This window comes from Schistocerca nitens, chromosome 2 (genome assembly GCF_023898315.1).
Source record: "Schistocerca nitens isolate TAMUIC-IGC-003100 chromosome 2, iqSchNite1.1, whole genome shotgun sequence".
Classification (NCBI taxonomy): Eukaryota; Metazoa; Arthropoda; class Insecta; order Orthoptera; family Acrididae; genus Schistocerca; species Schistocerca nitens.
Genome location: NC_064615.1, coordinates 624,583,392 through 624,727,570, shown reverse-complemented (window position 1 = coordinate 624,727,570; position 144,179 = coordinate 624,583,392). Strand labels below are relative to the sequence as shown.

General features: G+C 42.2%; 1 protein-coding gene across 1 annotated transcript; it reads right to left on the bottom strand.

Annotated features, from left to right (window-relative positions):
* Positions 1-39,505: 39,505 nt before the first annotated feature.
* LOC126235209 (odorant receptor 43a-like) lies at positions 39,506-116,211 on the bottom strand. Its single transcript, XM_049943940.1, has 5 exons — positions 115,388-116,211; positions 96,771-96,870; positions 91,129-91,230; positions 79,935-80,159; positions 39,506-39,565 (listed from the first exon to the last, which is right to left on the bottom strand). Exons 1-5 carry the CDS (start codon positions 116,209-116,211, stop codon positions 39,506-39,508), a joined length of 1,311 nt encoding a protein of 436 aa, XP_049799897.1.
* Positions 116,212-144,179: the final 27,968 nt, after the last annotated feature.

Genomic DNA, 144,179 nt, shown 5'->3' with positions numbered 1-144,179 from the left:
AACAAATATCTACACACTTTACATAATGCTGATTATAAACAAAAGAAAGTGAATCAATAATGAAATACGAGAAACGCAGGGAAGAAAGCATATATACATACACAATGAGGTGAGAATTGTCATAGGGCACCTTCTAATATCGTGTCGGACCTCCTTTTCCCCAACGTAATACAGCAGCTCGACGTGCCGTGGACTCAACAAGTCGTTGGAAGTCGTCTGCAGAAATATGGAGCCATGCTGAGTCTACAGATGTCCGTAATTGCAAAAGTGTTGCCTGTACAGGATTTTGTGCACGGTCTCGATTATGTACCATATATATTGGATGGGATTCATCTCGGGCGATCTGAGAGGCCAAATCATTCGCTCGAACTGTTCAGAATTTTTTTCAAACCAGTCTCCAACAACTGTTGTCCAGTGACATGGCACATTGTCATCTATAAAAATTTCATCGTTGTTCGGGAACATGCTGTCCATGAATGACCGCAAATGGTGTCCAAGTGCGCGAACGTAACCATCTACAGTCGATGATCGGTTCAGTTGAATCAAAGGACCCAGTCTATTCCACGTAAACACATACCACGTAATTATGAGCCACCACCAGCCTGCATAGTGCCTTGTTCACAACGTGGGTCAATAGCTTCGCGGACTCTGCGCCATACTCGAAACCTACCATCAGCTCTTACATACTGAAATTGGGTCTCATCTAAGCAGGCCACGATTCTCCAGCCGTCCAGGGTCCAACCGCTAGGGTCAGGAGCCCAGGAGAGTCGCTGCAACGATGTTGTGCTGTTACCAAAGGCACTTACGTCTATCGTCTGCTACCATAACCCATTAACACCAAATTTCGCCCCACTGTCCTCACGGACACGTTCGTCGTACGTCCCACATTGATTTCTGTGGTTGTTTCACGTAGTGTTGCATGTCTGTTAGCACCGACAACTCTACACAAACGCCGATGCTCTCAGCTGTTTAGTGAAGGCCGTCGCACACTGCGTTGTCCGTGGTGAGAGGTAATGCCTCAAATCTGGTATTCTCGGCATACTCTTGACACTTTGGATCTCGGAATATTGAATTCCCTGATGATTTCCGAAATGAAATGTCCCGAGAGTCTAGCTCCAACTACGACTTAGCGACCAAAGTCTGTTATTCTCGTCATGCGGCCATAATGACGTCGGAGACCTTTCACATGAATCACCTGAGTACAAATGAGGTCTCCGCCAGTTCACTGCCCTTTTATACCTTGTGTAAGTGATGCTACCGCCAGAAGCATATGTACACACTGCTATCCAATGACTGTTGTCACCTCAGTGTATGTAGAATTTTCCTTTGCTGTCTTGTATTTGAACTGTGTACTTATACACTACCGGCCATTAAGAAGAAATGCAGATGATAAACGGGTATTCATTGGACAAATATATTATACTAGAACTGACATGTGATTACATTTTCATTCAATTTGGGTGCATAGATCCTGAGAAATCAGTACCCAGGACAACCGCCTCTGGCCGTAATAACGGCCTTGATACGCCTGGGCATTGAGTCTAACTGAGCTTCGATGGCGTGTACAGGAACAGCTGCCCATGCAGCTTCAACACGATACCACAGTTGATCACGAGTAGTGACGGGCGTATTGTGACGAGCCAGTTGCTCGGCCACCATTGAACAGACGTTTTCAATTGGTGAGATATCTGGAGAATGTGCTGGCCAGGACAGCAGTCGAACATTTTCTGTATCCAGGAAGGCCCGTACAGGACCTGAAACATGCGGTCGTGCATTATCCTGCTGAAATGTAGGGTTTCGCAGGGATCGAATGAAGGGTAGTGCCACGGGGCGTAACACATCTGAAATGTAACGTCCATTGTTCAAAGTGTCGTCAATGCGAGCAAGAGGTGACCGAGACGTGTAACCAATGGCACCCCATACAATCACGCCGGGTGATACGCCAGTATGGCAATGACAAATATACGCTTCCAATGTGCGTTCACCGCGATGTCGCCAAATACGGATGCGACCATCATGATGCTATAAACAGAACCTGGCTTCATCCAAAAAAATGATGTTTTGCCATTCGTGCACCCAGGTTCGTCGTCGAGTACACCATCGCAGGCGCTCCTGTCTGTGATGCAGCGTCAAGGGTAACCGTAGCCATGGTCTCCTAGCTGATAGTCTATGCTGCTGCAAACGTTGTCGAACTATTCGTGCAGATGGTTGTTGTCTTGCCAACGTCCCCATCTGTTGACTCAGGGATCGAGACGTGGCTGCACGATCCGTTACAGCCATGCGGATAAGATGCCTGTCATCTGGACTGCTAGTGATACGAGGTCGTTGGGATCCAGCACGGCGTTCCGTATTACTTTCGTGAACCCACCGATTCCACATTCTACTAACAGTCATTGGATCTCGACCAACGCGAGCAGCAATGTCGGGATACGATAAACCGCAATCGCGATAGTCTACAATCCGACCTTTATCAAAGTCGGAAACGTGATGGTACGCATTTCTCTTCCTTACACGAGGCATCACAACAACGTTTCACTAGGCACCGCCGGTCAACTGCTGTTTGTTTATGAGAAATCGGTTGGAAACTTTCCTCATGTCAGCAAGTTGTAGGTGTCGCCACCGGCGCCAACCTTGTGTGAATGCTCTGAAAAGATAATTATTTGCATATCGCTGCATCTTCTTCCTGTCGGTTAAATTTCGCGTCTGTAGCAAGTCATCTTCGTTGTGTAGCAATTTTAATGGCTAATAGTGTACTTTATTAAAATTTCATATTACTACTGATGGACTTCCAAATCCTCAAGTTATATGTATTTTGGTTTCTTCATTTGTTAGATTCCGTGGCTCCATGCGAACTAAAGCAGCTATAGGGCATGGGACGAGCATTTACATACTTTACCCGGCGCTGATTATAAACAAAAGCAAGTAAGTGACTAGTGAAATACGAGAAAAGTTGTATGGAATAATGCGAATGAATAAAAGATTAGAGATAAATGTTCTCAACCACAGTCAGAAACTCCTGTTCAGAATGGAAGTGTGCTACGTGTAAGACGTTCAGTGTAGATTTAAATGCTTATCAATCTTCTTTTCTTTTCAGTTTTACTGGAAGCCAACTGAAAATGAAACCTGCGGAATAGCGCACGTATTTCTGCTTGTTGCTTAAGAAGGAGGTACTGAAACGCATATTGTTTTACTGGTAAATAGCATTTGACTCTCCTTTACTTTGTTTTCTCTGCCGCTAATTTGAACAAAAGCAGAGTCTGCAAAGTATGAGTAACGATGTAGTCATTGCTTTGAACAAACAGATGAATATGACACTGTTAAGGCTTTTGTGCACTTGGCGTGGTAGCTGACGGGATCAGAGAACCATGTTATGATGATAAATATTACTTTTCCTGATAAATTGTGCACTCTGCACGTAATTTACGATGGCAGTTGATTTCACTGAGGTATTTTGTACAAAATACAAATGCTAATCGCAATAATTAATACCTGCACTGTTATTTGTACAGTATTTGATTGGCGGACCGTACATTTATCCCGGACTTAATTTTCCGCTAATCGTGTTCTTAAATAGTACTAAATAGCTGTTGGCTACGAGAGTCAACCCACTTGTCACGAATGCAATAAACAGTTTGTTCATTTGCATTTACATCATTCTCTTGGGTGACGAATAAAAGAATTCCTAACTTCACTACCTATTACACTCTTCAGTCATGCCTTCCGCCCACACGTCTCCTACAAATAGTCCCAACTGTTACTTAAAATTCTTAAAACTTGAAATAGACATCGTCCACCGTTAAACAGGTTTTGATCTGTTATGTTCTTCTCTTTTCCCTTGTGAATATGTATTAGAAAGTTAATTAAACATCTTCTTCCGTCTTCGAATCGCCTTCTCTTCTTCTTGACCCGGATCCACAGTCTCTTAATAATTTCTACAAATGCAATGTTTCAGTTTACAGTTCGTCGCCCCTTACTAACACAACGCCATTACCGCCCGCTACAAAACTCTTCACTACATTGTTACTTTCTCAAAATAGCCTGCTGTCTCCTCATTACAATACTTTCCTCCGCACTCTTCTCAACACACGGAATCTCAACATTGCTTCAAAATATTTCTTCCATTCCATTACATGAAATGTTCCTCCAGAAATGTTAATACCATAAACCTCTCACTCCGTCTCACAATGTCCTCCTCCTGCTTCCATTACAAAACGCAGATATTAATCTTCACCTGACGGGGCTCGTATTTGGTTACATACATCATAAAGTCGGTATTACATGAATTGAATGTATTAACGTTCTACAAAGGTACAATAGTAGAAAAACGTTTACAGATAACATTTCACACATTCCGGTGTACTTATTAACATTTTGAGTTTGAATTAACAAGTTAAGTTGATAAAATGTACAATAACTTTACATCTCATATAAGACACTGGTGCCACCTATTCTTGAGTACCGCCCAAGTGTCTATGAGATCCGTATCAGGTCGGACGGAAGAAAAACATTGAAGGGACGTCGAACAGATGTGCAGAACTATAGACCTATATCTCTAATGTCGATCAGTCGTAGAATTTTGGAACACGTATTATGTTCGAGCATAATGACTTTTATGGAGACTAGAAATCTACTCTGTAGGAATCAGCATGGGTTTCGTAAAAGACGATCGTGTGAAACCCAGCTCGCGCTATTGGTCCACGAGACTCAGAGGGCCATAGACACGGGTTCCCAGGTAGATGCCGTGTTTCTTGACTTCCACAAGGTGTTCGATGCAGTTCCCCACAGTCGTTTAATGAACGAAGTAAGAGCATATGGACTATCAGACCAATTGTGTGATTGGATTGAAAAGTTCCTAGACAACAGAACGCAGCATGTCCTTCTCAATGGAGAGATTTGTTCCGAAGTAAGAGTGATTTCAAGTGTGCCGCAGGGGAGTGTCATAGGACCGTTGCTATTCACATTATACATCAATGACATTGTGGATGACATTGGAAGTTCACTGAGGCTTTTTGTGGATGATGCTGTAGTATATCGAGAGGTTGTAACAATGGAAAATTGTACTGAAGTGCAGGAGGATCTGCAGCGAATTGACGCATGGTGCAAGGAATGGCAATTGAATCTCAGTGTAGACAAGTGTAATGTGCTGCGAATACATAGAAAGAAAGATCCATTATCATTTAGCTACAATATAGCAAGTCCATAAATTATCTGGGAGTACGCATTAGGAGTGATTTAAAGTGGAATGATCACATAAAGTTGATCGTCGGTAAATCAGATGCCAGACTGAAATTCATTGGAAGAATCCTAAGGAAATGCAATCCGAAAAAAAAGGAAGTAGGTTACAGAACGCTTGTTCGCCCACTGCTTGAATACTGCTCAGCAGTGTGGGATCCGTACCATATAGGGTTGATAGAAGAGATAGAGAAGATCCAACGGAGAGCAGCGCGCTTCGTTACAGGATCATTTAGTAATCGCGAAAGCGTTACGGAGATGATAGATAAACTCCAGTGGAAGACTCTGCAGGAGAGACGCTCAGTAGCTCGGTACGAGCTTTTGTTGAAGTTTGGAGAACATACCTTCACCGAGGAGTCAAGCAGTATATTGCTCCCTCCTACGTATATCTCGCGAAGAGACCATGAGGATAAAATCAGAGAGATTAGAGCCCACAATCCTTTCCACCAACAATACGAGACTGGAATAGAAGGGAGAACCGATAGAGGTACTCAAGATACCCTCCGCCACACACCGTCAGGTGGCTTGCGGAGTATGGATGTAGATGTAGATGTAGATGTAGAAGCAATTCAGAGGCGGGATGCTAGATTTGTTACCAGGAGGTTGAATGACGCGTAAGTTTTACGGAGATGCTTGTTGTGGACATGTTTCGTGAACTCAAATGGGAATTCCTGGAATGAAAGCGACGCTATTTTCGAGGAACGCTCTTGAGAAAATTTAGACAACCGGCATCTACATCTACATCTACATCCATACTCCGCAAGCCACCTGACGGTGTGTGGCGGAGGGTACCCTGAGTACCTCTATCGGTTCTCCCTTCTATTCCAGTCTCGTATTGTTCGTGGAAAGGATTGTCTGTATGCTTCTGTGTGGCCTCTAATCTCTCTGATTTTATCCTCATGGTCTCTTCGCGAGATATACGTAGGAGGGAGAAATATACTGCTGGACTCTTCTGTGAAGGTATGTTCTCGAAACTTTAACAAAAGCCAGTAACGAGCTACTAAGCGTCTCTCCTGCAGAGTGTTCCACTGGAGTTTGAACCTAACTGCAGAACTATTCTGCTGCTGCTCGTAAGAACTACGAAGGTAGGATTCGAGAAATTACAGCTCATACGGAGGCATACAGACTGTCGCTTTTCCCCAGCTCTATTTATGAGTGCAACAGGAAAGGATAACCCCCGCCACACCCATACGGTGGCTTGCGGATTATCTACGTAGATGTAGATGTAGATGTAGAGGCCAGAAAAGAGAAAGAGGGAAAGAGAGAGAGAGAGAGAGAGAGAGAGATCTTGGGATAGTGGAATAGTGACCACCTCACGTCGGCGATTAGATATTTCATAATATGCCCTGCCAACAGCAATGTATGATGCGACGCGTCTTTTCTGCTAGGCACTGCTGCTCTCCTGCAGAGACATGCGTTAACATTAGGTATCGGAAAACAGCGTTCTATGATGACCGATCATATTATTTTATACGTATCGACGATGTAAAAATGCATCCATAAACATAAATTTTACTATAAAAGACCATTACATTTCTAATTGTGAAGTGTTTTGTTCGTTATGGTTTTCAATTACAGCAAAGGCATGTTCACAACAGGTATAGAGTGTAAATGTGTACAGAGGCAAAGTCTCACAAATGCTCCTTCTTCGTTCGATCCCCCTTCTTATAATTTCATCAATAAATTCATGAGCGTCACCTACATCACGATCATCTCCACAGTCATCTTCTTTTATAAGATCAATAACTGTATGAGATAGTAGAAATCCTTAGATATTTCACTTTCCGGTCAAGTTCTTAATTAGATCAATTTCACAATCTTCTTCTTTTTAGTCTCATAACAGCAACGTAGATAACGGGCTATTTCACCGTATTATTATCTCCCCCTCCTCTTTCTCCTCCTTCGCTGTAAGATGAGGTCGGGGAGATGCGCCGGCCCAGAATAGAAACTGTCCTTCATGTTAACGACGAGGGTCGGAGTATCGCCTAGCCCACATGTCGTTTTTATGAGTTTCCCGCATCCCACTAGGTTAATACCGGTAGCTACCGAAGTTCCAGACTCAGTTACACTATTCGCAAACATTTAGAACACTAACAATACGCATATTCTGTCCAGCTGGGGATAATGTGATATCGACAGGAAGGAGATCCGACCACCCTTAAAATTAAGCATGCCAAATCCATTAAAAACCATGCCGATGTCGGGCAAAGACACAAGGAAGGAGATCGTAATTAGCAAAATCAGTGAGCTCTCATAAATTGCAATAAAAATTAAATTTACTGGTTTGTTTGGAACCTCTTTTTATTCCCATAGGATGTACTACCATCAATTTAATCATCCCCAGTGATGTTAATAACTGGCAAAAGAACAGAAGAAATTATGAGGTATAACAGAAAACACGAACCTTAAGTCGAAAGTAATCTGGAGTCTAGCCTTGGACAGAAAGTAAACGTGGATGGTAAGTGAATCAAGAATCGAAGACAACGCTAAAGATTAGATGAGTAGATCGTGAAATTAATGAGAAAATAAAATTGTTGCTTTGCTTGTCCGATACCAAAGATTCAATAGCTTAGTATTGTTGAAACAGACCAAGAACTGGTACAGTAATTGAGAAAAGAAATTTATAGCTCAATTTTACTAGCGCTGATTTAGTGTTGTAGAGGGACACTAAGAGACGAATGCGTTAAGTTTGTCCAAATAGATGTAGGTTGCAGTAATTATTCGCAGATGAAGAGACTTGCACAGGATAGCGTGGAAAGCTGCATCGAACAAGACCTTGGACTGAAGACAGCAAAAATAATCATAATTAGCTGCGTACTTTTTATCAGTTTCAGTACATGAAACCTAAAATTCAATCTCCATCGTCGTCTACCTCTCCTCAATGAACTTGCAGCGGAAGCTGCAGCAAACACATTCAGTGCTAGTGCGTATACAATAGCAGAAGTAGTAGTTTATCTCACCACCACACAGGACTACAGCAACAAAATCCACTCAGAGAGCACTTCCGTACAGTAAAGAGAACTATCTCATCCAGATGTACTCTTAATACCATTTTCAGCTGCTTATTTGATTGTAAAAAATGTTTTCGAAAAAAGATATTATGTAGATATCTCTGTGTCTAAGGGAGCTGAGACATCGGGAAGAAAGGCTGAGCCTCGGGGTCTCTATAGTATTCGATAACTCGATACAGAAGTAAATAATCTAGGCTCGTTTTCATGGCCACAGATTGGAGAGTGACGCACTATAAAGAACGTCTCTCTGACTAGCTATTGTTGGTGCTTCTGCCACGTGTCCTCCAGAGAGAGAGCCATCAGACTCATTGTGTTGAAAAATGGTACTGAAAAATTCCGTGATGACAAACCATTTTCGTTATGAATTCCTATCCATGAGGAAAACATACTTTCATATCAAATACTTTATTATCTTCTAAGCAATAGCCCCGGTACAACCAGCAATTCATAAATTCTTAAAGCGAAATTTAGATCCAATATAAGATTAAATTTATGAACGCGAAATTGGTATGGACGTTTAATTATTTTTATATTCATGTAAATGTTGTCATTTCGTCTAGTTTTTTAGCTTTGCTGCGCCAACAAACTGCCGACTTTGAATTATATCGAACCGAGCAGATTTCGAAGAACACATTAAACGTTATAACATGGTTAAAATGATTGCTCGATACATGCCTTGAATTGCGTTTGGGTTGTTTGAAAACAATAATGACGACTGATTCCGTCGTTGCGGGAACAGCCTATACACAACATTCATACTGGTCAGCTCTTCATTAGCAAACCTATCCATCACCGTTAATATATAACTAACATTGCGCGAGAAAACAAACCCTAATAGTTCTGAATGCAAAGTCAGCAGCACACACACATACACACACACACACAAACACACACACACACACACACACACACACAAACACACACACACACATACAAAGTGCATATCTCCGACATATGCAGATATTTCAGTCTAAAAATTCAGATTACATGCAACGAAGTACTGAAAACCATGCCTTCCACACGATAAAGTTTTCCACATTAGGGAAAACTGCAAAGTTTTCAAATAATGAATTAGAAGCTTTACTGGAAATGCCTCTTCATTTTTAATCTGAAAACAAAATATCGTGAGACATCCACTGAAAACGCCTTGTTAAAATGTGAAACGTGTCTGGGAGTGTAGAAAATTCATGTGCAGCATGTAAAAGGCCTTGTAAACTACTGCAGTTTAAATAGCTAGTTGCCCTGAGTTCTTCGATTAACTGTGATGTGAGAGTTAAATGCGATATACACTCTCAGAATTTTTGAAGTTAGTATCTGTTAGACGCGCCTGTTTCTCGTTGTTTATCTTTGGAATTTGATGGTCATAAACGTGATGCTCTCGTGTATACTTACCTGACTCATCTCGTTTCGGAACGAGTAGTAATACCGATAAATATATCCAATAAATGTCTTGTAACTCACTTGTTTCGTGATTTAAAAGCATTAGCTGAGGACTCGCATATTTACTTCCGCTTCTCCTACCACAACCACAATTACTTTACGTCATTCCAAACAGTTGCTCCTAAGGAATTTTTACACTTGCTATTATTTGCAATGATTTATTGCCAATATTGCAATCTATGACCCGTGTTTGTGTCGATTTGTGATCAGTCCATCAGATTTATTTATGTTGTGTGTGAACTGCCAATCCATGACAACAGTCAGCCCGGTTTTTAATCTTCCCTTTACACAACAGCATGGACTATCATTGCCACGCGTCCTGTTAAATGGTCGTCATTGCGCTCCAGGTGGTAATGGTGGTTACACTGTAAATTGATCGTTATTCCTCCCCACCCCCACCCTCCCCAGGGGTAATATTGATCATCGCTGCCCCCTCCAGTGGATAATCGTGGTTACTCTGTAAAGTGACCATCATTGGTTCCCTGGCGGCAGTTGTGGTCATCCTGTAAAGTGATCATAATTACCTTCTCGAGAGGGTTGATGTGGCCACCCTGTAAACTGACAATCTTTTCCCTCTTCCTTCCCCCAGGGGATAGCATTACTCACACAGTATACTGACCAACATTGTCCTCCTGGGGGGGGGGGGGGTCAATCATGCCCTCCGTCTAAATTGACTAGCAATGCCCCACCCAATAGTATTCCTGGAGTAATGGTGGTAACCTTGCAAATCGACAGTCTTTCTGGCAAGAGCATAAAATTTTGTTTGTGAAGGTATTTTTTCATGACAGACAAGAATCCGTAATGAAAATGGTAGGTCATCACAGAACGCTTTTTCCGATACTGCGATGCTGATGCCTCTCTTCCCTCTCTTCTCTCTCTGGAACAACAGCACAGGTATCAGGAACGGGTAGTGGGATAGAAACATCTCTTATCGAGTGTCATTGACCACGATTTAAAGGTATCAAACTGTTACCGAACTTTAATTCCCCATTGTATTAGGAAATTTCAGTAACCAAATTAAAATCATGTTTCTAAAGATAATTTTGTGCTTGATTCTAATTACTATAAAGGTCATACCATCTTCTCCTATCCATTAACCTTCCCTGTTCTGTTTGAGAATTTTTTCATGTGGAATAGTAGACACCGCTTCTGAGCAATGGTCTCGGGAGCCAGCGGTAATCCGCAGTGGGTGATGTGGGCCGAGATCGCTTCGGAGTGATCTGCCCCTCAGTATCCCATATGACACACAACCTTACAGCAGTTGGGAGACTTGTGTTCTTTAGCTCGGTTTGAATTCCCTGAGGGATAAGGACTGATTTCTTAAGTACCGCTGAAATGAGGAGTGGCCGTGGTTTTGGTCATCTGTGGCACAGGTAAACAGCCGACAGACCAGCTAAGCGCCTTTTCGGTCATCTACGCAAAGTTCTTTCCTTGAACTGTATGCGGCTAGTGCACGCAGCATGTATCTAGCTAAAAAGCTAGAATAATGAACAGCGGGGAGTGTGGCCGGTAGCAAGTAAAGAGCTGACTTAGAACCACACCCAGGTCGGTCAGACCACACTTTGCCGAGAGTGTTGTACTCAGCCAGTAATTTCTCAGGAGGTAGGTGGAGTGAACAGTTTGAACATATCCCATACTAGCGATTTGCATAAACCAGAGGCCAGCCTCTGTGGATGGGGTATTCTCGCACCAAATGTGGGAGAATAGCTCATTGGACGATTTTAAAAATACTAGAATATGGGGGGCTAGGAGCTGACTTACTGGAAATTTTGCACGTGGGATGACCGCACGTTAACAGTCTAAAAAATAAATCGATGAGATGCGAACGAGTCATAGAATGCTGTAGAAACGGCGTCAGTAGAAAACCATCTAATCGGAGAACAATTTACACAGATTCTTGGTGGGAAAACAGACAACACTTAAGAGTACATCCTTGACAAGAGTCTGGCGAGCCATTTTGTTTGAAGGGTTATGTTTTGTGATGTCAGGAGACATCACACTTCCAAGACAGGATCGTGTGACAAATGGAATGCTCCGAGAGGCAGTCTGTACGTTGTCTGACGAGTAATAGTGGCAGCCACATACAGTGTACACAGCTTGTGATTCTATTTGCCAAATTAATCAATGACAATCGTCTTTTTGCTAACTGGGCGTTGCTTTTGCCGTGTTCTTCATTAAGAGCCATGTTAACGTTATTATCTATCTGAGAATGATAAACTTCGATTCACTTGGGTCATAATTCTAATTCAGTAGTTAGTAAATCCTTTTTCCATCCAGTGTAAGGCTAACTATTTTTATCATGACCAACGACCAAAAATGATTTACCATGGTCACTCCTATGGCGTCGCTGAATTCGTTACGGAACGGTTTTTAATTCAGTAATGAGCTGATTGGAGACCGATATCCCTCTGTGGAGCCTAGCTCATGCGGATCCTTACAGCAGCCAAAAGGCTCGTGCACACTAACTCCGATGGAGTTTCTCAAGCTCTTGCCCTGGAAAAATGGGAAATTGTTTGCTTATGCCCCAAGCCCTAGCCATTCTCTCCAGCATTTCAGCCTGAGGAATGTTGACATAATATATTTCTCCAAACGCAATTTTCAGTCAGTTAAACAACTGTTGATGGGATTAAATCTACATGATATCTCTTTACTGTACACAGATGCTCTTCAGGTGGATTTCGCTGATGTGGTCGTCGGTGGTTGTGGCGGTGGTGGCGGTAATGAATGATGTTACGTAAATTGCTACTACTTACAAGAGGTGATCTTCTGACTGTTAGTACACTCGTATAAGCATTAGCATGGAGTCTGTTTGCTGCTGCTGCTGTTGGCTGCGGCTGCGAGTTGAATGAGGAAAGGTGGAGGATGATCGACATTGCTTGCAAGTTTTTCTGTTTTTCTAGTTATAAAAATTTCGCTTTGTGTCATAATTTTTGTTGTTGTTACCCTCAGTTCGATGACGAGTTTGGTCCAGATTCCCACACTACCCTAATCTGTGAAGTCTCTGCATAACTACTTCAATCTACTTCCATCTGAACCTGCTTACTGCATTCATATCTCAGTTTGCACCTTCGTTACCAAACTGATGAGTCCTTGGTATTATGCACGTTGCACAAGACTCTCCTTTTCCCATTAATTATGCAATCTAGCCAGATAATCTTTAGCATTCTCTTCTTTTTTTGAACTGTTTATCGTCCACATGTCAGTAACGTACGCTGCTATAGTCCACATCACAATCGACATAAGATGGTGCTTTTTACAATATCTCATCATTGTTCTGTTCTTTTGACAGTTGCCGACCTTACTATGCCTTATGAAGTTGATAGCAACACATACATGACAATATAAACAAGAAGAAATTCCCAAACACTCCAGGTAAGGAAGTTTTTATTGATATTTTTAAGAGACCACAGTTTGTTATAATTAAGATCGTGGATGGATATTCCATTACAGATATCTCATGCTTTTTCACTTTCTTTAGAGTTATCGATCTTACTATGGCGGAGGAGGAAGAGGAGGGTGAAGATGATAACAGTAGTGGAATGTCCCCTCATATGTATTATTATTATTGTCCACCTACATAGCCGTATGGTCAACCCGACAGATGCTCACTCAGGCGCCTCGGATTCGATTCCCGGTATGACCAGGGATGTTTCCTTGGTGGGAGGACTGGACTGGGGTGTATACAGCCAAATGAGGAGCTCCCATATTGAGAGGTAGCGGCTCCAAGGTCGAAACTTGACAGCAGCCGGAGTACGGTGTGTTGATCCCATGCCTCGCCATACCACATCCTACAATGAACGCCTGAGGATGACACGGCGGTCGGTCGACTTTAGTATGCTCTTCAGAGCCTCACCAGCGTTTCTTTTATATGTTGTTATTATGAGAATAGATGAAGAAGATCGAGAACATTTGAAGTAAGTTGATCTTTATTGATATTTATAGGGGCTCATAGTTTGTTATGAATAAGACCATGATTGTCCTTTCTTTTATCCCCATATCCTACTAAGTCGTCGCGAGAATGTCAGCAACTGTGTTGGTAGTTAAAGCAGTTGTCATTTATACTTATATCTCAGCTGCACGTGTTAAACTGCATGACATGTTTCCACCATCTCTGGATCACCTTCACATCTAACTAGCTGCGTCAGCAACTTGTAAGTGTTTGTCAGTACTTTCAGAGGGCAATTTTGTTCTTGAATATCTTGAAAACTGTGGCGTCTAGCAAAAATATTCCACAATAAAAAATTAAACTACACTAAATTTCCCTCAGAACACCTCCCGTTCATTTTCTTCTCCAGAACTAATAGTTTCCATGTTTCAGAGGATGGAAGAAACCGCAGATAGTGTTTGAATGGTACAGTATTAATGTTTATTGTTAAACGAAGTGGATCAATACACCGAGGAAGTGATGGAGGTTAGACGTCTGAGGGAAGGTAGGTTGCCGGATTGTGGTCGCGCATTTCCCTCTTTCACAGGTTTCCAAACTAAAGAGCAACGAAGTGCATAAACACTACATGGAATACAGATATGAGTTACTATTAATACGAATGCGACAAAAGGATGTGGACATATTCTACACAAACGCATAGTGATGGGACATTTATGTAGAATCTATCCATATACTTTCCTTGCGTCGATGTTATTAGTAACTCAAAAGTGCAACCAGTGTAATGTTAACACACTTTTCGGAAGACAAACATCTGCCCTCCACTCGCACCGTGCAGGTATGTCTCCGCACTACGTCGTCAGTGATTCATAAAATGAACTACGGAAAGGGTGGTATTACTTAGTGAAATGCCCTGTGATGGGCTTTTCTTGGCGTAGTGGGATAGAGAAAGTGGGGACTCGCTTGCTCGCTCTTCATTTCGCAGACCTACAAGAGAGGGAGGTGCATGACCACAGTCTGGTGACTTGCTTTCCCTCAGAATTCTAACCTCCTTTACATCCTCATCTTCCCTCCAGAACGTCACACACCCATAACATAATTTATTTCTTAATACGGCTATACTACACTGAAATGTGGTGTACCCTTTTAATATATGTTCTTAATCCACTTCATTTAGCAATGAACATTAATTCTTCACCATTGAAACAGTGTTTTTAATTATTTGCGTTTGTACTTGCGTAATCATTGTTGCTACAACTACCCTACTATTTTAACTGCTTCAATGTGGAAACTCTCTCCGCACTAACACCAAAGGGTCACAGCTCTTAGTATGTTGTTCATGTTTTTTTTTTTTTTTCTCACTGAGGCTAAAGACAGCTACGTAAGTCGCTGAAATTGTTGCCTTAGCAATCTCTTTTAAGACCGTTTTAGTGTAAGACCCATAGGACTGTCCCCGCAGGAGGGACTATTAAAATCCTAATAGTAAACTGCCTAATCATTCGTAACGAAGTGTCAGAGTTTGAAATTCACATAAAGCTAGATACAAAGAGCTGGTTAAAATCTCAGGCAGTGAGATTTTTGTGGAAAATTTAAGCGTATATCGAAAGGATTAGGCTAACGAGAAATTAGATGGTATACTAGTTGCATTACACAAAAAACTGAAATCCACCAAGATGGAAGTTGAAGCTGCATGCAAGATAGTTTGGCCAAGATTCAGCATCAGGGGTGGGCATAAAATGTTTATTTAATACTTCTGTTTACTACCAGAATCAGCTTCCAATATCAATGAAAACATTAGATAAAACCTCAGTTCACCTGTTCGTAAGTTACATCGATGGAGACTTTAATCATCAAATAATCAATAGGGAAAACTACAGTTCTGTTAGTGATGGGCGTAACAAGACATCCTATGGAATATTACTAAATGCCTTGTCTGAAAACTCCTTAGAACAGGTTGTTTAGAATCCCACTTATGATGAAAATATGATAGATCGAATGGTAGTAAATAGAACTCACCTTTTTGAAAACGTCCACTTTTAAACAGTTGAGATAATGAGGTAGTTGTAGCAACAATGATTACCCAAGTACAAACGGCAGATAAAACAAGTAGAAAGGTAAATGTGTTCAGTAAACTAGATAAAAAAGCAATAGAGCATATCTGAATAAGAAACTTGAAAGTCTTAGCATCGGACAGGAGCATCTAGAGGAAATATGGGTCAAGTTTAAAAGAGCCGTTGAAATGCAGTGGACAGTTATGTGCTCAGTCCCATTCCATGATTGTAGGGACCCTCTATGCCCTATAGTCACTGTAAAGAAACTTAAAGGAACGGGGGACTACTATATAACAGGTGTACATAAAACCGTAGGGCCTTAGACAGAGATATACTGAATGAAAAACTTTTGGCTGTGAAGAGCAAGAAATTCTGGTCGTATGTAAAGGCAGCTATTGGCACCAAAGGTTTTATCCAGTCAATCACGGATGAAACAGAAAATGAAACTGACGGTATCATAGCAAAGGCAGAAACGCTTAACTCCAACGTTCCTTTATAACGGGAAACCTAGGAGAATCGCCCAAATTTAATACTCGTACCACTGAATAGGTAACTCAAATCAGTATTAGTGCCAGTGACGATGAGAAACAGCTGAAATCTTTAAACTGAACGAAACTTCAGGGCCTGATGGAATCCCAAGCAGATTCTATGAGTCTTTACCTGAGTTAGACCGTAACTACAATGTGTCGTACGTTCCTCGAACAAATAACTGTGCCCAGTAATTGGAAGGGAATGCAGGTCACACGCTGCTTCAAGCACGGTAAGGGAAGTGATCCACGAAAGTACTGTCAAACATACTTGACATCGATTTGTGATATAATCTTAGAACATATTCTCATCTCAAACATGATGAGATCTCTTTAACAGAATGACCTCCTCCATGCCAACCAGCATAGGTTCCGAACACATTTATTATGTGAAACCCAACCCGCACTTTTGTCACGTGACATACGAAAGCCTCGCATCAAGGCAGTCAAGTAGGTACAGAATTTCTCGATTTCCGAAAAGCTTTTAATTCAGCACCACGCGTACACTCATTAAAAACAGTAGGCTCATATGGGGTATCAAACAAAAATTGTGACTCAACTACATATTTCTGGGTAGGGAGAACGCAGAAAGACAGAGTGTCATCGACGGACGTAAGAGTAAGTTAGGTTGTGGTCAAGGGAAACACGTTGGAACCCGTGCTGTTTATGTTTTATATTATTGACTGGACAATATTAACAGTAAGCTCAGAAGATTCGCAGATGGCGAAGTTATCCATATCGAGGTACTGTCTGAAAAAAGCTGCATAAATATTCAGTCACATCTTGATGAGATTTGAAAATGGTGCAGAGTTTGGCATCTTACTTTAAATGTCCACACAGTAAAATTGTGCACTTGAAAAACGAAAAAAAATTAAGTATCTGATGACTATAACATCAATGAGTCACATTTGGAATCGGTCAACTCGTAAAAATACCTAGATGTGACAGATGGTAGAGATACGAAACGGTATGATCACATAGGCTCACTCATGAGTAAAGCAATTGTGAGACCAGTTGGTTGGCAGAATACTTGGGAAGAGCAGTCAACCTAAAAAGGAGACTGCTTACACATCATTCGTGAGATCATGTATTTAGGACTCGTGCCAAACAGGCCTAACAGATAAATTGATAGTTGACAGAAAACAGCACGAATGCTTGTGTGAACCGTGGGATAGTGTCACAGAAGGGCTGAAGAAACTGAACTGGCGTTATTGAAGACAGACGTAAACTGTCCCGAGAAAGCCTATTTACAAAGTTTCAAGAACTGGTGTTTACTGATGACTCTCGGAATCCCCTAGTTTTCGCTCCCGGAGGGATCGTGAGGATAAAGTACAGCGCGCGTGGGATATACCAGGTTACCCGCGCCCCATACATGAATGGAACAGAAAAATGTCCTGATAACTGGTACGATGGGACGTACTCTCTGCCATGCACTTCACAGTGGTTTCCAGGGCATAGACGTACATATGTTATGAGCCTATCGCTATCGTCGCACACAGTGACAGTGACATACTGTTTTGGATAAACGAGGCACGTTGGCCGTAGGTACACGATGGCCAGTTAGTACAGTTTCGTTAAACTGCCGATACAATACGTCTCCGACCAAGGTGCTTGGTGGCAACAACACCATCGTCTTACCACAAACGGGCCAACACAATTAAGTCGTCGAGCGAGGAAGGGTACGTTATTTATGTTTTCTTGTTAAAGTAAATTTTACTTGCTAAACGAACTGGAATAATTCCATCATGGCTATAGGACACAAAGTTCCACGTAAATAGGTACACGTTAGTCCGCATGGCCATTGTGCCCCAGTGCCTTTTTGTAACTAAGTACGCTTATTAACATTAATAGGTTCTACGTAATCAATCCAACCCTATTTTTACGTAAGCGTGTCGCCCTGCATTAGTTTTAAACCGGTAACATCTTTGTGATGTTTGACTTCTTTTCTTTTTTTCTAGCAAAAACCATAAATTGCGTTCAAATTTTAAACTAGCACGATTCTAGTATAAATGAATTTATGACTAATGGGACTTTTCAGGACATTTAGTTCAAGTATCAAATATCAAACTTTTTGTATCTTCCAATTTAATTTTTTTTTTACTCATATGCATTCGCCGTTTTCTTTTTATGATGATGTTTCAACCTGAACGGCAATATGTGTTTGAAGAGTACCTTACTAGAGGTACTGACATACGCTCTTGCCTCTCCCGAAAAGAAATGATGCGGTTTAGCAACACCTATGCAGTTGCCTGTCAATGTAAAATACCCTAACCTTTGACCGACTTTGAAACGGCATTCGTCACTCTCCGTTCGAATTCTTCGCACAACTAGTTCGGTATAACACAGCTTCCTTTTTTCATCACTTAAACAGTCTTTCGACAAGACAGGAACTGACCCCTGTGGCGTCTGGAATATAGATGAAACTAGAATCACTACATCTTCAACTTTTGTAGTCTTGTCTTCCCCAGTTACGTGTATTATTACGGTATATTGAAAGCTTTTACTGTTTGGACCGGCTGACTACAATTGAATGAAACACAATTTTCTTGCCATACGCGTTTCGCCTTTATTCTGTGCAAGGAATCTTCAGTGGCCTGGAATATGTACATATTTTTGTTATTTAGTTTACATTTTGGGCAATGTACCTATAGGCTATAAACAGTTCTGGTGGTTGGTTTTTCTTATTATCTAGTAAGATAATGAACTGTATTTTCAGGTTGCGTGGACGATTTTCTATATGTTACGCGTAATATGTAGAAAATCGTCTACGCAACCTGTACGTACAGTTCAACATATTTACTACATAATAGGAAAAAAGAACCACCAGAATCGCTACAGTCCAGAGGCCTGACAGAACACTCGCTCGAAGCAGATTACGTCGTATAGCATGGGTCCCATCTACTGGAAGATGATTTATCACTATGGCTTCAACTGTTAGTCCAAGTGGGTACAGCGTGGCTCCATTTTTCTGATTCACTAGGTTTGACTTCAACTTCCTTTTCACAGACGGTCCTGTTAGCAGCATGGGTAGTGTTCATCTCTCACAGTGGATGACAGACGCTTTTTTGAAACAGTTGCAGTATTTTGTATCACAACTTCGATGTTCCAAGTGCTTCCTTGCCCGTCTGTAACTAACAACCATAGTTCTACTTTATCCACTGAAGTTAGCTGTGCGAACGCGCCAGCAGCGATAGCAGCATCTGCAGCATTCGCCTGATACACAGTAATTTAGTTTAGTTTCCGTTTTTTTCACGTGCTTCTGCAAAGGAGTGAAGTGTACCTGTGTAATTTACTGTATAGACTAGTGGTTAGCTTTTGTTTTTACGTGCGTACCCTTGCGTGAAGCGGCTCCACAGTTTAATTTTGCCGCCGCCAGATCGCCGCATCACGCCACTAACTTTAAATCTCAAACTGATACGTAGCACATGATTTAGACAAGTCTAGTTTGCGTACTTATCTCGTGCACTAGCTTTCGTGTAAGCAGAGTTTCTAGTAACAGGCAACTGTAGATAATTCCACCTCAGCAGAGAAATTTATTCTTTTTAAGAGTTTGCCGTCTCAGGGCGTAGTGAGAAATCTGCAGAGCAGTCTTTAACGTCTCTTTATTCTCCTCGTTATATCTTGCGTACATTCCAGTCGCTGCAGCACCATTTGATATCTTATATCTATTTTTACACGCTGCGATATGGCTACGAGCTGTGCTCGTTGTGAGCAGACACAAGGTGAATTGGCTGGAAGCTGCGTTGGCTTCTGTCGTCACACTCCTGACTAATGTTCAAAGTTGCGGCAGCATCGGGGCACTGGTGACGAGACCTGCGACACGTTTCATGCCTTTGGAATCCTATGGTGACCTGGATGTCACTGCATCTTCTGATTCGCAACATCTAACCGATCCGTCCTCACTCGTCTGTGGGTGGCAGACAGTGGTGGGTGCGCGTGTCACTGGGCAGGGAGCAGGTCGCACGGCTGACTCCCTACGCCTTAGTGACAGGTACTAGGTTCTACCCAGTGTTGACGGTAACTCTGAGCCAGCACGAGATCCGTCTCCTGTTGGGCCAGAGGCCGATTTTCCTGCCCAGTCTGGGCAAGTTCAGAGGGTGGGTGTGTCACTGGGAGCTCCAATGTTAGGCTGGTGATGGAATCCCTTTGGGAAATAGCAGGCAGGCGGAAGAGAATGCCAGCGTGAACCTGGTGTATTTACCGGGTGGTCTCATCCGTAATGTGGAAGCTGTCGGCAGCTATTGAGCACACTGGGTGCAGCCGGGTGCATGTTGTGGCACATGTCGGCACGAATGACGCCTACCGCTTAGTTTCTGAGGGCATCCTCGGTTCCTTCCGGCAGATAGTTTATTTCGCGAAGGCAACTAGCATCGCACGCGGAGTACAGCCTAAGTTGTCTGTTTGTAGCGTCGTTCCTAGGGTTTATGTCGATCCTCTGGTTGGTGTAGAATGTAAGGTCCAAACCAGAGGCTCAGACGACTCTGTGACGGTATCGGATGCGAAATTCTCGACCTCCACTGTCGGGTACAGAATTGCAGGGTTCCCATTAATAGGTCAGTATTGCACTATACGCAGGAAGTGGCGTGCACATGGAGCAATTTTTAGGTTACGGAAATCCTCCCTTGGGATAAAAAACGATTTACCTAATAAATTAGCTACAATGTCCTCAGAGAACGTTCGTCGTCGGAGATCAGAGACAGGAAAGCTTAATATGATTTTAGTAAATGCAGGTTATAAATCACAGATAGTATTAGGAATAGAAAGTTGGTTGAAACCAGTCGTTAGAGACAACAAAATCCTAAGTTCAGATTGGAATAATTATCGTAAGGATAGGTTAGGCGCCAGTAGTGGCGGCGTGTTTATTGAAGTAAAGAATTTGATACAATCAAGCGAGGTTATCACGGAAGTAACTTACCCTCGAAGGAAGTGTCTTATAAGGCACTAGTTCGACACATTTTTGAGTCCTGTTCATGTATCTGGGATCCCTACTAGATAGGATTGATAGAAGAGCTAGAGAAGATCCAACGAAAGGCAGCACGTTTCGTCACGGGATCGTTTAGTCGGCACTAGAGCGTTATGGAAATGCTAAACAAACTCCATTGGCAGACTTTATGAGAGAGGCGTTGTTTATCACAGAAAGATTTACTCTTGAAATTTCGAGAGAGCACTTTCCGAGAAGAGTAGGACAACATATTACTTCCCCCTACATACGTCTCGCGTAATGACCATTAAGAGAAAATTCGAGGCATAAGAGTCAATACAGTGGCGTATCGACAATGAGTCTTCCCACGCGCTATTCGCGAGTGGAACAGATTTGGAGAGGTCAGTTAGTGGTACAAAAAGTACCCTCCGCTACACACTATTAGGTGGCTTCCGGAGTATGATGTAGATGTAGATATAGAAGTTTTACAGTTTTTTCAACGAAAATGGTGTCTCATTTTGTCTTTTCCAGCTCACTGTAGCCGTAAACTACAGCCCTTAGACAGAAATGATTACGGACTCTTTAAGTTTTGGGTAAATTCAGTGTGCGTTGCATAGAGTTCCCCAAGGTTCGATCTTAAGTCGACCAGTCCCTCATGTATGTAAACTATATTATATCTAAAATACAACAAGCAGGAAAACTTCGTTCGCGGATGACACTAGTATTGTAATCAACTACTTTAAGTACTGTCTTCAACTAGCGTAACACAGCCTTATTTTTGACAACCTGAACAGAATTTTGACAACACTAAAACCTTCCCTTGTGACATCTAGAATGATAATGAAACTGGAATCACTGCAGTCCAAAGGCCTAACAGAAAAGTCGCTCAATTAATAAAAACACAATGTATTCAGTTATGCGCATCTTGAGGTGCTGCACCAACAACAAGTGCAAGGGAGGGCGAGGGAAAAATGAATGAGATGTAAGCTCCAAAAATTTTAGAAGCCCATATCGATGAGAACTTAAACTAGAAAGAAAATGCGTTTTAGAACTCCTAAAACCACTATGATCAGCCACATTCGTGTGTTGAATCATTGCTATCTTAAACAGAGCCACATCATCAAGCTGACATATTTTGCATATTTTCATTCTATAGTTCCAAACGGAATTACATTCTACATCTACGTCTACATCTACATCGATACTCCGCAATCCACTGTACGGCGGTTGACGGAGGGTATCCCCTACCACAACAATTTCCTTTTCTGTTCCATTCGCGAACAGAACGAGGGAAAACGACTACCTGTATACTTCCGTATGAGTCCTAATTTCTCTTATCTTCTGGTCTTTACGCGCATTGTGTGTTGGAAGCAGCAGATTCGTTCTGCAGTCAGCTTCAAACGCCGATTCTCTACATTTTTTCAACAGTGTTCCTCGAAAACTACGTCGCCTGCCTCCAGGGATCCACATTTAAGTTGCCAAAGCACCTCCGTAATACTTGCATGTTGTTCCAACACCACTAACAGATCTAGCAGTGCGCCTCTGAATGGCTTCGATGTTTTCCTGTAATCCCACTTGGTACGAATCCTAAACAGTTGATCAGTAATCAAGGACAGATCAGACTAGCGTCCTACATGCGGTCACCTTTACAGATGAAACATACTTTCCTAGAATTCCCCCAATAAACCGAAGCCGACCACTCGCCTTCCCTACAAAAATCTTCGCATGCATTACTCGTTCCATTTCATATCGCTTTTCAACCTTGCGATCAGATATTAAACAACGTGACTTTGTCTTGCAGCACACTGCTAATGCTGCATGTGAACAAACGTATGTTTTTCCTACTTATCCGCATAAACTTACAATTTTCTACATTTAGTGCTCCCTGCCATTCATCACACCAACTAGAAATTTTGTGTAAGTAATCATGTGTCTTCCTATCACTCAACTCGACACCTTACCATACACCACAGAATCATCAGCAAAAAACCGCATGTTTCTGCGCAACCTTCTCGCCAAATCGTTTATGTGTATAGAAAATATTAGCGGTCTCATCATACTTCCCTGGAGCACATCTGACGATGCTCTTGTCTGTGATGAACACTCATTATCGAGGACAACATACTGCGTTCTGTAACTTAAGAAGTCCTCAAGCCACTCGCATATCTGAGAACCTATTCCATATGCACGTGCCTTTCTTAGGTATCGTGTCAAACGCTTTTCGGCAATGTTTCCTTTAATCCACAGTTTACAGTACATTATGTAAGAAAACAGCAAGCTGAAATTTGTACAAGTGACGCCTTCTGAGTTAACTCATCTTTAACAAGGAACTCTTCATTGCTCAAAAACGCACTGGTACTAATTATGTGTTGTGCTCACCCACGATCTTTTTGTAGACATCTTTTTAAGGAGTTGGCCATGCTGACTACTGCTTCAGAGTATATTTATTCCCTCATAAAGTTTGTTGTAAATAATCCACTACAGTTAAAAAGGAACAATGATGTACACAATTACAACACAAGGAGGAAAAATTACATTCATTACTCCACATTAAGACTGTCTTTAGGACAAAACGGAATGCACAACGCTGCAACTAAAATTTTTGATCACTTACCTTATGAAGAAAAATGTCTGTCAGACAACGAAGTAAAATTTTAAGCAAACTCGAAAAGTTTATGCTTAACCAATTCTCTGATTCCGTTGAAGAATTTCTGTTATTGTAATTGGTAAAAGGTGATGGGTAAGAATCATCATCATATTCAGTAATAATAACAGAAATAAACCAAAAAAGGAATTTGAGGCTTGAATGTAAAATGACTCATTCGACATACAAATTAATTTAAGATATGAATGTAAATGACTCATTCCACATCATTACGATTTATCGTGCAAAAGACCCACAGAATATTAACTAACTAACTAAAGGTCAATGACAAAATACGACCCAGGAAATGTGAACATAATTACACCAGAAATATATTAGCTGGATTCAAACTGAACAGCATCTCCCTCTTTAACAGGGAAATTTTCATCGATAATGACTTCCTGCCTTCATACGCAACAGACAGACCTGATAGTAATGCTGTAGGGTGTGATTTCACTGCTCACGTAGGCTGTGGTTGTCCTGTGCTGTCAGCAGCAACGCCTCTCTAGTTAAACGTCACGTTACTCGACCAGATGTTTTTCCAACGCCTGAACAAGTCAGGCCGTTTGGGAAATCGCAACCAAGAAAAGAGAACGCAAACAAACGAAAAATGACTTCAGCAATACTGACAGACACACACTGACAGTGAAAATTACGTTAGAGCGCAAATAACAAGCTTCCACAACAGAAACGCTTGAAAGAAAAATGTGGATGTTCTGTATAAAAACCTATTTTCTAAAAAATGTGGGCATGGCCAAGCTAAATCACACAATAAAACACCGCAAATAAAGGACAAGAAGAAAGTCGGCATTCGTAATCAGGTTCCTCGAAACGAAAAAGATGAGGATGAGGAAGCTCTATTTTAAGTGTCTTCAAACATTTTCCCACAGCAATCTAGGTGACTAATGGATTCAGTGCACAAGTTGTAAGTTGTGGGCACATCTCTCTTTTGTTAAAATTGACGTGAAAGGACTTCTTTGTGAATGTCAGAATTGCGGAGATCTTACTGGACACTAAGACGAAGACTGATAAAAATTTTGGACGTACTTCTCTGTCAAACTGTTAACATATTTTATGGCTGTAGTTTTTCACATAGCGTTGTAGCAATATATATTAAACTGTGAGTATTAAAGTCGACATATTAGCAGTTTGCCTCAACTCCGGGCCAATTTGCCCCATGTGTGGAGTAGGTTGACCCAGGTGGCATAAATGTACTAAATGTATCTTAATATAAAAGCCTTAATTACTTAGCTGCAAAGATGCTGCAAAAACGTACGAATGTTTCCACATGAAAAATGCCAATGGAAGCGTTTAAAATACAGACTGAAACAAATCTCCGTTACAATTCGAACAAAAATTAGTTGTCTTTGGACCTTTGTTTGTTATTTTATCTTCCACTTACAGTTTACAAGTAGAAGCAACAGAAGTGTGAGAGATGTTAAACTTTCGGTAAAATAATGTATGAACTAGGAGAACATGCAAAGTATAATTCCCATCATTCACCTATAGGCTGGCGAGTCCTACTCAACTCAAGGACGGCCTATGCCAGCTACTCTTTGGTGGCGCGTTGGTATGTATTAGATACATAAGAAGAGTTCATCGCACGCGTACCGCTCGGCATTCCTTTCGTTGTGGGAAGCGGGTAAATCACTGGCCAGTGGAGCATATCTACAACCTACAGCGCGTTCTTCAGGGGCAACAAACGCTGATTCTTGGGTTAAAAATAGTTACGGGCAAGAACTTTATATACTGCGATTACCTTTCAGCTTTTTAACATTAAGATGTCTAAATACTTTTAATTTATTTCTGAAAAGGGAAATTTAAATCTATATCTCTCTTGGTAGTTAAATTTATAGGGGTGGTATTTTCGAACCTGTTCCCAAATTTCATATTATTTTAGGAAATGGAAATTAAATTTCATTGATTCAATAATGATATATATATTTCAACAAGGGGTCTTACACGCAAAGTGTGTACTGTCTTAAGTGAATATCTACTGTCGAGCATACTACACTCTGATTTATTTCTTTGTCTTTTTGCTTGATAGGCAGTATGATTGACTGCGACGCACTTCCATGTTTTCATTTGTATAAGGTATGGATCTATTAGTTTGTGATCTAAACCTTTACGTAATCAGATGCTGCATTGCGACCTTTATTTGTCTTGCATTATTTCTCGGTTACATGTTCTTCTATTACGATTACAGAAGGATATACTTGTTGTAATACCTTACCAAGCGAGGTGGCGTAATGGTTAGGCCACTGCACTCGCGTTCGGAAGGAAGACGGTTCAAATCCGCGTCCGGCCTTCCTGTTTCAGGTTTTCCGTGATTTCCCTAAATCGCTTCAGCCAAATTCCGGGATGGTTCCTTTGAATGGGCGTGGCCGAAATCCATCCCCATCCTTCCCTGATCCGATGGGTCCAATGACCTCGCTGTTTGGTTTCCTCTGCTAAATCAACCAATCAACCTCCGCTGACGTTCGGTTGTAATACTTTGAAACTCGCCGTAAGATACTTGAGCGTTTTCTTATTTCACACCGTTCTCATAAAAGATGATGGCAGGTCAGGCGACTTAAAAGTAGTAGAAAAACTGGTAAATCAGTAAAACGAAAAATGTTACTGGTAACAAAATATAATTTCCACAGGCATACTTAGGACGACAAAAAGAAGTTTGCAAATATAAGATGTACATGACGCTACATCCTTCGGAGCAGCTACGCTAGGTTGTTTAAAAAGAACATCATAGTAGGACTGTTTAGCACTGCAGTCGTTAATAAATTTTCCATTACTGTGACGGAGAGCATTTGCAGTTATAGTGTTTATAGCAATTAGTCTTTCTCCACACAGCGTTTGCAGCTGTCTCCTGTTTCTTTACGTCTACATCCACATTAACTACTCTGCAGTCAACACTTAATTAACTGGCAGGGGCTTCGCATATTAATTATTACTCTATCGTTCCACGTGGCACGTGGGGGAAAAGACTTCTCTAATTTTATCAAGATAGTCCTTTCAGCCCATGATGGGAATCAACAAAACGATTTGACACTCGTAGGAAAAAGTGGTGATTGTGATTTCGTAAACACATTTCGCTGGAACGGAAAATGCCATTGTTTTAGTGGTTGCCACAGAAAATCGCTCGTAATACCTCTGACACTGTTACCCCTAATTCGTGAGAAACCGACCTGTGCTTTTTCGAACGTTTTCGACGTTCACCATCAACGCTGTTTCGTAACCGCCCATCAATACTCCAGAGAAGAACGAACAAGCGTATAGCCTCTTGAGAAACAGATGGAAGTCGCTTCCTAGTTCTGGATTGGCAGAAGGCGATAGAAGTTGGTCGACTTTGGCACGAACGTATTTACTGTCTGGCACATGCCGAACTCAGCAATCTAATACGTAACCCAGCATCTGTAGCCATTGTTGTTCCATGTTGGGTTGTGTCGCAAAGTAAAATATCTATTGATGATTGACGATGAGGTTCTGGCCCATCACGGGCAGTACCAAATACTCTCTTCACTGTTTGGAAAAGGGAAAGACTTGGTACTTAACGGAGTGGAGCTGGAAACATAATTAATAATGTTGCTGAATGGTGTGAGCACGAGAGCAAAAATTTGCTCCTTGTTATCCTTCAGATCATGAGACAAGTTCAGTTTGACAGTACTTTGAAACCGCTATCCCCTTTGTCTGAATTAGCTTAGAATGGTCATTATGCTTTCGTGTGTAAAAGCACCGTTATTTACAGCAAAAACTCCTGGTAGTGTCACCCTTATAAGGCGATATCCTCAGGGGTGCTTACGACTTTTGGAAACCACATAGTAGGTGACTGTGTGGGTTAAGATACCAGGTATTAATGGTATCACATCCTGAAATAATTCATCCTTCTGGGCGCTCGTTTCCGAGTAATGAGCACAGAAGAATTTCCTGTGATCGACTAGGAGGCAAGGGTTGCAACAACAACGTTTTTTTAAAAACCTAATTAGTGTGATGGTTAAGTGATTTTTCTGGTGTGCTGAAGGTAGTGGGTTACATGATGTTCCTATTACAAGTCGTTATTTACCTCATTATGAAAATGACTGTCACGATTATTTTCATTCAATTAATTGCGGTTCATTTTCTGATACATAGGATCATAACCTACACAACCGAATAGGTGCTATCAAAAAGTCGATCCCACTCGTGGCAACCTCTCCTTGTTGGTTATGACTACATATTCTTCATAGAATTCTGTCCTCCTTTCTGTATTTCCTCTTTAGTACACTTACCGCATCAGTGTTGTGCCAATAAAACTCACCGACAACAGTTTCCATATGATGATTCCTTTTAACTCGTTCGCTGTTGTAGTTCATAGGTATTTAGTTGGATCGACAGCTTTTAAGTGCTTTATGGTGTAACTGAATTTTAGGGGAAATTCTTTGAAGTGATGAGGAAGAACACACGTTTCATTGTTCCGGGTCAATTGTCGTATACCGCACGGTCCAGATATCTCGCCTAAATCATTACACGATTCGTTTTCATTTTCTGATAACTTTATCAGAAAATAAACGACAGGAACATCTTAAAGTAATCACGGAGGGCTGCTCTCATTGTTTCCTAAATCGTTTATGTTGATTAGGAACATCAGAGGATCCGTACCACATCCATGCGGATCAGCACATATAGCTTCTGTTTGACTTGGTGACTTCCCGTCAGTAACTACAAAGTGTGACAATTCTGGCAGAAAATCGCGAATCCAGTCGCACAGCTGTACCGTCACTCCATAAGCGTGCCGTTAGGTTAGAAGCCGCTTCTCATCAATGGTGTGAATAGCCTTTCTAGAAATCTTGAATTGTCGAATCAGTTTGAGAGCCTCTGTCAAACACTTCTGACGTAGTTAGTTTATCAGAATTCGATAGCCGCAAGTGTAGCCTTACGCTTATTCGGTTAAGGGTAGCTATTAGAAATGGATACAGACCACGGCCCTGTTCGTCGCCGGCCGGAGTGGCCGTGCGGTTCTAGGCGCTACAGTCTGGAACCGAGCGACCGCTACGGTCGCAGGTTCGAATCCTGCATCGAGCATGGATGTGTGTGATGTCCTTAGGTTAGTTAGGTTTAATTAGTTCTAAGTTTTAGGCGACTGATGACCTCAGAAGTTAAGTCGCATAGTGCTCAGAGCCATTTTGAACCACGTTCGTCACTAAATGCATATGCCGAACTCCTCATGGGTCGAAGGGAATAATTGGAAACCCGCTTCGAACGAGTACGAGACACCGTCTGTTTCCACTTTAGTGACAAAACCATTTATAAAATACATTGCCCCCCGCACCTTACGACGTACTGCGTGCGCAACGACAACGGATGTGGCTGAAGAATAATTGTGCTCTATCACTCGTGTGTGTTTTGGTTCGGCAATATGTCGGTAACAGCTACCCACGGAAATATGTGGAACGTGGAGTTTCCGGTAGGATAACATGCTCACTCGTCGCAATTTGTGCATCGCCTAAAGTCTCTTATGGTATGTTCAACTAGTTCTAGATTTACAGTCAGCAATAGAAACATTCACTGTAGCTCGATAAGCAACTTAGTGACATGCTAGATTAACCGAAAGAGTGATCTGTGGACGCTTGAATTACACTGCGTGCATTTGTGACATTCGTTGCTATTCTGGTTATCGTACTCTCATGTGATGTAATGTGTAAGCTCTCTGCCCGCTGCTACTATTATAGTTGGTTAATATTTAGGCATGACACTGACTGATGAATAATGGGAATCACTTCCGTCCTTTACACTTATTGCTAACAATGGCCCTAACACGTAACCAGTTCGGTTTCCTGTTTTGAATTTTAACCTGGAATTTCACGTTGTTAGAATTCATATGATAATAGTCGTGCATGGCTATCTTTACGAATCCACACACACCAAGTCGTTACATCACGAGTCAACCGTTCTGTCGTCTGAGCTTTGGTCTAGTGGTGAAGCGCGTGCCTGGGATCCGAGACGTCGTGGATCCGAATCCCATTTGGACAGCGAAAATTTTCAGTCTGCCTTTAATCTGCAATTCATCTTTCAACGATGTGAGGATTAGCCAGAACAACACGTTCTTTGGACTCATCGTCAAATTGTAGGTTCCCTTTCTCCGGTTGGATATATAGGGTAGCTTTGGGACATACAAACTGCTTAATTGTTGTCCAGTCGAAAGGCTTGCACACGTGCATCGAGCCACACGCAGTTATTATCATATTTCTAACTGAGTAGGTGCTTAGTCGAGACGTCAGATTATGTTGATTTAATATGAGCCTGTCTTCTGCTCCGATCACTGGTGTTCGCAGAAATTTACAGCAAATATCTTGGAGATGATCAACAACCAGTATGTGGGAACTGAAGCTTTCAAAGATGTTAAAAATACTTTTCACTCAAGTGATGTTATTGGAAAATATTGCTTTAATTGAAGATTTTATATATATATATATATATATATATATATATATATATATATATATATATATATATATAACAAAACTACACATAACTTTATCCAAATCTCTCATACAAGGTGGTCCATTGATCGTGACTGGGCCAAATATCACACGAAGAAAGCGTCAAACGAAAAAACTACGAAGAACTAATCTTGTCTAGCTTGCAGGGGGAAACCAGATGGCACTATGGTTGGCCCGCTAGATGGCGCTGCCATACGTCGAACGGATATCAAATGCGTTTTTTTAAATGGGAACCCACATTTTTATTACAAATTCGTGCAGTACGTAAAGAAATATGAATGTTTTAGTTGGACCACTTTTTTCGCTTTGTGATAGATGGCGCTGTAATAGTCACAAACATATGGCTCACAATTTTAGACGAACAGTTAGTAGCAGGTAAGTTTTTTTAAATTAAAATACAGAACGTAGGTGCGTTTGAACATTTTATATCGGTTGTTCCATTGTGATACATGTACCTTTATGAACTTATCATTTCTGAGAACGCATGCTGTTAGCGCGTGATTACCTATAAATACCACGTTAATGCAGTAAATGTTCAAAATGATGTCCGTCAACCTCAATGCATTTGGCAATACGTGTAACGACATTCTTCTCAACAGCGAGTAATTCGCCTTCCGTAATATTCGCACGTGCATTGACAATGCGCTGACGCATGTTGTCAGGCGTTGTCGGTGGATCACGATAGCAAATATCCTTAAACTTTCCCCACAGAAAGAAATCCGGGGACGTAAGATCCGGTGAACGTGCGGGCCATGATATGGTGCTTCAACGACCAATCCACCTGTCATGAATATGCTGTTCAATACCGCTTCAACAGCACGCGAGCTATGTGCCGGACATCCATCATGTTGGAAGTACATCGCAATTCTGTCATGCAGTGAAACATCTCGTAGTAACGTCGGTAGAACATTACGTAGGAAATCATCATACATTGCACCATGTGGATTGCCATCCATAAAAAGGTGGCCAATTATCCTTCCTGCCACAATGCCGCACCATACATTAACCCGCCAAGGTCGCTGATGTTCCACTTGTCGCAGCGATCGTGGATTTTCCGTTGCCCAATAGCGCATATTATGCCGGTTTACGTTGCCGCTGTTGGTGAATGACTCTTCGTCGCTAAATAGGACGCGTGCAAAAAATATGTCTTCGCCCTGTAATTTCTCTTCTGCCCAGTGGCAGAACTGTGCCCGAAGTTCAAGTCGTCGCCATGCAATTACAGCAGCATAGAAATGTGGTACGGGTGCAATCCATGTTGATGTTTTGACGTTTTGAGATTCCCGAATCTCGCGCAATTTGTCTGCTACCGATGTGCGGATTAGCCGCGACAGCAGCTAAAACACCTACTTGGGCATCATCATTTGTTGCAGGTCGTGGTTGACGTTTCACATGTGGCTGAACACTTCCTGTTTCCTTAAATAAAGTAACTATCCGGCGAACGGTCCGGACACTTGGAAGATGTCGTCCAGGATACCGAGCAGCATACATAACACTCGCCCATTCGGCATTTCGATCACAATACCCATACATCAACAGGATGTCGACCTTTTCCGCAATTGGTAAACGGTCCATTTTAACACAGGTAATTTACCACGAAGCAAATACCGTCCGCACTGGCGGAATGTTATGTGATACCACGTACTTATACGTTTGTGACTATTACAGCGTCATCTATCACAAAGCAAAAAAAGTGGTCCAACTAAAACATTCATATTTCTTTACGTACTACAGAAATATGTAATAAAAATGGGGGTTCCTATTTTAAAAAACGCATTTGATATCCGTTTGACTTATGGCAGCGCCATCAGGCGGGATAACCATAGCGCCATCTGGTTTCCCCCTTCAAGCTAGATGAGTTTCGTTCTTTGTAGTTTTTTTCTTTTGACGCTTATTTCGTGAGATATTTGGCCCGGTCACGATCAATGGACCACCCTGTATACATCGACCGTGATCCATATCACTTGGCGGACCCTCTACTCCAACACAAACGAATGCCTCACACGCCACCTTACATTGTCTTTCCGCAAAGACAGTGTCCTGACTAGTGCTGCTCTTGGTATAGTTCAAAGAGAACCACTAGCGAAAGAAAAAGTACACAGTCTCGGCTAAGCGTCAACGTACGCAGTACGCTTGAAAATGTAATATTATGTAATGTAACGTATCTACACTAGAGCATTATTTTTGTTTATTTAACCCAAATCTCATCACATTAGGTAATGCGAAAATAATGCTCTACTGTGAACACTTATTTTCAGTAAAAATTAGACGATATGTTATGTTCTCATTATGTCTTTCTTTCTGAATATGATTATGACAGCCTGTTGAAAGCTTAACTTACAATTAATTTGACATAAATGGTATATGCATTGAATAGGATAATCCTTTACTCGTACTTTAATGTCACGCTTGGCATAAGTCCTCTACAGTGCCACAGAGTGAAGTTTGAGACGCTGGTTTCCTGTAAACTCTCTCCTTTCTTCCAGAATGAAATTTTCACTCTGCAGCGGCGTGTGCGCTGATATGAAACTTCGTAGCAGATTAAAACTGTGTGCCCGACCGAGACTCGAACTCGGGGCCTTTGCCTTTCACGGGCATGTGCTCTACCATCTGAGCTACCCAAACACGACTCACGACCCGTCCTCACAGCCATACTTCCCCTAGTATCTCGTCTCCTACCTTCCAATGTTCACAGAAGCTCTCCTGCGATGCTGAAGAACCGTTTGGAAGGTAGGAGACTTGGTTCTGGCGGAAGTAAGGCAGTGAGGACAGGTCGTTAGTAGATTTTCGGTAGCTCAGATGGTAGAGCATTTGCCCGCGTTAGCCAAAGTTCCCGAGTCCGAGTCTTGATCCGGCACACAGTTTTAATCTGTCAGAAGTTTCTCCTTTCTCTTCCGTTTCATGGCTGTCGCGGAACAAAAATTGGAAATTTGTGTGTGCGGCTGGTCCCGGCGGAGGTTCGAGTCCTCCCTCGGGCATGGATGTGTGTTTGTCCTTAGGATAATTTAGATGAAATAGTGTGACTGATGACCTTAGCAGTTAAGTCCCATAAGATTTCACACATATTTGTACATTTTCTTGGAAATTTGTGGTAATCTCCTACCAAACTGCTGAGGACATCGGCCCCTAGGCTTACACACTACTTAATCTAACTTAAACTTACCCTAAGGACAACAATAATATATCTGAATATAATACATAAGCAGACCAGAGACGCTTGGGGAAACATTATAGATGCGATACGGGTCGCATTTGGAGGACTCCATTGACTTAAGCTACTTTTCCGACTTTTTCTTGTTACATTGCTGTCCCGTGTCAAAGTCCTGTCAGTCGTTCAGCAGCCACCATATTACGGCCAAATGTCTGCGTGATCCATCGTACGGATACTCCCCTCTCCATCATGCCAATGACACGACCATTCTTAAAGTTCGAAAAATGGCAAAAAGCTGAATGTGCATATCCTCTGATTGTTGCACTCTTCAATTTTCATTAACATCATACACATCCAACAGCCATCATGAACTCATACTATTTTTAAACTGTAGGAATGTTGTTTTTCCATGCTGAAGATACTAAAAATAAACTCTTACACGGATGAAAATTTAATCAACACATCCCTCAGCCTCGGAAGTTACGAATATCAGTTTGGTAGCGTTCGGAAAAGCGCGACAGTTGCTCCTAACTAAAGTAATAAACGAAAAGAACATAAATCTCTTCTAACTGACATGATTCTTATATTACAGAATTTTGTGTTTTTAAGTTGTCCGAGCAACTAACCTGAGGTCATGTATGAAGCAGATGTCCAACCGATTTGTTGCAATGAAATCATAAAATTGTAAATTTTCATATACCTAAAACCTACATACCTACTTACTGCGTTGGCCACACAAACCGTAGTCGATGTTTAGCCTCACCAATCAGCCCCCTCCAGCGTTCTCGGTCCATGTATTCTTCTTCAGACAGCCCCAGCGTACTCATATCCTCTCTGACCTGATCAATCCATCGTAGTCGTGGTCTTTTGCCTCTAATATCTTCCTCCACTACCTGCATGATGATCTGGCCCTCTCAACGCATTACGTGTCCATGCACCACTTCAGTCTTCTTTCTTTGATCGCTGCCACGACATTCATCGACTTGTATAGCTCCTGCAATTCACAGTTCTTTCTTTTCCTCTATTCATCTCCATCCTTACTGGCCCAAAAATCTGTCTGAGGATGGCATTCTCAAATGTCAGAAGTTTTCTTCCCATCGTTTTGGTGGTAGTCCAGGTCTCTGCTCCATATAAGACTACATACAGGGTGTATTATAGTCTTGTAGATCTTGGTCTTTGAAGATCTCGAAAGAAGCCTAGACTTTAATAGCTTTCCCAGAGCAAACCTTGACCTGTTTCCTACTTGTATTCGTATGCTGATTTCCCGATCTATCTCGTTCCTACATACACAAAGGTAAATTATTTTCTTGTCTGAATAAATGAATAAAGTCAACAAAGAAAGAATCTGCAGCAAATTTATTTTTGCCTTGTGTAGGTGACTTCAGTTGAAACAAGTAATCATTACAAACTACTCTAGGATTAATAGTATTTTTATCACATCATCACTTGATACTGTTTTCTTTGGATTTCCTGAAAATAATGTTAAACGCTACCTTATTTTGTTAGGTGTTGTTTTGTGGATTATTTGATATATTAACAAAGTGCTGTATTTAAACAAATATTTTATTGTGCTTTTGTAATCTAAAGTTTAATTGTGGTTATTTTTGGGTGCGAGGTATTTCAAAATGAATATCCAGGTTTTAAAACTTTGTACCAGTTATTTCATTCAGATCAGAATTGTGAATAATATATCATATGAAAAACCAACTGGAACTGGTTTTCTCATAAATGTTCAATGTGAGTACCATTCGCCACACAGCATACATCGAGTAGATAGGCAAGTTATTCCCAAGCCTTGATCAGAGAGTCTGGAGTAATTGCACCAACAACTGCTTCAATCCTGTTTCTTAAGTCTGGTGGATTAGCCGGTAGGGGAATCATACACACATGATCTTTTATGAAACCCCAAAGGTAAAAATCGCATGGAATCAGATAGGGTGAATGTGCAGGCCGTGGGAAACAAGCTCTGTCATCAAATGGCCTATTGCGGCCAGTCCACCAGTCGGTTACAACATCGTTTAATGAATTGCGCACCATCTTGGTGCCAGATAGTGTTATGTAGTTCAAGTGCTTCCAGTTAAGGAAAGAGCCATATTTACAATGTATCAAGATGAGAAACACCTGCCAAGTTGCTTCACCGGAAAAGAAACTCTCATAAAGTTTCCGCCTGTACATGGCAAAAGACACATTCAATTTACAGGAATCTCGTTGCAAATGTACGACGCTGTGGGAATTTGCTGACTCCCGGAGGCGCACGTTATATGTGTTCACACTTCCACTTACGCCAGGTCAGAATACCAAAGCGACTGACGTCTAACTGTTAGCAGGGTTGCTACCTTAGCAACAACAATCAGAGAATCCTCTTGGACTGGTCTTCTGTTCCATTTTCTACTGTTAAATCTCTGTACTACAGGTACCATAGTCATTTGCAGACGATGACTGCGGCCGGTAACCTAAACAGTTGTGATCAGTTTAGTTGAATGCTTTGTTTCTTTTTGGGTCGAGTTTATTTTGTGCTACAGGATGCCAGAAGCTTGCAGCGGAAGAGTGTAGAAAAGTCTGGTTGAATAAACGGAACGTTTAGTGATCTGATCATGTTTTGAGTGGTCACACACTTGAGTTTTTGTGCTCTGGAGTATTTCTAGAAGAAGAGACACAATGGTGCGAATCTATTGCCCCTAATGAAGGAAGCCGAAAGAACTGCAGACGCTTTGAAGATGTGATGAAACACTGTCGTAAAAGTTTGTAAGGAAAAATGCTGAGAACTATATTCGATAGCAGCAAGATTTCTTTGCTAATGGTTTTCGGTACAAAGGGATTACTGGACGGAGAATTATTATGGGGATAGGTGACATCGTAGCATGGTGTGGTCGGTTTTTAAGAAACATTGTTAAAGTACCGCTTGAAGACGCTGTGTGGCTCAACGAAATCTGGATGAACGCCGGTAATTCCGTCAGAAAAGACTACCCAGATTATCGCATATTTGGAAGTTCTGTTGTTACTGTGGAAAAGGGCACAAGAATACTTGTCTCCTGGTTTCTTACTTAACTGTCTCTTCCATTACAAATCAAAGAAAACAAGCAACTACCACGAGAAGATGCAATACGATAATTTCCTGAAGTGGTTCAAGGGACAACTATAAGAAAACTTAATTTGGCTGACTATCATAGTAATGGCTAATGCACTCTACTACAGTTATTAAAGATAAAATTTCGATAATGGGAACGAAAGAAGCCGACATTATTGAATGGTTACAGGACGATTTTTCTAAGGAGGAGCTTATGAAATAAGTGAACAAATTAATCCACAGTTTCAACAGTATGTTATGGACGAATTAGCTAAAGAAGAAAGCCAGAGGGTTCTTAGACTTCCACCGTATCACCGCAACTTCAGTGTCATCGAATGATTTGGGCAAAGATTAGACATTACGTGGCAACAAATAACAAAAGCTTCGCTGTATGCAGAAATTCAAGCAGAGGAAGCAGTGGCACAAATAACGCCGCAAAAGTGCATTAACGTTGTACGCAACACAGAAACGATTATTAATGAAGCGTGAAAAAGTAAAAGTAATACCAAAAATATAATTACGATATCGTACATCATTGGGCAATTGCAGTGAGCCTTCTACGTACTAAAACACAGATAACGACGGTGCAGAAGAAGAAAGGGACTGAACTAAGCGGCATTTGTCTTTTCCCTAAATTTTTACGTTCGTGTTTCACATATTTGACTAAGTGGTACTACCGCATTTCCACAAAAATCCATTGGTCCTCTCATCCAACTGAACCAACCAAGCAACCAACCAACCAACCAACATAAATCTCACCTCGTTATAAAGGAAAACCACTCTGCACAAGCATGGCGCACTACATGCACACCATAGTGATTGGTAAATACTTATGCAGCTTATATAACTTTAATGTCGTGAGTTTCTGTATTTACACGAACGAAAGAATGATTCAGATCCACTTCAGCACCCCTTTATTAGGAAAGGTGAACTAAACATGAATCATTCTGATTATTGTTGCTTTTATTGAGATATGCAAATAACATGAACACGATATCATTTTATACACATGAGTGCGTTCATTAAGTGACAAGGATACCGGTATTACAATCCCGTAAAGCGAACTCCGTACAGCAGTTGAAAGGCAGCTTAAGAAAGTAGTTTGCACGGTACGGAAACGTACAGCTGTTGCTGCTACTGTCATACTGCGAGCCGCCAGAGGCAAACCAAAGATCGCACCCTTTCACGCTCAAATATGCTTCAGCCTCAATCACTTAGTTGTTCTGATCCAGGTATTGGTGAAATGTCGACTCATCACTGAAGACGACACGATCCAGAAAATCTTCAACGCCATTCAGCAATATCTCGTTTGCAGAGTTGGCACCTAAACCGTAGTCTGTGGGCTATAGAGCATGTAACAACTGCAAACGATATGAATGTGTAGATCTTACAATTAAATGTGTCCCTGAGACATTTAAGTCTCTTTTTATTATCTACGATAATCTACGATATTATCTACGATCACTATCGTAGATATGGACGTAATTGTAAATGTGTCATTAAAAACCTCCACATAGGCGTAATTGGAACTGCTAATTCGCGACTAACCTTCCGAAATGATTTCTTGGCGCTACGCATGAAAGACTCTCGTTCAACACGTTCTTCATTGAGTCTTGGTCATCCCGAACTCTCCAGTTTGTAAAGACCGCCGGTAACTTCAAACTGATAACACCATCTGCGGGTGATATTATCACTAGTGGGTTACTTAATATGGAATGCACGTTGCACTGTAACAACAGATTGAGACCTTGCAAACGCTAAAATATGGACGACTTTCTGTTCATTGATAACTGTATATGGTACTAGCGCATTCTAAAGCAACACACAGGAAACAGTGCATACGTACTGACACCGGCATCCAAACAAAACTGAATTGCTCTGGCGTTTCATGTATTATTTATAGTTGTAAGTTGAATATGATAAATGCTACAAAGCCTTAAAACCCCGGTATTAATTTTGAAACTCCCAATTTTCAGCGAAGTTTCGGTAGAATTCCTGGGAAGCTTGTAGAAAAGTATGTCTGTATCGTTCCAAGTTACATACTACCTTCGAGCATTGAAGAAAGCTTTGTTAACTCAGAGTGAATAGATGAAATGCGTGGCATGTTCATTTGGAAAGGAAATTTCCTAAAATATGTAGGAATTAGTTTAGTTGTCGTAATTTATGTGGAATATCTCCGTTTAATAGTTGATTTTTTTTTTTTTTTTTGCTTAAATGGCTGCGAATGGAAAGAACTGAACTTGAGAAATTTCTAGTTCTTTGGAAAACGAGTGAGGTATTGAAACGGAGACGGGACCGTCGTGATTGAGGAAAAAGCAAACAAAACATTTTGACCGAAGAGTAGTACTAAGCACAGTGAAATATTTCGTTATTTTTATAATAATTCAGTCAGCGAAAGTAAACTTTTATTCTGTTCAAAATTTAATGTTTTTTACAAGTCATGGTGGTATAGCTTCAAATTCATAGCTTATTGCTTACATTAATTTGATATGTGGTAATTGTATGTGATTGCATGGTGGTATAGCTTCATATTCATAGCTTATTGCTTACATTAATTTGATATGTGGTAATTGTATGTGATTGCATGGTGGTATAGCTTCAAATTCGTAGCTTATTGCTTACATTAATTTGATATGTGGTAATTTTATGTTGCTGATGAGACATCTTATGTTTCATGAGTAATCGTTTCGCAATTGGGTCATCTTCGTATTTGATCTATTTCAGCTGAAGGTGTTCCCTTTCTGTATTCCTAATATAGCGGTTCATTCTATGGGATAGTAAATTTTGCGTTCTATAGTGAGGTTTACTGGTAATTTTATGTATGCGTATTGGTGATTCTGTGTATTGGTGCTGGGTGTATCACGAAATAACGTACTTCTAATAATAGAATGCTTTCCCAAGGAGCGCGATAAATTTCATATGCCATTGCGCCATTCCTACTGTTGACGAAACATCAAAACATTTCGTGATTTGACAGTGAGCGCTTGTGAGTTGAGCACCTAAGGCGAGAAACTGAAGGCCTGTTGTCATTTACTACTCTTCTACTTATTACTTAGCGATTTACATGGAAGTTGTCCAACTGAGTTATACCAGGTGAGAGCCATGAGGCTAGTCGCGCCCGTTCACCTGACGCAGCAGAGTGTAGTAGGAGTAGGCTGCATTCATCAGCTGAAACAGAAACAAAAGAGAACTATGAAGCAGCTGAAAACAAAACATACAGCAGTATTTTGTCGATACCACAAGCAAATGTGTAATCAGTCTACAAATTAGGAATTCCCAATATGTTACTCGGAAAGTGTACAGGATCCAGAAATTCGTGGTCCTACTACTGACCGTTCAGTGGTTGACACTGAGGTGATTGTCAAAGCGTTTTATGTTAAGCGTATTTGGAGAAATTTCTTGCAGTAAGGTAAGAAGAAAAGATTTGCACCGAACTCAGTTACCACTGTTTCATTATGATCGTGATCGAAGAACACAACCGTATGGTTGTAATTAAAGTTCAACTACTCACGGAGGCCCAATGTGGGATGTAATTATCGCATGGCAGCGAAACTTGGTTAACAAAATTAAGCAGGAAAATAATTGGTTCAAAATTTGGTCACCAGATGCAAAGTTAATGCTGTACAGCATCTCGTCGACGTCTCCGGTGCTCATAGTGAGCAAACTGTGTTACCAGCAATATTATCCCTTACTTACTTGTTTGACATTTTCTGCCCTCGTCCTGTTGCGAAGCCATTACATATGGAAACATTTCTACACATCTTTCTTGCATTCACAGCGCCAGATTTGCACGTACTGGCTAAAACTAGAACTATATTTTTGTCAGCCTTAATCGGTTCCGCATTAACGTATTAGCATAGCTAACGCGTTTCGCTGCCATACGATAATTACAGGGTACACTGGACCTCTGTGAGTAGCTGCACCTCTGTTATGTCTGAAGCCAAACCGAAGTGTTTTTGAGAAACGTGGGTTTCGTGGTAATAGATTTTCGAATAATGGCAAACATTGTGTTCAATATGTGACGTGTGAAGTTACAGAGAATGAAATACAGGGAAACTCGTCAGTATCTTGACAAACACCGATTAGTGCTTCGAAGACTGAAATAAAACGTTGTGATACACAGTTTTCTCAAAACGAAAGTGATGTAAATGGTAGGTTTGGTTATATTCTTATAGATTTCACATCCTAAGAAGGGTATTAGATGAATGTGTGTGTTGTAAAATATTTGGAGGGCCAGTTAGATTACATGAAGACAGTGAGGTATCAAATGGACTAGCCAGGCAACTTATCATTAACTGTGCCAGTTGGAAATATATTCATTCACTTTGGAATTCTGATAATTGTAAAGATAATTATTTTGAAGTAAATGTTAGGTGGTTTTATGGACTGAGAGCTATTGGCAAAGGACACACTGCAGCAGAAAAAGTGTGTGCCGTGATGCTTATGCCACGCCCACCTCATAAAATCGACAAGTATGCAGAATTTATTGGAGCTGCTGTGGAATCTGTTGCATGTGAATCAATAAAGGGTGCTGCAAACGAAGCTGTTGGAATAAATGAAGGTATGACTGACATACTAGTAGCTTTTGATGGCACTTGGCAGAAGTGCAGCTATAGTTCTAAGAATTCTGTTGATGTGGGGACCAGTGTGGATACTGTAAAGGAAATGGATCTCCAGTGTTTAACCAAACATCGTTATAAGTGTAAATCAGGGATGAAAAGGGCATATCTGTGACAGAAATTATGAAGGAACAAGTGGTGGTATGGAGGCCTCTGCAGCTTTTGAAATTTTCAGTCGATCCATGAACGAAAGGGGAGTGTGTTATACTAAGTTCTTAGGTGATGGAGACTCAAAAGCATATAACATTGTAGTAGCCGCACAGCCTTAACGTGACAAGATTATCACAAAACTGGAATGTGTTGGTTATGTCCAGAAGAGGATGGGCACCAGGTTGAGGAAGTTGAAGCAAAGTTTGAGAGACAAGAAATTTTCTGATGGTAAAACCATAAGAGGCAGGCTGCCAGACAAAATGATTGATGAACTACAGCAGTTTTATGGGATGGCCATTAGAATAAATACTGAGGATTTGTTGAAAATGAAGCAGGCAGTATGGGCTACCTTCTTCCACAGACTGTCAACTGATGAAAATCCAGTACACCACATTTGCTCTCCAGGACCTGATTCATGGTGCAACTACCGCAAAGTCCAGTATTCAAACCGTTCATGCAGCCATAAAGACTCCGTCTCAACAGGCCGGCCTCGGTGGCCGAGCGGCTCTAGGCGCTTCAGTCTGGAATAGCGCGACCGCTACGGTCACAGATTCGAATCCTGCCTCGGGCATGGCTGTATGTGGTGCCCTTAGGTTAATTAGGTTTAAGTAGTTCTAAGTTCTAGGGGACTTACGACCTCAGATCTTAAGTCCCATAGTGCTCAGAGCCATTTGAACCTCCATCCTAGTAGCAGTCATGGATATCATAAAACATATTTACGGAGACCTGGCAAATCCTGAATTACTCAAGAAGTGTCTGCATGGTCACACTCAAACTCCCAATGAGTCGTTCAATAATCTTATATGGACTCGCTTACCAAAAAACGTTTTTGTTGGAATGAAGACACTAAAGTGGGGGGGTCAGTGATGCTGTTATTGCTTTTAATGATTGCAAAATTGGTAGGATGAAAGTGCTACATCATATCGAAATTAATCCTGGAGCAAATTCCATCAGAGAAATTGAACGGATGAGCAAGGTTCGCATTGATATAGCAGAATATGCAGCACAGCAGGTCACTAAGGAGTCCATAAAGGAGAAAAGAAGAAAAAACTTGGAAAAAAGTCAAAAGGATAGTATACAGTATGGTGCAGGGTGCTTCTGAGTGATTAAACATAAAAAAATTAAGCATATACAGAGTTATGAAACTTCAGAAGCCATTCCTGAAAATTTATATTTTCTGTCACGCCGGTAGATAGAATTTTAGTCACGTAAGGCGCATCTTGCTCTCATTTTGACATCGGTCAAGTTCAATTTTTGTGTGAGGCTACAAATACTTTTAAAATTGCAGTGAAAAACTCATTGCTTTTGTTCAATCTTTTTAATAAGTCTGTTGAACCGCGGTGGATCTTTTCCATGCCTGACTATTTTACTTGTCACGCACCTGTCTGAAGCATGTCGTACAATATTCTCGAATTTTGCCCATTACTTTTCAGCACTGTTAGTTTTGCAGATGAAATTTTCTTGTTGACTGCCTGCGTAATCTAATATCTGTAGAACCTGCTTTCCTTTGTGCATTCTATTACGCTATTGCAGGCTGGATTGTGTTATTTTACTGTTCTCTTTCCACCACAGAGAGAGGTTTACATTTGACGGTTCATAGCTATAATGAGCACGGTAGAGTTCCAGACTGTCAGGCGGAAATGAGAAAAGGCCAAACGTATTGTTTTCTGTCCCTCTTTCCGTCACTTTGCATTCAGATTCTTACCCGAAACTTTTAATTACGCGCCTCTAAAAACCATGATGATGTTGCAAGTCTTTACCTGCAAAAGTAAAATCTCACAAAACTGTTTTCCCTGCAGTGAGTATCATGAAACCTGAAAGACAAACGTGTTACGAGGGATATTCTCTAAATGGAACTGCAACAATATTTTTAAGCAATTCTCAGAATAATCAGTGACTGCATTTGTGTCTCCATCTAACAACACAAGACAGTTTAAACGGAAAAGGCGATACCAGCATTAACAGAATATAAGGGCTTCCTTCCTCTCACGTTTCAAAATTGTTCCACACGGAGGAACAAAATGCGGAAAGTGGTACACGTCGTGAACGGCGACATCAAGCCTGCGTCCATACACTCTAAATTCATCATACAAACTATTTCTACAGACTTAAACTGTAGAAGAGCTAGCTAATTCCATTTAAACTTCCTTTCTCCTATGATCTGGAGAGAATTCGAACATCATGCACACTATTCGGCATTTAACTGATCTGTTTTGTACCAAACATGCTTTAATGAACAAGAAATAACTGCTCCGTGGTAAAGGATCATATAATTGAGGCAATGTTAGATGAGATCAGTTTGCCCATAGGGAAGATGAAGAACCAGGAGGTATTGGAGGTATTTTTGATGTTACGATTGGTGATGGAAACACAGCTTCCGAAAAATCATGACACATTATTTGTCGAATTATAAAAACTGTAGAACAGAGCTAAGTTGTTAATGATTGCAGTTCTCACAAAAATAGGCATCGGCTATACAGAAATGAGATAACCTACTACAATGCACAAGAACCAAGAACAAGAAGCATGGAAGACAGAAGTGCTCGAATAAAAGGCAGCTTAAGACAACGATGTAGCAGCCTATTTACCATCTGCTGTTCGAGCTTAGATTCGAAGAAGGGGTGAATCATGGATATTTCTTCAACAACACCACGCCAACTTCGGCTGTAGAAGCGTCAGCCTGAAGGACACACTTTGGATATAATCTAGAATTTCCTGGATTTGTGCGCCGGCCGTTGCATTTTATAAACACTGCAATGCTGATGTCATGTCATTTTTCTGAGTGCATTTGTAGGGGTTATCAACTGCTCAAAATATGGTGTAAATCTCAAAAAAAAAACAATTACCTTGCCGATAAATGGATCTGTTTCCTTAGTATTTGTAGCTGTAGGACAGTCGTAAGTAGCTTGAGTGCGATCCTGATCAAAGCCATCGGGTGACCCAATATGCCCTAAATGCCAATATGCGGGGATAACTTAATCCTGGATGGTTTAATCTCTAACACAGGCCGAGGAAGTCGCCACAAAATTTCGGCAAAATGTTGCAGATGATCCTCAAATCATTGACTAGAAAGAAAGAGGTCATCTAAACCGTGGTATACAAATCCAGATTTAAAAACATTATACAAAATCCGTCAGGCAATGAATGGTTTACATTCTTCTGCCAAAGGAAGTTGTTAATACACCTGAGTAAGATCTAGGTCGTAAAATATTTGGGTTTTCAGAGCCACAAAAATTCAGTATAAATCAAGAAACATGATATAGTGCAAAATTACGTTTTTATTTAGTGACCTAAAATCAACAATTGACCTGACTCCCCCTGCCCTTTCAGCACCAAAAATATGGGCGAAAATGGTGAAGTTGAGGGCCTAATTATTCTCTCCTGCAGCATGTGGTCAACCAACCTCTTCACCTGTTTCATTCAGAGTGGTGAAAGGCAATAAATTGATCTCTGAAGATGCTAAATCCTCCCAAGTGAACATATTTTTCGGTCTTTGTCACATTTGGTCGTAACACTATCGACTGCTTCATCGCAGATGGCTAAATTTAGTATGTTTTCCTACGACATAGCACGAAAAATTCATTTTAGCATACAGCGTATTTCTCAAGATTGTCAGTGATAAGTCAACGATTTTCGTCCAAAAAATAAAATTGCGTTATCAGGAGCGTTTTAGTTTCCACCGTGCCACAGCATTGCTTTAATCGTCATTCGATGTGACATCCTGTAAGATAACGTAATACTTGTTGGACTTCCTATTTCGTTGGTGTTGTTGGATAGGAGAATCCTGGAAGTTCAGAGCCAAAACTTACATACGAATGTAGATCAGAGATTATTTGTTGATTTTTCTGTATATTCTTATTTTCATCTAGGAAATATATTTAAGTTTTGTTTCACATAATTTTGAAGATGAAATTCGCCTATCATCATTAGACATATGTACCATGCGATATTTTTTCTAATACTATTCAATCCTTGTACAGCTGTATTTCGTTTGTGTTAGAAAGTAGTAATATTACCTTAAGGTAGCTTTTTTGTTGTTTTTTGCTAAAGCTGTTTAGGTGTATAGAATTATTCTGCTAAAGTTGTAAAATTTCATTTTGCTCAGCCTGTTAATGGTAGCCTTGCGATAAGTAGAGCGCAAAAGTGGTACTCACATTTACGGCAGATATTGTATTTGGTAGATATTCCCATGGTAGAAGATGCTTACGACACAGTTTCACGCGGTAGAGTTTGTAATAGTAAGATAAACGACATTACGCAGAACTGTTTATTAGTGTAGTTATTTTCTGGTAGTTACAGTAATAGTGTTGGCATTCTTATTGCAAATTTTTCGTAAACCTCAGCAAGTGATTGTCTTTTTCTACACGCAGATTTGGCATAAAATACTTTTTACATTTCGCAACAATATGATGATCGAGTCAGTGCAAGATGGGAAATGGACCTCAGAAGGAGTGCATGCCGGTATAATTATTAACATCACGTTCTGTTCATTTTAAAAGTTTCAGTATGAATCGATTAATGTCGTACAGTGCCACGCGGAATATTGCTAAAACCCACTGTCTTTAAGAGTGTTGGAGTGAGTAACAATTTCAGTAGTAAACTGCATAATTATTAAGTAGCTAACCATAACTGTTCTTAATCGAACCCGTCATTGTCCGCTTCCTCAATCACAAGTAAATACAATAGGTACATCGTTAACATATTGGGATGGAGAGAGGTAACATCGTCGTAATACAGCACACCTGGTAGTCGCTTTATAAGTAATAAGTGAACTACTCAGTTTGCTTTGTCACCTATATTTATTGGTAATCATGTCGGGACAGGACCCGCATAACTCTCACAGTTGGATAACTTGTCGAAGCAAGAGGTATTCAAACTGGTCAAAGGCAACACATTTCAAACGGGAAAAAGAAACAATGCTGCGAAAATAATATGGTCTACTCTAAGGAAGACCAAAGGTAAATTTCCTCTCCCTCCAATCCTCTATATCAGTTCGCTGAATAAAATCAGAAGCCGCGATAACTGGAGCAGCTAAACCACGTACCACATTAAACCTAAATTTCCAAATGAAATTACCAGTCCACAGTATCATAATTCGTCTAAGAACTGTATTTGTTGGTCGTTGGGAGTTTTAAAAATGGAGCTCTTTTATAGCCAGCACAAGTGACAGAATAAAAAGCTTCGCCATACAACTACACATAACAGTCTGAATCCAAGAGACAGAGTATAGTTCTTCATTTATATTCACATAGAGTCACATAAATTAAAAGAACGTGGAGATTTGAAGCGTAGACTATTCTATTACACAACGAGGAACCCTTCACAGTAAACTTCCTGCGGCACAGACACACTATTTAGTCATCTGCCCCTGTCAGATTTAAGCGAAATTAAAACTGGGAGGTCTCCCCCGAAAATGGCTGGTACTGCTACATTCAAAACGTTTACCGGTCAATCGGGAACTAATATCACCAGCTCCCCTTTTCTCAAGCAAAACACCTGCCTCTCGCATTCCGTGTTTAACACGGCGGTGCTTACCCACCTGTCTGATATTTTCAACTTGCTGAACAGGTAGTTGGAGCTCTAACTAGCAAGTTCACGTAGACGCGAGAAGTACGCGTGAACTATCATTTGGCACGATACATTCTAATATACACTGACGGGGAAAAAGTCGCAATACGTAGGAGAAGTTGTGTGACAAAAAGGAAAGATGGTACACGACGTTTCTTTAAAGTTTGCGCCAATCGCTAATAGCGCCACTGTAAAAATGCAGGTTAGATTTGCTTTATATATACGCTGTAACGGTTGTGAGCCTTAGTTATCTTTGGACGTGGAGAGTTGATGTTCGTCAAGAAAGAATTTAAAGCTTCAGAGAAGCCATTATCAACACCTCACTGAGTTTGAACGAGGTCGTCTAAATAGGGCTACGAGAAGCTGGATATTCCTTCTGCAATACCACAGAAAGACTGATTGGAATGTAGCTACTGTATATCATAAGTGATAGCAGTGGTCACGACAAAACGTTGCACTAACGATATAGAAGACCATTATGTCCAGCGTATGGCTGCGGCGCTTCGTACTGTATCTGCAGCAGCAATTTGAGCATCAGTTGGCATCCCGCTGACACAAAGGACTGTTACAAATCGGTTACTTCAAGAACAGATCTGACCTAGACGCCGTGCAGAGTGCATTCCACTGTCCCATAACCATCGCCATTTGTGACTTCAGTGGTGTCAAGCGAGAACTCATCCGAGGCAAGGTGGAGGTCTGTTGTGTTCTCTGCTCAAAACTTGTTCTGACTCGCTACCACTGATGGCCGTGTGTTGGTCAGAAGGGGGCCAGGTGAACGCCTGAAACGATCCTGTCTGCATGCAAGACTCAATGAACCCACTCCTGGAGTTATGGTCTGGGTACGATATCATATATCAGCAGGAGCGCCCTCGTGGTTATACCCCGCACCCATACTGAGAAATTTTACGTCGGTCTAATGATTTGCCTTTTTTTGTTGCCATTCATGAACAGAATTTTCCAACACGATAACAATCGGCCACATACCACTGTTCTAACCCAATATGCTCTACACAGTGCCACCACGTCGCCTTGGCCTGTTCAGTAACGAGATCGGTCTACAGGCGACACATACTGGACATAATTATATGAAAACTAAAATGTTATCCAAAACCAGTGTTAATCGCCCCTGTATTAGCCGACCAAGTGCAATAGGCATAGAATTCCACCCTGAAAACTGACATACCACACCTGTACGACACAATACTTGCACCTTTGTGTGCTTGGTACAGCATTCTGGCGGTTACATCAGTTATTACATTTGAACTTTCAACGGCTTATTTCGCGCTTTCGTTGACTTGTGATATTGCAATGTGAATCACGTAAATATGTCACCTAGACAAATTTATTGACGAAATTTAATAACTATAGATAAATTAATTTTTGGTGTTCCAAATATTTCCGTTCGTGGGCGATGAAAAAGTTCTTTTCCACGGTCGCAATGATCTCCTACTATACTTCGATGCTTATGCATCTGCACTGGCTTGCATACTCTGCAACAACGTTCGCAAACAGAAACTGTTTTATCGTCATTTATAATAACATTCTCAGATTCGTGGTGCGGTAAACAGGATGTTTGAGCAACACGTCGAGCGCTCCTGACGTACTCGCACCGGAGCTTCTGCTCGCTATCTATGCGCATGTAGAGTATCGTAATCAGTTCTTGTAAGGTAATAGCTGATACAAATTTAATGCAAGCATTGGCACTGAAATTAGTAATACTAGAGTCTTTACCAATAGCTGCACAGACAAACTGCTATGAGCGACCGCAAACAAATGGCTACAGAAAACGGTAACACTGCTCATCCAATAGCCTATAAATCTCACATTCGTTCTACAGTTCTACCAAAAGCACAAAAAATTATTTGACACGACGTATCGCCAAAGAACGCGCCTCCTTCCTTTATAAGACGGTGGACAGGGCGAGGCAGATTGACAACCAGATCAATACTGCTGACACCCAGTCCAGCCATCTGAGTGGGGTTTCCAGTAAATGGACAAACCGATCCCTTATCCATTAACCATTTTACCTGTCAGCATGCGACTCATACGCTTACACAGTTCCAGTACCTCCATTTTAACACAATGACAAATCGCTAACCCCCAACTCTGCCACCAGCGTCATATAATGCCTCCAAACAGTTGCTATAGTGAGTTATTTTAGCTGGCTTGAGCTTAAGCCATTTCAAAGAAAGAACATACAGAAACGATTTATTCTAACGTGGTTTCAACATGGGACACAGCCGCAGTCACCTCTTTCTCTGAAAGAGCAGAGAGTACAACCACCAGCCAAACCCAAGCCCCCCACAACGCAAGGGCAGAATCTGACGCAATACCAGCAGGCTTCTGCCTGCCTGAGTTAAGAGCGTAGCCCAGCACACAAATCAACCACACTGAGAAAAGTACATTCGACAATAATAAATCATATATACGAAGACAGTAACTTGTTCTCGAAAGGACAGTTACTGTTGATGACCGTGCAGCTTTTCCCTGGAATAAATGATAACTAACTGAAAACCTCAGCTGCCGACAGGTGTTGTTGATATACCTTGATGTGGACAGCTGAAAATGTGTGCCCCGACCGGGACTCGAACCCGGGATCTCCTGCTTACATGGCAGACGCTCTATCCATCTTTTTTTTTTTTTTTTATTTTCATTTTGTTCACTGTAGATCGTTGCATCTGCTCGTGGCGGACGTCGTATGACATCCATTTACGTTCGTTGTTGATCTGTTAACTCAGCTTTTTTATTACAGAGGGCGCATTACCCTCTGACCGAACACGCTGAGCTACCGTGCCGGCTGCCACCGAGGACACAGATAAATAGCGTGACTGCAGGGACTTATCCCTTGCACGTTAAAATATTTTTTAATTATTATTTAATAATTATGGTACTAATATTTAAGTAGTTGCACACTTTCTTCTGAATCATCAGTTGTCTGAGTGGTTTGATGTGGCCCGCCATAAATTCCTCTTCTGCGACAACGTTTTTATCCCAGAGCTAGCACTTGCAACAAATATCCTCAATTATTCGATGGATGTATTCCAGTCTCTCTCTTCCTCTACAGTTTATACTCACTACATCTCCCTGTGGTACCATGGAAGTTATTCTCTAATATCTTAACAGGTGTTGTACGATCCTGCCCCTTCTTGTCAGCGTATTCCTTTCCTTACCGTCTCTGCAGAGAACCTCGTCATTGCTTACCTTATCAGTTCATCCAATTTTCAACATACATCTGTAGCACCATACCTCAAATGCTTTTATTCTCTTCAGTTCTGGTTTTCCCACACTCCATGTTTCACTGCCATACAGTGTTGTGCTCCACACGTTTTTCCTCAAATTAAGACCAATGTTTGATACTAGTGGATTTCTATTGGCCACAAAGGCAGTTTTTGCCAGAACTAGTCTGCTTTTTATGTTCTTGGTCCGTCCATCATGCGTTATTTTGAGGCATAGGTTGCAGAATTCCTTAACTTCATCTACTTCGTGATCAACAATTATGATGTTAAGTTTCTCGTTGTACCCATTTCTGTTACTTCTCATTGCATTCGTCTTTCTTCGATGTAATCTCTTGTGTCCTTTCAACTTGATTTTTAAGCCCATTCTAGAAACTTCCTTTTATTTCCGTACTTTTTTTTTCTTCGGGATATAGAGTGAGCAGCAGGGGTAAAAGGTTAAATCCAGGTCTTACATCCTTTTTAATCCGTGCACTGCATTCCAGTTTTCAACTCTTATAGTTCCCTCTCGGTTATTGTATATAAAGCATATTACCCATATTTCCTTACAAGCTACCCCTATTTTTCTCAGGATTTCGAAAATCTTGCCCCATTGTATATTACTAAAATTTTTTTCATGTCAACAAATATTGTGATCATTTGTTGATTTTTCTTCAGTCCTGCTTCCATTATCAACCGCTACGTCAGGACTGCCTTTCCTAAAGCCAAACTGATCACCACCTAACAGATCCTCAAATTCCTTTTCCATTCTTCTGTATATTACTCTTGTCAGGAGCTTCGATGCATCAGCTGTTAAAGTGATTGTGCGATGATTCTCCCACTTCTCGGCTCTTGCACTCCTGGTGTGGATAATCTTTTTCTCAAAGTCAGATGGTATGTCGCCAGCATCACAGATTCTACACACCAACGTGCCACTTCTCCCAGTGATTTTGGAAATTCCGATGGAGTATTATATATTGGTTCTGGCTTATTTGATTGTAAGTCTTCCAAAGCTCTTCTAAATTCCGATTCTAATACTGAATCCCATATCTCTTCAATACCGACTTTTGTTTCTTTTTCTTTCGCATCATCAGGTAAGTGCTTCCTCTTCATAGAGTACCTCACTGTTTTCTTTCCACTACTCGCTCTCTTCTCTACAATTGACAGTGGAATTCTCCTTGCCCTCTTAATGTAACAGACCTTGCTTTTAATTTCACCATAGGTTGTCTTCACTTTTCTACATAATGAGTCAGTCCTTTCTATAATCATTTCTTTTTCGATTTCTTCACTTTTTCTGTGTAGCCATTTCGCCTTAGGTTCCCTACACTTCTTATTTATTTCATTCCTAAGTGACCAGTAGTTCTGAATTTCTGAATTTTTCCTGAGCATTTTTGTACTTTCGTCTTTCGTTGATCAGCTGAAATATTTCTTCTATTACCCATAGTTTTTCACAGGTACTTTCCTTGTAGAAACTTCTGTGATTGGCCTAATTAGAGATATCCATTCCTCTTCAACTGAACTATTTACTGAGCTAGTCACTATCGAAGTATGTACAGCCTCAGAGAACTTCAAGTTCATTAGTAATTCTGTATACCACCTCTTTATGCGTTAGTTTTTCCTTATTGCTTTCCTGTTCTTCAGCCTACTCTTCGTCATCATCAAATTGTGATCTGAGTCTCCTTACAATCCAGGATCTGGTTTCAGAATCTCTACCTGGCCATGATGTAATCTAACTGAAATCTCTCCATTCTTCTGGCCTTTTTCTAGTGTACCTCTTCCTCTTATGATTCTTGAACTCAGTAATCGCTATCTCCATCTGAAATGTACTGCAGAAATCAATAAATCTTTCTCCTCTCTCATTTCTACCATCAAGTGCATAATCTCTCATAACCCTTTCTTTTACTCCTTCCCATACAACAGCATTCCAAGTCCCCATGATAATTAGATTCTCATCTGTCTTTACATACTGAATTACTCACTCAATATCCTTATATACTTTCTCTATCGCCTGATTTTCTGCTTGTGTCATCGGCATGAATACCTGAACTACTGTTGTCAGTGTTCGTTTGTTGTCCATTCTGATGAGAACAAACCTATCACAGAGCTGAGCACAGTAACTCACTCTATGTCTCACATTGCTATTCAAAACGAATCTTACTTCTGTTATTCCATTTTCTACTGCTGTTGATATTACCCTAAACTCGTCTGACCATAAATCCTTGTCTTCTTTCCATTTCACTTCACTGACACCTACTATATTTAGACTAAACCTTAGCATTCCGCTTTACAGAGTTTTTAGGTTCCCTACCATGTTCAATTTTCTGACTTTCCATGTCCCAACTCGTAGAACGTTATCCTTTGATTGGTTTTTCAATATGTTTCGCATGGTGCCTCCCCCTCGGCGGTAGGTTCCTGGAGGTCCGAATGGTTGACTAGTACAGAATATTTTGCCAATGGAGAGATCATGAAGACACTTTCACGATTACAGGCCATATGTTCTGTGGACACGCATTGTGTGTCTTCTTTAATGCAGTGATTTGCAGTGCCTTCTGCTTCTTCATGCCACTGGTCATTGCTGATTCTTCCAACTTTAGGGACAGTTACTAATCCAAAAGGCAAACTTATCCTGAATCTCTGTCCGCTCATCCTTCCTCTTTGACAATATTGTTCGCCGAATGAGAGTGACGTCTTACACCATAAGCCATCAGCCACTACTTGTATTCTTTTTATTCAGAATTTATGCAGAGGTGGGGCTCGAAGTTGGGACCAAGGACTATCATTTCACATTTCCTTACGAATGAATAAACAAAGAAAATAGAAAATTACAATATTTAAAATTGTTTTATCACTTCCATAAATGGAGATGAACTTATTGGTCCATAATTTTTCTTTCAATGATCATATGAAGTTAATATAAAATAAACCAATAATTTAGTGTTCAACGAAATTGATCTTTATTAATACTACTCATTTTTATTTTTTCTACACTGTACTCACAGCCTTTTATCTTGTAATTGCGTCCTTTTGACATTTGTCAGCCTCAGCTTGAATGAAATCATCTTCAGTCCCTTTTCTTTTACGCTCTGTCTGGTCATATCATACACACTTTAATGCAGTGATTTGCAGTGCCTTCTGCTTCTTCATGCCACTGGTCATTGCTGATTCTTCCAACTTTAGGGACAGTTACTAATCCAAAAGGCAAACTTATCCTGAATCTCTGTCCGCTCATCCTCCCTCTTTGACAATATTGGTCGCCGAATGAGAGTGACGTCTTATACCATAAGCCATCAGCCACTACTTGTATTCTTTTTATTCAGAATTTATGCAGAGGTGGGGTTCGAAGTTGGGACCAAGGACTTTCCGATTACCAATCAGAGACACTATCTTTTCACATTTCCTTATGAATGAATAAACAAAGAAAATAGAAATTTACAATATTTAAAATTGTTTTATCACTTCTATAAATGGAGATGAACTTATTGGTCCATAATTTTTCTTTCAATGATCATATGAAGATAATATAAAATAAAATAATAATTCAGTGTTCAACGAAATTGATCTTTATTAATACTACTCATTTTTATTTTTTCTACACTGTACTCACAGCCTTTTATCTTGGAATTGCGTCCTTTTGACATTTGTCAGCCTCAGCCTGAATGAAATCATCTTCAGTCCCTTTTCTTTTACGCTCTGTCTGGTCATATCATACACACAGCAGAAAATATTTTGCCACTGCATTTGGTTGGAATTCTGGCATACTTGTAGGCAAAAACTCTCTTAGCTTTTTTGGCATTGGGTGTTATTGTACATAATTTATACAACATAATGTTACAAATCTTTACTGAAACATGAAACTTAGCTGTAAGTAGAAAAATTATTTCGTAAACTAGATTGACTATCATTCAAAAAACTTGTAACATAAACTATTTCCTCTTTTATTCAGTGTAATTGGTAGCGGTTTAGACTAAAATTCAACTGTCACAATTTTTCAAAAACTGTAGAAAACTGTTTACAAGAAAGTATATTACAATGAGAAGACCTAGTAATACAAAACTGAATAATCTTATGAAGTCAATTTTTCCTGGCCCCCTATTACAGTTATATTCTAATTAGCTCTTCTATCGAGAGTCCTATAATAGCTAAGAAATTTATCACATAGTGAAACTGTTGTTGCACAAATGTTCGATCAAACACAGAATGCATATCTGTTTTCAGAAAATGTGAATACAAATACAAATGGAAAATAGTACTTGTTTCAACATTGTGCTAAATATTTATGTTTTAAAATGTAAAGACAAGTTATAATCACACATTGTGTTTTAAATACCCTCAAAGAACTTTGAACTAAATAACCTGGCTTCATCACTAGGCCTACACAAATTGGACATATCTTCCACAGCATTACTGAGAAATGCAAAAACCATTCCCATTTTTTTAAGAAATTATACTTGCACAATCTTCAAGTACTTTTCAGGCTTCTTTTCTTTTACTTTACCTACAAATTGTTAGGCTTTTTTTAAAAAAATGGATGCTATTGGTATCTATTTCTAGTCAGCTATATCTTTATACCCAGTATTCCACTTAGATCACCGTTATAATTTTCACATCCAAATAATGCCATCATTATAAATTAGTCAAGTGGAATTAAAATACTTGAGACCCAGCAAATACCTAACACCAGTTTTCGTAGACCATAATTTTTCTTCAACACAGAAAAAAATGCTCCTACTTCAAGAAAAGCATTACTCTGCTCAATGAGCTTGTAGAGCTACAATACAGAATACATGAAATCCCTAACCTAGCATCAACTTAGCATCATCAATTCAAACTATAACTTAAAATTCCCTGATAAGTATCACCTACTATATCCCCATATTTTCCTCAACTCTCCATAATCTGTCGCCTAATATTGTAAACATCAAATAATTCTTCTTTACAGATTCCACAAAACTGTATCATATTATCTCAAATGTAAAAGAGTTCTGAAGATCATTCTCATACCATAACATCATAGTATATTCCTCCAACCAAGAAACGTCTCACATGTCAACTTATTCTCGAAGCATTTCTTGTAAGTACTCATATAACTCTTAATTCTGATAATATAGTCACTGTAGTGACCTGATAAACATCTTTACTACTAAGCTTTCACAATGGTGTGAGTATAGAACCAAAGTTAATAGAGAACTATAGCGTATCCATTTCCTTCACTTTCTCTCACTGATACTTCAGATGCTTTCACAGTACCAATATTTAATGGCTAGCTATAATCACAATAAAATAGTAAAACTTCCAGTCTGACTTTTCATATTACAAAAACCAAAATTCTTTCGCAAATTGCACAAAAATTCTCTAAAAGCAGTGATAATTCACATCTATTTACATTCTACACATTCCAACTGAGGTAATTATGTGATACCCCATCTCTGTGTAAATAAACCAGACCTGATGCTAAATTTGAACAGAGCATAGAAGTTCCCCACATATAACCGAATATTTCTTCATTCAAACTTCTTGAAATTAATACAGAATAAAATTTTCTAATATCTCTTTATATTCGATGAATTATTCTGGTACAATTCTACCCTTGAATGACGTTTACTAATTTTCTATCTCCATACTCCCAGAATCCATGCGCAAAGTAGTTTCATACAATATCTATGCCATGAGCGCATAATTATTCTTTGGAGTACTCTCTCTGGTGGTTGTTTGAAGAAAAAAGCTTCCGAGATTGTCTTCGTGCCGATTAGCCTGAGCTTGGTTTGAAGAATTGTAATCTGATTATTGAGATTTATGACAGAAGATAACTGAGACGAAATTGTACGATTAAAAGGGAAATATATATGTATATAAGGTGTGTATTTGACAATTGAGAATTAATGATATTCAACGATATATTGCGTAGTTGTTAATCAGAAGGTAACTTCCGAAAGACTGGATACGAACCTGCTTTTAATAATCTAAGAGCTCCATTACTTCTTCGGAAGGTTAAACTTCAACAAAGCCAAATATCCGCTTGATCTGAGGTTTGCCGACTGATTATACAACGCTCCCAAAAATTACGAGGCATTTTATTTGTACAGATTAGCAGACTGCCGTAAAGCACGAGCCTCCAGAGAAGAAGAATCATCACCTGATTTCATTCTAACAAGTAAAATTTCTGAATCGTTTTGAGTGAATGAGCTATGACTGTGTTTCATATTATGAATGACTGATTGCCTGAACGAGTTGAGAACTACATAGATAGGAGGAAAAATTACAGTGGCGCCAGTGTGACAGGACTCTCTTGGATTGTTATATATGTATTTCTTGTTTCATGAAAACCAACGAGAACGAGAGGTAACGAACCTGAAGTGAGATACGGTGCCCATACTAAAAGATTGCTGATACCAAGAAACGATTTCAACTATTGGACAACACCAAGACTACAGAACAAGGCCAGAGAAATCTAATTTTTATATCCTGTAGTTAAAATAGCTTGTAATCAATTTAGAAAGAACTTTTTTCTAGATAGTATTTAGATTTTAGAACTGCATATTGTGTGATTTTCGTATCTGGGCATTGAACTTTATACCATCTGTGAAGTAATTTGAAAGTTAAGTGTGTCTACGACAGTAAATTTGAAACTGTATTTAGTGATTAGAACCTGATATTGACAGTTATTTAATGTTATTGACTAGAGCGGCATTTAAAATGTCATTGAATCAGCAACGTGACGTCCAACAGCCTTCAGCTGTTTGCGCAGAAGCAGAGGCCACGGATAGCAATTCTGAGACTGTTGTGGCTAGCGGTAGGAATATGAATAATCCCGCTGGTTCAGAAAACATTCATACAACAGCTGATCAGAGGGTTGTTGACACATTAGTTGTTATTATGCAACAGTTGTCTCTATAAGCCGAAGGCCAAGCGGAGGTAAAACGAGACTTATCCGTTATACAAAATGAACTCCAAAATCAATTAGCCGAAAATCAAACAGAATTACAAAATCGATTAAGAGCAACCTTTACCGAATTAGATCAGAGATTAAACACCCGGACACAGGAAATAAAAGAACAGGCAGAAAGGACCGAACAGAATCTTATTGCTCAAATTGAGCAGGTCCGCCAACGGTACCAAGAAAACAATAGTAAATTAAAAGCGGAACTATCCGAATATGTATCCATCAAAATTGGCACGATACAAAAACAATTAGAATTGTTTCCTCAAGTAATACAAGCTCAAGAGGACATACAGTGTACCGTAGCTATGATACCAGAAATTATAGAATCCCATGATAATCTAAAGAAGCAATTTGACGAAGTGAAGGAAAAACAGGAGACAGTGGAACATCGAATGAATGTACTTGCGGGAAAGTTTTCAGAAATGACATTAGAGCGGCAAAATTTTCCTTCGGAAACCATAGAAGAAACTGTGAAAGTAGCTGTACAGTCAATTTTTGAGAGTTCCGAGGAGAATTTTTTCAACAAAGGGTTAACGGAAGTTCGTGAACAACTTGGCGAAGAATTCTCGCGTTGGAAAGAAAATATAGATAGATCACTAAATCTCTCGCAGGAGGATTTAGAAACAGCGAGAAGTAGCAAACAAAACTCTCAATCTGCGCGTGATATTCCGTCCACGTCAAGATCCGATGTAGACAGAACTGGAACGTCACAAGTTAGATTCGATATTTCGGATAGCCACAGGGTAGAGTACGAACAGGATGATTTTTGGAATCGTAGTACCGTTGAGGAAAAGATGATTAAACACAGACAATTTCAAATCTTTAACCCTGACAAAAGAGATGTTCATCCTGTAGTCTTTATTCGAAGTTTCAGAGGTCTGTTTCCACGATCTTGGACAGAATGGCAAAAGATTAGTTTTTTATCTGGATATATACAAGGATCAGGAGCATTATGGGCATCCGAACAAACATCTTCTTGTAAATGTTATAAAGAATTTGAGCAGGCTTTTCTAGCAAAATATTGGTCTGCTGGAATACAAGAAAGACTTAGGCAGGAAGTATTATATCCGGGGCCTTCCTCATTTTCTAGAGGATCTCTAAAGAGATATTTTGAGAGATACATTAATAAATCTTTGTATTGGGATGTACCGATTCCTTTGCCGGATATACTTAGGATACTCAAGTCCAGACTACCCACCAGTATAAGGAATCAGCTGTTATATACAAATGATAAGGATATAGACTCATTTATGACTACGCTTGATCATATTGATATAATTGAGGAGGACAATAAAAGTTCAAGAGAAATGTCATATCAAAGAAGAGCAATAGAAGCGAATCCGAGCTGCAACTCGAATGGGAATGGCAGTAATGGTAGCAGTAACAATAATCATAACCAACTACACTCTCCGAGGAGACTTAGAAATGGACAAAATGCAAACAATAATTATTATCATAATGGAAACTTTAGTAATTGTGCAGCGAGGGGCTATTTTAGGAACAATAAGAGTTTTAATAGATATAATCCAATGTATGGCAACACAAGACAGTTCTACCAACACCAGCAGAACAACAACAATAATTACACGAATCAAGCAAGATAATATAGACCGAATTCACCACAACAACCGATAATCACTGAAGTAGCTGAAGAAACAAATACCAATCGGACCAACAATCAGTCAAACTAAACATGAGCGCATCATGCCCCGGAGGAGCGGTCAGGGGATCTGTTAGTGGCGAAACAGTAAAAGTACAATTGTTAAGATATAATGATGGTGAGCTGTTGACTGTAGAGTTAACAAAGGATTTAATAACGTGTCATAATGACAGATCGAGTGTTCAGGTATCGGAAGTATTTGTTGAAATAGAGGAAGTTCCAACGAATGTGATATTAGACACCGCCACTTCCACCAATGTCATCTCAGGCGCTCTTTTTGGGAGAATTATTAGGAAGAAGAAGGTGCCAATTTTGCCGGTACAGAACTGCAAAATCATCGGAGCTGTTGGAGCACGCTCTCCCAATGTCAAAATACAAACTCAACTAGAGATGAAAATGGGAAATGTAGCAATAAAATTCACGTTCCTTGTAGTGGAGAAGTTATTAGTGGACTATATTCTTGGTATTGGGAGTATGCAGGAGTACGATTGTCAGACTGATTTTTTGGAAGGAATAGTTAAATTTAGGTTAAATGGAGAAGAGATAACACTGGATTTAAATAGAAAGGAAGCTGTGCATGAGAAATATTGTCGCGTTGCCATAATTCAATTAATTGACACTACAAACAGTCGTTGGAAGGAGCTTTCAAAGGATTTGATACAACAGGAGGACTTTAACCAAACAACAATGATAAAAGCTAGTGAATCAAATCAGCTTACCGGAGAACAAAGGCAGCAGCTTCATTATTTGTTAGAGGCATATGAAGAGATTTTTGATGAGAAACCAGGAATTATTAAAGGGTATATTTGTCACCTACAAGTGAAGCCACATCAGACTTACTGTTACACGCACTATCCGATCCCCTGGCGTTTAAAACAATCTGTTCAAAGGGAGATAAATAGAATGTTAGAATGGAACTTGATTGAGGCATCAACTAGTCCATATTGTTCTCCGCTCTTAGTAGTTCCAAAACCTGGAGGCAACGTTAGATTAGTTGTGGATGCGAGAGAGATTAATAAAATAATAGTACCTGTAAGAACTCATCCGGAAAATATAGATGAATTAATTCAAAATTTCAAGGATGTTTCGTACTTGACTAGTGTTGATTTTGAGAAGTTCGTACTGGCAGGTCTAAATGGATGAAGAATCTAGGAAATATACCACATTTATCTATGCTGGGAGAAGTTACCAATTTAGAGTTGTCCCGTTCGGACTTAATATTAGTACCGGAATATTTATTTCAGCGTTGGATTATGTTCTTGGACGAAATCTGACACATACCTGAACTAACTTTACTCCAACAGAGGTTATGTTTAGTCAGATTGAAAAGAACTTCTGGATAAACCATCTGCCAAAGTATGAAGACCAGAATTTAAAATGGGAGGAAAAGATTCGACTCGCACTTGTCAATTTAACTAAAAAGGCAATACAACGGAAATTGACATATGTTAAACGGATTCACTGGATTCAGACGTTTCATCTTGAAGAAAAGGTTTTATTGAGGCGACACATACATTCCTCGAAACTGATGAAGAACATAAAGAAATTGAATCTTATTTATACCGGACCATATGTTATTGTAAATATCCCAAATCCTCGATCATACTTGTTGGCATATTCCGAATCGAAAAGAATAAAGGGATTATTCCCGCATAATGATATTAAGAATTTTTTTAAAAGATCGTAGATCTGTAATACCAAATATAGAGAAGAATTTAGAGTAGAATTTGACTATGAGTCGAAAGTGTATATAAATATCGAGAAGTTTGTTGTCTAGAGGGTAAGAGACAGTGAGATTGCTCCTGAGATAGGTTAAGAGACAGTGAGATTACTCCTGTGATAGGTTAAGAGACAGTGAGATTACTCCTGTGATAGGTTAAGAGACATTGAGATTACTCCTGTGATAGTTTAGCACAAAATTTTAAGATAGGTAAAAGAATTTGTTAATTACTAGTGTTTGTAAGTGTGGACTATAAGCAGAAGCCATAGTGATATACAATGATAGTGCATCTACATTTTCCCAAGACACGGCACTTATGTGAGAATTGCGTGTGAAACTTGAACAGTGCGGGATATGTAGGTAAATACGCTGTGTGTATGATGTGCGCTGTTCGCGCAAGAAAACAAATGAACTGTGAAATGAAGCAACAGTCGATAATGTCACTGCTGCAAACAATTGAAGAAACTCTCTGGTTGCGCGAGAGAAAATTATTGTAATTTTTAGATTTTTCATTGCGCCTTCTCTACCAGGAGAATTAATTTAAGAATATTAATTAACATTTTAAGAATAGCAGTTTGTGTGTTTCATATGATGGACATAATTGTTGAAATATATTTCCATAAATTTTCATGAGAGAATGAAGAAGATTCTGCGAGTGGATGATTTGTCAAATGAACATATGTTATCATTAATGATATTTATTTGCAGGTGAATCTATAAATCAATTAATTATAAGAATAATGAAAATTTTTCGGAGGATTTTTTATAGAAATTATTCCTTGTGTGGAGTCAGTGTCATATGCCTATGTTTAAAATTATTCATCAGGTGTAAACTTAAATTTTATCCATAATTTCGTAATTGAAAGCAAACCTCGGACAGATTCAATGCTCTACTTCCACCTGCACTATAACAAAACGAAGATTAGATTAAAAAAAATATTTTTGAGAGGAATACATTCGATATGAGCTACAACAAAATTTAAATGCCCACAGTCTATTTGGCAAGGTTTTGGACAATCAGCAGTTGTAATGCAAACCAACTTTGGTATTGAAGACTACAAAAAAATTCGCAATTGTCAGGACTGATGGATGTTCCAGTCTAGTACATATGGAATAATATAAGAATACACTCCGATTTTGAGTTCAACGATGAAATATGGACTTCGTTGCCTTAATCCACTCTCTTCCAGGGATTTATTCTGTCAGAACCTTTTCTTATTCCACTTTAAACCTGTTCCATGTTCACGTCCCTGACCATCTATTCCTGAGATCATCTTGCTGTTTCTACAGCACATTACCAGCTTCTATCCTGTACCATAACTTTGCTCGCTGCGAGGGGAAATTGTAATATCTCTTTATATTCGATGAATTATTCTGATACAATTCTACCCTTGAATGACGTTTACTAATTTTCTATCTTCATACTCGCAGAACCCATGTGCAAAGTAGTTTCGTACAATAGCTATGCCATGAGCGCATAATTATTCTATGGAGTACTCTCTCTGGTGGTTGTTAGAAGAAAAAAGCTTCCGAGATTGTCTTCGTGCCGATTAGCCTGAGCTTGGTTTGAAGAATTGTAATCTGATTATTGAGATTTATGACAGAAGATAACTGAGACGAAATTGTACGATTAAAAGGGAAATATATATGTATATAAGGTGTGTATTTGACAATTGAGAATTAATGATATTCAACGATATATTGCGTAGTTGTTAATCAGAAGGTAACTTCCGAAAGACTGGATACGAACCTGCTTTTAATAATCTAATTGCTCCATTACTTCTTCGGAAGGTTAAACTTCAACAAAGCCAAATATCCGCTTGATCTGAGGTTTGCCGACTGATTATACAACGCTCCCAAAAATTACGAGGCATTTTATTTGTACAGATTAGCAGACTGCCGTAAAGCACGAGCCTCCAGAGAAGAAGAATCATCACCTGATTTCATTCTAACAAGTAAAATTTCTGAATCGTTTTGAGTGAATGAGCTATGACTGTGTTTCATATTATGAATGACTGATTGCTTGAACGAATTGAGAACTACATAGATAGGAGGAAAAATTACAATTTCAACGTGCAACTACAGTTATTTCATGTCCAAAGGGTATTTAAACTTAGACAGCAATAAAACTTTTACCTTTAACAAGCAAGAAACTTTAAGATTCAGTAGATTCAAATACTACATAACTTTCCCTGCTATTGAGATTATTTTAATCAGATAAAATTGCTACACTTATTAAAGGATTTCCACACAAGAAGCGAACAAATCGATAGCAGAAGATAATTTGAAAGGTTAAACATATGACTTCAAGAATACATGCAGGATGGAAAGAGAAAATTTTAGAAGTAATAGTGCTTGAGCTTTCAGGCCTTCAGTTCACCATATGCTAATCACAAACAACTTGTGACACCCTGGACATATCTGTATTAGCAATTTTCACCACCATTTTCCTGTACCCCATCAGTTTCAAATACTGTCAAGGTTTTACTAGCAACCCAATGTTACACTCCTGGAAATGGAAAAAAAACACAATGACACCGGTGTGTCAGACCCACCATACTTGCTCCGGACACTGCGAGAGGGCTGTACAAGCAATGATCACACGCACGGCACAGCGGACACACCAGGAACCGCGGTGTTGGCCGTCGAATGGCGCTAGCTGCGCAGCATTTGTGCACCGCCGCCGTCAGTGTCAGCCAGTTTGCCGTGGCATACGGAGCTCCATCACAGTCTTTAACACTGGTAGCATGCCGCGACAGCGTGGACGTGAACCGTATGTGCAGTTGACGGACTTTGAGCGAGGGCGTATAGTGGGCATGCGGGAGGCCGGGTGGACGTACCGCCGAATTGCTCAACACGTGGGGCGTGAGGTCTCCACAGTACATCGATGTTGTCGCCAGTGGTCGGCGGAAGGTGCACGTGCCCGTCGACCTGGGACCGGACCGCAGCGACGCACGGATGCACGCCAAGACCGTAGGATCCTACGCAGTGCCGTAGGGGACCGCACCGCCACTTCCCAGCAAATTAGGGACACTGTTGCTCCTGGGGTATCGGCGAGGACCATTCGCAACCGTCTCCATGAAGCTGGGCTACGGTCCCGCACACCGTTAGGCCGTCTTCCGCTCACGCCCCAACATCGTGCAGCCCGCCTCCAGTGGTGTCGCGACAGGCGTGAATGGAGGGACGAATGGAGACGTGTCGTCTTCAGCGATGAGAGTCGCTTCTGCCTTGGTGCCAATGATGGTCGTATGCGTGTTTGGCGCCGTGCAGGTGAGCGCCACAATCAGGACTGCATGTGACCGAGGCACACAGGGCCAACACCCGGCATCATGGTGCGGGGAGCGATCTCCTACACTGGCCGTACACCACTGGTGATCGTCGAGGGGACACTGAATAGTGCACGGTACATCCAAACCGTCATCGAACCCATCGTTCTACCATTCCTAGACCGGCAAGGGAACTTGCTGTTCCAACAGGACAATGCACGTCCGCATGTATCCCGTGCCACCCAACGTGCTCTAGAAGGTGTAAGTCAACTACCCTGGCCAGCAAGATCTCCGGATCTGTCCCCCATTGAGCATGTTTGGGAGTGGATGAAGCGTCGTCTCACGATAATAGGTTTGTGTGTGTAATAGGAAGTTTTGCTATTTGGGATGGCAGGTAATCTAGCAATTGGTGTATCAACAAATGCACTGCTTAGTTATACTTACGCTACTGCTTAAATCATAATCTTGTACAACAACATTACTGGTGGCCTCAACTGGAAGCTCTCCTTCAACAAAACTATTGTCACTGTCACTTACACTCACCCTAGACTCGCAAAGGCTTTTTACTTCTGTAATTTGATTAGTCTTATCTAGTATTCGTTGTCTAATTTCCTCTTTGAAAAATTTTCATTTCATACTTCAGTTCACCTAACTGATTATTGTGTTCCAACAATTAAATCTCTAAGTGTTCACTCTTGTCTATTATTGCTAATTTCATTTCACTCAACTGATTATTGTTTTCAGCAAAAGTGTTTCCAATAACCTTGCCTAGTTTGGATTCTTTATCTCTTGTGCTGTCTCTTTAATCTAATTCAGATCTGACACATTCCCTACTGTTTCACTGTGCATATCTTCAGACTTGACCATAATTGCGAGACCGCTACAGTCGCAGGTTCGAATCCTGCCTTGGGCATTGATGTGTGTGACGTCCTTAGGTTAGTTAGGTTTAACTAGTTCTAAGTTCTAGGAGACTAATGACCTCAGAAGTTGAGTCCCATAGTGCTCAGAGCCACTTTTGACCATAATTTTTGTGGAGCTAAGTTTATCAATCTTCTAATGGTTTTATAACTCTCATTGAGAACCAGTGATTGTTCTTCATACCTACTTGATCTGTATTTTTATCTTTCTTATGTCCAGATTACTTCCAGTACTCTCTTCTTCTTGCTGCTAATTAACAAATTTTTAGAAACATGTGTATTTTTCTTCCTTCATCTTAAACATGAAACGTTTTGAGTGTCTTCAGTAATATGTACTGGATCTCGGACTGTGGATCCACATAGAATGGTGCACGTTTCTCTTCTGCATCAAAATCGCTGCTAAAACTTAGTGTCATAATAATGTACTCTTCTAGCATTTTCAAGTGATAGTGCTTTTATTACATACCTTATTTACGTGGAAAGTGATAACAATAACTAGAAGTTTTATAGATGACTAATTATGTGGGTAAAATTATATTCATTTTTGTTGGAATTCCAGATTTCAGGCTTTTCGTACTCAGTCTACAAGTAGCTCTAAGATCCTGGATATCAGTTTCATAGTAAAGATGCATCACAATATCACAACACAAATTTTAATTGCATATTTTGACATATTGCGACAGTAGAAATTCAGACCAGTCATCCAGCACAAAGAGGCTGACAAGATACGTCTGCACTGACTTGAGGAACTGAAATGTCGAACTGAATTGATCGCTTTAGTACAGATTCAGATACATGTATTCGAACATGAGCTTCTCGTACGCTCTAGAACCGGCAACTGATCAAATTAATACTTGCAGTATCTTCGTTTTTTAAGTAGGTGCACAATTTAAACACAATTTCATATTTTGATGTTTACAAAAATATAAAGATGAAAATAGTAATATAGATTGTTCCAAATAATTATTTAATGTTACTTTTAAAATTATCGAATGTATTGATGAAATATATACATGAGTTTCTGAAATGTAGCAATGGTTTTCTGTTTAGTGGTTAATAAAACTTTATGGAAAACTATGTAAATTACATTTGGAAAAATATTCGAAATACATGGACTTTGCTATGAATGAATAGCAAACAAAAACCAGGCCACATTTTGCATCAGTACATAATCTAATTTGTGCTGACAGCATTACAAAGCGAAATCTGTAGGGTAACCAATTTTCATAGTACAACATTATCTCACAGCAACATGGAAATATATTTTTACTTTTGCAGACAACTTTGGAAAATTACAAAATTTCGTAAATGTAGAAATGAGAAACTTAAGTTTCTTCCTGCTGTAGGCGAGAATCGGAATAAGCATTACTGAAAAGAAGATGGTACTGAAAACTTTGGTTAGTACTAAAAGTAGCCATAACGCTTCGTTTGTTATACCCGCTCCAGCTTTTATCCACTAATGCTCCTTGTAGTACCACGGACGTTATTTTCCGATGTCCTAACGCCCTGTGGCTTCTCCTTTAGAGTGTTCCCATATGTTCCCTTCCCATTCAGTAGAAATGCTCCTCATTCCTTTTTTTATCAGTCTACCTGATTTTTATCATATTTCTGTAGCACCAAGCAAAAGTTTCGATACTCAGCCACCTTAAGAATGCAATGAAAAAGAACGGATACGGTGGAGACACACCCAACGGCTGCCAGGTAGCTGATTTTAGGCGCAACAAACCGAACACCGCATGGAGTTTAAGACAACGGTGTATATCTTGTACGTTGGCTATGTATAGACCACACTCGGCAGAATCTTGGCTTGGCGTAAATTTATATACGTTTTACGTCCATCTCCGAAAACGTATTTAATATTACTTACGGTTAAAGAACCTGACGCTTCCGTAAAGCGGATGTCTATCGTGTTCCATACAAACACGTTAAGGCCTACATAGGACCGAATGTGAGGACTTTTGAAATAAGGTATCAACAGAACAGGAGACATCAAAGCAAGCAACAAAATCTGCTGTAGCGGAACACTGTTTTACTACAGAGGACTCAACGATCTATGAACGACAGATGACGTTATTTTCGCACGATGTTCTGAAGGAAGCTGTTGAAATACGGGTGACTACTCGCAGTAAAGGACGGAACCACTAAAGCAGAGGTTCTATACATGGTTTTGCAAATATTCCTTCATCAAATACGACGAGGCAGATATTCCAGAATTCGAATCAAGAACGGCTGCCAATATGAATCATTTATAAGTATATATTCTTGGCGTAGAGAAACAGCTTAAGAAATGTACAGCTTCCGGTCTAGAATTTATGCAATCAGATCCAAAGCTGACTATTCTGATACACTCCAAACTTGGCAGTAATAAAGATCTGTACCTAAAAGGAAGGAAAACGGTTTAACGATGTGTATGGAAATCGGCAGCTTGGAGCAATTTCGGAAACTCACAGAAAGTCTAAATCTGGATGTCTGGACGCGGATCTGAAGTCGTCTTCCCACGCGCGATCCCAGTGCGCTAACAACTGCGCCACACCACTTCACTCGTCTCGTACCTAAATAATGGAGAGAAGTACATGTCAAGCAAGTACAAATAAAAGAGTTTCTGCGTCAGTCGCTTGTTTACTTTGCCACTATGCGTTCCGATTGTTCACACCATCATCTTCAGGTGGAGACGTGTTTGTGTACATGTCTGGTGTTGGTCTTATGGGTGACCACTACCTCAGTACGTTTTAAAGACAAAAACATGGGCCAAGCAGGTTGTAATCTATTTATTGTCTGTGTTATTGGCCAGTTTCGACCATCGGGCATTTTCAAGCAATTACCAAATTTTGAAGCTTCACTATGTTTGACTAAATAGCCAGTGTATATGTACCGGGATGCATTGTTTTCATTTGCATTTGTAGCACAAATACAATTCGCTGAATTACAGACCCATATCACTGATGTCAATTTGCATTAGGATTTTGGAAGATAAACTCAATTCGAATGTTTTGAATTATACTGAAAAGAAAAGAAAAAAGATGTATTGACACAAAGTCAACACGGATTCCTGAAATATCGTTCTTTTGAAACACAACTAGCTCTTCTTTCACACAAAGTAATGAGTGCTATCGATAGGGGTCTCAACATTGGTTGGGTCTCAACATAGTTCCTTACTGGCTTTTGATACCGTTCCTGCTTCTGACGAAATTGCGCGCCCACGGAATATCATGTAAGTCGTGCGACTGGATCCCTGATTTGTTGTCAGAAAGGTCAAAGACCATAGTAATTCACGGGAAGTCTACAAATTAAAATAGAACTGATATCTGGTGTTCGCCCTCTCCTATTCTTCATCTATACAGGGTGTGTAGATGGACCACGGGCCTTGCCGTCAATGGTGTGACTTGCGTGCGACAGCGATAAAGATAGTCATACTATATGTGCAACCACAAGAGAGGGGTTTCTGTTGAGAGGCCAAACAAACATGTGGTTCCTGAAAAGGAACAGAAGCCTTTTCGGTAGCTGCAGCGGCTACAGTCTGGATGTTTTCAGAGACGAAGTACTGGCAGACGTAAATCTCTGAGGACGGGGTGTGAGTCGTGCTTGGGTAGCTCAGATGGGAGAGCACTTGCCCGCGAAAGGCATAGGTCACGAGTTCGAGTCTCGGTCCAACACACAGTTTTAATCTGCCAGGAAGTTTCAAAGTCTGGATGATTGACTGATCTGGCCTTGTAACATCAACCAAAACGGCCTTGCTGTGCTGGTATTGGGAACGGTTGAAAGCAAAGGGCATGCAGCTCTGCTGTGTGGTTAAATGATGATAACATGCTCTTGGATTAAATATTCTGGAGGTAAAATAGTTTTCCATCGGAATCTTGCGTCAGTTGTGCCACAATTTCTTACAAATCCAGCTTGGTTCCTAGTGATTTGAGTTGTTTCAAGTATCCTTTTGTCGAGAATACGTTGAAGGATCTTCATCGCATGGCTCAGTAATATGATCGGGCGGTAATCAGAACACACAGCAGGTCTTCCTTTTTTTCTGAAGACTGGTTAAGTGATGCTCCACTACCAGTCTGTTGGTGGTCTACATTCTTTAATGATCTGGTTGAAAAGATCCTCTAGCCTACGTGCCGCATTCCACTGTTCAGAACACCATAAAACTGTTGAGAAGCATCGGGGCCAGTGGCTTTCCCTCTTTTCATCTCCTTCAGAGCAGCCTAGGCTACAGCAATGTTAATTTCCTTAACTGATCCCTTCAACAGCTGACATAGTTGGTGCTGAAGGATGGGGAACTTCCTCGGTAGAAAGTCTCTCAAAGTAGTATCGCCAGCGTTCCCTTGCTTTCTTTCTGTCGACCAACAGCTCACCCGTTTCGTCGTCGACGCCGTAAAAGTGATGGATGTCTTCCGCTTTCCAATGTTTTGATTTGACTAGTCGGTAACTGTCACGTTCTCCTTTGCGTGTCTCTTTTGTAGTGTAGAGATCTGAATACCTGTCTGTTTTTGTGACTGCAATGACTTTCTTCGCCTTTCTACGGGCTTGTCTGTAAGCATTCCAACGGGATAATGTTTTGTCTGCAAGAAACTCGTGGTAAATTTTCTTCGTCTTGCGTACGGTATCCTTAATATCGTCATTCCATAGCCAAGTTGTTTGATGATCCTTCGTCGTCCTCGTTTCGTTGTTCCGAGAATAGGCCTGCGGCTTCGTGAACAAAGGTCTTCAATTTAGTCCAGCTACCCACGACTGTGGTAATTGGTAGCACCATAATTTCTCTCATAACGTCAGCCTTCTTCTCCTTGAAGCGCAACCATTTGATTCTTGATGTTCCTTTTCTGACAGAGAATCCAGATCTGGGTTTATTCTAAGCTTAGTGTTTGGTAGGTGTTGCCAATGTGACAGTTTCATATGAGACAACTTTCGCGTCTAATGTACCTCCGAGCTTACGACGTCTTACTAGGACCTAGTCAATCGGAGTTTCATTTGATGGACTATAATACGTGATTAGGAGTGTTTCGCATTTTTTCAACCAGTTGTTCGTTATGACCAAGTCATGACTTTCTGCATAATCGATCATTAGCTGGCTGTCCTCTTTGTTCTCTCCATATCCATGTCCACCAGTGGCGTCAGGGTCTACTTTCCTTTGGCCGACATGTCCAGTCAGATCACCAGGGAGTATGGAATATTCTGCTCCTGGCACCTCTGTAGTCTTCTCGTCAAGCAGTGCCTAGAAGGCATCTTTGGTGTGTGCACTCAGGTCGGTTTGTGGGACAGAGGCACTGAAGAAGTGGATTTTCCGTCTTCCTGCAATGTAGGCAGCTGTCATAAGGCGGTTGCCGTAAAGCTGCAGATCATAGACAGAACCATCGAATTTCGCTGATACGACGACGCCGGCACCGCTGGTTGTTCAGCGGTGTATCAATGTTATACGACTTTTTCCCACTTCATCTTGTTTCTTGAACTGCACACCTCTTTTCGTGTGCCTTAGTTAGTTCGCTGCATCGCCCGGTCATAATTCCGACTTTGTTACATGAGACAGAGTGTGGGCTCTCTTGTTCGGTCGTCGCAGGCCTTGCGACGGAAATGCTTGCATCCCTGACACTCTGACTGGGCCCTGCCAACGACGGTCGCTTCCGAGGGCGCCCTAACCGTGGTACCAAAACGTTGGGATAGCATTTCCATAAGGATTTATGGCCGCCTAGTCACAATGTCGTCAACCATTTCAGAAGCTGCTGCCAGCATTAATTTAGGCCTCTCCTGACATGGAGAACAGATGCAACTTTTTTATACCAAAACGTTGGGATAGCATTTCCATAAGGATTTACGGCCGCCTAGTCACAAAGTGTGTCGTCAATCATTTCAGAAGCTGCTGCCAGCATTAATTTAGGCCTCTCCTGACATGGAGAACAGACGCTACTTTTTTATGATTATTATTTTAGTTATCTCCCAACTACACCATAACGCTGCAGTTGCGATTTAGGACTTCTTTTTTGTTGAAAATATGGTTCATCCGCCCTTTCCATCGTTGAGGCTTTAGAGACTGCCCTCCTCCGTCTTCCCAGCCGTTGGCAATCCAGCCTGAGAGAGGATGGAAAATGAAAGATGCGATAGCCCTCAAGACCTAAGAGCTTCGGGGACGCAAAAGAACAAGAAGAGGCCGAGGATGGCGAGATAGGACAGATAAAAACAGAGGAGCCTGATGTAAGTAAGTGCACCAACACCAAACTCAGCACGGAAGCTGAGTAGGTTTAATAACGAATGAGAAAATGAGAATGCAGATGAGCTGCTATGAATAGCATAGTGAACACATTAGCGTAGCCAAGACACACACGAAGCCCATGCCTGCATCAGCAGTACAAGTTTATATGCCTGCTAACTCTGCAGATGATGAAGAGATTGAAGAAACGTATGATGAGATAAAAGAAAGACGAAAATTTCAGTGTTGTGGAGGATTGAAAGAAAAGGAAGAGAAGGAAATATAGCAGGTGAATACGGACACAGGGAAACGAATGAAAGAGGGGGCCACCTGGTAGAATTTTTTACAGGCGATTATTTAATCATCGCAGATACTTGGTTTAAGAATTATAAGAGAAGGCTGTATGCGTGACAAAGACCTGGAGTGCAACGGAAGGTTCCAGATGAATCATATACCGGTAAGAGAGAGGTTTAGGATTTTACTTTGTTGTGGAGCCACAGTCATATAAAGCTTTTTGAAAGGTATAACCGCCATTTGACTGTATAACAGGTTTTATTCGACAACATACACTCCTGGAAATGGAAAAAAGAACACATTGACACCGGTGTGTCAGACCCACCATACTTGCTCCGGACACTGCGAGAGGGCTGTACAAGCAATGATCACACGCACGGCACAGCGGACACACCAGGAACCGCGGTGTTGGCCGTCGAATGGCGCTAGCTGCGCAGCATTTGTGCACCGCCGCCGTCAGTGTCAGCCAGTTTGCCGTGGCATACGGAGCTCCATCGCAGTCTTTAACACTGGTAGCATGCCGCGACAGCGTGGACGTGAACCGTATGTGCAGTTGACGGACTTTGAGCGAGGGCGTATAGTGGGCATGCGGGAGGGCGGGTGGACGTACCGCCGAATTGCTCAACACGTGGGGCGTGAGGTCTCCACAGTACATCGATGTTGTCGCCAGTGGTCGGCGGAAGGTGCACGTGCCCGTCGACCTGGGACCGGACCGCAGCGACGCACGGATGCACGCCAAGACCGTAGGATCCTACGCAGTGCCGTAGGGGACCGCACCGCCACTTCCCAGCAAATTAGGGACACTGTTGCTCCTGGGGTATCGGCGAGGACCATTCGCAACCGTCTCCATGAAGCTGGGCTACGGTCCCGCACACCGTTAGGCCGTCTTCCGCTCACGCCCCAACATCGTGCAGTCCGCCTCCAGTGGTGTCGCGACAGGCGTGAATGGAGGGACGAATGGAGACGTGTCGTCTTCAGCGATGAGAGTCGCTTCTGCCTTGGTGCCAATGATGGTCGTATGCGTGTTTGGCGCCGTGCAGGTGAGCGCCACAATGAGGACTGCATACGACCGAGGCAGACAGGGCCAACACCCGGCATCATGGTGTGGGGAGCGATCTCCTAAACTGGTCGTACACCACTGGTGATCGTCGAGGGGACACTGAATAGTGCACGGTACATCCAAACCGTCATCGAACCCATCGTTCTACCATTCCTAGACCGGCAAGGGAACTTGCTGTTCCAACAGGACAATGCACGTCCGCATGTATCCCGTGCCACCCAACGTGCTCTAGAAGGTGTAAGTCAACTACCCTGGCGAGCAAGATCTCCGGATCTGTCCCCCATTGAGCATGTTTGGGACTGGATGAAGCGTCGTCTCACGCGGTCTGCACGTCCAGCACGAACGCTGGTCCAACTGAGGCGCCAGGTGGAAATGGCATGGCAAGCCGTTCCACAGGACTACACCCAGCATCTCTACGATCGTCTCCATGGGAGAATAGCAGCCTGCATTGCTGCGAAAGGTGGATATACACTGTACTAGTGCCGACATTGTGCATGCTCTGTTGCCTGTGTCTATGTGCCTGTGGTTCTGTCAGTGTGATCATGTGATGTATCTGACCCCAGGAATGTGTCAATAAAGTTTCCCCTTCCTGGGACAATGAATTCACGGTGTTCTTATTTCAATTTCCAGGAGTGTAGATTTCTACTCGAGTGTAATTATTTGTGAATCTTGTAACACTTGAAATTGGCCTAAGGCCGAAATCTAAAATGTGGAATGAATTCTGTTGTACAGTCAAATGGCGGTTATAGGTTTGAAAAACATTTTAAAACGAAAGACATTTTCAGAGGGAGATGCGAATTCTGACAACAAAATAAAGTCCTGACAAAGTTGCCTGTGTTTCTGCGCACGCTCCGACGTGAGTGATACCTCTCTCTCAAACCACACCTCTCTGTCGTTCTGACGTATTACAACCCCTGAGCTCGGGGGCGGGGGGTTGAACAGATCTGTGACAAATAGTTAATATCCATTATCTTACGTAAGAATACTGCTCACCAGTCAATATTGTGGTAATCTGCAATCCACTGATTCAGTACCATTCTGTCCCTTTGTCAGGAAAACACACGAAAAATTACTAATTTCCATTATCTATGGAGGTAAAATGAGAAAATACACCAGGAGTTTCAGATCTCACCATAACGCCTAGTATATTTGCACACGATAACAAAATTTTTCCCAGTAGTGTCACTCCACCACAGTATTCTACAAACTTGTTACGATAATTACTAACGAAATGTTCTCCATAACTAACATTATAACTAGAAATACTGAAGGACAAGGCTAGAAACAGCACTTCTTGGACTGTCAAAAGGAAATCAGGATGGGTTACAACCTCAATTTTTCCCCTATGACGACAAAGTTCAAGAAAGAAATGTGTCTTGCCAGCTTTCTTCTGACTTTACATTTTTCGTACTTGTACATGAAAGGATCTTAACTTTTATGTGACAAAAACAAAGGTCAAGAAGGGTTAGCTCGGACCGTTAGGACAGTACCTGATTTAAATTTGATACAGAAACAGGGTGACAGAGTGCGTCTCTCAGAGAATCTCTGTGTTGAATTTCAGCAAAATAGAATTCAAAAAACGCTGGCCAGTCGTTTTAGGAATTCGTCTGCATAAGACCTACAATAGAGTCATCTCAACACGACGAAGATTTCAATGCGTAGGTGTTGGAGTGTGATAGAGTAGTGCAGGACGTCTTACCGTGTAAAACACGTAGGTAAGAGAAAACTGAATTTTAATTTCACTGGACAAAGGTTAGGACAGTTTTATAAAGAGAGACTGGAGGTAAACGATTATTTCGGCGGACATGGGAATTAAATACATGCAATTACTATTAACCCTTACGAGTGGCGCCGTGAAAAAAAAAAATAACGGAGCTTCTGAAGCGTCAGTGGAATTAGCTTACCTGCAAAGCACTAAAACATTAGTTACGAACACTAAAACATTAGTTACGAAAGCTAGATGAAAAGTCTTAGCACAACAATCTACTGAGCGGTAAAAGACAAACAGAATGGACACCGAAAAGAGGGGCTGGACATTCTATGTTTAGCAACGAAACGAAGCACCCAACAAAGCAGGCTAGTGAAAAGTAGCATTACAGAAAAACTTTAATAAGGTAAACTTAATGCATTCTTTCGAAACAAAATGTTTGTCAGCAAATAGATTTACGAATGAAATAGGGTATATCAAACTTCTACAACAAAGCTGCATACTGTAAATTGCCTCATATCATCAAATGAGATAGGCCTATACAGCAGATGAAAGAGGATACCTTTAAACGCCTCAGAATCTTGAGAAATATCTAAGCTCCCCACAAATTACAAATGGGTATGCACGTGGACCATCCTATTCGCAAAACTATAAACGTTTACAACCATACAAAATTTATACACTTTATAGTATTCTCAGTACATTGTCACTCAAAACCTGTGCAATAAATGACTTATAAATCATAAGAATGTATGAAAATTGTATTTAATTACGACAGACAAGACAAAGCAGTTGGAGAGAAATCGTAACGTGTTTACGTGGCTGGCTTATAGCAGGCGACAGCTGTAGCGGTCCACGTGTTCGTACCATGTGATCTTTGCTTACAGTAATCTTTCACTGGTAACATGACGCTGCACTTTAAAGATTTCAAAAACACATTGTCTCGACTGGAAACTCGCTGCATGGGACAATTAAGCATGGTTCCCTGTTCTACGCTAACCTCTGGGGGCGACAGCAAAAAGTAGATGTTATATCGTCACTCATTCGTCTTGTCTCATACAATTAGCAACGTAATTAGCAATCGTTGTATCCATCTCAGCTTCCACGACAAAACATTATCTATAACAACAGAAGTAACATCACTTAAAACAACTGATAGGAACTCTTCTCTGCACATAAGTACGTACAACCACATCAACGACAGGACCTCTTGCTGCTCGCAGATAACATTAAAAAAACAACCTCATACATCTCTTCACATCAAACATACTTCTCTCCCCTCTGGGGGATTATAGCCGGAAGTCGTCGTATCTTTACTTAATAACTTACAGGCGTGCAAAAGATCAGTTCTCTTTCAACATTCATTATAACTCTTATTACGGTTCATAGGTTTATACATCTTAGCTTCGTGCATTGGCTTAACCAATTTTAGCAACTGACAGTTACGAGAAACGGAAGGCATGGACGGAAAAAGAATATAAGTTCGTGAAAGAGCATGTAGAGAGACGAGAAAGAAGATTTCGTGTCTGGCCTGGTCTTGCAATAAAACACACTCCCATCAAAGTACAACGATTTCTTCCGCCAACGACTTCGGAAATCCTGAAGGCACGGTATGGGGGCACAGGGGGTTACAGAACCCTTGAAGCGCTCACGTCTGTAGAGCAAGGAGTAGGAACCTACTTCCATCAGGGGTACAGAAATTATGCTTAGAGGAAAGATGGAAGAAAAGAGAGTGGAATTATGACGCGAAAACTAAAAGGAATAAAATGGCATGAACGGCTGGGAGCTTCCATCGTTGCTAAACATATGTTACAATTACAAATCCGTGGAGATTAACTGAAAGTTCTCAGAAATATACGCCTTGAAACTTCTCATCTCAACAACTAACCACGCAATACTTCTACGAGAATAGAATTTAAATCAAAGATAAGAAATTCACTGCAGTCCACAGGCTCAAAGGGATTATGAGTTTAAATTACACAGGCATTATCTATCCAACCAACATACATTTGAAGTGCATATACAGGAACAATTATACATTCAACATACCTCCTGATAACTACACTCACAAAAATTTAAAGTTTGAATCGTTCTTGTAAGTAAAGACACGTCAAAACTCTAAAGGCAATAACTATATATAATATGCAAAATTCATACTATAATTTACTGCTCGAGAATCCCCATTCGCTCACTGCGTTGTTCTCTGAGCAAGTGGCTGTAGTGACCCAGTACATCGCAACACTTACAAACTTCGATGCGTCGCGAGGTACAGTATGCGTCGGCGGCGGTGGCGGTGGCGGAGGTCAACGCGCCAGGGCCGTACGCACGGGGTATTGGCGTCGCGGCTGCTGGCTGCACGGCGGCGAAAGTACTAGACCGGGGCGTCGAGGCCAGGACTCTTACGCAGATGGCAGCGGGGGGTTGACTGGTGGCGGACGTGGGGCGGCACGGCGGCAGGTGGGCAACACCAGCAGCAAAATGGCACCCGGTGCCTGGAGGCAAGGGTTCCTGACCAGCCACGCTGCGCTCAGCCAACGGGCGGCTTCAGTGGGCGATGCAGTGGCAGGGAAGCGGCGCCGACAGTGGGTGGCGCTCCCGTGCGCTCCGTGAGCCGCAGCGGCCTGGACCAACACCGACTCAAAGGAAGGCCTCGGCGCTTGTTCGTGACGTCACGTCAGCTAGGCACGGCGAACGCCAGGTCTGTTGCACGCATACTCATAATGGTGGTGTCTCCCTCTCTGACACAGTAAAATGTGAAACAATTGGCGGTAATTGACCAACACACATTGTTCTGAGAGATTTCTGCAATCAATTAATTGTGCAATTCATTACACTTCTTAACAAATATTGTACTCCTGAACATAAATTTCCACTTGTTTTAAGGACTGATATACAAAAACAACTTCATGGTCCAGCAGCAACAGAATTCGTGCTTCTTTACCTTATTTGTAAGTCTGAGGAAGTTACGTTTGTATTGGGTTGCATTTACAAGAAACTGTGAATATATTGGTGCCCTTCTTTAGGTATCTTGGTTGACTGTGGGGTGAGGAGCACTGAATGTTAATAAAATATCTTGCAGTTGTACACGTTGGGGGAGGGGGTGGGGGACAGAAGAAGAGGCAAAAGAGAGATACTTGTTTTATCTAATAAATTTTTTTTATCTTATAAAGTTTCTCCTTTCGGTTGCAGGAGGGGAATATTTATCTTTTCTAATGTGCGTGTTTAAAGAAGTTTAAGCTCAGCAGTATTTTCGATGTATGAAGCTATTTTGTTTCATGTTTAGAATTCCTTTCGTTGAAAACGACTGTAATCTAATGACTGGCAACAGTTGGACATTTACACATGTAAATAAGTTCACATTTTCAGTGACGATGTCAAACGAAAATAAATAAATAAATAAATAAATAAAAGAAACGAGTTCATTGTAAGGAGGTTGGGGTAAGTTTCGATAGCAAAATGGATCAAGTAAATATAGTTAATTGAATGTAAAATTTCCGAAGCTTGCAATGGGGCAAAGCATCTTCTCATATTGATCGACGTTTGTTTGGACAGGATTCAGTAATACAGATCTATGATCTTCATTTGTAGCTTTACGATAGTAAGAAAAATCTTACATCTAAATAAAACTGCAGAATCCAAAACAATACCAAACTTTTTGTCCAAAAATAAGAGATTTATACTGATAAGCATGCCCAGGCATTTCTGCCTGCAACAGACTAGGCGTTCGCCATACCTAGCTGACGTGACGTCACGAACAAGCGCCGAGGCCTTCCTTTGAGTCGGTGTTGCTCTGACGCATCTCGCAGTTTCTTCCTATCTCGGCGCACTGCCGAGTGTAAGCCGGCACCGACTGTCAAATGCGGCGGGCTTGCGCTGAGTGCTGAGAGGCGCGACTCGCTGTTCTCAGCGTGCAGGCAGGCAGCAGTGGACTACGCCCTGGGGGCAGATATGTGGGGACACATCGTCTCGAGCGGCATCATGGCCGATGCGCTGCAGCAACCAAGCTCGGCTCGCAGCAAACAGTAGCGAATACTGACCGACCACACAACTTTAAACATGAACAAAAAGTAAAAGGGATCGAACGGTGGGAACAAATCGCGTTTCGGTCACCAATGTACATGTGCAGGGAGAGGGAGGAGGGTTGTTTCGCAAATGGCTCTGAGCACTATGGGACTCAACTGCTGTGGTCATAAGTCCCCTAGAACTTAGAACTACTTAAACCTAACTAACCTAAGGACAGCACACAACACCCAGCCATCACGAGGCAGAGAAAATCCCTGACCCCGCCGGGAATCGAACTCGGGAACCCGGGCGTGGGAAGCGAGAACGCTACCGCACGACCACGAGATGCGGGCGAGGGTTGTTTCATCCGGCTTATGACGACAACGTACAGGAGGTCGAGTGGTAGGACTTGTGAGTGGACATCCCTAGGGACGTTAAATTACAAAACAGGAAATTTCGTCGAAGAAAGAGAATATACTTCGGTGTACTGAACATGAGCGTCGGGCCTAGGGAGGACGTTATCGGTTGTAGGCCACTCTAGGGGGACGAACAACTAAATAGGTGGGCAACGGAAGGGGTGGCGGTTCATATTGTGTTGGTGGCCGGCCACACGGCATAGAGCTGGAGGCTCTGCCTACCCAGAATAACGTCTGTACTAGTCGACGTCTGGATATCAAGAGAACGAAGCAACCGTGTTCTTCTCTGCAGAATCTTCCAGCGTCTACACGTGTGACCTGTATCCCACACATGCTACTGGCTAAAACCAATGGCGCGAATTCGCTAGCAATTTCAGCAGAGAGCTCAGGACATCTCTCGTCAGCAGCTTTAGCAGGACTGAACTGCCTCGGTTCTGAAAGGCAGGCAGCTTGCGTCACGTAGGCACAGCGGAAGCTGCTCTCGGAGAAAACTTGTAAGGATTTGACTGGGGTCTTTGAAATAAATTTTTTAAATAATTTCCCTAAAATTTGTTTGACTGGCTATCATCCAGCAAAGTGAACAAGTGAAACATGGCCGATAGACAGTTTAGACAAAAAAAGGAAGAAGCTTTTGAAATGTGGTGCTACAGAATAATGTTGAAGATTAGACGTGGATTACGTAACTAATATGGAGGTACTGAATAGAATTCGGGAGACAAAAATATGTGGCACAACTTGACCCAAAAGAAGCGGTCGGTTGATAGGACGCATTCTGAGACGTCAAGGGATCATCAGTTTGGTGGTGGAGGGAAATTTGGTGGGGTAAAAACCGTAGAGCGAGAGAAGTATCTAGGTTACAATAGTTATTTAGACATCGAGAGGCTCGCACAGGATAGAGTTGCATAGAGAGCTGCATCAAACCAGTTTTCGGACTGAAGACCGCAACAGCAGCAGGGTGTAATGAGTACAGGTAGTGATATTTCCAGTGGTGAACGATTACAGTGGCCGGCCAGAGTGGCCGAGCGGTTCTAGGCGCTACAATCTGGAACCGCGCGGCCGCTACGGTCGCCGGTTCGAATCCTGCCTCGGGCATGGATGTGTGTGGTGTCCTTAGGTTAGTTAGGTTTAAGTAGTTCTAAGTTCTAGGGACTTATGACCTCAGAAGTTGAGTCCCATAGTGCGCAGAGCCATTTGAACCATTACAGTGTACTGAACAACATCGCATCAATATTTAAGTCAATTTCATACTATTAATTATAGCCATTAGTAGCTATACGTATGTTTCTAGGTTGGTCAGTACATGTTGAAGTGTGGATGTGTGGACACAAAACGGTTAATCTATACTGAGAGGCGTGGTGCAGTACGACCATGCAGACAATATCTAGTCGTAGGGATTATGACGTTTTGTGGGAAGGGTGTTCGTCGCAGAGAAAAAACAACCAAGACATCGATGTATGTACATATTCAGTTTCCTTATATAAAAATATCTGCACGTATACCCGTTACAGCCTGCATAAGCACTTTGCAAGACAACCTGAGCAGCTCTGTCAAACTGTTTGCAGATGACGCTGTCCTTTACTGTCTAATGAAGTAATAAGAAGATCGAAATCAAATGTAAAATGATGATAGTTGAGTGGTGCAAACCGTGGCAGTTAATGTAACTACATCACGGTTTACAGCAGACGGGTGGTATCAGGTGATTCACTGTCTATTTTCTTAGGCTCCTTTCGAAGGCCGTTCCTACTTCTGTCACCTCTAGTACCTGCCGCAGCACGAGGAACGCGCCAGACCGAAAGCGACGATAGGAAGCAGCCTCCCGGGTATTGGCAGTACCAGGCTGTTGTGGCTGAACACCTTGTACCTGACAGCCAGAGCCCTACCAAAGAGTGGAGTGGTACTCACAGAGATGAATGTGGCCCTGTTGATGGCGTACACTCGGCCCGCGGTGAGGGAGAGCGGCCGCTGCGCGCAGCACATGACGATCCTCATGGCGCGCCTGAAGTAGGCCGGCGCCTCCACCCAGCCGCAGCTGTACAGCGCCTCGCTTACGGCCTCACCCTGCGCAGACAGTCAACGTGCTTTTAACGCTCGTACTACCAAGAGAGCCACCGCACACGTAAAGCAATCAATAAAAATCACGACCTTCTTTCCTGCCTATGCGTTCCTCTTACACCTCCTGTTTATCGCTAATATTCTCAAGGTCTCGTTCCATGACTGGAAGTTGGTCTAATCGATCATTTGTTTCTTCCTCCACTTTTTTTTTACCTCCCTAGCCATCATTTTAGCCGCTTCCGATTCTTTCCTGCTCTCTGTAGCTTCATCCTTTGCTTCCTTCGCTACTTTCCTGTCTTCTTTCGTTTCTGCTGATGCTATTTCTCATTTTTCCCTAAATGACTTTCTGAATGCTATAACTTTTTCTGTGGCTTCTTTACTTATACCTCCTAACCTTCTTAAGTAATAGAACCCAGTACATTGTCCTCGACGGTGAGTGTTCATCGGAGGTGAGGGTATCATCTGGAGTGCCCCAGGGAAGTGTGGTAGGTCCGCTGTTGTTTTCTATCTACATAAATGATCTTTTGGATAGGGTGGATAGCAATGTGCGGCTGTTTGCTGATGATGCTGTGGTGTACAGGAAGGTGTCGTCGTTGAGTGACTGTAGGAGGATACAAGAGGACTTGGGCAGGATTTGTGATTGGTGTAAAGAATGGCAGCTAACTCTAAATATAGATAACTGTAAATTAATGCAGATGAATAGGAAAAAGAATCCCGTAATGTTTGAATACTCCATTAGTAGGGTAGCGCTTGACACAGTCACGTCGATTAAATATTTGGGCGTAACATTGCAGAGCGATATGAAGTGGGACAAGCACGTAATGGCAGTTGTGGGTAAGGCGGATAGTCGTCTTCGGTTCACTGGTAGAATTTTTGGAAGATGTGGTTCATCTGTAAAGGAGACCGCTTATAAAACACTAATACGACCTATTCTTGAGTACTGCTCGAGCGTTTGGGATCCCTATCAGGTCGGATTGAGGGAGGACATAGAACCAATTCAGAGACGGGCTTCTAGATTTGTTACTGGTAGGTTTGATCATCCCGCGAGTGTTACGGAAATGCTGCAGGAACTTGGGTGGGAGTCTCTGGAGGAAAGGAGGCGTTCTTTTCGTGAATCGCTACTGAGGAAATTTAGAGAACCTGCATTTGAGGCTGACTGCAGTACAATTTTACTGCCGCCAACTTATATTTCGCGGAAAGACCACAAAGATAAGATATAGGCAGCCATTTTCCCCTCGTTCTGTTTGGGAGTGGAAAAGGGAGAAATGGTTCAAATGGCTCTGAGCACTATGGGACTCAACTGCTGAGGTCATTAGTCCCCTAGAACTTAGAACTAGTTAAACCTAACTAACCTAAGGACATCACAAACATCCATGCCCGAGGCAGGATTCGAACCTGCGACCGTAGCGGTCTTGCGGTTCCAGACTGCAGCGCCTTTAACCGCACGGCCACTTCGGCCGGCTGGAAAAGGGAGAGAAGATGCTAGTTGTGGTTCGAGGTACCCTCCGCCACGCACCGTATGGTGGATTGCGGAGTATGTTCGTAGATGTACATGTAGAACCTTGACTTCATTTCCCTTCTCGTCCTTTCTGCTTCCTCCTCCACTCCCCTAGCCTCTTACTTTGTCTCTTCTGCCACTTTCGTAGTTTATTTTCTTCCCCTCCTAGTCTCCGTTGCTTCTTCCTTCCTAGCCTTTCTCTTGTTATCTCTTCCTAAACTCTTCTTATTTTTGTGTCAAATTCTTGCAATCATCTTTTCTAGCCTTACTTTCCTCTCATCGATTCCTGCCGAAAATTGCTCTTCTCTTCTACTTGGAGTTAACACCCGCCACCCGCAAACAAAATCGAGTATGTGTCTGTGGAAGGGAGTCCGGCCTATCGTTCTCCTCCATCTCTTCGTTTTTTTTTTTTTTTCAGCATGTCGTGAGGCGACCATGACCTCATCCTTGCTATCATAACCAGTAGTGCTCACTAATTCCATGAAAAAGTTATCTGCTCCTCCCCAGTATCTACCACTTCTTATCCCCATATTTTTTACTTGATCAACCTTAGCCTGAACTCTTGCTAACGTCCGTCGGTCTTCACGTTCTCATTAAAACCACGAACCACTCAAATGCTTTTGTGAAAACCACCAAAACAAAAGTCGTAAACAGAACAAAAAATGCATAACATACATATACATCCAAAAGATACAACGCTGATATCGACGCCGGTAGTCACTGAATGTGGAACATAATCCACAAAAGAAGAGAAAAGCCGTAAGGAAAATCTCTGTTAAGTGTTGGCGCCATAAACTTAAAAGAAAATTATAAAATCTTAGTTCTAACGTATCTCAAACATTATGCAACGAAAGAAAAGAAACATTCTGACTAAGATCAAATCATTGTTGTCAGTTGAATGTTTCTAACTTCACGAAAGACCACGCAAATGTCCGAAATCACAGGCGGGGCTCGCCTAATTATGCCGACTGCCCTCCGCCCCCTTTCCCCCTATTTTACGGAGAGATTAAAGATGTTAGGTAGTCACCTACCTACGGCTTTGCCCGCCTCTGTGGTCGAAGACGCTAACGCCAGGCTTGTGCGTTGTCGCTCAACCTGGGTTTACGGCAGTTGGAATTATGGTTGTGGAAGAAACTTTCGTGGCAGTATTTGGTCGGAAAGGGTTGGACAGGTGGTGGCGTAAAATTCTTGATCACTAGACTTTGCGCCAGTGTCCTGGTTTAAATACTAAAACCCTCCGCAGTGTCTCATGATGTAAGGGCATATGACATAGTCGACGATGATCCGTCCGTCGGATGTGGACTTTAAGCTTGGCGGCCCCTTTGCTGCTATAGGGGAGGAGCAGGCTATGTGCCAGCACCGCATTTCACCCTCTCCATTTTATTATTGTCAAAACATACCGACACAAGTACGATACGTACTGTACATGTAGTATTAGAAAAATTATAGTGGAGCCACCACATTGCAAATAAAAAATACGAACCACGCTAATTTTAATATCTGAAACGGAATTAAAAATACTAATTTTTGGTTCAGCCATGGACAAACGCGTGGATAATCACAGATTTTCATTAATTATGCAAAGGGGTGATTAACTACGACATCAACTTCAAATACAATAAATCCATGAGTTTATTAACAGTAAACATTGTCAAATAATTCAATAGAAACATACTCAATATGTAACAGACATTAATAATAAACGAAAAAAAAAGAAACTGGCTTGACCTAAGGTTGATAAAGTTTAGGAAAGGGAAGCACATAACAGTAAGTAGAGCTCCCTAACATGTCAAAAATTCACTGACGAAACTCCATGAAACGACAACAGTGATTGCATATCATGGTTTGAAAAGAAGCTGTTGTCAAGCTATACCTGTACTAGTGGATGTTGAATGTAACAGAGGAAGTATGGAGGGTTCATCGCGATCTATAGTGCCGGTGACGTCCGTAAATCTCACCATCATTAAAGTATGAATCTGCCAGCTGCTGGTGGTGCCAATGGCTCGCTAAGTGCGCCTGTATGTACAGAGCAGCTGTATCACCCTCGGATGAGACGTGAACCAGAAGTCTGCAGGCGAAGTCTCCATCTGATGTGACCTGATCACAGTGCGTCCTAACTGAGGGCACAATCCAAAGTGTCTAAAGAGCGTAGAGTGCGTCCGTTCTGGGAACGGAACTCCTCAAGTTAGCAGCTGCCAATCAGAAAAATTACATTTATCGTTCCGCCAATGAAACAATTATGATGACGCCACTGTACACCCGCCAACGTAGGGAAAATGCGGACGTCCCAATCAAGTGTACTAATGCACTAGTTTCAAAAACTTGCGTCTAAAAAGTCACTGTTACTAGTTTCAACCAATCCGAAATGATTACTTTTGGCGCGCTACTTTCGATCATAGGAACACATAAAGAAGGAAAAATGTTGGGCTGGGCGCCGAACTGGCGGCCGAATCTAGTAACCATTGTTTCCAGAGACTGCTGGTGTATTTTAGGAAGCTTTTAAGAACTGTATCTGCTTTAGAAACTTCCTCTTGAGAATGAATCAAAGGACAGTCCATGTTGTTTAAGTATCCTCCTTCTAGCTGGGAAACATTTCGCAGAGATCCACAACAGTAAACATGTCAGGTGGAGGAAGCGGGCGGCACAATAGCCAGCTGGTGGTGAAACCTGATAGTCAAGGGAAGGTAGGATTCAGTTACGATTGTGGACGGGGCCGTAATCAGTTACTATTGGTTGCCTTTTACAGTTACACACAACTTATTTTAACCTAGTAATTCCAGATTTAATAATAAATAAAATACCACACGTTATTAATGAAGGAATAAACGACTGTGCCAATAATAGTGCTTTCAGTGAGCTACAATTTAGCAAATCACCATTAAATACAGATACAACAGATAATGTTTTAAAAACAAGCCACTGTGATCTGGGTACAAGGCCTTACACGCCAGGAATAGCAATAAATTAAGAATTATTTAAAACTTACTGCAAATTACAAATTATAGGTATTGAAATATTGCAGGCAAGTCGCCACAAACACAGCAGAAGGCATCAGGCGGAGGAATGGCAGCAAATAAGATTTTAAAGGCTTACTGCGGAAATACAAATACCAAATTAGAATTTTAAGGCAGGTGACCACAATCACGGCTGAAGACAATAAACGCCAAGAATGGCAATAAATTATGAATTGTTTAAGAACTCGCAGCAATTTACAACTTACATGTACTGAAATATTAAAGGTAATTCCCTACAAACACAGCAGAAGGTATAAGACGACAGGAATGGCAGTTACTACTAAAATACAAATATCAAATTAGAATTTTAAGTCAAATGACCACAATGACGGCTGAAGGCCTTACACGACAGGAACGGCAGTAAAATAAAGAATTTAGAAATCTGCTGTAAAACAGGAAATAGAATAGGAAAGGTTAATTTAAAAAACAAACAGATGATCACCAAACGGGTGAAATAAGATAATGGTAAACTTCGTAACACAAGGGGCCACTGACGGTGTTCCAGGAATCGACCACTGAGAAGGTCCGGCAACAAACACTTTCGCGAGCGATGAGACAGGCAGCCAAGAGTTGCATTCACTTCACAAAATGGTAACTCAGACTAGTGGCAGTCCAACGAATGACTAATGATAATTTTTCTGAAGCTACCAGACGTCCGATAAACCAAATGCAACGATGGAACAATACACCAAAGCCGGAACCGGCGATCTGCACTGCGTCCCCAGAATACTGTGTTTAGAGCGCCCAGAACGAGAAGGGAACTACTACCACCAGAGTAGAAAGCAATCCACTCGCTGCTCTTCGCCTCGGAGACACTACGAACAGCGATACAAACCCAAGTCACTGGAGAATCGGGAGATATCACAATGTGAGAGGTTTCTCTACCTGGATTGAAATTCACTCATTTTAAGTCTTGCTGGATCCGGTTTACGAGAGCCAGCATCAACGCGAGCCGCAGCACGGCTGAGGTGGCACAGTAACAGTCTTCCATATGCAAGAGATGCTGCTTTCTCGACCTCCTGAGCCAGTAGGAGACTCGTTTGGTACTTTTGCTGCAATGTCCTACTCTGAGACTGACACAGCTCACCGAAATTGTCTTAATCCATGCTCAATGCATATGCAAGATCTGTCTACAAATGCAGAGATGAGGGGAGCCGCAGAAATCACCCACACCATCACTAGTGTTGTACTGCAATTGTAAATACACTGGAGTGATAAAAGTCATGGGATAGCGATATGCAAATATACAGATGGCGTAGCACCGCATGCACAGAGTATACAAGTATAATGCATTGGTGGAGCTGCCATTTCTACTTAGTTGATTCATGTGAAAAGGTTTCAGACGTGATTATGGCCGCACGACGAGAATTAACAGGCTTTGAACTGGGAATAGTAGTTGGAGCTAGATGCATGGGACATTACGTTTTGGAATTCCATATTCCTCAATCCACGGCCTTAAGAGTGTACCCAGAATACCCCATTTCAGGCGATACCTCCCACTACGTCCAACGCAGTGGCCGACGGACTTCACTTGAGGACCCAGAGCAGCGATGTTTGTGCAGAGTTGTCAGTGCTAACAAATAAGCAACACTGCCTGAAATAACCGCTGAAATCAATATGGGACGTATGACGAACATATCCGTTAGGGAGCTGCGGTGAAGTATGGCTTTACTTGGGCATGGCAGCACGCGACCAACGCGAGTGCCTTTGCTAACAGTGCGACATCACGTCGCCTGCAGCGCCTCTCTTGGGCTCGTGACGATATCGGTGGGACGCTAGACGACTGAAATACCGGGGCCTGTTCAGCTGAGAGAAGAGCTGTTGGTAGGATTCGAATGGCACAGACCTCACGAAAAAAATGAACCCCTGTTGTGAACAAGGCAGCGTGCAAACTGGTGATGGCTCCATAATGGTGTGGGCTGCGTTTACATGGAATAGACTCAGTCACTGACTGGCAGCTGTTATATTCAACTGCTTGTAGACCATTTGCTTATGTGGATGACCTCACACTTTTCGTTATTTAGGGTCAACCAACACTTTTCGCACCACTCAGATATTTTTTATAAATCCTTTCACAGTTTGTTTTGATCTTCTGATGACTTTATTAGTCGATAAACGACAGCGTCATCTGCAAACAACCGTAGACGGCTGCTCAGACTGTCTCTCAAATCGTTTCAATAGATAAGGAACAGCAAATGGCCTTGGGGAACGCCAGAAATCACTTCTGTTTAACTCGATGACTTTCCGTTAATTACTACACTCTCTGACAGGATATCACAAATTCAGTCACATAACTGAGACAATAGTCCATAAGCACGCAATTTTACTACGAACTGCTTGTGTGGTCAAAAGCCTTCCGGAAATCCAGGAATACGGAATCGATCTGAAATCCCTTGTCAATACCACTCAGTACTTCACGTGAATAAAGAGCTAGTTGTGTTTCACAGGAACGATGTTTTCTAAACCCATGTTGACAGTGTGTCAATAGACCGTTTCCTTCGAGATAATTCATAATGTTCGAACACAATATATGTTCCAAAATCCTGCTGCATATGGACGTTAACGATATAGGCCTGTAATTTAGTGGGTTACTCCTACTACCTTTGTTGAATATTGGTGTGACCTGTGCAACTTTCCAGTCTTTGGGTACGGGTCTTTAGTCGAACGAACGGTTGTATATAATTGTTAAGTATGGGGCTAATGCATCAGCATACTCCGAAAGGAACCTAATTGGTATACAGTCTCGACCAGAAGACTTGCTTCTTTTAAGTGATTTGGGTTGCTTCACTACTCTGAGGATATTTACTTCTACGTTACTCATGTTGGCAACTGTTGTCGATTCGAATTCTGGAATATTTACTTCGTCTTCTTTAGTGAAGGCATTTCGGAAGGCTATGTTTAGTAACCCTGTTGTCGCAGCACTGTCTTCGATAGTATCTCCTATCGCGCACAGAAGGCATTGATTGTTTCTTGCCGCTAACATACTTCACATACGACGAGAATCTCTTTGGATTTTCTGCCAGGTTCCGAGAAAAAATTTCGTTGTGGAAACTGTTATAGGCGTCTGGCATTGAACTCCGCGCTAAATTTCTACCTTCTGTAAGCGATCGACAATCTTGGGGATTTAGTGTCTGTTTAAATTTGGCATGTTTGTTTCGTTGTTTGTGCAATAGTGTTCTAACCCGTTTTATGTACCAAGGAGGATCAGATCCGTCGTTTGTTAGTTTATTTGGCACAAACCTCTCAATTGCTGCCGATACTATTTCTTTGAATTTAAGCCACATCTGATCGACATTTATATTATTAATTTGGAATGAGTGTAGATTGTCTCTCAGGAAGGTGTCAAGCGAATTTTTTCTGCTTTTTTGAATAGGTATATTTTTCGCTTGTTTTTCGAGGATTTGGGGATTACAATACTCAGTCTCGCTACGACAACCCTGTGTTCACTAATCCCTATATCGATTTTGATGCTGGTTATTAACTCAGGATTAGTTGTTGCTAAGAGGTCAAGTATGTTTCCACAACCGTTTACTATTCGCGTGGTCTCATGAACTAACTGCTCGAAATGCGTTTAGCTTAATTTCGGATGATATTTTATGCGTACCTCCGGAATTAAACATGTATTTTCGCCTACATATCGAGGATACGTCAAAGTCACCACCAACTATTATCGTATGAGTCGGGTACGTGTTTGAAATCAAACTCAACTTTTCTTTGAAGCTTTCAGCAACTGTATCATCTGAACTGGGAGGTTGGTAAAAGGATCCAATTGTTATTTTATTCCGGTTGCCAACAATGACCTGTGCCCATACTAACTCACAGGAAGTATCTACTTCAATTTCGCGACAAATTAAACTACTTGTAACAGCAACAAACACGCCGCCGCCAACGTGTTTAGCCTACCTTTTCGGAACACCGTTAGGTTCTTCGCAAAAATTTCGGCTGAGCTAATATCCAGCTTTAGCCAGCTTTCAGTGCTTATAACGATTTGACCATCAGTCCTTTCTATTAGCGCTTGGAGCTCTAGTGCTTTCCCAACACAGCTACGACAATTTACATCTGTTATACCAATGGTTCCTGAATCTATGTTCTTTCTGTGTTGAGCCTGCACCCTTTGTTTCTGAAGCCCATCTTGTGTTTTCCTAGACGCTCTAACCTAAAAAACCGCCCAGTCCACGCCACACAGCCCCTGCTACCCGTGTAGCCGCCTCCTGCGTATAGTGGACACCTGACCTATTCAGCGGAACCCGAAACAAAAACCACCCTTTGGCGCAAGTCTAGGGATCTGCAGCCTACACGGTCGCAGAACCGTCTGAGCCTCTGATTCAGACCCTCCACTCGGCTCTGTACCAGAGGTCCGCAATCGGTCCTGCTGACTATGCTGCAAATGGTCAGCTCTGCTTTCATCTTGCAAGCAAGACTGGCAGCCTTTACCACTTCTGTTAGTCGCTCGAAACCAGAGAGAATCTCTTGTGATCCAAAGTGACGCAAATCATTGGTACCGACTCGAGCAACCACCTGCAGTTGGCTGCACCTTGTGCTCTTCATGTCCGGGAGGACCATTTACACATCTGGAATGACTCCACCCGGTATGCACACGGAATGGACATTGGTTTTCTTACCCTCCTTGTCGGCCAAGTCCCTAAGGGGCCCCATAATGCGCCTAACGCTGGAGCTCCCAACTATCAATAGTCCCACCCTCTGAGTGGTTTCCTCTGAAACGGGACAGGCTACAGAATCATGCTCAGCCACAGTGTCAGCGACATACAGCACCTGGAACCTGTTTGTCAGACAAACCGGGGAGGCCTTACGTGCGGCCGCCTGGGAAGTCTTTCGCCGCCTGCTTCGCCTCGGGGCGACCTCCCACTCGACCACAGGTGAGGGGTCAGCCTCAGTGGGAGCAGTAACTGGGTTGGCCACCGGTGAGGACCGATCGGAGGACTGTGAGGCGCCCGCTGGACGTCCGTTGGATCCTCACGGCCGGCCCACAACAGTGGTGCACATCCACTGCATCCTCAAGCTGTGTAACCGAAGCCATCACAGCCTGAAGCTGAGAGCGAAGTGTCACCAACTCGGCTCGCATCCGCACACAACAATCGCAGTCCCTGTCCACACCAAAGACCGTGGAAAACTAAAGTATGCAGATAAACAGACTATCGGCACGTGCTGCGCAACTCTAATGTAGACCCTGACGAAAACGTCGAACTGTGTCTAGTAATACGCAGATATTCAAGAACCTAACTACCGAAGCACCCAGGTAAAAAATAAATAATTAGCCCCTGGTAAGGAACTTGTAATATGTCACAAAATCGGTTTACTTTCTGACGCAAACGAAAACGCGAGAACTGTGGCTATTAGATTTTAAATTTACACGCAGAAACGCAAGAAACTAAACTACTAAAGCACACAGATGATATAACAAAACTCGCTCCTAGTTAGGAATGTTAGATCCCTTAATCGGTAAACAAGTTAGAAAATTTAAAAAGGGAAGCGGATAGGTTGAAATTAGATGTAGTGGGAGTCAGTGTGTTCGGTGGCAGGAGGAACAGGACCTCTGTCAAGGGAAATACAGGGTTATAAACACAAAATCAAACAGGGGTAGTACAGCCATAGTATACGCGTTATCGTAGCCAAGATAGATACTAAGACAACACCCATCAAACAGTACTAGTTTATAAAAAAGCTAGCTCCGCAGACTATGAAGAGATTGATGAAATGAAAGACGAGATAAAAAAAACCTTATTCAGATAGTTAAAGGGGAAGCAAATTTTATTGTGATGGGGAACAGGAATTCTATATTAGGAAAAGGAGCGGAAGGAAAAATAACACGTGACTATAGTTCGGGGGAAAGGAATGAAATAGAAAGCAGCCTAGAAGAAATTTGCACAGAGGACAATTTAATCATGGCTAAGACTTGGTTTAAGAATCGAGAAAGAAAGTTGTATTTGTGGAAGAAATCTGGAGACACCTGAAGGTTTCATATTTATTATATACTAGTAAGACAGTGATTTCGGAACCATATTTGTAATTGTAAGACATTTCCGGGTGGCAGATGTTGACTCTGCCCACAATTTATTGATTATGAACAATAGATTAACACTGAAGAAATAGCAAAAAGGAAGAACAATATATCGCGGAAAGAGGCACATGAACATGTAACTAACTAACCAATTAAGTGCCCGCCGCTGCGAGACTGGCTGAATTTGACACAAAAAATCGGCACTCAGTATGTCAACGACAGTGTACACTACTTGCGGATAGTGGTTAATGGAAACCCACCCAACAGCACATGTACACAAGGACACAACGTCGAACAGACTTGGTATGACTCGCCTGTGTCGATGCTACGTGGCTTAACCTCATAAATACTCGGGGCCGTGAAGAGGACACATTCGCAAAATCGGCTGCTGGAAGTAGAAATGAAGAGTTACACTTAAATAGAGAAATGTATGGGATATCTTACTTGGTCCATGATGTCGTGGGCGCCCCAGCAGTATAAGAAAATCTGAGTGCTCGGCATGGGAAGCCATGTGACACACTTGAAAATAGTGCTGTTGCTCGGACTCTGCAAAAAAAAAAAAAAAAAAAAACGGAAGTACAGTCCTGATCTTATGCTACATCTAAACATAAACTATGTATCTGTTCAAAAAACTACATCATCAATGAAATTTTAGTACATCTGCAAATGGGCTTTTGTATAAAGAGCTAATTTTAATGGTGCTTTGCGTGTCTATCTAGTGCTTGTGGTTTAGTAGTTCGTGCGTTCAGCAGAAAAGATACGAAATTAGGCTGTACTGAAACACTAGAAATTGTACGAACGTTACACACACACGTACACACACATACATACAGGTAGAGAGAGAGAGAGGGAGAGAGAGAGAGAGAGTGTTTATGTTATTAAGATAGTATGCAAGAAATGCGAAAGTAGCAGAAGTCATCAAAACACGATTTCACTTTGAAATGTGAATAGATTCATGGTAGTAGTGACTAAATGGTGTGGAAATGTGCATGAATGATTGTAAAGCAGTTACCAACGTAGGGAATCGATGTTGTCGTAGCATTAAATACCTTAGCTCCTCTGCTACCAAGGAATTCCAAACGAGAAATTTGTGATGGAACAAGATCATTGTTGGCTCCTCTCTATTGTATTTTGCTGTATCGTTAAATTAGAAGCTGTATGTAGCACTCACTGCGGCATATGTGTAGAAGATGGGCCAAATCCTTAGAAAATTCCTCCATTGGACCATGAAATATGACATTCGTAAGATGTCTGACAGTTAATTCTCATACATTGACGACAGGCATCGTCTGTTGGAAGGTCCTGATTGTCTGCAGACGAATACTATTATGTGGACTGAACACTCGTATTTATTTGCTGAGTTACAACTACTGTTAAACCAGATTACTTTCAACTGTTTCGGTCAACGCAGGCAATGGTGTGGCGACTGACGAAAGTTCTATAAGGTAGCGCAATGTAGCACTATTTGATCAAAGGAAAGGGATTTGGAACGAGTTGCGTCACGAGAGGATGATAGCATTAGGAGAAATTATGTCCTGCAGAAAAGTTTTAATGTTCCTCGTGACTTTAAAACTTGAGACTAACTTGTCAGTTAAACGAATTTATCGCAGCGTGTAGTGGTCTCAGTGACTTTTCACTTGAAAAAAATAATATAGTTTATTGACTAAACGCAAAAACAAGTCGAACTCTCTGTGTACCCCTAGATGAGTTTCGGACTTTTCCCAATTTCTACTAGTTTAATACAACTGGATGCGTATCATCGGTATATCGACTGTACATTGAATTCTGTAACTATTTGTCATTTTGCAAGTAGCCGACATGGGAAATGCTGTGCTACAACTACATATAAAAGTGTGCAAATGTGTGTGCAATATCGGCGTGATATTGTGAGTAGGAGCTTCTGATCGCAGCTAGAACATTTCAGCACGTCGACTTACAGATGATAAACATCTTTTATTCCATAAAACTTCTGAGACAGATTTTTATCTGTTTATATCGCCTCTGGGCAGTTAGCAGTAGTTACAACAGTACCAGATTAACGTAATTCCAGATTTCACAGTAGAATAGTAATGAGAGTCTGGTTACAAACATAAGTTCTCAACGTAAAATAAAAACACAACATGACAAGCAACACACAGCCAAACGAAGTTACAATACTGCCAACTTAAGGGAGTTGTAGATTTTGCAATAGAACAATGATGAAAGTTTGAAGTACAAATATAAGTTAGTGATGTAAAATACGAACACAAAATTACGACCCTGTTATCGAGCCAAGCTGGTTCCATGTGAAATCCACAGCAACGTATTGTTTAAAGCTGGATACAGGTGGCCGGCCGCGGTGGCCGTGCGGTTCTAGGCGCTGCAGCTCGGAATCGCGGGACTGCTACGGTCGCAGGTTCGAATCCTGCCTCGCCATGTGTCAGCCCCTATAGTGATGGGATATGTGCCTTTCAGAGTTACAGTCGTGATAAGCAGCTTCCTTAATCGTCGATTTGAGACCAGTATAAGGGAGAGGTGTTGAGTAACTGTCCTTCCGTAATGCTCCTCTAGGTGAGGCGATCGGCAGTTTCATTATTGAGAATGTTATTCTTTCATTCAGAGTGAACAGATATCTATTCACAATGAGTGTCCAAGTTACATTTGCCTCTTTATCAAATACTGAACTGCAATATGCTTTATTAGGTAGTGGGGATCAGTACGGGTTTGAATGTCTGTGTGCCATAATAGGAAGCCCCCTGAAGCCAGTAACTCCGCCATGTAGTTAGATGATTCAAGTGAAAGTGCGAACGTTTGTTGCTCTTAGAGGGACTGAAGGAAATGCTCTAAGTCGAAACTGACGTTCGACCCCTTTCTGAAATCGCTATTTCTCATAGCTGCGGACTAGTTAGCTCGTATCACTCGTTTCGCTTCTTTTGTGAGGTGCCTGTATTACCGTTCATAACTGAACCATCGTCTAAAGGAAGACACAATCAGATGGCAAAGATCGACTGCTAAGGCTTATTGTCTGCGGGTTTCTTTTTCACCATCTCCGACCGACGAGTGGCTGACGTTGTGGAAGATGGGCTCTTCAGTGCCGCTGGCCGTGCGGGACCAATTGTGCACCGTCCCCAACAACCAACGCACCTTGGAAAACTGGTTAGCCCCTATGTTTCTTCAAGTATGATAATCCTAATTCAAGGCACTCATATACCATTTCCCCGAATGAAATAACGTTACATAATATTGTGTTACTTCTCTGTAGGTGCAGTCATGTCTTAATTTGACAAATTTCATATGTGAATGGAATGTGTTTAGTAGTGTCGCTTGAGAAAACGAAAAATCTAGGGGCTCCCGGTTGTATACTTCATTACCAAACTGATTAATTTGTTTCTGGATGCAATAATTTACCAACAGCCGAATGTATTGTAGAAATTTATTTTATGAACTTCTTATATGCTACCAGCTTCGGCATTACATTGATGCCATCTTCATATCCCAAACGTCATAGTCGCAAAATCGTTATACACGGAAGGAGCCATATAACTGGATCCGTGAATCAAATCGCTATACAACAGCTCTTGGTGGCCAGGCGACACAGTGCGCGCAGTATGAAAAACGTATGTTTTTGGGGGTGTACGGATCCTTTTGATCACATAGTGTATACCTTATTTTTCCATGAGAATCCGCAACATCGAAGGCAACGGAGTGTGAACATTCGGTATGGGAGTATTAGAGACTACATGTTTGGTTCTTGCTTCATTAAAGAAACCTCAACGAGTGCTGCCACCTCTCCTATAGGAGGTGCCACTTGAAATTAGTTGACGTATGTGGTACCAGAGAGCCGGCCGCGGTGGTCTCGCGGTTCTGGCGCTGCAGTCCGGAACCGCGGGACTGCTACGGTCGCAGGTTCGAATCCTGCCTCGGGCTTGGGTGTGTGTGATGTCCTTAGGTTAGTTAGGTTTAAGTAGTTCTAAGTTCTAGGGGACTTATGACCTAAGATGTTGAGTCCCATAGTGCTCAGAGCCATTTGAACCATTTGGTACCAGAGTGTTGAGTTCCCGGCTCACCACTGGCTCGATCAAAGGAGTGGGTTCACTCGGTTCGTTTCTTCTCCCTGTATGGGCTTGAAGGCGTTTTCGGTTGTACTGCACTTTCGGATGATCTGATGTTACTAAAATCTTTTTTTTTTAGGTTTACTCAAAAATGAAGTCTATGTACATTTTTAGACCATGCCAGAGGATGCAAAAAACCGTATTGTTGGAGCACACTCAATGATATCATAAGAAGCTCTGAAGTCTGTCTAGAACTCTTTGCAATAGCGACTGCTAACGTGTATCAGACGGTGGGAAATTCGAACACCTTATAATATAAATGTAGTTTCAAGGAAGTGTTTATGATCACATTATTTTGTAATTTTCCTTCTGTTGTCGTTGCGGAAGTAATTTGCAGCGTAAGAGTGTTTCTCATTACGTGAAGTTATTATTTAACGTTGCTTTTCCCTCAATTCCGCGATTTACAAATCCATTCTGTTTTATGTGCAACTGTCTTTCAAAATTGTGACACAAACAAGAGCAGAATTTTTATAGTGGTTAACTAGTGAATGGGCCTCAGACGCCACGTCCTTTACCTTATATTTGGTGCGCCTGTCCAAACTGCCGTGGAAATGCCGTGTGGCTAGGGCCTCCCATCGGTTAGACCGTTCGCCTGGTGCAAGTCTTTCAAGTTGACGCCACTGCGGCAACTTGCGTGTCGATCGGAATTAAATGATGATGATAAGAACAACACAACACCCGGTCTCTGAGCGGAGAAAATCTCCGACCCAGCCGGGAATCGAACCCGGGCCGTTAGGTATGACATTCCGCCGCGCTACCAGGGGCGGACGGTCCAAACTCATACAACCAAATGTGGTTAGCTTCGGTTTTAAATTTGTAAGCAGTTGTAGTTTCTCTGAAACTATTAATCGAATTCTGGATAGTAGCATCATATATTACTTAAATTCCGTTTGAAAAATTTAAACTGATGTAGGTGTTTTCTTAGTTAATAAAGGTACGAAAAGATATTGTACGTAAATTTGTGAGTGTTTTTCTCAGTTCATACGGGTGAAAAAAGAATTACGGTAACTGAAATGGTTCAGGAAATATGTGAGTTGAGCGTTTTAAATATAACACACTGTACAATTGCATGACCTAGAAAGCTTCGGGGGAATGCACGTCTTGCTACCTTGTTAACTGAGGCATTAACAGGAGTTGAGTGTACTGCTAAAGCAACAGCGAAAATCGAAATCTCTTTTTTACACAAGCCATTTAAACCGAAGTATCTTAATACCAGTAAAGGATATCTTAAAGCATACTTCGATCGCGACATCTCTGTTTCCACTGAATGCTCAATGAGCATACCAATAAGAAATACCTAGCTGGAAGGAGTTGCTCCGCGAGTAGAACGAGAGATGATATTTTTGTTTACAGAGAAAATTTCTTGAATGGATTGTGGACGGAGCACAGAACAGGAACATCGTTAATCTCACTCAAATAAAATAACATGTGTTGGAGATATATTCGGCCATCTGTTAGCGAGTACTATTCAATTTCTTAAGACTACACTTTCAGGGACATGATTTGCATACGAAGTCCTCCACACGTACTTTATAATAATAGATTTCAGAAATTTTTCATTTTGTGTATAACATTCTTTTAGGAGATGGTAAATAAGTGCTACGTAGAAACTGTTTTCCAAATTACTCTACATAAAATGTACATTGAATGAGTGAGAATGTAAATTTTATAATTTTTCGTATGCCCTCTACGTCATATAGGAGTGACATTAAAATTTACTTTCATGCTTTTTGAATCCGTCAGAGTCTATAATAAACTGTGCACCGCTTAAAGGGGTTTCAAGGGGTGTGATTTAATCGATAACCATTTTGGAAATAATTTTTTATAACTGGAGTATTTTTTACTTCAAAAAAGCAAATATTGTTCCGAAATTACACTAGTCGTATATCAGGTAGCTATCATCAACAATTTAACAACCTTAGCGACCAATAGTACAACCTCTTCTGACAGCGACACTAGTAGAAACGTTCACTTAATAGTAGGGCATTAACTTACGAATGTTGCTTGGAAGAGTGTTACTCCTGCAACCATGACGCCAAAAGTGAACTGTGTCATAACAATTGGATTCATAACAGAATCCAGGAAGCTGACAAACCTGCAACAGAAAACATAGTCGCACTGCATTTTGATTTTGTGGTAAGTTCCTATGGGACCAAACAGCTGAGGTCATGGACCCCTAGTCTTACACACTACTTAACCTAACTTAAAATAAATTTCGCTAAGGACAAGACACACATACAATCATGCCCGAGGGAGGACTCGAACCTCCGACGGGAGGAGCCGCGCGAACCGTGTCAAGGTGCCAGAGATCGCGGGGCTACCACGTGCGGCAGTCGTACTGCAGTTGTGCCTATTACAGTACACCGCACAGTCATAGAAATATCACTGAAGTTTTAGCGTAGTTAAAGACTCGCAGCACAGCTAGGCTTCTCCTTTACGGTAAATGCTCATATTCGCGACGACATGTTATACTACACTCCTGGAAATGGAAAAAAGAACACATTGACACCGGTGTGTCAGACCCACCATACTTGCTCCGGACACTGCGAGAGGGCTGTACAAGCAATGATCACACGCACGGCACAGCGGACACACCAGGAACCGCGGTGTTGGCCGTCGAATGGCGCTAGCTGCGCAGCATTTGTGCACCGCCGCCGTCAGTGTCAGCCAGTTTGCCGTGGCATACGGAGCTCCATCGCAGTCTTTAACACTGGTAGCATGCCGCGACAGCGTGGACGTGAACCGTATGTGCAGCTGACGGACTTTGAGCGAGGGCGTATAGTGGGCATGCGGGAGGCCGGGTGGACGTACCGCCGAATTGCTCAACACGTGGGGCGTGAGGTCTCCACAGTACATCGATGTTGTCGCCAGTGGTCGGCGGAAGGTGCACGTGCCCGTCGACCTGGGACCGGACCGCAGCGACGCACGGATGCACGCCAAGACCGTAGGATCCTACGCAGTGCCGTAGGGGACCGCACCGCCACTTCCCAGCAAATTAGGGACACTGTTGCTCCTGGGGTATCGGCGAGGACCATTCGCAACCGTCTCCATGAAGCTGGGCTACGGTCCCGCACACCGTTAGGCCGTCTTCCGCTCACGCCCCAACATCGTGCAGCCCGCCTCCAGTGGTGTCGCGACAGGCGTGAATGGAGGGACGAATGGAGACGTGTCGTCTTCAGCGATGAGAGTCGCTTCTGCCTTGGTGCCAATGATGGTCGTATGCGTGTTTGGCGCCGTGCAGGTGAGCGCCACAATCAGGACTGCATACGACCGAGGCACACAGGGCCAACACCCGGCATCATGGTGTGGGGAGCGATCTCCTACACTGGCCGTACACCACTGGTGATCGTCGAGGGGACACTGAATGGTGCACGGTACATCCAAACCGTCATCGAACCCATCGTTCTACCATTCCTAGACCGGCAAGGGAACTTGCTGTTCCAACAGGACAATGCACGTCCGCATGTATCCCGTGCCACCCAACGTGCTCTAGAAGGTGTAAGTCAACTACCCTGGCCAGCGAGATCTCCGGATCTGTCCCCCATTGAGCATGTTTGGGACTGGATGAAGCGTCGTCTCACGCGGTCTGCACGTCCAGCACAAACGCTGGTCCAACTGAGGCGCCAGGTGGAAATGGCATGGCAAGCCGTTCCACAGGACTACATCCAGCATCTCTACGATCGTCTCCATGGGAGAATAGCAGCCTGCATTGCTGCGAAAGGTGGATATACACTGTACTAGTGCCGACATTGTGCATGCTCTGTTGCCTGTGTCTATGTGCCTGTGGTTCTGTCAGTGTGATCATGTGATGTATCTGACCCCAGGAATGTGTCAATAAAGTTTCCCCTTCCTGGGACAATGAATTCACGGTGTTCTTATTTCAATTTCCAGGAGTGTAGTTTGATGGTACAATGTAGGCCCTTCCTACTGAATTTGCATCTTGCACTTACAAAACTCCCGCCGAACAGGCCTCAGAAGATCTAACGGTACCTACCGACCGCCCTGTCATCCTTAGCCGATAGCAGTCACTGGATGTGGATATGGAGGTGCATGTGGTCAACACGTCCCTCTCTCCTTTGGTTAGATTTCGTGACCGTAGCCGCAACTTCTCAGTCAAGTAGCTCCTCAATAGGCTTCACAAGGACTGAGTGCACCTAACATGCCAACAGCACTTTGGAGACTTCAGACCCGGACACTCGCGCATCAATGAGCTCTCCAACCCCGAGAGCGCTTAACTTCGATGATATGAGGGGAACCGGTGTTACCACTGCAGCGAAGTCGTTCGTGCCCTTACCAAAAATACCGTAAAAAAAGAAGGGAAGTTAAAGCTTAAGTTCCCGTCGGCAGTGAGGTTATTAGAGACCGAGCACAAGCTTGGATTATGGAAGGATAGAGATGGAAATCTGCCATGCCATTTGAAATAACCAATCCAGCATTTGTCCTTAACAATTTTAGTGAAATAATGGAAAACCTAAATCTGCATGGCTGGACGGGTAACTAAACGGTCGTCCTCCACAACTTGAGGCCAGTGTTCAATGCGCCACAACGCTCGGTCAAATCCACGCTATGTATTGAAGCAAATTCCTTTGTTTCTTCTGCGGAAATGGTAGGAGACAATGACAGTTATGGAATTTTGTGGTGACGCTACAGACAATTTGGCCACGTAATTCTTTCAAAATCTACAACATAGATTTAAATCATAGTAACAAGTGGTTCAATTAGTGAACTTTTTTATATTTCGGTAAGAAAAATATAGAACTGAAAAACTGGGAAGTGTATTTTAATCAGAACTCATCAATAGATTTTAGAAGCTACATGTTGCTCTAGAGGAGTCTACTTCAATGCAAAGGAGCTTACATGATGCATACAGGCGCCAAAACTGAAGGATTCACAAATACGACCAACAGCTGAGGACGGCTTGAGTGACTGAGGTAGATGACTAGTTAATAGGCTGTATTTCTCCCCAGGAAGTTCGAGTTTACAATTATCTTCTTGTAATCCTGATTTAGGTACTCAGTGGTTTCCAATGCAACTTCAAGCGGTCAATGGAATGGCTCCATCAATAAGCCATAGCCAAGGGTCCTTATACGGACGTTTGTAGCGGGGGATATCGGGGGGGGGGGGTGGAGGGGGGAGGGCAGACCTGGAGGTATTGAATACTTTTAACATTTTGGAACACCAGTGGGGACTTGTAAGTAGCCATCAAATGTTTCAGTTCCAACCCTGTTAAAAACCTTGAAAGAAAAACATCTGGTAACACTACATTTTCTCCTTTCCCTGAGAGCTAGCGGTGTTAAATAACATAGATATCGGTCGCGAAAAAGATCGACGCTCGTGGAACATTGTTGTCTTCCTTCATGTGAAAAGTGCGTGTCGTCATAAAGGGATAAAATGTCCCTTGATACCATACAAATGTGAAACGTCGTATGAGACATTGTCAAATCAAGACAATAAATAAATGTGTAAGTAGTGGTACACAGATTCACCTACAACCAGAACAACACCGTACGTTGTACTTGAAAAATTAAGCTCATCTAGAAACAAATACTGGATTTGTATATTTATTAATGAGCGCAACACCTCAATAACATAATCACTTGTTAATCACTTGTGTGTAGGTGTGTTTGTGTGTGTGTGTGTGTGTGTGTGTGTGTGTGTACGTGTGCGCGCTCGCGCTTGGATGGTTTGATGCGGCCCGCCACGAATGCCTATCCTGTGCCAACCTCTTCATCTCAGAGTAACACTTGCAACCTACGACCTCAATTATTTGCTGGATGTATTCCAATCTCTGTCTTCCACTACAGTTTTTGTCCTCTACAGTTCCCTCTAGTACCATGGAAGTCATTCACTCATACCTTAACTGATGTCCTATCATCTTGCCCCTTCTCCTTGTCAGTGTTTTCCACATACTCCTTTCCTCTCCGGTTTTGCACAGAACCTCCTCATTCGTTCCTTATCAGTCCACCTAATTTTAAACATTCGTTTGTAGCACCACACCTCAAATGCTTCGATTCTCTTCTGTTCCCGTTTTCCCACAGTCCATGTTTCACTACCATACAATGCTGTATTCCAGACGTACTTTCTCAGAGATTTCTTCCTCAGTTTAAGGCCGATATTTGATATTAGTAGACTTCTCTTTTCTAGAAATGCCCTTTTTGCCATTGCTAGTCTGCTTTTGATGTCCTCCAACCTAGGTATCAGAATTCCTTAACTTCATCTACTTCGTGACAATCAATCCTGATGTAAAATTTCTCGCTCTTCTCATTTGTGCTACTTCTCATTACTTTCGTCTTTCTTCGATTTACTCTCAATCCATTTTCTGCAATCATTAGACTGTTCATTGTAATCAGCAGATCATGTGATTCTTCTGCATTTTCACTCAGGATAGCAATGTCATCAGCGAATCGTATCATTGATATCCTTTCACCTTGAATTTTAATTCCACTCCTGAGCCTTTCTTTTATTTCCATCATTGATTCTTCGATATACAGATTGAACAATAGGGGCGAAAGACTACATCCCTGTCTTATACCCATATTAATCCGAGCACCTCGTTCTTGGTCGTCCACTCTCATTACTCCTTCTTGGCTCTCGTACATATTGTATATGACCCTTCTCTCCCTATAGCTTACACCTATTTTTCTCAGAATTTCGAAAATCTTGTACCATTTTACGTTGGCGAAGGCTTTTTCCAGGTCAACAAATCCTATGAACGTGACTTGATTTTTATTTACTCTTGCTTCCATTTATCAACCGCAACGTCAGAATTGCCTCTCTCGTGCCGTTACCTTTTCTGAAGCCACACTGATCGTCATCTAGCACATCCACAATTTTCTATTCCATTCTTCTGTATATTATTCTTGTTAGCAACGTGGATGCATGAGCTATTAAGCTGATTGTGCGATAATTCTCGCACTTGTCAGCCCTTAAGATTTTCGAAATTGCGTGTATGATAATTTTCCGAAAGTCGGATGGTATCTCGCAAGACTCGTACATTTTACACACCAACATGAATAGTCGTTTTGTTACCACTTCCCCCAATGATTTTAGGAATTCCATCCCTTCTGCCTTATTTTATCTTAAGTCCTCCAAAGCTCTTTTCAATTCCGATTCTAATACTGAATCCCCAACCTCTTCTAAATCGACACCTGTTTCCTCTTCTATCACATCATACAAATTTTCCCCCTCATAGAGTTTTTCAATGTATTCTTTCCACCCGTCCGCTCTCTCCTCTGAATTTAGTAGAGGAATTCCCGTTGCACTCTTAATGTTACCACTCTTGATTTTAATGTCACCGAAGATTGTTTTGACTTTCCTGTATTCTGAGTCTCTTTCCGACAATCATTTCTTTTTCGATTGTTTCAGATTTATCATGCAGCCATTTCATCTTAGCTTCCCTGAACTTCCTATTGATTTCATTTCTCAGCGACTTGTATTTCTGTATTCCTGAGTTTCCCGGAACATTTTTGTACTTCCTCCTTTTATCGATTAAATGAAGTATTTCTTCTGTTACCCATGGTTTCTTCGCAGTAACCTTCTTTGTACCTATGTTTCCTTTCCGACTTTTGTGATGGCCCTTTTTAGAGATGCTCTTTCCTCTTCAACTGTACTACCTACTAACTGTTCCTTACTGCTGTATCTATAGCCTTAGAGAGCTTTAAGCGTATCTCGTCATTCCTTAGTACTTCTGCATCCCACTTATTTGCGTATTGATTTTTTCTGACTAATGTCTTGAATTTCAGCCCACTCTACATCACTACTACATTGTGATCTGAGTCTATATCTGCTCATAGATACGCCTTACAATCCCGTACTTGATTTCGGAATCTCTGTCTGACCATGATATAATCTAACTAAAATCTTCCCGTATCAGCCCGCCTTTTCCAAGTATACCTCCTCCTCTTGTGATTCTTGAACAGAGTATTCACTATTACTACTCCTCTCTCATTCCTTGTCCCAAGTCCATATTCTCCTGTAGCCTTTTCTTCTACTCCTTCCCCTACAACTGCATTCCAGTCTCCCATAACTATTAGATTTTCATCTCCATTTACGTACTATATTACCATTTCAATATCCTCATATACCTTCCCTATGTCCTCATCTTCGGCTTGCGACGTTGGCATGTAAACGTGAACTATCGTTGTCGGTGTTGGTTTACTGTCGATTCTGATAAGAGCAACCCCATCACTGAATTCAAAATGGTTCAAATGGCTCTGAGCACTGTGGGACTTAACTTCTGAGGTCATCAGTCCCCTAGAACTTAGAACTACTTAAACCTAACTAACCTAAGGACATCACACACATCCATGCCCGAGGCAGGATTCGAACCTGCGACCGTAGCGCCGGCCGGAGTGGCCGTGCGGTTCTGGGCGCTACAGTCTGGAGCCGAGCGACCGCTACGGTCGCAGGTTCGAATCCTGCCTCGGGCATGGATGTGTGTGATGTCCTTAGGTTAGTTATGTTTAATTAGTTCTAAGTTCTAGGCGACTGATGACCTCAGAAGTTAAGTCGCATAGTGCTCAGAGCCATTTGAACCATTTTTTTGCGACCGTAGCGGTCGCGCGGTTCCAGGCTGTAGCTCCTAGAACCGCTCGGCCACCCCGGCCAGCTATCACTTCCTATTCATAACTTCCTATTCATAACGAATCCTACTCCCGTTTACCATTTTCTGCTGCTGTTGATATTACCCTATACTCATCTGACCAGATATCCTTGTCTCTTTCCATTTCACTTACGGACACCATAACGATCCTGCAACCGTATATACATGACAGAAATTCTGACATCAGCTGCAGTCGGCCATAGAAATAAACCGAACGGTGAAATGTGAGAATTTGTGCCTGATTGGGACACGAAACCAGATTTCCCAATCATCGCGAGCGGTCGCCTTAACGTCTTCGGCTACCAGAGCGTGCTACCTGTGCATTCCAAACTCCCATACGTCGCACACTACATATGTACAGTCCTCTCTCCATTATCCTCATTGCTCGCAGCCTCACCTGATTTCCGTAAAAGCTGGAAAAAGGTCCGAGAGAACAGACGCCATTAGTGATCAAGCACCCATATACACAAGACAAAAGAGAAATTCCTATACCCGTTGAAATCGGACGTAGAATTAAATTCAATGGTGACAAGCGAAAATTCGTGCCGGATCGGAACTGGAACTCATATTTTCGCTTATCAGAATAATCACTTCAGCTATCTAAACACACTACCCATCCAGCCGAAATTCCCATAGCTCTATGTCACACTCCACATACTTAATGCTCCTGTCCATTATTCTCATTGCTCGCAGCCACACCTAATTCCCAATGGAAGTAAACAAAAAGTGCATTCGGAAGGTATCATTATTTGCCATTAAGGCGCATATATTTATACGTGTGGTGTTTATTCTTTCTGACATGTATGAAACAACGTGTACCATTCAATGATCCTGCAGCCGCATTTACTTATTTATTTATTTATTCAAACAAACGTTGGCCGAAGAAACCGGGACGAAGCCAATAGGCATTTGTCAACAAGTGGCCACTAAAACCTTAACAACTTTCTACTAGGCCTCTATGGAGAGGAGACTCAGAGATTTTACCGACGTCTTTACCAACGACGGAAGAAGAAGGTGTGATTGATGTTCTCTCTCGCTTTTCTGTAGCGGTGCCGGGCTGAAGGGAGCACACCAAAGATTTTTAAAGGTAAGGGCCTAATCACCACCGTCCAATCACATCTTACTTATGACAGAATGGAACGAGCTTCTCTTCGTGAGTGAATTCATGTAACACGGAGATACTCCGCAAGTACGGACGAAGAACTTCTGTGCATTTTCTATCGACTAAGGGCAACATGCATCGAGACGACTGGGACGAGGTCGACAGAATCACTGACAGGAACCTGCAGAACGAACTGAGTGAAAGAAGAAAAAGTTTGCGAGATGCGAGAAGCAAATTAAGAAGGCAATTACCGATATGTCACGCACAGTAATCAATCTCACCGAAAGACAACTAATCAAACAGGAACAGTCTGTCCTTCCAAATCAAGGTAATTTCGCTATTATCCAGAGGATTATACCTATGGAGGATATCACTGCTAATACCGAAGCGGCCATTCGCAAAGCTACGAAAATATGCCCTGAAACCGCCAGGATACTGCGCCCAATAAAACCACTAGCTTGCAACATGAAGAAACTAGAGTTACAAGCTATCAAGATTCATAACGCAGACAAGAATATATTGATACTGTTTTCCGATAAGGGATATGCAACTGTCGTAATGAAGAACGAAGAGCATGAGCAGAAGATCCAGGACCAACTAAATCCGACGACGTACCGAAAACGAAGCATAGATCCGACGCAGTGGATCACACGGACTACGATTTTGTTAATCGAGGCATCTTCTCTCTCGGCGGACATACAGAGAAACCTGCTCAACACAGAAGCCCTACCATCTCGCTTTTATGGACTTCCAAATATCCATAAGAATAATGTGCCATTAAGACCGACTGGCAGCGCTTCTGACACTTGGCTTCTCGGTCTGGTCGCACATAGGAAAGGCTGTCATATACATATAAGATTCAGTACGTTTCATGAAGAAACTGTAGAGAGTGAAACTTGGACCAAACTACATCCTAATAAGCTTTGCTTTTGTTTGTTTACCTAAATGCCACTGATATTTTGGAGTACATCGGTTCCATTCCCCCGCAAGACAAGTTCTTTCGTGTATGTTTCACCACGACCTATTTCATATGGGACGGAAACTTCCACTAACAGCTGGGAGGTGTCACCTTGGGTAGTCTACGTAGTTCAGTGGTGGTCGACGTCTGCATGGAACATTTCGAAGCGCAAGCGCTGGAATTGGCACCTTGTAAACTTAACCTGTGGTACAGATGCGTCGACGATACCTTCGATATGTGGTGCTATGGTGAGGAACAGCTCAGTGACACCCTATGACACCTGAACAGTAGCCGGCCGGTGGTGGCCGAGCGGTTCTAGGCGCTTCAGTCTGGAACCGCGCGACCGCTACGGTCGCAGGTTCGAATCCTGCCTCGGGCATGGATGTGTGTGATGTCCTTTGGTTAGTTGGATTTAAGTAGTTCTAAGTTCTAGGGGTCTGATGACCTGAGATGTTAAGTCCCATAGTGCTTAGAGCCATTTGCACCATTTTGAACCTGAACAGTCTCCATGCACTGATCATACACGTACACATACACTGATGCGCCAAGGAAACTGGTATAGGCTTGCGTATTCGAATACAGAGGAATGTAAACAGGCAGTATAAGGCGCTGTAGTCGGCAACGCCTACGTAAAACAAGTGTCTGGCGCAGTTGTTAGATCGGTTACTGCTGCTATAATGACAGGTTATCAAGATTTATGAGAGTTTGAACGTGGTGTTATAGCCGGCACACGAGCGATGGGACACAGCATCTCCGAGGTAGCAATGAAGTGGTTTTTTTTCCGTACGACCATTTCACGAGAGTACCGTGAATACCAGGAATCCGGTAAAACATCAAATGTCTGACATCGCTGCGGCCGGAAAAAGATCCTGCAAGGTCTTCAGACCAAAGACGACTGAAGAGAATCATTCAACGTGACAGAAGTGCAACCCTTCCGCAAAATGGTGCAGATTACAAAGCTGGGCCATCAACAAGTGTCAGCGTACGAACCATTCAACAAAACATCATCGATGTTGGATTTCGGAACCGAAAGTCCCCTCGTGTACCTTCGATGACTACACGACACGAAGCTTTACGCCTCCCCTGGACCCTCAAAACCGACATTGGACTGTTGATGACTGGAAACATGTTACCTGGTCGGACGAGTGTCATTTAAAATTGTATCGAGCGGATGGACGTGTATGCGTACGGAGACAATCCCATGAAACCATGGACGCTGCATGTCAACGGGGGACTGTTCAAAGTGGTGGAGGGTCTGCAATTGTGCAATTGGAGTGATATGGGACGCCCGACAGATGACTCGTAAGTAAGCATCCTGTCTGATCACCTGCATCCATTCATGTCTCTTGTGCATTACGACGGAGTTGGACAATTCCAGCATGAAAATGTGACACTCCACTGGTCCACAATTGTTTCAAAGTGGCTCCATTATTGGGCCCATCTGTAATGCCTTGAAACGTGCTGTTCAGAAGAGGTCTCCACCCTCTCTTACTCCTACGGATTTATGGACAGCCCTGAAGGATTAATGGTGTCACTTCCCTCCAACACTACTTCAGACGTTATTCGAGTCCATGCCACATCATGTTGCGCGTGCTCGCGGGGGCGCTAGACGATATTAGGAAGGTGTACCAGTTTCTTAGATCTTCAGTATATAATTTACTATGAACAAACAGCTACTTTCTTTTAGATATGATGGTCATGAGGGGTGGTGAAAACCTGGCACACAACATGTACCGAAAACCGACACTAACCTACCTATACCTGGAGAAACTATTAAACCACTACCCGAGCTATAGAAGAGGCGCGATCAACACGCTTGTAACTAGAGGTCTGCATTATCTCCGATTTTTACCGGCGAGTCCCGCTCGACCCACTGGCTCTCGGGAGTACGCGGCCGAGCGTCCTCATCCGCCGGCTGTGGGCAGCCGATCGCCAGCGCTCGGCCGAGTGCGCCAAACGCTCGGCCGGTCGCCAGTAACTGGTGGACTCAGTGCCAGCGAGCGGCGCTTTGTCACACTCCTCGAGACCAAAGACCACCGCTTCACGTTAACCACTCACTTATTTCTTTTACAAATGTCTCTCGTTGTTTACTACCAGTTCTATGACCTAAATAATACACTTGTATATGTTACATTTGATGTTTGTTAATATTTTGCAGACTACTGGAGTTTCGCCTTTGAGGTTATCATGTATTCCAGTAATTGTAACGTTAAAAACTGTAATGTCTGTATTTAGTATTTTGTTCCGTTTGGTAGACAAACGGGAACACAGTAGTCTAATCATGGACTATGTGTAGCGTATCTCCAAACTCGGCCACGTATACATTGTACTAACATTGAATGCAGGATCGGGAAGTAATGACGGAGTTAAAAGTAATACTCACGAAATATTGTTGTACAAGCGTTAATTTCTGAACAAATTATGACCTGTAAATAACGTTACAATTGAATCATGACTATACAGTTCGTTTTTCGTCATTGGTGCTCCCTGATACACAGGCGTCATTTTTGTTCCTGGAGCTATTACTACAGCTGGCGGTTTGAACTTCTCCCTGTGAAGTCAATGAAAGTGGAATCATACATTTATAGAGTTTGAGGAATGTTTCCTTCCTTGTGATTACGTGGTATGTTGTGAATACTTACGTAATTGTGATGGATCAATAAGAGATCATCCACCTTGTCTGATACCAGGCACGATCTTTTGCTGGACAGCAGGTGACCGGCCTGGCTACAATTTCTCTCGCTGGCAGCACTAGTGGCAGGAATACAGAGAACTCTTCTGGCTACTACCGACAGCCTTGGAAATAGCCCCGCGTGCGTTTTCCACCACTGCAAAATTTGTCCATCGGCACAGCTAAAGTCGGATTTGGAGAGCGAAAGGTACCTCTCGAGTTCATTGGTAGTAACTGTGTGTCCATCTTCGTCATCCTCATCTGAACTCCAGTCCATCCTCGATTTTTTCATGGGAATAACTTGGCCACTGTTTGCTTGAATAAACATGAATGAAAACATCCGTAAGATATTCCTGTCACCTTCCAATATGTATACACCGTAGTTAGAATTACTGGTTACTAAACGACTATATTTACGGGGACATTTTATATATATCGCACAAATTACATCAAAACGCATTGTGGAATGTTTAAGCTGCGAAACCTTTCCCAAATATCACATTGTAGACGTAATAAATGTTGATCTAACGAAAGATGGCAGATTAGACAAACAAACATTCGTTTACTAATTGGTTTCAGTGAATTTATGGGCAGTTCCGAGTACAATCGTCGAACTTCAGCATACGCGGCTTGCTTTTCGTCTGCTGTGAGTTTCTTCAAATGACGCCGTGATGGCCATAGAATCGTGGCAACGTAATGGATAGCCTCAATTTTGCACTTCTCTGTGACGAAGTATGCTGCTCTCCTTTTTATTTTCGCCATGAGCTGAAAAGGAAACCCAATATACATAACTGCTCTCTGATAATTCAACAGTTGTATAAAGGATCGTAACCTATAGAAAGTGTTCTTACCTCGTTGTCACTGTCTATTGGTTCACAATGATGTAAGAGACTCTTGTACCACGGCAGCACACGTTCCAGCGTTGTTACCTTTGCAGTTTCCAAATCCAAACTTGCTTCTTTAAAGGGGGTTAGAAAAGCGACAACGTCTCGTACGCACCCTTCTTGGAAGGTTTCTAAGAGTGTCGATTGCCCCCGGGATTCTAGTAGATCTCGAATATCGTCGATGTGACATATGACGGAATTGAGCATGAACAGTATACTGTTCCACCGAGTTACAGCTTCTTGCTTCACAGAGTGCCGCAGACGCCCCGAGTGACCAGATCTCTTCAAATAGCCTACTATAGCTCTTGCTGATAGTAGACACGACAGGATTTCAGGGGTTTCGTCTTCTAAAAACGTCTCTTGAAATGTATGACGAAGCACAGTCATCAAGCAGTGGTCAAAACAAGACAAACGGTCGTAAGACTCAAGTGCCTTCTTCATATTAGCTCCTTGGTCGGTGACAAAGTAACATTTCGTAAGATCATTCTTGTTATTTCCTAACTCAAGCATTCGCTCTTCGATTTCGTGCCGTATGTTCTCTCCTGTCTTAGGTACGTCCGGAAACGCGGCTGTTATCAAAACAAGCGTTTGTAGCTGCCACTCATCATTCACATAATGCGACGTCACAGCCAAAAAATTTCTCTTCCTGTAGTTATCAGACCACAAATCAGCGTCTAAAGCGCACATTTTGTTCTTTAAGGCACATATTAGCTTGGGCACCATTGTCTCCCGTATTTTGTCTGCCTTTTCTTTAATATGCCGCGATACAGCGGTAGGGTGCGGAAGAACATCTTCTATACGGACTTTGCCGTAAGTGGCGTCAACATTGATGAGCTCCTGCGAATAATGCTTGAAGCCAATCTTACTACAAGAATTTAACGATAGCAAATCTATTCCACTCATATCGACTAACCTATCAACAACAACTTTCTTTATGCTACTCGGTACTGCAAGTGGCCGGTGGACTTCTGCCCCGCATTTACTTTTGCAGTGCCGAATCATACCTGTTGTGCTTGACTGGTACGGAAGTATGGTATCACATGTGGTACATTGCACGAAACCAGCAGAAGCCTGCGTGACAGGATCCACTACAAGTGCAAACGATTTCCAAGCTTCACTTGTCACCTCCTCTTCCGACATGTCTTTCTTCTTCAGGACTAATGAGCCGCTGCTAATTCTCTCCATAATACTTCTCTTCGTTTCATGAATGGAACGTTTACGACCTATACTCGGTTTATCCATAACGCTGTCTGCGCTGCTCAAGGCCAGGTCGTCAACTGCGTTCACACACGGTTTGTAATGCGATTCGGCACTGTAGAGCGCGCGGCGGTTGTACTGTCACCAGCCGAGATTGTGAGTACGCTCGAGCGTCCGGCAGTGCTCGACCGTCCAACCGATAACCGAGAGGTGGAGCACAACCGGCCACACGGCGCATTAGACGGCCACAGCCGTATCGCAGCGTGGGTCTTTCCCAGCCGTCGAGCAGCGGCACGAAATGGGAAATGCTCGAGCGGTTGTTTTCATCGAAATGCAGAGCTCTACTTGTAACCCGAGCAAGACCAATATGTGAGCCACAGCACCTCAGGCTGGAGGTGCAACACCTGGCACGCGTTCTGAGAAGCAATGGGTACTCCACCAGTTACCTAAGAAGTCTCAAAGAATCAAACACTCGGCGAAGTGACACAATGGAAAAAGAAATGTCGTGTACGGTTATCCTGCCATACATTCCCAGAGTGACGGACAGAAGCGGTCGTCTATTGCGCATACACGGTGTAAAGACTATTTATAAAAAAAATCGGTAAAGGAGGAAAGGGACCCACTTGCAATGTCCTGAATATATCGAATATCAAGTACATTTTGAAATGTCTGTGTTGGAACGACTGAACGAGCAATCAACAGCAGGATCACCGAACATAAACGCAGTTGCAGTTTCGGGCAAATAGAGAACTGGCTATGGCGGAACACGTGTTATATGAGATCGACGACATACTGAAATTAGCCGACACCGAAGTTCTTGCTGTAGAGAAGAACTGTCACACCCGCTTGTTCAGAGAAGCTATAGAAACACAAAACATGAGAATAGCTTCAACAAGAAAGAAGAAAGCCTCAAGGTGATCGGATCCTGGATTCCAATACTGCAGAGAACGACCGTTGCAGGCAGCAAGGAGAGAACCGCAGCGCAAATGACCACGGAAAAATGCCTGGACGTAGACGCACCACGTACACTTAATCCGCGACCCCAAAGCTGGATCCAGTACACCATCAGCAATGGAAGGAGAAGCTTTGACAATGCCATCCACCACGGTAGCGAAAAGACAGAAAAATCATCAAACAAAAGTCGGCTGAAGAAACCGAGACGGAAGTAACAGGCAATTTGTCAGTATTAGTATTTCCCACAATCGCTTTTGTGAAGTGCACATTTGTTTAAAATGTACAGTCTCAGTACCGAGGAAGGTAGGATACAATGAGCGAAACTTGAAACTTACGGAACTGCTATCATTTGAAATGTTAAGGATTACCAAGTTAAGACAAAGGACAACAACGAACAACATGGCGGCATACAGTTACTCAACTGAACCCAGAACCCCACCGAGGAAAGCAAAGGAAGGCGTTGTCAATCCAGTTTAGAGCATAAACGTAACGTCAAAAATTGTAAAAAAAAATAAAATCTTTATAACCACATGTTTAAGATTTTTAAGTACACTGAAAATTAGTTTTCTGTTGTACCTATCAAATGGTGTTTCTTGTCCACTAAGAACGATCTAAAACTTGTAGAGGGAAACCGAGCACTAGAAGTTCCTGTTAATCGAAATCTGCAATAAAAGTTGAAAAATTTAATGGATAGTTTTCTTTGGAGGAAAAGAGAACTTTTTTTCCATTTCCTCCAATAAATTTGACTTGAGTTCTGAAATGCTGGCACTGAAGAAAAAGCAGAACCTCACGTCGCGGTGCACTTGCGAAATACATCGTTCATGTGGGTTTTTTCCATATTCTGAGCACACATTTTAAGCCAAAACTTGTTTCGGATTTTTTGTTCTCTGCCTCAAACATGTTGCCAACGATTGCTCTTACCATAACCTACAGTTCTTCATAAAATGTGTAGCCTTCAGTTGCACTGATTAATTTCGTAATAGTTGCATGAGAGGAGATATTGGTGTGTACATTAAATCACTCGGTTACGAAAATTACTCTGATTTTAGAAGAAGTGGTTACAGAAACAACTTACAACCACGCATTTGTAACGTGGATGAGAATGTTGAAGACATTGCATCATTGTGACTGACGTGCTGCCTTTCAAACTTCAGTCTTCCAGGCATAAGCCTTACATTATTTTTAGGTACAACTTTTTCAACATTAATTTCCTGTTAGACTGTAACGTTACCTTTCATTTAATGGGCTGACCTTCTACCAGGATATCTCATACGTGTTCTGTGTCACAGAAAAGCAATGAGCACGTTATTGTACTAGTAGCAAGAAACTGAAAAATGCATTTAGTGACGTAATCAGAATTAGACAGAAGCAGATTCTAATAATACTCTCTTACTTAAAAAAAACGGGATGAATTATCAACTCATTTGCTACAGTAAAACCACAGAATGTCATATCCTCACCAACAGCTATGAAAATCAAAACCTAACCTATTTTACACATAATACCCGATTTAAGAAAAACATTATTTCCGGCCTTTATACATCACATGAAAACCACAGCCGGCCGAAGTGGCCGTGCGGTTAAAGGCGCTGCAGTCTGGAACCGCATGACCGCTACGGTCGCAGGTTCGAATCCTGCCTCGGGCATGGATGTTTGTGATGTCCTTAGGTTAGTTAGGTTTAACTAGTTCTAAGTTCTAGGGGACTAATGACCTCAGCAGTTGAGTCCCATAGTGCTCAGAGCCATTTGAACCATTTTTTGAAAACCACAAAGAACTCCATTTATTGTCCAGCAGATTGTGGAGGGCTGCAGGCTGAAGAGTTTCATGTTGAAATCTTTGACAGCTATCAGCTGATAAAGTCACCGGTCTTCTGACTGGTTTGATTCGGCCCGCCACGAATTCTCCTCCTGAGCCAACCTCTTCATCTCAGAGTAGCACTTGCAACCTGTGTCCTCAGTTATTTTCTAGATGAGAACCAATCTCTCTCTTCCTCTACAATTTTCACCCTCCAAAGCTCCCTCTATTACAATGCAAGTTATTCCCTGATGTTTTACCATAACAGATGTCCTACTAACCTGTCCCTTCTTCTCAGTATTTTCACTTTACTCCTTTCGTCGCCGATTCTGCGGAGAACCTAATTCCTTACCTAATCAGTCCACCTAATTTTCAACGTTCTTCTCTAGCACAACAGCTAAGATGCTTCGATTCTCTTATTTTTCGGTCTTTCCAGAGTCCATGTTTCACTGCATACAATGCTGAACTCCAAACGTACAATCTCATAGTGTTCTTCCTCAAATTATGGCCTATGTTTGCTACTAGAAGAATTCTCTTGTCCAGTAATGCCCTTTTTGCCAGTCTACTCTACTCTCGATGTCCTCCTTGTTCCGTCCGTCGTTCGTTGTTTTGATGCCTAAGTAGCAGAATTCATTAACTTCTTCTTCTCCGTGATCACCAATACTGATGCTAAGTTTCTCGCTGTTCTCATTTCTACTACTTCTCATTATTTTCGTCTTTCTTTGATTTATCCTCAAACCGCATTCTTCACTCATTAGACAGTTCATTTCATTCAGCAGATTCTTCAATTCTTCTTGCCTTTCACTGAGAGTAACAACGTATTCAGCGAATGATATCATTGACATCCTTTGACCAAGAATTTTAATTCCACTCTTGAACCTTTCTTTTATTTTCCTCATAGTTCCATTGATGTATAGATTGAACAATAGAGGCGAAAGACTAGATGCCTGTCTTACATCCTCTTTAACCCGTAAACTTCGTTCTCCGTTTGTCACTCTTATTGTTCCCTATTACTTCGTGTACGTATTGTATATTATCCGTCTCTTCCTGTCGCTTACCCATATTTCTCTCGGAATTTCGACCATCTTGCAGCAGTTTACAAATCCTATCAATGTGTCTTGATTTGTATTTAGTCTTGCTTCCAGTATCAAGCGCAATGTCAGAGTTACCTCTCTGGTAGCTTTACGTTTCCTGAAGCCAAACTGATCGTCATCTAACACGTCCTCAATCTCCTTTTCCACCCTCTGTTTATTGTTCTTGTCAGCAACTTAGATGCGTGAGCTGTTTTCCTGTCTGTGTGATAATTCTCGCCTTTGTCACCTCTTGCTCTTTTTGGAATTGTGTGGATGATGTTTTTCCGAAAGTCAGATGGTATATCATCAGTCTCATACATTCTACAAACCAACGTGACTCCCCCCTATTATATTTGAAATTTTCTGCCTTATTCTATCTTAAGTCTTCCAAAGCTGTTTTAAACTTTGATTTTCCTAATACTTGGATGCGTACCTATTCTTTATCTACTACTGTTTCGTCTTCTATCACAACAGACAAGTCATCCCTCTCATGGAGGCCTTCAGTGTACTCTTTCCACCTATCCGCGCTCTCCTATGCATTTAACAGAGGAATTCGCATTGCACTCGTGATGTTACCACCCTCGCTTCTAATTTCACCCAAGATTGTTTTCACTTTCTATATGCTGAGACAGTCCTTCTGCTGACAGCCATTTCTTTTTCGATTCTTCACATTTTTCAAGCAGTCATTTCACCTTGACTTCCCTGCACTTCCTCTTTATTTCATTCCTAAGTGATCTGTGTCTCTATATTCCCGAATATCTCTGAACATTCTTGTACTTCCTTCTTTCATCGATCAGCTGTATTTCTTCCGTTATCCACAGTTTCTTCGCAGTTGCTTTCTTTTCCTTTTCCTGTGCTATATTTTTTTCAGAATATGTAATCATTCATTTTTATAGATTCTTAGGAGCATAGTGATTCGTACCGGCTACGATTGATAAATTGCTCATTAGTGTACCGGTTGTGTTGTTTTCAAAGGAAACGATTTAGGTAAGATAAGGAAAAATTCAGTCTGGACAAGATGTAGAATCGGTTCTCGCCCTCTCGGAGTCTGATGTTTTATCCACTGGGTCAGCTCGTTCGCTCTCACTCTATTAGAGATTGTTGTCTTTAGAGCACTAATATGTGTGACTTCCATTGATGGTACTATAGCAATCGATCAGTTTAATTCAGTTTAATGTATATATATATATATATATATATATATATATATATATATATATATATATATATATATATATGTGTGTGTGTGTGTGTGTGTGTGTGTGTGTGTGTTGTTTTTGTGTGTGTGTTTTTCCATGTGTTTGTTCCTGTGGTAGGTGTTCTTATGTTTGATGGCACACAAAAAGCACTGTTCACCGTTCGTTGCATGGACATACCTGAGCAAACGTTGGTGCGTTTGAATGCACTGGCACAGCTGGTTATACATGTTATCGTGAAAATTCGTCTGTCTGTCTACTACAATTCTACAGCTGGCAGACGCTGCTACATCTGGTCGCAAAGCCTTGATGCGGGCATTGAGAATCCTAAACTGCATCACCGTGTGAATCATGACGACGGCGAAAAAGCAGTCGATGGTGACGCCCACGAAGGTGATGAACATCGACGATAAGCACTGCAGAGTGTACAAGAGGGCGTACAGGTAGACACTGGTGGTGTCGGCCCCCGGCACCTGCACGAAAGGCAGTTTTCGCTGCCCAGGGTAGGCGATCAGCGGCATCGGCAGCCAGATACCGCCCTGCAGGAACAGGTAGCCGTACGCGAGCAGCGTGATGTACACCGCCTTCCTGTGCGACGCCTTGAATGTAGCTCGCAGGCTCTCGTCCGAGGCGCAGAACTCCTTTTGGGCAGATACCAGCTGGTCCGTACGGCGCACCAGCACGTTGAACATGGGCCGCCGACGAATGAAGAACGCGAGCTTGACGAAGCCGCCGCAGACAGACAGTATGTGGATGAGAGCCATGGTGACCTCCTGCAGGTCGCTCCAGCTGACGTAGACGCCCGTCAGGTCCTGCGCCAGCCCCCCGAGGCCCATCGCGAATATGAAGACCGTGTAGGCGTGGAAGAGAGCCGAGCCGGGCAACGGCCACACCCCCCACACGTTCAACTGACGGATGTTGTACTTCAGCACAGAGTCTGCAGTGTCCCCCCACGTGAGAACGTCTGCTTCCGTCGCTTCGTCACGTGTGTTTCTGCGCTCCATTTTAGACTTGGCAATAATAGAGTGGACCATAAAACCTAGTTTAGGCCCGCCTATGTTAACCAGGTCAGCGTCTTAACGTAGATTAATCCATCTACAAAGCCTACTCGTCCTTTACGAAAGAAAACTTCATTAACTTTTCTCGTCTCTTCGCTGTTCTCTAGAAACCTGTTATTCCTCCTCGAAAAAAACAGGGAATACGACGTCCGAACGCCGCAGCTTCTAATTAGTAGCATAGAATGTAATAATGGAAGGTACACTGCGGCATTAAACGCGGTATAATACGGAGGTAAGCTTAAAATTCTGTGCGATATTTATAAAAGGCACGGCATAGCAAGCTTCGTGCCTCAGTGGAGTTAATAACAAGTTTCAAATCAAACAGAATATACGTGCACGGGCAGATCTTTTGTTCACACACTGTGAAACTCTTAAAGAATAAACAAAGGCTTTATATCCGCCGTTTACATTTCTGTAATACGCTTACCCTTAATTAGAGGGTTTTCAGCGAGTAAATATTTCAGCGGGTGATGAAGCGATCGTTTCGGTAGTTCCGTGTGAAATATTTCATGTGCACGTGCTTAAAGGATCGGAAAACATCTGCATCTGGAGAACAGGTAAAGGCGGTCTTATCCAGAGACTCTGGTTCCATGGACACGTATTTGACGATATGTCGACAAAATAAAGGAAACGTGAATGCATTATACATCACTTCACATACTGGACACCTTAACATCAGTTCCTTATATGCATTTCGATTTCCTTGACATACAAATTCGTGTCAAGCATTAATAGTTTAAGGAAAGAGATGCTGGTATCGAGCAAGTTAAGTAATATTTCTAGATCATAGTGAAAGTACTATCAGTAATATGAACATCTGTAATCAAAGGACTACGGGGGGTCGTAGAACGCAAAAGAAAAATAAGAATAAACCGACGACCTTAACGCAATAAACTAGAAAACTGCAAACCTAAGGAATTCAGTGGTTCTATCGGTGACGTGAAACGCCAAATTTAGCACGGCAAAGTGATGGAACGCTGCACGGTTAGTAATTTCCTCGGGTAAGCGTCGCTGCCTTGTGAAGTTGGGATCGCTCGTTTTCGAGTCCCTACAGCGCATCATATACTACATCCAAATGAAACGTAATAACGACGTTATTTCTGTTATCAAATGATATGTTACCGTATGTGCACTTGCTCTATCTGAAATTCCGTGGAGTCTAGTGAATATACGAACCGTAGTGCAAGCCTGATAGTAAGACAGGATATCCAACGTAAATGTTCATTGGGATTTATAGAAGCATTGTCGAGAAGCAGAAGAACATTCTGCAAATACCACATAAAATTAATAAAAGAACAGTGGATATCCTGAGTTATAGTCCGGCAGCAAAAACAAATGTAATGTCACATTAAAACCGTGTCAATCATCATAGTATTCACTCTGTGGTGCCGCGTTATCAACTTAGGTACATTCATAAAATTCGTCAGATCTCTTCTTGCTTGTGCGAATATTCCTCGTGCTCCCTTCATGAACCTGCTACGTATTCCAAACCTTATAACTTTTTAATACTCCGAAATAATGAAGTAACATTCCAGACACAAAGTCAGATTCTTTGGGGACTATTTCCTTCTGACTAACAATTACCTTTCATTCATTCTATTTAGACTCATAGCACCTGTTTCTAATTTCATTCCTGGGGAATATACATTATATGGTCGAAAGTATCAGGAAACCTGTTAATGATTAATATTGGGGTTTTTCTACCCCTTTCCGGGAACAATTGAACGAGGTGTCGGAATATCTGTGGAGGAACAGAACCAATTCTTCTTCAAGAGACGAAACCAAAGATAATAGTGACGGTGGACGCTGGATTCTCGAGCGAATCAACGTTGTAATTGAGTAAGAGCTCTGCGCAAGTGAGTTCGTTTGAGGAATATTATTGTCCACAAGCCACTGACTCACTCATGCTGCTTCATCTGCTGATACATACAATCGTCGTCTCGAACAGTCCACTATTTTAGACAGCACACTGTGTTCATATCCTTCTGCATTTAGTATTTGCTTAAGCTTAATCCCAATGAGGCGACAACAACGTAACCAAGATAACAAACCCCAGGAACGTAACATCATCTTTTCCGTTAAGTGTTAGCACTATACATGATAGCAAGTAACTTTTTCCAGATATTCGCAAAATATTAACAGTCTATTTCATTGCCACACAGTATAATGTGATTCATCACTCAAAAATCACTGTTTCCAGTAATCAACTGCCCAGTAATGTCTCTCTTAACACCATGTCAAGCACCACTTAGCGTTGCCCAGAGAAATGTGCGTCTTGTAAGGAGCTCCTCTACAGCTGCACCCCACTCTTTTGAACTTCATACAGTTATTCAGCTAGCTGCGCTGCTGGTAGCAATTTGAAACTCAGAAGTGATTCCTTCCACTGATTTCATGGTATTTTGTAGCCGTCCTTGATCGTGCTCCAAGGTCGCGATGAGTCAGTACACGAGGTCTGTTTGGTCTTGATTTACCTGTGGTTGTTCGTTCGCTTTCCCATTTAGTCACATTACCAACAGTCGATTTGTGCAACTGCGAAGGGCTAAAATGATCCTTTTGGATCCTTTACTTAGATGATCCCCAATGACTGCTGTACGTTCGAAGTCACTAAGCTCTCCTAACCTACCCGTTCTGGTGTTACTGCTTCTCTGCTTGCAACACAATATCCCCTGCCCCATCGTTTATGCTGCCGTGTCACCCTTTCGTCACATATAACGACCATTCCACGTTACATAGTGTAAACTGCTGATAGAAAAAAATTTCCGTTACCGCAATATTGTGCTATGTCGTTCGCATACCTAAGATAAGAATTTTCTGAACTCCACTGTCGTTTGTTCTACGAGTTCACTTTTCTCAGTTCCATGTTCGGGGTTGAGAGGGGGGGGGGGGCAGCTACTTGCGATGTTTCAATTACTACATTATTATGTTCAAGAGATGGCGAAAGAGGTGAAATAGATGCCAAAGTGAAACGGATTTTGTTTCATATCGTACGTAAATAAATAGATCTGATTTATATACGGGTCACCTACAACCAGAAGAAATTGTTTCGCAACTCGCACACATGTCAGCACCGAAACGCATGGCGTACGCACAAAGGAGAGCAGGTTTGAGGATTCAAACCGATGCCCTGAAATATTGTGAGTAAGAGTTAGATTTCCCATTAGAGCAGGCGTTAGCGTTGACCTGCGCGTGGTATCGGCACAGTGAATGCCTGGTTCCTTTGTGTTCTCACACTTCCCGTATCAGGCACAACTCCTAACGCGTTCCTAATGCAAAAGAGGAGGTCGCGTTGTCTGACGACAGTAGCTGATCAGTGGGAATGAGCTCTCCCTACTGATCTACGTTTCCAAAATCCTATCTTCCGTGGTACACAAGAGATCGTGCAAGGTCATTATTTTCCTGGAATTTACTCTCTTACATAAATGAAATCACAAGAACCACGGCCTGTCCTGAACTCGGAGAAGCTGTTTAAAACAAAGGCAACATATATTGTTCTGTCAGGACTGACGGAAGCTACTAAATAAGTTCTTCGTTAAATTTTCTATGCTACACAGCCTGAAAAAAAGGACTGAAACACTCAGAAGACATGGTCTAATGTCAATGTAACTTCATACTTTTACGAGTACACACCATCGGGGGCTATGAAAACGTTTAGAGTTGCAATTCTCTGTGACCGTTCGAATATGCACCAGCTTACTTTAGTATTGGTCATAATTAGTGTAGTTATCAGGCCGTAAAGAGTAAATTTTTCCAACGTACCACAGTGAGCGCATGTGTGCGTACTCATGTGAGACAGCGCTATGTTTGTCTGACAGACCGTGATGAACGTAAGAAAAATTATGTACTCACATTTATAATTTATTCCAAACGAAAAGCAGTAAATGAGCCAACATAGTTTGTCCCAAGACGTCGGTAGCCCAATTTAAAATCGAGCTTAATGTACGGAACATCAGCTATATACAGGAAAAGCAGAATAAGAATAAAGTGGTAAATCAAATGGATGTCAAAGATATAAAAAATGATATGTGTAGGTGGTGAAAGCTACGTTACACTGGCAAGGTAAAATAAATCTCAAAGCAGAGCTTTTATGATGTACGATAAGTCAAGTTCAGATAAAACACTGCATACAAAATAGTCCGCCATTCAAATAAAAGGGCTGGAGAAAGGAAAACATAATTTGCTATACATAAATACGTAAGGCTTGGCATCGTAGCGACAACATGGGGTCCGCAGTGACCGCCTAGACTAACTGAGCTCAATCGGCGCCAGCGCTGATAAGGAAGACGGGCAGATTATGTCCCTTGGACATACAGGCAGAAGCTTCTGAGCGATATTTGAAGAAAACCTAAATGTAGCTAAGCGCAGCTTGAAGTAACCTTCGGCTTGAGGAGGGACACACCATTACAAATTTGCAAAATAATTTAAAAACTGCTCATCGGGTAAGAAAGGAACATAATCTCAACATTCTCGAAGAGATCGAAAAATTAAGGTGCATAAAGCATCTCCCAATTTATACCCTCATTGGACAACTAAAGTTGCTTCATTGCAATAGTTTATCAAACTTCTACTGCTTAAACAGAACAACGTACAATATAGGTCTACTCACTAATTTAAACCAGTTTTACACGCGGCTATTTCATAGTCGTTCCTGAAGCGATGTTTCTCTACTCCGTTTTTCCGTGCCTAACCTCTACTGTTGTTAACCACTGTGAGATTTGAACATCAATGTTTTTGTATTGGCGATTTATAAAGGAGTTTATTGTTAAAGTTCTAAGTAATTCCATTTATTTTATATTATCCAACTATGCGTGGTTGTCCTCTTGTTTTAAAAACAAAATAAAATAACAATTGTATTAGAGTTTCTTCTACTTTTAACGTGTAAAGGTAATTGTAAATATGCTACCTAACTCTCTCTGGCACTGTTTAAGGTTCTATTCCCTTGTCGCCTTCCTTCGCATGGTTTCTTACGCGCTTGCGTCCGTTTTCCTTATCAGCGCCGGTGTCGGTTCAGCTCAGTTCGTCTAGGCTGGCACTGCGGACTTCATGTTGTCACGACGATGTTAGGCCTTAGCTATGTCTGTTTAAGATTTTGTGCTTTGCTTTCTCCATCCGTTTTATTTCGATGACGGTCTATTTTGTGTGCAGCGTTTTATCTGAAGTTGACTTATCGTACAATCATGTAAGCTCTGCTTTGAGATTTATTTTACCTTGCCAGTGTGAATGTAGATTTCACCACCTATACACATCATTTGTTTTATCTCTGACATCCATTTGGTTCACCACTTTATTCTTATTATACTTTCTTTCTCTGAGTGATGTTCCATTCATTCTGCTCTATTTTAAAATGGGCTACCGACGTCTTGAGAAAAAAGTATCTACTGCTTATCATTTGGAATACATTATAAATGTGAGTACATAGTTTTTCCTACGTAGTTCCGTGTGTAGTACAACTACGTTGTAACCGAAACAGCACCTTTATTTGTTTTTACTCTTATTTAAATACAACTGGACTCCTGAAACTGTGGCTCTAACGCCGTGAAAGTAGTTGGATCACAAATAAAGATTTATCATACAGCAGACTGTGTGGGGGGATCGTGCAGTATCCAGATTTGTGGGCGTTCGGCTGTGTCAGTAGCCCGGTGGAGGGATATATGGGGACCTGAGATTAGACACAATCGCCGCCAAGGTTCCGCTCGAGCACGTCAGAGTACCGCTATGGAGGATCGTCGTATTGTGTACGAGGCACATCCTAATCCCTTCACATCGGCGCTCAAATCCCGAGAACTCCATGTAACATTTCCTGTCAGCCCGTATAGTTGGTCGGAGACTAGGGGTAACCGGACTAAGGCAACACTTTCTCCTTCGCACACTGCCATTGACAATACAATACGGACTGTTGCGTCTAGAGTGTTGCCGCGGCGGGGAAGAATTAACTGTTGACGAATGGTTCAAATAGCTGTAAGCACTATGGGACTTGACAGATGAGGTCATCAGTCCCCTAGACTGAAAACTATTTAAACCTAACTAACCTAAGGACATCACACACATCGATGGCCGAGGCAGGACTCGAACCTGCGACCGTAGAAGCATCGCGTTTCCAGTCTGAAGCGCCTAGAACCGCTCGGTCACTAAGGCCGGCACTGCTGATGAATGGCGTCATACTGTGTTCAGCGATGAATCGCGGTTCTGCGATTGTAATCACCCACATAACGTCACATGCCGTCTCAATACGCGAGGTCTCATTTTTTCTCCTTCTTTGTGTTCCACATTTCTTGTCAGGCAGTGTATATGCTCTCTTTAGTAATACAAATGCTTCTACCAAGTCCGCCTTTACAATGAATTCCTGGCGTAAAAGTATAGACTTGCACGTAGTTTGAATTACTCCCTTAATTCACAATGAACATTCTCTCCCTAAGACAGAACACGAAACCTACTGTCCAGTAAGTCGCTACTTTACCGGTCAGTAAAAAATTAGAAACTTTACATGATAGTTCTCAGGTTAGTATGGTCACAATGTACTACACTCTTCACTAATATTCAGTAATCTGATTGCTACATGGAGTTCACCAGCACACACGTCATAATTTTGTCAACAAATCCCGAAACTTCCAGAAGCGTCATATACAACAGACCTATAAAGTTTCTGAAACAATAATTGTCTGGACTAAACGAATTACAACATTTTCACAAAATTATTACTACACTAAACAGTATGTCCTCTCGCTACTAAATGTCAATCACGACACCTCGAGATGAACGAGAACAAATCTCTCCTACTTCCAGAACACACGATGGTTCCCTATTCTTTATGGCTGGAATATAATGTAGCCAATCAGCTTCATAACTTTTCACGGACAGCGTAGAATTTGCTTCCTTCCCAAAACCCAACTCAGAATACCATTTAATTATTTACAATTTTTTTGTATTTTTCGAAAACCAATAAACTCAGTAAATCACGCCTTTCCTTAAGGACAGAAAATTTCGTTTCTAGAATCCGTGGACTGACTGAATTACAACAACCATTTCATGCCTGTTATGTGATACACTGACGATTACATTGTGTGATGCACACGCCCATACATCGTTCATCACTGACAAGTACCAAGTCTCACAATAACATGAATGCTCTATTCACCCCTCACTCACTCTGACAGCAGATTAAATGAACCTAATAATGTCAAACAACTACAGAAAATAATAATGGTTTGAAAATTCAAAAAAATACATATCTTTACTGTCAGGAAGAAAATACTATTTAATTAACAATCTATCGGCAAGATGTGTAGTTTGAAACATCTTCTGATGAATGCACAAAACACATGTTAATTGGTCACGATGCTGCTTTTAATGGAAAGCTACGAAATGGTTCAAATATCTCTGAGCACTGTGGGACTTAGTATCTGAGGTCATCAGTCCCCTAGAAAGTAGAACTACATAAACCTAACTAACCTAAGGATATAACACACATCCAAGCTCGAGGCAGGATTCGAACCTGCGACTGTAGCGGTCGCGCGGTTCCAGACTGTAGCACCTAGAACCGCTCGGCCACTCCGGCCGGCAAATGCTAGAAAACTTTTAGGTAATTTTACGTAGGTAATTCTGAATATCTCAGGTGTAAAACAGAAATGCATACGGAAGTTAACAGTTGTTATTCTGAAAGACTACATAAAGTTGCATACTGATTGGTATATGGGAAACGACTTTACTATTTTTGGAGGTTTGGTATGTCTACGCAATTTTTATGTGCACTGCGTTACCACATCTCCAAAAGTGTAGAAGCAAGTAAGGAATAAAGACAGCAAACACAAAAATGATTTTGTTACGCTATCCAGTTACATTAATGTGATCACCTGTCAAAAGCGTGAAAAATCACCTTTTGCAGCACGGACTGGTGAGGACGTGCAAGAACAGAACCAATGAGGTTCTGCAATTTTCCGACACGGATGAGGAGTCATATCGACTGCAGTGTCGTGGTCAGTTGCGCTAGGTTGCTCCGCTGAGAATCAAATGGTTCAAATGGCTCTGAGCACTATAGGACTTAACATCTGAGGTCATCAGTCCCCTAGAACTTAGAACTACTTAAACCTAACCAACCTAAGGACATCACACATATCCACGCCCGAGCCAGGATTCGAACCTGCGACCGTAGCGGTCGCGCGGTTCCAGACTGGAGCGCCTAGAAACGCTCGGCTACAGAGGCCGGCCGCTGAGAATCAATGGTACGAACAGCCCAATAGAGGTGGTCCGATATATTCTCTAGTGGGTTAAATCCGGGGAGTTTCTTGGCCAAGGGAGTACGGTAAACTCTTACTGGTGGTCTGCGAACCACACACGTACAATTCGAGGTGTGTGACAGGTTGCTTTTTCCTGCTGATAGATGCCATCGTGTCGAGGAAAAACAAATTTCATTTAGCGGTGGAGATGGCGTCCAAGGACAGATTCGTACTTGCGTTGATCCATTGTGCCTTCTAGAATGATAAGATCACCCAGGGACTGCAACGAAAACATTCCCCAGACCGTAACTGTCGCAGGGTCTTTGCTTTCAGACGTTTTATTCCGTACGCGCCTCATCCGAGAAAGTCACCTGCCACCACTCAGTGCGGTACTGGCACGTAAACTGCAGCCTTTGTTTCCAATGAGCAGCAGTCAACATGCGTGCATGGACCATCAGGGGCTTCCTGCGGAGGGCCACACACAGCAACGTTCACTGAACGATCTTGGTTCATCTGAATGATCAGCTGCTCAACAGTTGCACGTCTATTCGCCCTACACATCTCCGCAGCTATCGCTCTCCTCTGTCATCTATAGCCCCTGGTGCACCACACGGCTTCGCCTCCAGTTTTGGATTGCCAGCTTTGTCATGCACGTTATAGTTTAACCACGTCGGCACGTGAAAATTTTATAGTCTCAGCTGTTTCGGAAATTCTTCCATCCTTCCTTGGCCTGAAAGCCAATTAAGATTCCCTTCTGTAGGTCAGAAAAACACTTCCTTTTCCGTATTACGACAACGACTGCACTGTTTTCTGTATCTTCCCGACACATGTTGTGTACCTTCCACTGCTAGTGAACCCACTTGCCGTCTGTAAGTAGTTATCCACAATGACGTCGAACGTAAACGGTGGTCACATTAATGTGTCAGGACATGTACTTCCCAGGTTAGTGTGTGATTGGAAAGGATCTGAAAAACATGACTCGGCTTGCAAGGTGCGAGTGCAGAGACGACAGATGCCAAATCCACAGTATGGCTCCGCAGTCTGTAGGGCTCTGGGCCACTAAGGCGAATCATGCAGTCTCCTACATGCATATTGCTACACCACACTCAGTACTCTCAATGGCATGTGTGTCGTATTTTGACAAGGGTTGGAACTTAAAGTTTTGAATGTGAGCACCGTGTTTAATGCCTGAAGTTCAATGTTGTTACCTCAAAGAAGAACGTCCTGACCTAATTGAAAACACATCAAAATTAATTGAAATTCCCGTCAGTTGTTAATAAAGCGCTTTGCATTATTGAAGAATATCCAGTGACATTCATGTTGATGACGTCTGTAAACCACAACTGTTGAAATTCCCATGTGTGTCACCTGAATACTGTATTTCTGGCATTTTCCAACAGAAACTTTAGTTTCCAAAAACAGTTGCTCCTCGGGTACTCTTCGTTTGTATGTTCTGAACATAGAGCAGAATTTTGCAAATGTTGCGCTCTTCGTAAACCAGTCAGGGCCGTAACATTAGGGCCGGCAGGAGTTTCAATACAGTGAGCGCGGTACTTAAGGAGTCCTCAGAAAAATAAATAAAATATTATTGTTACTATCATTAAGGTTAAAAGCGTATATGGGAATGAAGTCCCATGCTTTTTGACAGAGCATAGGGGGACGATGCGGGAGACCCGCACAGCCGTACTAGGCAATGTCTTTAATGGAGGTGATTTGCCGTTGCCTTCCTCCGACCGTAACGGGAATGAATTGTGATGATGAAGACGACACAAAACCAGTCATCTCGGGTCAGCTAAAAATCCCTAACCCCGCCGGGACTCGAACCCGGGAGGCGAAAACGCTACCGCCAGACCACGAACTGCGGACGAGCGGTGCATATAAAAAATTAAAGTATTTATAAACACAAATACAGAACTGTGTACAAGACAGTCAAGTCAAATGCCAATCTGCAAAGAAATGCTCAGATCAGAACAGTTTCGTACAGTCGGTCGACGCTGAGCTGAGATGATTGTCCTTGTCGTCTCTCGTAACCCTTCTTTTGCAGCACGTTCCTCGATCCTCACAAAGAAGCAGCGGGTATTTATTATTACAAAACAATGAAAACAGTGAAAATGTATATCAAAATGTCACTTTGAAGTAGAAAATTATTCTTTCTTGGTGTGTAGTGTACATGAGATCGTATTAGTATCTGAGACATTTGCACATTTTCTCTAAACATTTAACATCTGTCACACCTTTATTTGACTAGAATACCAATTATCAAATTGCTGTTGTGCTACTGTAACGACCAGTCAACAGCCAGTCCAGTAGAAGAAGAACGCTCTACACGGGAATTTGATAATACGTGCTTCATTAAGTGATGTGGCAATTTGAAAACTTCAACAGTTTAAAGTTTAGCATTTTCTTCGTATTTATCTGTGCACTTTCACAGAAAATGGAACTCTTTAAAATTAAGTACGAACACCTAACTGGCGCATAAAAAATAAAAGAAATGGTGTTAGAAAGAAACACAAATTAGTGATAATAAGTAATGTTTTCCATTCCTAGTTTCAGTGCTAGCTCAATGCTTACAGAAATGAGTGCGCTTTGATAAATGGCAACAGCAATCGTGAAAGCGAAAAATAAGACTGTCACAAAATCGCCATAAATATAATTAGGTATATTAATATAGCAGACTGTTCAAATGATCGGGCAGTTTGTCGATTAGATGTAAACTACGAAACTACGAAGGTCTTTGTTAGACAAAACTATTATCAGCTGGCGGGTCCATTCCCCAAAGGTGTTAAGCAGGAAAACATGTCCTTCTCCACTAAATATTATGAAAAGTTCACATTCGTAGGACAAAGAATTTGGAGAGAATGATTGTGTTATTCATCTAAAAATAACAGAGCACTGTGAACCTTCTAAGCTCTTTAGAGGAGATAAGTCGTCGTCATCTGGGAAGGGAGGTGACTAACCAAAGATAATGCAACATGAAACTAGTTGTGTGTCGTAAGAAAAATATAGTTGAAGCGGGTATGGATTAAAAGCTAGAGATAAGCGAGAACTTATGAAAATATATCGTTGAGTGTGTTGTGAATGTGGAGTTAACGCTGGTTTCCAATAATATAGCTTTTTGGGGTCATACGAAGGAAATTAGCATTTATCGAACTTCCCGCATAGCACGATCCGGTATTAAGCGATGTAATAAAGAAACAAAAAATACGCAAAAGTACCTTAGCCCTTCTATTCATCAAGTGTTAATAAATGTCCTATCCCGTGCCGTTGAAAATGAAATTATTAATGACATTAAAGCCAACCCATACTTTTTTACAGATACAACGAAAAACATTACAAAAAGGGGTCAACTAACTCAGATATTTAGGTATGTTACAGTTTCCCAAGCTTTCTAGGGTTTTGTGAAATAAAAGATTGAATTGGTTTAGGAATAGAAAAGAAAATAATAACTGCAACAGACGAAAAAGGACACTTTTTAACAAAATGCGGTGGAGAGGTTTGTGATCGTTGTGGCAATACATCAAACATCTGCAAAGGTGTTAGTAGGAGAATTCAACAAAGGCAAAGAAATGCAAGATATGTGAATTGTAAAAAGGATAATTTAAATCTAGTACTTAAGGATAATACATGTGCAATTCAAGAAGTGAAATTTTTTTATGACACAGCATAAAAGCCGGCCGCGGTGGCCGTGCGGTTCTAGGCGCGTCAGTCCGCAACCGCGCTGCTGCTATGGTCGCAGGTTCGAATCCTGCCTCTGGCATGGATGTGTGTGATGTCCTTAGGTTAGTTAGGTTTAAGTAGCTCTAAGTCTAGGGGACTGATGACCTCAGATGTTAAGTCCCATAGTGCTCAGAGCCATTTGAACATCATAAAAGTTGTATATTTCCTTCAGTGGTAGTATTAAAAGATGAGAACTTTTGTACCTTCTTGTGCGTTAAAAAAGCTTTGCGCGATACATTGTTCTTCGGGATAGTAATCTGTTAAAATCCTTCCTTATGCTTATGTCAAAAGCAATGTTGATATCCAACAAAAGGGAAGAATGAGAACAACTGTTATTTTGAAAAATCAATTAGAAAAATTTGTTTTCAGATAGTGATGCAGTCAAAGATTTTAGATTTTACTAATTTAGCACCTCAAATTATGCAATCGGGAAACGTAAAGGTTGCTAAAGCGTATACTCCTGTTCAGAATGCAGCTGGTAATTGATCTTACTATCGAAACAATTTTGATGAAGCAGTGTCATCAGTTGCATCTTCGGCAGAGAAGTGGGGCGTTTCACCACAACTTGAACCTAAAAGAATTCAAAAAGCGAAAAAAACATTTTGATAAATTGTGTCAGGATAATAAATGGTTCAAATGGCTCTGAGCACTATGAGACTTAACTGCTGAGGTCATCAGTCCCCTAGAACTTAGCACTACTTAAACCTAACCAACCTAACGACATCACACACATCCATGCCCGAGGCAGGATTCGAACTTGCGACCGTAGCAGTCGCGCGGTTCCAGACTGTAGCCCCTAGAACCGCTCGGCCACCCCGGCCGGCTCAGTATAATAGACGAGTGGATAAAATATATATTTCAGAGCTGCTGTTTTGATGGCTGTTTGACTATTACTGTATCCAAATTAAAAAAGTATATTTGAGGGAATGCATAATGTTAACAATTTTCTCACAATTATTTTCTTAAAACACCTAAATTTTGCTTCAAAAGAAGAAAATCACAATACGTGTATAGCAAATTCGCGGATCTGGTTATAGGTTTCAAAAATGTTCTGAAAGAAGACATATCCTCATTAACCTCTGCAGCTGACTAAACAAAACAGCATTTTTCCTAACCATTCCTGTCATTGTTTACTCGGCTGACTGTGCATTTTCGAAGCTTGGACTTAAAAAGAACCGCCATCGGAATTCTTCGACCCAAGACACACTTTGTCAACTCAACATCCTCAGTATCGAAAGTGAGACAGCTATATCCATTGATAGTGAAGTCATCAATGCCTTCGCATCACAGAAAGCAAACCACATGGTCCATTGTCACTAGAGATCAACCGGAGTACCGTCAGGTTCTATAAATTCATAAGTCAACAGGTAGAAATATAGGCCTATTCTTACTGATACTGACTGTCAGTCACTATAATGTATTTAATTTTTAATAAAATGACCTAGTATTAATGATTACTATTAATACTTCGAAAATAGTCAATGAACAATCCCGCGTTTATTTCTGTTTTGTTTCATTTCTACTTCTACCTCTCGGAAATTGAAGTTACGTTACTTAGTGACAGGTTATAAATTTTATTTTACTGGGCCCGAAATCTCACTTTTGCGGGGGGCCAGTACCGCGTACGTTACGCCATTGTAGATGGTGTCGGCAATGGTGGACAGTAATAAGAGGTCTTTTAATAACAGGCTATTCACTAACGGGAAAAAGTTTTTGAATATATTTCGGGTCATGCAAAGACAATGTCTCATAAAAAATATGTCGAATCCATTTACAGTTTTTTTGAAGATGGGAGACATGTGTTTTGTAGTAATTGAACAGCGGAAAAGTTCACCATTATTTACGTTCTTAGCCGTTCTCAGTGACGAAACACCATGCATTGCAAGAACTGAGCAACGTTCGTCTTGTGCTCGTGATGCAGATTTGGAATAAAATAGGCCTATGGACTTTAAAGACTTCCTGACTTTTATGCCTGTTGTAGCCATAAAAGGACATGGGCTGTCGAAGAAAGAATCATCCGGTTTGAAACCGATCCGTTGACCGTGAATTTCTTGTGGATGAGACGGAGCAATGGCAACGAGTGATCGTTTTAGGGGAGCACAAGCTTTCATTAGAAAAGAATGACAGCTCGTTGTTTATATACATTACGGTGCCGACACTTTAAATACATCCTTACCTTATTCGTGGTCTCTACAGGCTCTCAGGATAGCACACGGACAGTCCAATCCACAGTAAATGTCTTTAGGAGACCCGCTAAACGTAATGACGTTCTGAATTGCTCTATCAAAGATTTAGTACCAGTGACCAAACACTCCATACATCTGGCAATGTGCGAGACTTGGTGGATTTGCAAACATAAGGTAAGCCTGCGCCGCAAACAAATGTTTTTATTCATAGCACATTCTCTTCAACGATTTTAATTGTTTGCTTACATAGAAACTGCTCTAAAACCGAACCAATTGTTACGTGCAGTCAGCCATAGGCAGTTCATTGTTTCTCTCGTACTATCAGAAAACATCTTCTTCTTGACCACTTCTCTTTGCAGCGCACTTCAAACTATTAACTGTAATCTTGTTGCAGCAATGGAATCTGCCAGCAGCGTATCCAGTGTCATAGAAGAAATCGTACGGGATAGCGACGAAAAATTCAGAAATTTGCAGAAAAAGTCGGAGTGGCAATCACAGTGACGAGGCCTGTGTCCACAAAGATATATCCACACAATAGTCCTGACAGCACGGATATTACAGAATGAACGTATCCTTAATTTTCTTGCATCAGTTGAGAAACCAGTTCCACGACTGCTTTCGGAGCAATAAAAATTTGTTTAAATCCATTCAGAGTAACGAAGGTTCACTGAAGTCTGTGAGATTTTATCAATTAATATAGCCAGAACTTTGGTTTTCAACTGGACAATTTTCAGGTCGGAAAAAAATGCCCCATGGAAAAGACAAGTACGAGACCAGATAATGCGGTGGCGGCATTAGAGACAAGCAAATCAAAATTTTACCCCCATATTAGGACTCTGTTCCAAATTCTAGTCACCCACCCAGCTTAACAGAGGGGACATTCTTACTTTCAGACGGTTAATGAAAATAGGTTAAGTGATATTGCTTTGTGCTCTGTGAATTGCAGTGTTCCAAACTACCACGCCAGCTAAATACTTGTTATAGTAATTGTGGCAAGTACTCTGCGTTGAGTGTTTTCTTAATATCGATAAATATTTGGGCTGAAATTAAATGGTGAAAACTGTGTCAAAATCCTTATAAATAAAATTCTCGTGCTACTCCTCCGAAACGGCTCGATTGATTCTGATGAAATTTTACAAGTGTATTCTTTAAGTCTGAGAATCGGTCGTAATCTATTTTTCATACCCATAAGTGATAAGGGTGGTCCACCCCAAACATTTTTTCTTATTTTTTGGACAGAACTTTTTATTTTTATTTTTTATTATATAGCATTACAAAATGCACGCAACCCTAAATTTTCACCCTTCTACCATGAGCCCCTATTATTAATAGCTATTTTAGTGATTTGATAATTTTCAACCCCGGTCTATAACTGATCAATTATCACTTGATCAGTTATCCCCGCCAGGTCCAGGTATCTACTAGTGATAGTCTTCCACTATTCGATAGATAGGTAATTGAAGAAAACGTACCAAAAGCAACGATTCGAATTTCCCTCTTTGAATCGACGTAACTAGACCGAGAAGTTTAAGTAGGTAGCAGGCGTCATTCGCCAAACTGACATTTAGGCCTAGCGTACGCACATCGATTTTTATCGTACGGAAATGTATCGTACGATCGAATTCTTTTAGTGGAACAAAGAAGTTCCTATGCTCTCCTTTGTTCCTCTAAAAGAATTTAATCGTACAATATTTTTACGTACGATAAAAATCGATGCGTGTGCACTTGGCCTTACTCATAATGCTGGCGAACACGTTTCGACACGAAACTGCCGACATGTTTGTATGCTCATGGACGAGCCGTGTATAGGCTGCAATTGTTAAATCCGCGCGATCTACCGTAGAACCGCTAGAACTAATAGTGGCCGACATTGCCGGACTTCCTCCTAAGCCTTTTCTCACTCCCTACACAGTTTTCCGCCATTATTATTGTTTGTGTCACGAGCTCCCGCCATCAACGGCTATTGTGTTACACGTATACATTGTGTTACACGTATACATTATTCTTATAGGCTAGAGATAATTTATATGGAAAAACAACGTTTGTCAGGTCAGCTATAACATATTAAGATTTTCAGAGGCGGAACGAAGTTCACCGGGTATACATTGTGTTACCGGTATGCATTATTCTTATAGACTAAAGATAATTTATATGGCAAAACAACGTTTGCCGGCTCAGCTATAACATACAAAGATTTTCAGAGGCGGAACGAAGTTCGCCGGGTATAGCTAGTTTATATCATAAAATTTACACAGAAAGCTCCTCCCACCCCTCATGATCTAACCATTACGCCAAGAAAAAATCATGAATACGCCCAGACTGATATAGATTACCGATTGTACAATGTCATCGTCAAATCTTTCTCACTACCTTGGAGTATACAGTAACAACTTGTTATAGTGTTAAGTTCGATAATGTAACCTATGAGGGGACTGATGACCTCAGAAGTTAAGTCCCACAGTGCTCAGACCCATTTGAACCCATTTTGTAACCTATGTTTTAACTATACACCAACGAGCCTAATCATTAAGACCAGCTGTTTAATAGCGTGTTGTTCAACTTTTAAAACACAGTACAACAGAGATTCTGCTTGGCATGGGTGCTGTAATCCTTGATAGAATTCCTGAAGTATGTGGAACCAAATGTGGACGCACAGGTCAAGGAGTTCCCGCCACTTACAGGTTGGTGCGTAACGGGCACGCAGTTGGCGCCCGATATGTGTTCTAATGGGTACAGATCATGCACAGTTACTGGCCGCGAGACCAATGCGAGTTCACTATAATTCCCCTGAAACCACCGTGGCACTATTCTGACGTTGCACCACTCACAGTTGTCCTGCTGGAAGATGTCACCTTCGTAGGAGGAGACTTCAAGCATGAAGCGACGCAGGCGGTCCGCAATAGCGTTCACGTTGTTCACTGCTGTCATGAAGTCTTCTACTACTACCACAGATCCCATGGAAGCCCAACTCAATATATCCCATAGCATAATTCTGCCCTCACCGCCCTGCATCTTAGGCGTGGTGGACGTTTTGTGCAGACATTCGCCCGGATGACGGCATGTAAGGATCCCGCCATCGACCTGCTGTCACAAGAAATGCCACACGTTTCTACTGACCCACGTTGAAAACTCAGTGAAGCTGTGCCCACTGCAATCGTAACTGACGATGTCGTTGGGTGCAGCATGACCTTTGAACGGTGTGCTCCGGAACACTAGTGGAGGCACCAGCATTGTGATCTGCCGCCGATCGCTGCCTATCCAGGATTACACAGTGGGGGACCTCTACGTTTTGTGATGAGATGTGGTCGTCCAACAGCATACGGCCTGCTCGTTGTGCTTCAACCATTTTCCACAGGTGCTCACGACAGTAGTACGCCAACTGGCGACCACCTTCGCATTTCAGAGATTCTCGTTTCCAACCGCAGCGCCACAACAATATGTCCCTAGCCAAAAATGCTTATATCAGTGGATTTTCCACGTTTGTAGTTCGTATCTTCACTATAATTACTGCCCACTCGTCCCTCTTTCGGTTACATTCTTTCCTTACTGCGTCACGTGCCCGCAACACCAAAAGAAGGCGTTCACCATCTCAGTGGGCAGCCATCATAATGTTTTGGCTTACCTGTGTAAATACGATACACGTAAAGATAGAAAGACCTGGAATAGGTCGCTACTTAAATGAATTTCAGTGTGAATTACAAACGCCTGAATTTTAATCTCACTCCTGAAACCTTCGCCGGCCGTGGTGGCCGTGCGGTTCTAGGCGCTTCAGTCCGGAACCGCGCGACTGCTACGGTCGCAGGTTCGAATCCTGTGTCGGGCATGGATGTGTGTGATGTACGTAGGTTAGTTAGGTTTAAGTAGTTGTAAGTTCTAGGGGACTGATGACCTCAGATGTTAAGTCCCATAGTGCTCAGAGCCATTTGAACCATTTTTGAAACCTTCCTTTTATTTCCGTCTTTTCGTCTAGGGACAAAAAACTACATAATCAAAATATCCACGGGTGTACTGCCGGTCTACGGTGTCAAACGGGCACAATATTTCGGCGATCATACATGTCGCCATCATCAGGTGACCTGACGGACTGAGCTCCTGTGAACGTGCCGGCACGGAGAACCGTACGCTATGGCTGCTCAGAGGGAACTGGGTTCGGTCGCGGCGGTGGCCGATTTAAATACCCACCGCCCGCGGCGCGCACCCTTCGCTGTCCGCGCCCCGCACCACGATCGCGCGGTGGAACCTATAGCGACGGCGTCTGAGATGATGTCGGAGTGATGGCTCTGTCCCCCGTGGTCGTCATAACTATACGTTTGCTCGATTTATATCCCGTGTATATTTTGATTATCAAATACGCCGGGAGAAACTCAAGAATCACAAAAAATTACATGCTTATATACTTTCTAATCCTAGCACCTCGTTCTAGATCATCAGCCGGCCGGAGTGGCCGTGCGGTTCTAGGCCCTGCAGTCTGGAGTCGAGCGACCGCTACGGTCGCAGGTTCGAATCCTGCCTCGGGCATGTATGTGTGTGATGTCCTTTGGTTAGTTAGTTTTAATTAGTTCTAAGTTCTAGGCGACTGATGACCTCAGAAGTTAAGTCGCGTAGTGGTCAGAGCTATTTCTAGATCATCCACTCCTGTGTTCTCCTCGCGCTTATTGCACATCTTTTCCGTATTAGGGCATTCTGTATTGGAGACGTAATCATGGGACGGTGTGTTCCTTCCATTATCAAGCGCAGCTTCGGAACTGCCTTTCTTGGGTCTTTACATTTCCTAATATCAAACTGATAGTCATCTAACAGAAGCAAAGCTCATCTTACTAGTCCTGTACTATACCATCGACAACTACATGCAAACATTTTCTTCCGTGGGCGGTCTTGGGCGAGCTTTGGACACTGTTAACGTTCCCTCGCTATTCCTTAAAGCAAAATTGTTCTAACGAATGACCAACCTAATTCTGAATGCTTATTAATAGTAGAGGCTAATTCGCACGGAATTTTGCGTGGCCTGCATTGTTTGACCGCAGTCAAGAACTTCTAGCTTCCTTGTGTCTAAAGGTGGCCGTTTCCGGACAGCCTGGAGCGTTTGGAAAGTTTAGACCTCTTCCTAAGACAGTGCGGAGACTTAGTACTATTATGCATTTAATAAGTGATTCGGGCACTCCCAACTCTCTCGCCTCCAGCAGGGCCCTGATGCTTTCCTTTGACTCATTCTCGCGACGCGAAGCTGTTGTCTACTCACTCCACACTTTAATTGTGCCTTTCAATTGACGTACGATGGCATTCAATAAGTAACTGCAACACTACTTTTCCTGAAAGCAAGTTGGTTTTATTCAGGGTTCCAATACAGCATATTATTTCCTATTCTTTCGGCTGCAAAACACTGTTTCTGAACGTTATCTCCGTTCACTGTGACGGCCTTACACCAGGGCCTGGAAATACCTGTATGCCCGCACGATACCACTACTGGCACCATTCTACTGGCAGACGCGGGATCCAACGTCTTGCTGAATCAATACCCTCCCCATCATCAATGTACTTCTTCCTGCGAGGTGCATCCTTCATTGGGGGCAGCTGTAAGGTGGAAGAGGCAGAACAGTTCAGTGGAGTTTTGTGAGCTCCTCTCGGGTGCGTAGACTTTTGTGAGGCCTTACTGTTTTACGAGAAAAGAGAAGTTAGTTTGCATTTTTGCGGCGAAGAAAACACCGAAGTCGTTACTTCAATTTCCTGAGGATAGCGCTATACACTTCAGAGTTGATCGTTGCACCGTCAGGGAGAACATAAAACAGAATAACTTCTTCAGAGTCTCAGAAGACCTCCGCCATGACTTTACCGGCTGAGGGCTAAGAGTGCGGCTTTGAACGTTTTCTTTGGAGCAGTCGTTGTTGGCGCCGTTCCAAGGATTGCCACTCCTCTCCGGTTCCAGGTGGTGAACCCATGTTTCATCGCCTGCGACGATGTTTGACAAAAATTTGCGATTAGCCTCTCAGTGCGGAAGCAGTTACATGGTCTAGGCGACGGGGAACGCAACGGGAACACAACTTTGAGTACCCCAACTGGTGGACGAGTGTGTCACCACTACAAACGGAGATGTCCAGTTGAGCAGCGAAGTGTTTCATTGTGGACCGTCCATCACCTCGGATGACAGTGACAGCACGTTCCAGCGGGATCACAGCTGTAAGCGGCCAGCCGGCTCGCTGGAGATCGGGCTAGTTTGTGCAACCTTCTTGCAATGTTGTCAGATATCTCGCCGGCGACTCGCCGTGATCTTATTCACCCCCAGACCCCCGTAGTCAATTGTGCAAGCGTCTATGAATATCTGCTATGCTCTGGTTTATCGCCAAAAGAATCTCAATGACGGTTCTCTGCTTTTAATGCACCTCCATTACACCGTTTGAGGCCTGCGTATAGCCCGCCACCTATCGGAACACCATAAATCTATAGAGCTTGAAGCGGGTATATTCCGCATTGTTCGACAGCAAATTTCGAATTTTTTCAACTGGAATTAGTCGAGAAAAAATTTTTGCATTGCTTACTGAACACCCTTCGTAGTAGGTGTTCCTTCTGAAGATCTCCGTTACTATCGAAGTCTCGGATAATAATTTTAGCTAATTGGATCATTGTATATCGTAGGGAATAAGAAGTTATTTTAATATTTGGGGGGCGTCGCTGAATTAATTTGCTTCGCCAGGCCTTGTTATTTCACTTGCATTGTGCTGAATTTCCTGCGTAGTTTTAGACTGAATGAGGGAGACGCCCGGTAGCGAGTGCTTGTTAAAGACGAGGCGGGCCAGCGAGACAGGAGTGCAGAGCGAGGGCCCCAGAGGCGCTGCAGAACAAAGGCCCACTGTGCCCGCCTGCTGCTGCTGCTGCTGCTGCTGCCGGCTACCTGCTGGAGGCATTCAGGAGGCGCCGCCAGCTCAGCTGCAGGCGCGGGACCCTCGCGCCGGCCGCGCAGATAAATTGGACATCCTTAATGGAACGGAAATTAAACTTCCATCTGCAGACCTCCGTGCATTTGAGGTCACCGTTAATGGCTGCTTCGAGCCGAAGCACGAACTTTCTTCGTCCCCAACTTACGGCTTGTTTATTAAAACTTGCTACGTCAACGTGGTAATCTACTGATTAGCCGTGGGGTCGCACTGCGTTATTAAACAATCCGAGGTTGCATTTCATCTCTTCCCACCTCAAAATATACCTCGCTGATCAAATTTTTGTAAAAGACGTAATGTGGAAAATTTTACACTACTGGCCATTAAAACTGCTACACCAAGGAGAAATGCAGATGATAAAAGGGTATTCATTAGACAAATATATTATGCTAGAACTGACATGTGTTTACATTTTCACGGAATTTGGGTGCATAGATCCAGAACAACCACCTCTGGCCGTAATAACGCCCTTGATACGCCTGGCCATTGAGTCAAACAGAACTGGGATGGCGTGTACAGGTACAGCTGCCACGCAGCTTCAACACGATACCACAGTTCACCAAGAGTAGTGAGTGGCGTATTGTGATGAGCCAGTAGCTTGGCCACTATTGACCAGATTGACGTTTCCAGTTGGTGAGAGATCTGTAGAATGTGCTTGCCAGGGCAGCAGCCGAACATTTTCTGTATCCAGAATGGCCCGTACAGGACCTGCAACATGCGGTCGTGCATTTTCCTGCTGAAATGTAGGGTTTCGCAGGGATCGAATGAAGGGTACAGCCACGGGTCGTAACACACCTGAAATGTAACGTCCACTGTTCAAAGTGCCGTCAATGTGAACAAGAGGTGACTTGACGTGTAACCAATGGCACCCCGTACCATCTCGCCGGGTGATACGCCAGTATGGCGATGACGAATACTCGCTTCCAATGTGCGTTCACGCGATGCGACCATCATGATGCTGTAAACAGAACCTGGATTCATACGAAAAAATGACGTTTTGCCATTCGTGCACCCAGGTTCGTCGTTGAGTACACCATTGCAGGCGCTCCTGTCAGTGATGCAGCGTCAAGGGTAACGGCAGCCATGGTCTCCGAGCTGATAGTCCATGCTGCTGCACACGTCATTGGATCTCGACCAACGCGAGCAGCAATGTCGCGATACGATAAACCACAATCGCGATAGGCTACAATCCGACCTTTATCAAAGTCGGAAACGTGATGGTACGCATTTCTCCTCCTTACACGAGGCAACACAACAACGTTTCACCAGGCAACGTCGGTCAACTGCTGTTTCTGTATGAGAAATCGGGTGGAAACCCTTCCTCTTGTCAGCACGTTTTAGATGCTCCACCGGAGCCAACTTTGTGTGAATGCTCTGTAAAGCTAATCATTTGCATATCACAGCATCTTCTTCCTTTCGGTTAAATTTCGCATCTGTAGCACGTCATCTTCGTGGTGTAGCAATTTTAATGGCCAGTAGTGTAGTTCTGAACTCATTCAGATATCTAATACAATGAATTCACACTTTTGTGCAAACATTTATATGAGCAAAGTTTAAGGGAAGACAAGCGTACTCTGCGCGTAATAGGAGACCTAGCTGAAAAGTAATGCCCTCAAATTCTTTATGTAAAAACTCTCAAACAAACGTGATTAATAATCTACATCTTTATTCTCATGTCTACATGTGTACTTCTCTACACAGACACCTTCACAGTTGCTGACGGAGCCACGGCCTCACATCTCCTTGTACCACTTCGACACTATCAAAGTGAAGTCGTTGAAGGCGATTTTTAAGTTTTGGAAACAGACGAACATCGTATGGGGCAAATTCGAAACTTGATGGAGGATGATCGACGACAGTGAAACCAAAGCGTCGAATTGTTGCCGATGTTGCAGCGCTCGTATGTGGTATGGTATTAAGCTGAAGGATTGGTTGCTCCATGTATGGACCAATTCTTCGATTGCGAAACACGATTACAGCAGACTGTTTCTCACGCATCGCCATAGTTGCGTTACACACTACGGGTCCGAGCCCTCTACCAGAAGGAACCTGCAAATATTTGGTGAAGAATAAAGATGAATTTTAATACATTTTATGATGTGTCGGCAGCTGGGCCAACACCTTGTAGATAGAGGTGGCTTAAAAGGCACGCTAGACTAACGCAGACGGGCGTGAAGTACTGGAACAGGATACGTAATTAATGCTATGAAGAAAAGTACGTAGCTGGTATAATACTTATCTGTAATCAATCATTGTGATACATCGCACAAAGGAGACTTTAATTACAATCACTGTAAGGCTAATGGCGCGTTGTTAGTTCGTAGCCATTAACTTAGCTGAAGGCTATTCTGTCTCTCGGCTAATGAGAGAGAAAGGCTTCGTACATCTAGTCGCTAGCTCTGTCGTCCGTACAACTGGGCTGAGTTCGAGTCAGTCTCTCGAGACCTGCCTTGTGGTGGCGCTAGGTTTGCGATCACACAGTGGCGACACGCGGGTCCGACATGTACTACAGGACCGCGGCCGATTTAAGCTACCACCTAGCACGTGTGGTGTCTGGCTGTGACACCACATTTTATTTTATTTAAAAAAACTTTAAGAGTTCTCACTTACAAATTCGGAGACATTTCTTTTCAGAACTCCGACGTATTTTTGTGAAAAATCCCTCTTTTGTTACAGGGTGAACCACAAAGCCAGCGACAAAATTTGGGATGTTGTTCAGTAATATTTTCTATGAATTTTGGTATAATGGAACCGTGGTCTGTGGTGGCTCGTTGCAGAGTAGTTTCATTTCGTTAATATTTTTACCCCTTGTCCCAGCATTGCATTCAAAACAACTGTACAAATGTCGTCGGTATGCGCTGCGGTTCTTGTTTGGAATCAGAGTTGCCTTCACTTGGTGCTTTCACTTGCTGTTCAAAAAAGTAAGGCCTACTTCATTCTTAAGCATCAAGCTTTCAGAACTGCTCCGTTCTGCCTCGGCTGTATTTATCCATCAATGTTAGTGAGACACAGCAGCATGGATACTAGAGATGAGGAGTTGACAGATATGCACCTCGGGTACGGTTTCACTGACCGCAATGGAAAAGCGCACGAAGTTGTTATTCTCAGCTATTCCCACAGTGACGAGAATCACATCACAGTAGTCTTGCATGTGTACATAGGCGCCCACGGATAACCGGATCCTTCCGTGTTGGTTGTTGTTTTGATGATTGCTTGTTAAAGTCTTTATAAATGTCGTGAAAGAATTTTCACAGAAACAAAGGTAGGTCTGGTAACAAACCCGAAAAAGTCGGAATTACACTATTACTCTGTAACGAGGCCCCGGCCGCCATGGGTTCCCTGTACCAAAATACTCGGAAAATATTCCCGAACAATCCTGAACAACCTATGAGATTTTGGCTGTGGAGCTCTGGTTCACCATTTCTACTTTGTACTTTACATACATCGATTTATTTGTTTCAGCAATACAACTATTATACCTAACATACAGTAATTATAGCAGAAAACATTTTAATGTTTTTGCTTTAGAGTAATCAATGTTTCATTCCAGTCAACCTTATAGTTAAGAGTAGTTTTCTCGCTGTCTGGACTTCCACTATGACAAAATATCGCTGCCGCTCGAAGCAGCCAGTCGCACTGCGTCTTAGATACATTCCGAAATACTTTCGCTACTTCAAGCAATGCAGACGGAGAACTGTTTATCGTGTGGGTACGAAACTTAATAGTAATTATGTCAAACTGTCTGATGCAAGATACGTTTTGTTAATAGTGTCAGTTTCGTGACTTCCCGTTAGGAGCGGGTACCGGCAATGTAACGTACGGTTGAAGGAGAAATATCAGTGTCCGTTACAGTTGCAGTCAACATGTTTTACTTGTAAAGTTGTTTTATCAAAGCAACTGCAATACTGCTACTGCTCTACGCGAGTATCGACGCATCGAAGTAATACACACAGGTCCTCTTTCGGAACCAGGGCTGAAGAACATTATTTGGAAGTTCCAATTGTCTGATGACTGGCAAACTGGTCCTGGGAGAGGCCGACGGACAATTGCGCCATAAATTGTTAAAGAAGTAACTGTTGCCATGGCTGAGACTGCTGGACGCAATGCGCGACCTTCAAGCAATACACGAGCTGTGTCGTGACAACTGAACATTCCATGCTTCACCATTCGAAAAGTGCTGAGAACAGTTGTGAAATGGTATATCTAGTGCCCTGCCAGGCTCATGTGGATGTACATGGTCGTCACACTTACGAACGTTTATAATCTGTAACTTGTATGCAATAAACAAATGTTAGCCTCTCATGCGGAAACTACACTCCTGGAAATGGAAAAAAGAACACATTGACACCGGTGTGTCAGACCCACCATACTTGCTCCGGACACTGCGAGAGGGCTGTACAAGCAATGATCACACGCACGGCACAGCGGACACACCAGGAACCGCGGTGTTGGCCGTCGAATGGCGCTAGCTGCGCAGCATTTGTGCACCGCCTCCGTCGGTGTCAGCCAGTTTGCCGTGGCATACGGAGCTCCATCGCAGTCTTTAACGCCGGTAGCATGCCGCGACAGCGTGGACGTGAACCATATGTGAAGTTGACGGACTTTGAGCGAGGGCGTATAGTGGGCATGCGGGAGGCCGGGTGGACGTACCGCCGAATTGCTCAACACGTGGGGCGTGAGGTCTCCACAGTACATCGATGTTGTCGCCAGTGGTCGGCGGAAGGTACACGTGCCCGTCGACCTGGGACCGGACCGCAGCGACGCACGGATGCACGCCAAGACCGTAGGATCCTACGCAGTGCCGTAGGGGACCGCACCGCCACTTCCCAGCAAATTAGGGACACTGTTGCTCCTGGGGTATCGGCGAGGACCATTCGCAACCGTCTCCATGAAGCTGGGCTACGGTCCCGCACACCGTTAGGCCGTCTTCCGCTCACGCCCCAACATCGTGCAGCCCGCCTCCAGTGGTGTCGCGACAGGCGTGAATGGAGGGACGAATGGAGACGTGTCGTCTTCAGCGATGAGAGTCGCTTCTGCCTTGGTGCCAATGATGGTCGTATGCGTGTTTGGCGCCGTGCAGGTGAGCGCCACAATCAGGACTGCATACGACCGAGGCACACAGGGCCAACACCCGGCATCATGGTGTGGGGAGTGATCTCCTACACTGGCCGTACACCACTGGTGATCGTCGAGGGGACACTGAATAGTGCACGGTACATCCAAACCGTCATCGTACCCATCGTTCTACCATTCCTAGACCGGCAAGGGAATTTGCTGTTCCAACAGGACAATGCACGTCCGCATGTATCCTGTGCCACCCAACGTGCTCTAGAAGGTGTAAGTCAACTACCCTGGCCAGCAAGATCTCCGGATCTGTCCCCCATTGAGCATGTTTGGGACTGGATGAAGCGTCGTCTCACGCGGTCTGCACGTCCAGCACGATCGCTGGTCCAACTGAGGCGCCAGGTGGAAATGGCATGGCAAGCCGTTCCACAGGACTACATCCAGCATCTCTACGATCGTCTCCATGGGAGAATAGCAGCCTGCATTGCTGCGAAAGGTGGATGTACACTGTACTAGTGCCGACATTGTGCCTGCTCTGTTGCCTGTGTGTATGTGCCTGTGGTTCTGTCAGTGTGATCATGTGATGTATCTGACCCCAGGAATGTGTCAATAAAGTTTCCCCTTCCTGGGACAATGAATTCACGGTGTTCTTATTTCAATTTCCAGGAGTGTAAAATGTGTTTCTTTCAATTTTTTATTCGCAATTTCGCACCCGCACTACCTTACAAATGTTTCCACGATATTTCAGTGCCACATGGTCACTTATTTTTCATGGGAGCCCTCTCGAGTACCGAAAGTTTAATTTATAGCCACCTTGTGAGTTCATCAAGACGAGTCATGTCTGGTTACCGTCCTTAAATCGACTAAGAGGAATTGTAATTACAGTATGCATGGCCGTCAAGAGAAACTGAGTTTGGCATACTATGGCGAGAATCGCAAATGCATAGCTTCGTAAGAATTATGAACAACTAGATTTTCCGAACAAAAATTGTAGTTAGAAAGTCGTTAAATGTAAAAATACAATAACTGACGAAATAGTTCACAGGTGAACGGCCGGATGTCTCTCTTCAACGGAAACGTCATTTAGGCAAACGACGACTTTGGCATAATCAGGTATGCTGACGAAATGAATGCCTAGGGGCTGGCGCAGCCCTTCCTCCGACCATCGTACCCCAGGTTTGCTGAAATATTGTTCTCGTTGGACACTGACATCCGGCTGTACTATTTCCTCATGAATTACGCCGGGAGAAGGTGAAGAGACACTAAATTATATTAAAAAATTGACTACATTACTACATTTTAATTACGTCTATTACTTTGAACCATGTAATATACCACAGATTTTTTTTAAAAAAGCTTTAGCTTTTAGAGCTTTTTTCTGTGACACTTATATATGGTTTTCATATCCGAAATTCTCAGGTTAGTTTCATGTTCTCCAGTTTCATGTTTTTTCCAGTCACAGAAGATTATTAACGATCGTTGACTATTAATGGAAACAACCTCAGCTGTATTATTAACATTTATTGTGATACGACTGGTGTACTCAACAAATTGAAGATGATCTACGAACAATATCGGTCGTAAAATAATAAGTGTAGATGTTCTGAAAGGTTCTGATTAATCATTAACATTAGTGTCATCAGTGGTGCTCAACATGATCAAGCTTATTTAGTTCAGGCATAAAGATTTCCCGACATAAGTTTCATCTGAAACATTTTATATGCATCCTTTTCGAGATGCTAAAAGGGAACAGCGCTGTGTAGCCAAGATTTGTGGGATTTCTGTGCATTGCAACAGCTCCTTTCCTC

Bases quoted from the DNA above. Each gene is read 5' to 3' on its own strand.
- LOC126235209 (XM_049943940.1), bottom strand. From the start codon at position 116,211: ATGGAGCGCAGAAACACACGTGACGAAGCGACGGAAGCAGACGTTCTC. The intron at 91,231-96,770 runs GTAAGTTAATGC...TTTTTTTTGCAG, and splicing joins CACTCTTCCAAGCAACATTC to AGTCCGAGCAACAGCACTAT. The intron at 39,566-79,934 runs GTACTGCCAATA...TTTCTGTTTCAG, and splicing joins TGTTCAGCCACAACAGCCTG to CTGATGAATGCAGCCTACTC.